Below are 143,710 nucleotides of genomic sequence, written 5' to 3'. Positions count from 1 at the left end.
TATACTATGACGTTTTTGAGTGATTTTGGACGACATACTATTCTATGTTTTTTCATGATTTTGGACCACATACTTTACTATGACATTTTTGACCGATTTTGGACGACATACTTTACTATGACATTTTTGACCAATTTTGGACGACATACTATACTATGACGTTTTGACTGCAGTCCCACAACAAAAAATGTCTTCAAAGGCCTTGTCTCCTTTTTCAAAATTGCCCGTTTGGAGTTTGCATTAGAGCACCAAACATGGGACATTGAAAGGTGGAAGAAAGTTTTGTTCTCTCATGAGAAAAAATTTACCGTTGGCGGTCCTGATGGCTTCCATCAGTTGAAGGCGTTTTTTGTTCTTAAAACCCTTCTCTCATTGATGGCGTATAATGGTTAAGGGACTGCAGTTGGCACCAGTGACAAGCCTAATTTGGGCCGAGAATTGTCCTGTGTCTTGATGGAACCTTCTTAAGATGCAACAGTGCAAAATGTAAATGTTTCAACTGGTCTTAAAATTTTGAGGACACAGAAAGAGAGCGGAAAAGAAGGAAAGATAAACTAGGGAGAAAAAGAACAAAGTTAATGACATACAACAAAGTTTGTATCATAGGGATTATTGTATGGCAGTAAAAAATGTTTTTTTTATGATATGGCATAAAAAACATTCTCCAGTAAGAAATGTTTTCAGATGTACAAAACAAAACATAAAACATGACTTGTTGCTTTATAAAGAAGTGTTTTATTTCATTTTTTAACAAAGCCCAATACAGATTTTGAAGCAAAACTGGGGAACACTGGTGAATCTTTATCCAATTATCACGTTAGGGACACAAAAGATGAGCCTTAAAAATAAAATAAAAATAAAAAAAAAAACACCTAAAATGATCATACAACCCAGAAATTGAGGCGAAGAAAAAAAATAATGGTGAAGAATATATTTGAACAACAAATAACAAAATTCATGCCAGCTGTTGTTGAGGAGGTTAATTTCAGTACGATGACTACTATTAGAAGAAATGTCAGTTATGACACAATCCAAAAACATCTGTTAATGGCTTCGACAGAACTAATAAAAACCTAAGATAAATGATGGTTAATATCAATGTGCTACTAATTAATCTTGGATGAATAATTGGTCAAATGTATCTACAACACTTTTTTACTTGTTGCTGTACAACAATCCTGCCGTTTTGGGGGATTTGTCATCATGTGGCAATGTCACTTACTTTATTTCAATCACAGGTATCGTTTGTTGTTCACATTTCATTTGACAGGAGGCATAAACCCCGTTTCACCTACAAATACTTATTTACTTGTGCCGAAGGCAGCGGCGGCGATAATCAAGATTACACTGACAACAAATTTGTTATGCAAAGATATATGAACAGATCAGCTCGACAGCTGCTGTGCTGACCAGGCCTACATTTTGCAGGACGAATAAACCATCTGAATCATTTCACGGTACTATGAACAAGACAGTCTAGTCTTTATCTCGAATTATTCAATTTGCAACTTTTCACATTAAATAGATTTCATTAACAAGGGATGACGAGAAAAAAAAAGTTGTGGTGGCCACCGTTTTATTGGGCCTACACACATGTACCAATCAGCTGAGAAGCAAAAAAACAAAGATAAATGTAAAATGAGGATTCCACGTGGCACGTGTTCTCTTTGAATAGTGATTTACAGAGTATCTGAAATGAGCTGATCCACCCATGTAAGCACAGTGATTTTCTGATACAGAAAAATACTAAGTGGACAAATGTATAGTGATCTTTAAGAACAATATCTATCAGTCGAAAACACCGGTCTATACTCTCATATATTCTCATGTGGGAACATATATATTTTATAACAAAATAAATCTATACTGTCTTTCATGGTTGTGGTTGAGAAGGGTCCTAACAATACCATCGCCCCATTCCGAGTGCTCCAACTTTGCCGTTTTGACAAGGAGCTGCAACAGACTGATGCAGCTCGATCACTCAAAAGGCTCTGCCTGAGAAGAACATTAGTTTGAAGCAAAACAAAAAAAGACTAATAAAATACTGATTTTTCCATCTGTATATCAGTTGTTAAAGTAAATCATAAGTGTTTCTATTATCTTTTAAAAATCATAAGCTTTTTTTTACTGTATCTTGGCATTTTGACACAAAATATCCTCTTGGATATTTACACAGGAACATTTTTTTTTACAAGCAATAAAACAAGCTTATATTGTGGGTTGCAACAGAATAGAACAATTCTGAAGGAAAAACAAAAATGGAGAAAGAATTGCATAGCAGATCAGAATTACAACTAAACAGGAACTGATCCTTTTTGGTATGGTGCACTGTGATTCATGACTGAATACATTTTCACAAATGTACATGAAATAGTAAGTCCATTCATAGTTTCACCTGCCAACAGTAAAGATCACGTTTACTTCTGCACTATAATGCTCAACGGTTCAAAGGGGAGGTGCTGACATCTCGTCCTTTCTGCTCTTTTTGTTATAAGTACGTAAGAGTCTTTTTAAAAAGAAAATTAAATTAAAACTTTTGTTTAAAAGTGCCATTTTGCTACATTTATTAGCTGATCCATGGTTTTGCTACTGAACAGTTTAACACAAGTGAATGTGTTACACAGCCCCTGACATCACACAGTTTCCTGATTCTATGAGTTTTGGTCACATGGACAATCACACACACACACGCACGCACGCTCACAACTACATACACACAAACACTTGTGCAGAAACAATGACACACGTAAATGAAGTAAAAGGGAAAAAAAACAAAGTGGAAAAAAACAAGAACGTCGTGGCCGGTGAGTACAGTTTTCGTCTGAAGAGTTTGTCTGCTGCGAATCGACATTCCGGCTGGTAAAGCTTTGAAAAAGAACAAGCACCGTTGGGAAAAGGCCTCATATGTCCTCCACTGGGGGAGTAACAGCAGTTTCTGCTCCATTCTGTGCTCCCACAAAAAAGCAAAAAAGAGAGATCTACATTCAGACTCGCCTCGGGCTTGTGGTCAGGCAAAGTCGTTGAAATGTTTCAGGCTTTATTGCGTCTTTTTTCCTCAGCTTGAGTCCGAGTTAGGCACCAGAGCCTTGTTCTCTACACGGAGTCACAGGACAAAATGCATCTCCAACTCCAACCATGAGGCCTTTTCTCTGTGTCCAAATGCATACATCCCTTACGGTCCCTCACCGTCTCTGCTGGGCATATACCGGGTACGCTAGCGTCACATTCAGAGAGTCATTGTGCTGGACCAAAGATGTGTGCTGGTAGTGAAGTACGAGTTCTTTCAGTGAGCTGTACAGGTTGTATGGCTCGGCAAAGCCATAACCTGAGGGTGTCTTGTTGATGACGCAGTGCTTCACCTCATTCTCCACGCTGTGAAGACAAAGAGGACAAAACACAATTAGCTCACTCAATCAAATGTGCATTTGTACATCTCAAGAGCATTAAGTGGATGTAACCACTCCTCCTACACAAACAGGACATTAAATTAAATAAAATTACGTCCTTTACAAATATGCACACCTTTGTTGTTGTGCTTATGCCCATGTGAGCATCTTTTACAGACGCAGGTGAAAATGGTGCGTCATACGCCGCTTGAACAACACACAGATTAATACGTACACAACACTGCATGCGTAGCATCCCGCTTTGCTACTGTCTCGAACCAGGAATGTTCCGTCTCTCTTCCCCTGGAGGAGAGCCTCCGCCTGCGGTCGGTTGATGTTGCCCAGCTTCCAGGACCGCTCGTCGTGATGCGGGAGGTCTTCGTCATCGTCCACCATAGAATATTGACTAGAAGAAGAAAGAAGAAAAGTATAAATGTTAAGTTATGTGGTTGAGGCGTTTGATTTCTGTGTCACGTTGTTCAAACTCGAATGATACTCACTCTTCTGTGTTCTCGTTCTTGATTCCAAGCCACTCGTTAAGTTTCTTCTGTCTGACTCCCTTCTGGGTCAACCACCTGCGGGAGGGAAAGACACGTGGAGATTGAAAACCAGGACAGACCGACTCCCCTGAAGGAAACTAAGCCATGTCTGAGTGTTAGACTTACATGAGATATTGGTCTCTGGTCTTGCGGAGCTGGATGAGATCGGGCTTGATGCTGTTCATCCTCTTGTCGATCTCTCTGTAGTCTGCTGCCTGTTTCTTCAGGTCTTCCTCCAGGCGACGCTTACTGTCCACAATTTCGCTTATCCTTGATTTCAACTTTTCATAGTTTCCCATGATCCTGAAAACAAAACAATGTTGTTCACGATCAAGATTTGACTCCTTACATGTTGCTCCTTTTCAGTCGACACAGAACTCGTGGTCTATCTTACCTCTGGATCTCCTTGTCGTTGCCTTCCCTCCTAAATTTCTCGATATACTCTTTGCTGTACCGCTCTTGTGTTTGGCATTGCTCCTCAAAGATCTTTATGGTTTCATTAAACGCCTCTATCGCCGTCCTTTTCATTTGGATTTCCTGGAAGGAGGAGGCAAAGTATGAGTGTGTGACTGTGAAATATCACATACGTGATAATGATTCCAGTGGGGTTAGGTGATACTCACTTGTGACGTTCTGGTGTACTCTTCATACAGACGGTCGTACTCTTTGTTCTTCTCCTGGTACTGTTGGTGGTACTCGCAGAGCTTCCTCCCAACAGCTTCGATGTTGTCTTCTTTCACCACCTGATCCTAGAAAAAGATTAATGAACAAGCTTCAGTGAGGAGGTTTTGAAATACGCATTTCAAATGTGGTCGCTTTGACTCTTCTCTAACTTACCTGCTGGTGTTTGGAGACGGGATACAGCAGCTTGACGTCCAGCTTAGGGTTGTACTGAGCCAGTGATTCATTGCGATAGTGGTTGATGAGCTCAACGACTGAGCTGAAGGTCAGTGGGTCTGAGAAGCCGTACTTCCCATCCCGATGGAATATTTTAATGAGCTTGTTGTTACCTCCTTTCCTGTAGATAAACAGAGCAAATAAATAGTTAAACCCCCTGCTAAAAATACACAGATGTTGATGAGGGGGAAATGAGTGAAGATGGGGACCTTACCTTAGAGTCAGAGTGTAGTCTCCGTGCATTTTTGTCGAGGCGTCTCGTACCAAGAACGTACCGTCTGCAGTGTCCCTCAATTTCTCATTGACCTCCTCCCTTGAGATGTCGCCCCAGTACCATTCAGCGTCTTGTAGAGCCATGTTGTTGTTCATACCGTTGTTAGTCACAGATGTGGGCTTGGGTGGCTTAGGAGGTAGAGCTGTTAGGACAAGAGGAGCAGGCAGAGAATGTAAATAGAGACAGTGTATACTGAACGATGTAACCGTCGTACACATGTTTACATTAGACTGATGCACCCTGCTTTTCAGTCTCCTCATGATGCATTTCATGAAACCTCTTCATGAAACAAAACATGGATAATGCATGTGGCAGCCACTATACCATTTGTCTATAAACGATTGCATAGGAATCATGCATTTACTCTGAATTACACACAACTCTCTTTCTCTCTCTGTGGCTCTATCCCTCTCTAACATTTTCCATTGATTCAACAGAGCTAAAAAAAAATACCGCCCCTCTCCAGCGGAAAGGGTGTGATGCTTGGGCAGTGGGAGGAGAGAATGAGTGAGTCAGGGAGACTGAATTTCATTCAAGAAAAGGGGGCTGTCTGTAAATATTCCTCTATCTGCTACTAACTGCTATAACTACAGAGCAGTTATTATAATGTATAGGTAACGGCAATAACAAACACTATCACATCCTTTTGTTCATCCACAAAAGCATAAAAACACATTCAAATACATAAACAGCCCTTTATTTTACAAAAGACTACACTGGCTGTGAATACAGGTTGACACTTAGCAGACTATTGATTTTTCCACAGGGTTTTTTTTTATCAGCCATTGAGCTGGACACTGAATCACATCTCCTGTCTGCAGTCTGAGTTAAGATTGGAATTGCGCCTGTGGTCTGGATGGGGATAGACTAGATCCATAAAGAATCTTAAATCTGCAGTGGCTGCTCGCAAGCTGACAGCTTCTCAGTGAGGGCAGCAGTAGCAGAACTAAGGTAGCGGGCTATTTTTAACCCACAAATCTGCACTGTCTTTGTTCACTCCCTCTGCATTAACACCAATACTGCAGTAACAGACATTGCAGGATATTTCTCTCATGGAGACTGCAAGCACCATCCCATTCATTTGCCTCACAGCTAAAACTGTGACACTGCAGAAAATGCAAGGGTTTATCATCTCTGCAAAATGCAGCCAGGCAGTTCAAACACACATGCACATTTCCACTTCTCTTCTCCTTACGTCAGCCTCCTGATCTCGTCGCACTTTATCAACAATTTCCAATTATTAAAACCAGTCGTGTGAACAATCACTACTTAAAACATTTGCTTACCAAAAGCACCAAACTCACATCCTAATAAGATAGCTTGCAATAATGTGACCGACGGCAAAAAAAATCGCATTTTACATAGGACCACCGAAATTTCAATTTCAAAATCCATTAAGGGCAGCCTGCTCAGTAACGTGTTACATCACTTACCACAGCCAATCACACTGGGGGTCTGTCACCAACCACTCCTGCATCTTTCATTTCCTGAGAGCGATGAGGTCATTCTGAAAGCCCATTACCTTTTACTTTCCTGCTTCAGATCTTAACAACACTGCGGTGGAACAGAAAACTGAAAACACAATCCCCTCTCAGCAGCATCCAGCATTATGCATCCATCTTAAGAGCAAATGTACAGCATCTCTTCACTAGCAGAGGGGGGAAGGACCTGCTCCATGCTTTTCCTCTGTGATCCTCCCTCTCCCTGAGCTTGGTCGCTCTCCTGCAGGCTGCTCAGCCCCTCCCTCTGCATGTCGTGCAGAGGTTTAGTCCGTCCCACTGCTGGCACTCAGACAAAGCCAGCTCTGCTGCAGCAGCACGTACGCAGCTAAATTATAATGCCTGGCCCGGTCAGCGGCACCCAGAGCTCCGAAATACGCGTGTAATCCCACAGTGTGACACTCAGTATGACAGGGATAGCTCCCTTAATTTCCTTAGTGAAATTAAAATAGACCCAGTTCTTTGTAAACCGAAAGGATTCAAGAAGAGCGCATTCCGAGTACTGCAAGATTTGATTGAGAAACTGTTCTTAAGACTCTACGTGCATAAGAAGAGAGGATAAACAAAACAGAGCACACAATCAAACCAGTGTACTGTAACAAAATGTTTTCTCCGTGACCTAAATTAGTGAATTAACTGTAACTGTTCTCTCAAGCATTTTGTTTGGCTGTAAAATCTGAATTTCTCTCCTGTAGCATCACACAGCCGTTAGCAAACATGTATACACTCTTTTTAAGTTATACATCTAAATCTTAATATTCATCAGCACAACTGATAATACATTCTATATCTCACAACCCTTTCATAACTTCCTGTGGCTTTGGTTTAAACTGTTCACTGGTTGCTATGAATGGAAGCTTAAAAATGTGTTCTTCCTATTCTGTTTTTTAAGCTCTGATATTTGTGTCTCATTTTCAGTATGAAATGTAGAAGCAGCAGAAATACATCACTCCACTTTTGTGTGACGGTTTAAAAAGTACATCAGACTTACGTTGCAAGTTGTGCATGTTTTGGGGCATCAAGAGCTTCTTCTTTGGAGCCTCTACTTTATTCCCAAAAGGCAAGTTAATTCCAACAGAATTTCTTTCAAGTCCTCCAGTTAAGTTCCATTTCATAGTTTAGGTCACAGAGAAAACTGTATTCGGCTTGTTTTGACCCTTAAAAAGTGCTACAGCTTTATGTGCTTCTTAATAAAATCCAGGTAATCTCCTCGGTGTGAAGCAGGTGCAACATGCGACTGCCTAGATTACTGACTGCTCAGTTCCTGCTGCGAGTGTGGTAATAGGCCAAGTCTCCTCCTCTCTGCCTCTCTCTTTCTGAGCTCTGAAAGGCTAAAGCTTGCTCACATGGAGCCAGATAGTTAATGATTAACAGTAGCTGCTCTGGTGTCAGTGCTGCCTCCTCTGAAAGCAGCCACTCGTGCCAGCTGTGTGCGTGTGTCCCTACATCTCTCTCCCTCTCTTTCTCTACGTCTCTTTGGTCACTCCCTCTGTCTGTTTGTAAAGGAGGAGGCAGGGGGTGTTCAGTCGTATGATTAACTTGCAAAGTTTCAAATATTTGCTGAGCTGGGCGCTTTGAGGCAGGGAGGACATGTGGAGATCTAGGCAGAGGGAGGACCGAGGGGGTAGGGGGGAGGGGGAGACTGGCCCTAGAAACTGGAGGCAGCCCTCAGTTAACAAGAAGTGCTCTGTGGAGCAGGCCGACTTTCCAGCCAACCAAATCTAAGTGGGCCTTTTGTTGCTTACTTAAAATAGGCACGCAGTAACTGGGAGGAGGCACGCACACACACATGCATGCGTGTGCACACACACAAGAAATTCACAGAAAAATACGAACAGAATGTACATACGTGTTTACAAAGTATGTTATCCGAGAGACACAGGTGACTCAAACCAGTTTGGCACACCTGAAGCTAATCGTACATTTTGACAGGGACACATTTATGTTTGTGTGTGTGCACGTAAAGAACTAAAAATGTTCTGGTCTTTGCGTGACTGTCTATTCACCCTTCTATCCTCTGTCCATCCATCTGTCCCTCTGCCAAAGTGTTCCCGCAGGTGCAAATTACTGACAGCTGAGAGTGGGCCCTGCACAGGAACATTATAAATAGCTGCAACAGGTAATAAAACGTTTAAACAGCCGCAGTCAGTCCTAGGCCACCACCTCAGCCAACGACCGGGCTTTTACTAGCACTGTAAAAACATAAACTGTTCCACGCAACGTGCTGCACTCACACCATCATACTAGCTTCATCTATTCAGACCAACCACCATAAAATTAAAACATAAAAACAGACTTTGTGCAGTTCTGCAACTGACATTACCAAACAGAACGTAAAACACGATTCTATCATTTGCTTTCATTTTAAATCTTCACATTCAGGGCTTATTTACAAACCCTATGGACATTGAACAAAGTTGCAGTCTGTTGCCAACTAATTAATATAAGACCCCTCTATGTGACGAGACCATAAAATTAACTTGTAATGGTTATTTCTCAGAGAGTAATTTTAACCTGCAGCTAAAACTTTGGAAATTAACTCATGGAAACTGTTCCACTGTAAAAAAAAGAAAATCAGGGTATGTGCATCCACAAAGCAGTGCGGGATTAAATAATCCAAATGTGTTTACAAATGTCACTAGTTCACCACAACTGTGTACCCAGTAGGCCTTCAAACTATTCTTCCAGCTAAAAATAGAGTTCTTCTCTCAGGGTGCTCAATTCATGTTGTGCTCATATCATATTTAATTCCCTGCAGAACATGCGTCCATGCACTGCATCCAATTGAAAATGCAGCAGAAGAGCAGCGAACAGGCTTTATGTTGTGTTAAACTCTTGTGTACCGTTTTCTTCAACAATGCCAAAACCAGCAGGATTTAAAAAAAAAAAATGACATGTTAACTACCTGGAGCAGCTTGCATTTCACTCCATTCACTGGTCACCAGAACCTCAATGATCCTGATGTGAGCATCCAGGCTGGGTTCACAACTGTGAAGAGGAAAGGGCATGTTAAATAAAGTCAGTGTTTTACAACGCAAGTGACAGTTTCTTCTGCTTTGTGCTAGTTTAAATCTCATGGTAATTCAGGCTTAGCTATGTTAATTGTGCAGCACAGCTGGTAAGTATAAAAGCTCCAACCTATATCCGTGTACAGCTAAAACCCATGACTGCCTGTGACAGACTGTGTACTGAAAATGTGCGCACGTGCGTGCATGTGCCTGCAGAAAGCATGTTTGATTCTGTCTCTCAGAAACGCAGCACTGAGCACGCACACTTGTCTGTCTGCTGTCTGAGTGTGACAGACCAATTATGTTGCAGTGGCACGTGGTCCTTCTGCTGTGACACCCACCTGGTGGCTTGCTGTCTGAAAAACACAGGGCTGAAGATCTCGCCCAGTGTTCTAGCTGAGAGCAGGTTCTTAGAGCCGTTTTCACACACTCTAGAGAAATGCCTGAGCAGACAGTGGAGAGTTAGCCAGTATTGCGGAGGCAGGCTCGGGGTGCTGGCAATGCGACGTAGCAGCTGGGCACATTCCTCAGTATTCACCACCTCTGTTGATGAGAACAGACGAAAGGTCAGCAAGACAGATGTGAAAAACTGATACTGCAATAAACCCTATCCAAATCTAAGAGGAACATTAAAAGGAAGAGGTTTCTTAAAACGATGATGTGATAGGAAAAAAGTGTCATGTGCAGTTAACTTTTAAAACCACAGAGACTGTGTGGTTGACAATGAGTGTAAGGTACACTGACAGGTGATTGGCTGCTCAGCGATGCTAGAGATACACTTTCAGGCTTGTTTTAGTTCCTATCAACCACATATATCCTGTTTCTGGCCATGTGACTGCAAGAGAATGCAGTATTGCAGAACAGTGTGTAGTGTGAGATTTTTTTTGTCTACTTGCAACAGCAGTAGCAAATAAAAGCAGCAACAAAATACATATATTACTAAGCTTGTTATACTGTGAAAACGTGCATTACAAACAATCGGATGAAACGTGCCATCTGTGGGAGCACTCATGATGTGTTGTGGTTTCGTGTTCAAAGTACTGAATGTTCTATGGCAGGGCAGGGGTGCATTACTTCAGTGCTTCCTTTCAAAGCCAACAGTACAGAGGAAACACAGAATCACAGAAACATTGCTGACGTTTGTTCTCACCTTTCGTGGTGAGGACCATTTGAGCACATATTGCAGAGTGGATGATGGGCTGTGGAAGATCCTGAAGATACCTGTGCAGACCATCACAAAGGACTGGAAGTTCCAACTGATCTAGTTCTGCTGAGGAAGGATCTGAAATGCAAGGCAACACACATGTTCTTAAACTTATTTCTGCACACTTTAATTACAAGCTTAGGTTTGATGTGCAAAACTCTATAATGCAAAGGTAGACAACTGGTGCAATAAAACCTCCACAGCCCTGTATGTTCTTTTTAACCTACTGTTTATATGCACACAAATCATTTTACATCACCCCACACGTTTAGCTTTTTTCATCATCGTTGGTCATGTCAATCATTTATGTCTGAGCAACTTCCTCTTTTTGCATACGTCTCCCTCGCTCGACTTTTGCAAAGTTGCCGTTGTTTCTCAGTCTCAAAGAAGGTGTGATCGAGAAACCACTTACCACATTCGAAAAGCTGCCTCACTTCATGGCCAGCACCAGCAGTAAATGTGCGATATAAAGTGGGATTGTCCAGACCTGCAATGCAACAGTGAAAGCACATTCATTAACATTTACTGGCATAACTAATACCCTTTAGTTTATTAAATCACAGATCATGCAAGTACAGTTAAATGTGGTTAAACAGAAATGTAAAAATGAAAAAGCTCACCTTTTTTCTCAATAGTTTGCAGCAGTCTGGCCAGCATTGGTGGAGCCGTGTCTGGAGGAGAAAACTGTTCTGTTAAGTCCAACAGATAACCTGGAAGAGACAACAAGAGATTGTCAGCAACAGCTATTTTTACTACAAATTGTTTTTCCACTTAGTTCCTTGTCTTGTGAAACTTTTTTTGACATCAGTTGCCTACTGAATATAAGTAACCAACACGTGTGTGTGTAATAATTAAACCATTAAAAAATGTGACTCCAATATAAATAAATTAACAATCTTTACAGTTATAATTAGAGTTATTTTCACTATGTATTTTAAGTAGTCTTAAGATAGATGACTGCATACGATTTATAAAACTCAGTGAGCGCCCCAGGAGAAATTTAATGAATTGAAATGAAGAGAAAATGCTTTTCTCCGCTGATTTTTTTAAACACGTGGAAATTATGGAATATAAATATCTTCCACAGCATCTAAAAACAGAGGACCTTTGTTTAAAAAGATTAAATTTAGATTGCAAATTAAAACAGATCCTGTCCCATTTGTCCGGCTGTTCTGAAAATGGATTTCTCTGAGATTTCATGTTCTTTTTGAGTAAAAGTGACAAAGAATGAGTTTGTTTTGTTACATAATTTAAGTGACTTCAAAGGTCATAAGAGCAAATACACATTACAAAACAAAGTAAAAAGGCAAGTCAAATCAATCCAGACCCGTTAGCCAGTCATCACAGGTTATGATAAATATTTGTATAAAATTAAATATCGCGAGCTACAATTAATCTGAACAGGCAACTTTTGATTTGGTGCATGACTTATGACCTACTCAGAACTTCAGAGGTACAAGACCAAAGCGCCGCCATCAAAAGTAAAAGGTGGGTATTTACAGCAGACTGATTAAAAAAATGAGGTGCTGAGCACTTAAGTTAGCCCAAGCTGGTCCAAGGAACTAAAGCAAATACCCTGTGATATGAGGTAAGCCAGGTCTGAGTTTTCTCCCCTTTAGAACTTTGTACCCAGGTGTGGACATGAAAGGATGCAGGGGTTGGCAAGGGTTTTATTTGGATTTGCAAAGGCTCATTTTAAAAGGGCTCTTTACTGAAAGGCTCGACTGTTCAACACCGAGCCTGCAGATTCAAAACGCTGAGAATCTATGAATGGAAGCCTTTCTAGGAACCATATTTGTCTTTCTTTCTACCTTAAAAATGATCACACTTTAAAACGTTATACTACTGCTGCTCCCAGTTATGCATGCATGCTAGTGATTACCAAGCACCTACACTCTCCTACCAAAGAATGTTAAACCATGCAAATAATGAACCACTTCATTCAATTCCACATCCTCTTTGACCAGCGTAGCACACCGGCTGGCATGTTGCATGTGAAGAAGCTGGATTACTAAAAATCCCCCTAACCATAGAACACACAAAAAACTCCATGTAAGACAACTGGTCATCTGGAAGACATTATTGGAACTGCAAAGCAGGAGGGGGGTTTTCTCAGAAGCAGTGAACTCTGAGATGGAACACCAAAGTTTCCCTAAATAGAGATCGAGACATGCAGCTCTGCCATTGCACACCTTGGAAGTGTAACCTTTCTCCCAGACAAGATATCTAACACGGCTGCCATTTTACAGCCAAACATTTTCTGAGAAACTCAAATCACAACCTGGGGCTAAATTTAAACTACCAGACTGCCCACTTCCCCATTGCTCGTATCAATAAAAATGACTTAAGACAAAATCCTAGGGTGGGCAAATTTTATCAGCAACAACAACTTCGACACACTGTCAAAGCTTTAATGCGTGGCTTTAAATACATCTAGATGCAGCGTCAAAATAACGCCTAAGAACACAAATACAGGTTTGTGTTTATTTACTCTGTCGATTGATGGCCCATGAGTGACACAGTACAGCCTGGAGATAGAGTTGCTTCTTGGTACTGTCAACGACGAGATCATTTCACTGCCAATGGAATTGTATCAAGTAGCAGACAAAATATGACAGAAATGTTTCAAGCTATCTGTGATGATTTTAGAGATGCCTTGGCTCAAAATCAAACAACCAACATGCTTCCACTGGCCATGTCTTGGTGCCATGGAAACGAATGTAGATACACACACATTTCCAAAAGCAAAAAGTAGTCCGCTCTTACTGTTGTCAAGCGAACAGGTAAAGCTGATTTTACTATTGCATTTGCAATAGCTTGGAAATAGCTCACAGGGTGAATGTATTTTCTTCAAACCTTATTACAGTTCTTAAGTGGAGCTGAAACCCAAGAGGGCTGTAAGCATTAAGAAACACCTACATTAGTAGCACAATTATAATCTCCCTCATCAGTATAATCAATACCAGAACATAAATAGTCTTCTTACATTCACTGCAGTGATAATACTCTCTATGACCGTTGTTTTGCTCTGTCTGGAGCAGATGAGGGGCTGCACACATCATGCGACTGTTCACATTTTCTATAGAAGCTGGTTTCTGTGGCGATTTGGGAAAGGAAAGTGCAGAGACAGGGGCCCCTTTGGACGTGTCTCTACACGCCTGTATGTTTGGCAGACGCTTCTCATGATATCCCAAAAAGCCTCAGCCACTCAGTCAACCACAGGTTGAGGAAGTCGATGCAGCTGCCACTGGTGCTGTGGTGTGGGGGACAATCTCCCCAGTTCGAACGGTATGTTTTAACTGAACAAACTGCAGACTGTGGGCAGGACAGGGCTGGGGCACCACGGACAAACTAAAGATAGCACACACTTGGGTTAAATTTAGAGGGCCCACTCAAGTAACCAGCATTTTCAAGTTATACTGTTTCTTCTTGTCTGAAAAAAGTCTAGCTGTGGCACGCCTGCAAGAGTTCATATCCCCCAGAAACACAATCACAGCACACGTGACATGGAGCAAAAAGCATAAAAATATATTAGACAGACACATATGATTGTTTATTAAAAAAAAGGGGGGGGGTGGCAACTGATGAAATAAAGCTAAATTATTAGTAAAATATTCAGACAAGCAGCAATACAAAAATAAAAACAATGATTATAGCTGATGTGTCTGCAAGGGAGCCCCGACATACTTTAACACATTTGTTCTATCAGTGCATGAATGATATGGCTCTCAGCTGAAGCAACTTGAAAAACGAGGGCAATGTCTCCTCCTACTGGTTGTAAGATGTAGTGCAAAAGCTGAGTGGCAGCCAATGAGGAGACTGTTGCTACATGTTGACAATTAACCCAATAAAATGCAGACCATCACTGACTCCACCAACATGGAACCACTTTCCTGCCTTGTAACCAACTCTGAATCAGAAATCAGACCACGTTCAAGTAATTACTGTTTCAAGGCCAAATATCTTTTTATATTCGTGTAGAAATTGCAGAGCACCTCACACATTATTGAAACTGCTGTAAAATGCAACAACAAAAAATACACTTTAGAGCGGCAAGTGGCATGTTAGCCGTCAAATTACTGATAATCATTTAACCCTATGAACTCCATGTCGATGCTCCTGTTACAATTTATCTCACTGTAGTCTCAATTTTCACTGTATCATATATTTTGGTGGTGTGGGGCAAACAATGTAGAATCAAGATATACATGTTTATAAGTTATTTTAAAATATCTTTTAATGAAAACATGCATGAGATTTTCTCTGTTGTCCAAATCAGTGTACTTTAAGAGATACAAGACATGAAGTAATTGGTTCTATTTTAATAGAAATGACTGGCAGAGTGAGAGAAAATAAATGTGTTTTTCTTAGAAAAGCCAGTGATGCATCCTGTGGTCTTACAATTATGTAATGCCACACCTCCACAGCACAAGGTACACTGTGTACACACGCACATAATACCTAGCTGCACTAGCTAGTCCACCTTTTCTCCCCTTCTCTCTTAATATATCACATATTTGAAATAGCTTTTCTGTTCCCCTTGACGTTATGTCCCTCTCTTATCTCCACCTCAAAACCTGTGCACAGACATGCTCTAACTCCAGTAAAAGAAGATTTGCCTTTACAGACTTCAGTCTTTGCACACATTCAAGTGATGGAACAGTTATGCATTCTTTCATGCACACAATTACATTAAAGTCTTATTGGATTTATACACTAAAGCAATTAGGTTCAATTAGGGCACAAAAACATATGTTCCACTGGTAACACTAGTTCTACCAAATGACTAATGACATGAAATCTTAAAACAAAACCAGCTCGTTCAAGTAGACAGTTTCCTTTTTGTTGTTGAATGACAACTCGGATCAAACCGTCAGGACAAAGTCCCTTCACTTTTTCGTGTGATGCACCTGCCTAGTTTTTGTGTCTTTTGTGTCACCATACAACTTCACAGTTTCAAGCCTAAACTGCATTGTCCCACAAACCAGGATGCCTTCAATGGATGGGTTACACTGCCAACAATACACACAGCATGGCAACCATGCGTACTGTGTTAGCCGCTGTGGTTCAAAGTAGTAGTTCTTCTTCTCCACTGTCTAAGCCAGTTGCATGCAGCCTGCATTCTCATAACTGTGTCTGTCTGAGTCAAGGACCTTTTGTTGGCTTCACCTCTCCCTCTTTTGAAATCCACTATAGACATCTTCATCTTTTAAACATGGTAAGAGCTAAATGGGTTTGTTTGGCATTCCGGTAGAACCGGGGGGAGAGTGTAGGTAAGGAGAGACCAACTGAGCCAGCAAAAAAGTACAACTTTCAACCACAATCACTAATGCAGTACATGCCAGAGGGGCACCATATCAGCATACTGATCATCGTGCATTTGCACGAATAAGACCACGTGAAATTTTAACTCACGCTCAGTCTGGAGCCCTGCAGGCCCCTTAAATCACATTCATATTTTCTAGTACATCAATGAACCAAAGCATAACAGGCAGAATAAATGCAGTTATACCTCAAGGGTGTGATGAAGAGAAAGCTCCAGAGCAAATAAAAGAACACATCTTGTGTTCTTCCTTGTATTTTTTATTTTTTTTTAACCATTTTATGAGTAATAGAAGTTGTAGTTCCACTTTCCATTATGTTGAACATAACCAAATATAACCAAGGAGAGCACATTATCTTTCACGGGCTTTGCTAGAGGAGGGAATGAACATGCTAATAATAAGCCTTTCATATAAGAAAAGGTTAAATGAATCTTAAATAAACAAGAGAATAGCAAAGAGTCCAGAGTTCACCTTGCAGTGGATTTGATAACCGCTTACAGATTTTCATATTTGCAGGAACTGAATCTCTTTTTTTTTCTCTCCTGGTGTGGGATTCTGTTGTTGAGGTTGCTTCACTTCTAATATTAGCCTGATGGTAAGCTAGCAGAAGACATGATAGTCACTTGCATTCAAGTAGGTTTAACCTCACTCTGGTTCTGATTTGTAATCATTCCGTTGTTTGGTTCGAGTCAATAGATTTGTTGTAAGCTTAAGCAGAAAATGGCAGAGTAGGTCTTTATGAAATACATGTGTGTGTGTTGTGCACACGTGTGTTTGTCAAATGCTGACTCAGACAAAGGATGAACTGGAGAGCACATGAATCAAAATATGACTCTTGGGATGTTTAATTACATGACTATCTGCAGGTGTTGTGCATAGTCTTCTGATATTTACCAGCTAAACAGTAAACTACTGACATTTAACAGCAAATGGATGCCACACTACAGACTAAAATTCTAAATTTGTATAAATTTGCCTCATTGGTAGAAGTATGCACACGAATAATAAAAACAGTGTAAAATAGTAATCACTAGGCACCTATTTAGTGCACAACCATTTATTGTCCAGCTGCATTGTGCACTATATTACTGCAATCAGCACTTAGCACAATACTGATTCATCACAAAGCTCCAAATCAGTCTACCATGCAGTATGTGTACACCCCTCCACCAAAGAAACACCAACACATTCCAGGCCCCAGTGGCTTTTAGTTCCACAGAGGAACATTATCGGTACAAACTATCACAGTATTAAACTTCTGCCATGTTCATTCTGCCACCAAACTACAGCATATCACTATTTGAAACCAAACCCAAAGTTGGCATACATTGAAACTTACAACTTTCATAATAAATTAATCTTTTGATTATTCTCTTGATTAATCAATTAGTTGTTTGGTCCAAGAAAAATATCAGACAATGTGGATTGGTGTTTCCCAAACTTAAAAATGATGATGTTCTGAAATGTCTTGCTTGGTCCACAAACAAAAACTACTTTATTTTACTGATGTCTTTGTTATATGGAACTAAGAAACCAGAAAATATTAACATTTAGGAAGCTGAAATAAAAAAAACAGTTTTAATTATTTAAAAACATTATACTGCACTAAAAGTTTCATAATTAATTTACTAATAGATTAATGTATCATTGCAGCCCAGGTACACATTCAATCCAAAAGATGGGTGAATTCTTAACAGAGAGAATTCAGCAGCACTGACATTATGTTCAAACAGCAGATGTCAGCCTGAGTACTAAAGAGGCCCAGAGAAGGAGAGCTACGTTATCTCAATCTCCAGCTATGCAGCATAGTCTCTGCAACTGCCTGCTTTATACAGCCTCATCTCTTCCTTCTGGTAGCACCTTTCAAATGGTCGCTTTCATACATGGAAAGTAAACTACGTCAACCCATAAGTTATAGCTATTTATATCTATAGCACAACTGTATGTAGATCTATGTTGTCACAAACAAATGTGCTTCTAAAATGTAATGTAATGCAGTGAAATCTACACAAAAACAAACTGATAAGCCTCAGTCAAGCCGGAGGAGATGGCTCGATGGCATCAAATATTTCCCCAAACAAGACTGAGCATGTAGGGTGAACCATGTGAGAGCATGTTGAGTAACAACTAGTTATTCACATTTTTATCTCTAACATTTGGAAGAATGTTCACGCAGACTGGTTGTTGGAAGATAAAGGGCAATTATATGTACAAAAACCGTCAACGCTGAAACCTCAAAACACCTCACATTTAACCATTTAGTGCCACCATCTAAGCTAAATGAACAACCAAGGCTGTTGAACTTCACTGGTGTAAAACGGCTAAAATGAAGGCATGAGTATTTCAAAGTGCACAAACTTGCTTGATTTTTGTAGCATAATGATTAAGGAAATTCTTATTTAAATTTTGGACCGGGGGCGTGTAAATGAGCATAACAAACAGTGTGAAAAGTATTCTTGTACATTTTGAATATTATCTTAATCTTATTTTCACGAAACTTAAGTATTATAACTTTGTTTTCCATCAGTATGAAATGCGTAAACTGTGCTTATTTACTTCTGCCACACTGTTTAACACCAAAGTAGCAAACAAGGCTATGCAAGTTATAATCTTTAAGTTGCCTTTTCTTGGCGGGCCCGAACACATGTACATTCTCTCAACTGAGAGGCCCCGAAAAGGAGCAGTACTTTAATGTTAAAAAAGGGCAGAGAGCGGGAATGAGGTGGAATAGTTTCCCAGCCTGGCCCTCTTCTGTCTCTTACCCTCTCCACATCTGCTGCACTCATGTAAACCCCTGTGGCTCAGAGAGGAGAGGCCCCTCTCCAAGCCTCCATTCTCCACCTCCTTTCCCCTTGCAAGAGCTGACTGTAGGAACTATCAAAACATTAAAAAAGAGGAGGAGGAGGAGGAAGAAGAAGAAAAAAGCTGAAGAGTAGGAGGAAGGGAGCGAGATCCCTCGGTGGTGTGCTATAAATCACAAACACTCAGGGAGCAGCAAGAGCCCTGCCTCCATCAGCGAGCTCCGAGCCCCTCTTCAAAGCCCCCTTGAGCATGCACAGCCCAACTCCCTCCACCCCACTCCTGCTTCAGCCCCTCTGCCAATCCCCCAGCTCTGCTCCAGTCCTGATCCTTTTGCACACTTTGCTGTGCACCAACACGCTAGCACAGGGGCTCTCTCTCCCTTCACCACAACCTCAGGGCCCCTTAACATCCCCCCTCTGTCTCTCATAGACCAGGACACAGAGACTTTTCTTCTCCCTGTGCTACATTCACCCTCGCTCTGGGCCGAGCGCTGCCACTCAACCACGACACAGCCATTCAACACATGCCCCCTTCATACTGCTCCTTGCTCACCCTGCAAACCACAGCAAAGAATTTCACAACCCTACCACAAAGGGCATAAACTGGAAACCTTGCCAACTCCAGCTGCTCTTGAGGTGAGCAGAAAGCATTAGGCACACATTTGTGCAAGCCACGCTGCTTTTAAAAAGATTCCAGTTTTAAATGCAGTACATAGTTGTGGCCTGAGAAGTAACACTACTGCAAATAAACATCTTAGGATAACGCCATAGCTGTTATACTTACTCAAGTTGTAACAAAGATATCAAAAGTAAGCAAGGCAAAATTCCTGTGCTCACCAGGGCAAAGACAAGTTCATCTAAACTCTGTCCTAAACTGGGGTGACCTGAAAATGTTCATTATAAACATTCTTGCTAGCAAATTGAAAGATGTTAAGATGTAGAAAAGCATTGCAATTGTGATGAAGCTGAAGCTTCAAAAAAAAAAAAAAAACACTTAAAATTGACTGACCGATTATTGTTATGTAGCTGGTGACGAATTTAGTAAACGATTCATAATTGTTGCAGCCCTAATAGTATTAGCATAGCTGTTCAGCCTTCCAGAATAAATTGCCTTAAATAATCCATATGTTGTGATCCAATCTTATGTCTGACAGTGATCTGGGAATTCACTTCCCTTAAAACGTGTAGAAACACAGCAAATATCCACTTGTAACATATGGCTGGCATGAGATACCCTGGTGTACTATAGCCTGGAAACTTGCCAGAGCCTTTGTCCTCTGGGACTGAGCTTGGTTCACATTCAGCACAGCTGTACAGCAATTGACAGAGATACTTGTTATGAAGGACTACAAGCGACTGTGCAAAATCAGCATTTTTCCTCACAATTTATTGACCTAAATCCAGATCTGCGAGTTGCTCGTTTATAAGTTCAGTCAGTACATGGTCATTTATCAACAGGGCAAAAGTGAACTGTTGAAGAATGTCCAAGCTGTTCACATCAATCTCCACAAAATAACCAGTTAGTTTCATTGTTTGGAATTTGGAAATTTAAATACATCACAGTAAGAACATCCAACTAAGAAAAAATTACCAGTGAAGACCAAAGATATGGGCATAGGAAATAAACATGATGTAGTAAAGATGCAAAGTTTGGCAAAGGTTCACTCACCAAATTGGTACAGAACAAAATGCCAAATTTTACCAACCACTGAGAACTTAATTTTGTCTAATGAAGCTGAACATGTTCACTATGGCTGCAATGATTATTTGTTTCATCAATATTTAATCCATTAATCGTCCACCATGTTGATAACTGCTTGAGTGTTTTTTTAGTAATTAAAAGCTTCCAGCTTCTTCAAATGTGAATATTTTCTGGTTTCTTTGCTCCCTTTAACAAAGAACTCATTGAAACGGAATACTTAAAAAATAAGACATTTGAGAACATCAGCATTTCCAGGTTTGGTAAACACTGATCAACATTTTTCAAAATGTTCTGACATTTTATGGACCAAACAAGTACTCGAGAAAACAACCAGATTAATTGAAATATTCATTAGTTGCAGCCCTAGAATTCACCAACACCAATAGTTAACAATGAAGTAACTGTCACACCATACAATCGCTAAAATGTATATGCAACACATTGCTCGACAAAGTTGTGTGGCTGTAGATCTAAATTACAACATTTGAGTACAAGGACAGTAACCACAATAATAATAAACAGTTGAGGATAGAATCAATGATTGCAGTAAAAAAATCTTTCCACTTCAGTGACAACCTAATCTGTGGTTCATCTATTATCACAAGACGGCTGCAGCATCCAACAATGCAGTGAACTTATTGAATTTAAGAGGTTTTGTGACTGTGTATTGAAGGCTCAACAGGCTGTAGGTTCCACGTAAGTGTTGACATTTGTCTTTCAATGCCCTTTTTTAACTGCTCCTCTTAGATCAGCATTGCTGTGAAGCCTGCATTTCTTTCACTAGTTCTCATGTGCCAGAGTTTAGAATATTTGAGGAATAACTGCGTTTTTGCTTGAAATACACATCTCTATAATCAATGAGGGCCCATCAACAAATTAATTTAGTCAGTGCAAACTATAATACTTCCTATACATCATTTATGGTGTGGTGTTTCACTGACCTTGCTCAGAGTCAGAGTCTGTCTCCTTGTAGTTACCTGGTGCAACAGGTAAAGGTCTGAGGGGCCTTGGCTTGGGTGTGGGGGGAGATATCCATTTCTTTCCGATGTACTCGACATATGTCCCAGGGAAGTCACCCTTTTCCTGAGTGGTTTCATTGAAGCCTGGCAGCCATCCAATCTCATCTGGCCTCTGTTCCAGTCCGTCAGTGTACCCAAGGGCCACTAGAGCACCTTTGCTTACCAGGAGAATATCTCCCACATGCAGGTCTATATCTTCCTCCCTCTCCTTCTTATAGTCATACAGCGCTCTATATTGATATCCTTCGGCACTCATACTGATAACTTGTGTGACCGTGTTCTTTTGCAGATTATCTTCAACCAGAAAAGCTACTTTTCAGGTTTTTCTGAATGTGCATTGAATCCAGGTTTGTGTCCAATAAAGCTAGTCTTTTAACAGTTTTATGGCGAATCTAGCTTGTCTTCATTCTTTCACAGTTCTCGTCTTTTCTGAATGAGGTGCAGTTCCCTTGGAGTGTTGCCTCACAGTATATACCCATCAGTAAATGGCCTGCAGCTGTGATCTTGAGAATGCAATCCAGACCTGTAAGATGAGAGTGGAAGCCATTTACAACACATTGCATAAGACAACTACAGTGTGAGACATGTGGACACCAACAAGAGGAACATATTAATACTGACTGATAGAAATTAAATCATTAAACAAATACATACTGATGAGCAGAGCAGCAGATGAGAAGAGAATAAACAATAACTGTTTTCATAAAGCCATTTCTTGTTGTTGTAATATTATGTAACTTAATTAAATGTTTGCATCATCTATTGGTTGGTCATCATTTCTGTTAAAATTTAAATTAAAATGTCTTACTAAACTATTCCAGTAATAGTTAATTGGATTCTGATGCAAACCATTCCATCAGAATATAATATATATATATATAGAAAATAGTGAACATTTTCGGACTAGCTTGTTTGACTAACAGGTTTCTCTGCAACATATGGTTGCTAGCACTAGCATTATCAGTGACAGCTTTCTTTCACATATTCACTTGGTTTTAACACAACAACGACGTCTTTAATGGGTTGATATTTGCAGAAAATGTTTCGGTAGCACGTGTGCTGTTTTGGAAAATATGTGCAGCGTCGCAAGTTTGTTTCATTGGAGCTTAAGTGAGTCCGGAGCAGCAACGTTGCAGCGTCTACTGTAAAGACGTCGAGGGAGGGAGTCCGATGGTTAGCCAAGTTAGCGGCTTTGCTAGCGTTACGACCGGGGTTAACTAGCTATCCGAGAGACGTAATACAGATAACAATAAAGTAATATAGATAAAAGTTGACCATAAAACAAACAAAACATACACAAACAACAAAAAGTATAGCGACAACGTAGGGGGAAAAATAATTAAAGGGAATGCAAGCTAACCCATGGGGCAAAAGTAACTCAAATTAAATCCAACAACTTTCAGCAAAATGTGTTTCTCCTAATAAGCATCTTTGTAAAATAAAACATCAATTCGCCCTTAAACAAGTGGCCCAAAGGAGAACATTTGCGACCCGGGACAGCAAGTTACATACCGAGTATGCGCGGATCCTCAAGCAAACACAGCGGCTTCTCTTCCTTCCACACTAAACGCTTCCACTTCGTCAAACTTCACAGTTGGGGCGTTGTATCGATTGAAATGCGACTGTATCGACATCCTATAACAGCACGGCAAAAAACAAAAATCCTCCAGCAGGGTTTAAGTCCAGTTTTATGAGTAGTACAAACTGTTACAGGCTCGACATAACGGCACGGTTTCCCCGTCCCGAACAAACGCTCCCTTCAGCGTTGCTTCTGCGGCCAACAAGGGGGCGAAACAAAGGGCTGCCGCTCAATGGTCCGTTTTCCTGTCAATCATTCACACCACGCAGACGAGCCAATCAGGTTCTTGATAATGGCGGCCACTCCCCCTTCCATGTACTCTGGCACGTAACATGAAACACCTATGGAAATTACATAACTTGTGCAATCTGCACACATAGTCCAAATGTAAATACAAGGTCTTTTTAGTTTCCACTATCTGAGATTATGTTCACTATCACTACAGACAAAACTGCTGTGGAATATTAATCGCTCATTTGTTGCAAGATGTCACACTGTTCTAAGGGCTATCACTGGTACAGTACAGAGTTCTGTTTTATTTTGGGATACAGAATCAGCAGCACATTTCCTATGAATCATTACATATCCTCAGTGTGGAAGGTCCAGAAATTTTCAGAGTAACCATCTGAGACACATGACTGTGAATGTGGGTGGCCTAATTATGGGAGGGAAAGAGGGCTGGCTTGCAGAAATCCCCTATCAAGTATAAACCGTACAGTTCAGGCTGTGCTAAAAGAGGCTGTAAGCAGCTTTGTACCAGGGTAGGCCCCTTCAAGTGCGCCACAGTCACAGCATAGTGGCCATCACCTCTGAGAAAAGAGGAAGAAGTGTAGACAAGAGAAACGGCTGCGTCCATTCCACATCAGCATTTATGAGGAACTTCAAACGGTTGCTATGGTGTGTTTATAAAAAAAATAAAACTTTGGGTGTCTTTCTCTGAGTCACGTCAGCGATTTTTTTCGATTAAAAAAACTCCCACAAATGTTGCAATTGTCGTTTTCCGCAGTAACCGATGGATGGACTTTTCACTCATTGTCCTCAACTCGTGTGTCATCTTTCACAGGAGAAACCCAAGCCACACAGTGTCCAGTACAGAGCTATTGAATATTTAAACGAAAAGGATTTATATTCCTGCTGCAGATGATGGACATGAATATTTGGATCACCAGACGCTGTAATCCCCCCTCCTCTGCCTGCACCACACCTCACCCCCTGATTAAGGCTCTGGTGACCCATCTGCTGCCCTGCACCACCCTAAACTACACTTCTAGGAGATTCACTAACTGTGCCAAGACAAAAACGTTTGTCACGTTGGGCTTCGTTAATATGTTTCTAACTGATTTTTCAGTATGAAACAAAAGCACAGCATTGTTTGGCTTGTTGGGGCGGTATAATATTGCATAAGAAAGCTGTTTTTTTTTTCTTTTTTTAACCATCGTGGTAGTTATTCTTCAAACAAAAAGCTATTCATTACGAGCTGAGTTCACATTTTCATAACAGGTAAATCCTCAACGTGAAGTTGGACCCCAGCCTTTGTTTTTCCACATAAACCTGTCAGCTATTTATAATACTTTATGAATTACCTCAACAAGTGAACATCAAAATATCTTGACCCAGTGCCTTTGTTATAGTCTTTCACAACGTATGCAAAGTTAAGACGCAACAAAGAAGAACCATCTTTCTCTGTCTTATTGTGAATACCGAGCAACTGGATGATACATTTGTTTATGCTAATATTATTTTGTGGTCATTTGTCTCGCTGTAACTCCGTCAGCACAGGTTACAGTCTCTAGACAAGCATTTGCCTTTTATACAGATACATCACACAAGATAGCACATGCTTATTTGTCAGTGGTGCTGACGTGTGAAGAAATTGCCTGATTCCATTAATCATAAAGTCAAATAGTCATATTCAGCAGACACATATGAGACAGACTGAAGGTGAATAAGCACAATACTTCCCAAAATGCTTGGCTGTTTCTACAAGCATCCATAGATTTTTCACAGATCAACTATGGCCTTATGTATTTTTCTTTGGATAAATCTAAAAAAATAAAACAAAAAAAAAACTTTTGAGCAACAATCCTTGAGCCGTTTTGCTGGTTACTTGAATAATTCACTGGATAAGCACTTTCTGTTGACACACATTTCACTGAAGAGTGCCTCAACTGTGCCAAACTGTCAGGCCTCCCCAGCTTTTATTATGGTAATTTTGGAAGTGCGAAGTGCTCTTAGACCACCTACCGAGCCACGGCATTGCTTAACAATGTGAAGTGGGTCAACAACATCAACACCAAAACTTCCACGGAAATATTGTACATATAATAAAATCCCACCTGAGGATATATGATCAAAGGTGTATACGTATGCAAACATAAACGCAGATTTATCACCACATCAATAGAGATGCTGAAACGGAATGTGAGAAATTAAACACAAATATGAACAGAAAGACTTCTAAGCATGACACTGCATGTTCATGACAATCTGTAACATGTTTAATTAAAGGTGAAATGCAGAAAACTAAACAAAAATGTGTGTGCTCTTGCAGAATCTGTCAAGATGGTATTTGCGTGTTGTGTTGCGTGTGACGTGTTGTTGTGACGCCTCTCAGACTCTGAATTATAACTCCAGGTACACGGGCAGAGGGTTCCTTTAATGTTATAACAGTGGGTCCTACTTTTAAAGAATCCCCCTCTGCATGGATTGGGCCCCTTAAACCATTAATCTAGGCAGTGTTTTCAGGGTTTTAATAAAGGCTAACTTTAGTGTATGGCGCTCTCAGGCTCCCAGCTTTTTATTCCCTGCCCCTCCCTCCCTCCCATTCATTGATTCTTTTACTTTTGTGAGCAAGCTGAGAATTCTCACATGGGTAACCCCTTAATGCTCGCTAACGTAAGATGAACTTGTGAAATGCATCACCCACCAGCGCCTATTTAAACACAGCCAAAGAAAGGAAAGAAAACTCAGTCACCTTTCTGTCATGGTGACACATTTTCTTTTTCAGTGCTTTTTTCGTTTTATATTATCCTCTGACTATCTTACAAATAACTAATTCTAACATCGACAAATTTAAAAATGTACTTTATTATTCAGCCTCTGTTTGTTATTCAGTAATAGAGACGATGTAACATTATTTATATGCTGTGTCCTTCATCTGTCAAGCAATACTATCAGGCCTGGCTGAGGGAGCATTTGTGTGTATACACCACCAGCAGTGCAGGGGCAGGTGGGGGGCGAGAAGTGTTTGTCCTGTCAAACCGCTCAAAAGTAGAATTTACTTTTGAAACTTTTATTCTTAGCACAGTGTTGCTGTTACTTCTGTCTGCCTTGACATCAAATTAAACACTTCCTGTGAGCAGTGCGAGGATGTGTGTGTGGAGGTGACAGACATCGTCAACATGATGTGAACACACGTTTACAAAGGTTTAAAAGTGACAGACACTTCATATTTAAAGGTTAATCACTACGCTTCAATAAAAAAGAACACAATGCTTCATTTGGACGTTTTTAAGAGCTACATTGTTACACATTCTATTCTAATATAATTAACTTAACCAACATTGTTGAAATTAAAGTTATTTTCAGTCTCATGGTTAAGCAACACTGGGACTTTTTTTATATTCTCTTCACATCAAAGTGGTAGTTTCCCTTGTAAAACAGGTCTCAAAACTTATTTCTGGAATTCTGGGGATTCCCGTCCCAACAGAAGAATTCACATTGTCTGAAATTAACTTTCATCAGTGCAACATTTTGTTCCACTAACTGATGATTTTCTGCTGCTAATTCCATATCCTGCGATTCAAAGAAACCTCCACAAATTCCTGTGCACAGAGCAAAGATGTGTGTCATGTCAGTAACAAGATTCCTCTGCTATGAGGGAAGATGTCTCTCTACTCAAACATTCACTCATCAGATGCTGCAGACAATGACCTCCTTCACTGGACCGGCCTATAAATCATTCATTTTCACGATTAGTTACAGCTCAAGTGTTTTCGAGCTAAAGAAGTCATACGTGCTTTGCAGACCATACGTGCAGTAAAGGGGGACATCAACGTTTTTGACTCGATGCTGCGTGTGTGAATCTGCAATTTGTGTACAAAATATGAAATCAGATGGTATTGGATTTCATGCCTTTTTTTTTACAAATGGTGCAAAATGTTATATTTCCACTGCAGTTTGATTTTTACACATGTAGGACGTAACAAATACAACCTGAAAGAAAAAAATTATTAACTTTTTAGCTGGCAATCACATTGCCTATTTACCCATCCACTGAGCACACACACACACACACACACACATATATATATACATACATACATATGGAGTTTATGGCTACATAATTAATGTAACTTCAGAGTCTGACTTATCAGCTGCCAAATGCTGCGCTATACTTGCCAAACACTGGTCCAATCCCATTTCTCATTTTTACCCCTACCCCTTAAAATCTACCTAATAAATTGGTGCATTAGTTTCTTTGGCTTTGTTTAATATGAGAAAAATCTCATGGCCTGATGTTTGGTGTGTGCTCGTTGTCTGTGTGAAGGCCCAGCTAGTCCTCACACATCACTCTACTACACTTCCTCAACAAGGACGAAATTATTAGCCCTCCCATTAAAATCTCTTTGTTTTAAAAGTGTTTCACGACAAAGCATTTTTAACACAGATTTTTTAAACATCCTAGTTTTGTTTTGGATGCTTCCATTATTTGACTTTTTACACACAAATTAAATAATTCTACAAAAAAAACAAAAACAACCAGGGTCAAAATGATTAGCCCCCTGATACTACTGTCAATTGTGTATCCTTTTTGCTGGATGACAGCCTGCAGTCGTTGTAGTTGTTAGTTTTCAGCAAGACTGTAACTCGTCTCCTGAGAAATCCGAGCCCATTATTCTTTTGGCAAATCACTTTGGTCTTCTATAGGTAGTTCTTCACCAGGAGTGACGTATGTTTTGGGTCGCTGTCGTGTTAGAAGACAAAGCGCGTTTCTCTGCTGACTGCTTCAGGCTTCACATATCCTTCTTTCCTTCCACCTTGACAAGATTCCCAGGTCCAGACGCACTGAAACATCCCAATAGCATAATACTCCCAACACCGTGTTTCACTGTGGGGACGGTGTCCTTTTGGTCTCCAAACATAAGCAATGTCTCTATGGCCAAAGAGCTGTAGTTTGGTCTCATCTGACCAAAGGACATGCTTCCAGTATGCATAATCTTAACATACTTAATCTGGCGGAATATCTACATGGGAACGTGCAAAATGGTGATGAAGGGCTGAGTTGTTGTTGTTGTGGGGCCTCCAGTTAAACACCTTCAATCAAAGTGGAATCTGCACTCACCTCCAGTTTTGATTACATGTGGGTGGTATGTGCTGACTACACATGCTCCCTGGTGCACAACACTTTCCAGTCCAGTTAATGGTGCGCTCTCGTTTTGGTTAAGAGAGGACAAAGAAGACAAGCAAGTTTCCATGGCGTAACCATGGAAACCTGCTTGAGGTTGTATGAGGGAAATCTGCCAGTACCCACACATGTAGCTACATGTACATGTCAGCGCATAAGAATACAAGGAAATACAAATGAGGACAACTTCCTGGTGAGACATTGTGACCACTGGAGTCTGAGTGCACGAGAACGCAGTAGTGGGACCCGTGGAGTGTAAGTACAAAGTAAAAGCATTTTCTTGACATGTTTTTTGCATTCTGGGCCCACTGAGAGTTCGCATGCGACAACACATTCTATATCACTCCAGTGTACTGTTCCTCCTGGATCATGCTCAGTCAACAGTAGCCACAGTCACTACATTAACGTCTGCATAGACTCAGTGTGTAGTTGTCATCACAGACACCATTTTCTATACATCATGTGGACTAAAGACGACCTCAGCAGACTCATGTACACAGAAACTAACAATTGACATTAAAGCAGCAGTATGTAACGTCTGGTGATATTTGTTGTTGTTTGGTCTTCGTGAACAGAAACAACGCAACATTATTTGTATGCTGCGTCCTTCGTCTGAAAAAGGGGCTCTGTCAAGCAAAACTATCAGACCTGACTGTTTGTATACACTGGTAGTGCAGGGACAGATGGGGGACGAGAAGTGTTAGCAGACTGCTGAACAACCGGGTGTTTTGAGCAGTACAGTTCACTTCTGAAACTTTGGGAGGGCGATTCCTTGCATTTTCAGTCATGGAATATGGAATTAGCAAATAAAATATTGATTTAATCCTTCAAAAATACTGTATTTTATTGTTTGAAAATACACTTGGTCTTTGCACTCCCTGATTTGTTCTTTTTGTTTGCGATTCTGACCGTGGGCGGGCCTTAGGAAGCTACCTGCTGATTGGCTACTGAGTTTTGGAGCGACAGCTCAATGGACCAGAAGTTGTCATGGGCTTAGAGTCGCTGTCCGTCTGGATTTTATAATTGTAAGTACCTAATGCTTGTCAGATTATAAACGTTAGATACTGACAATTATTTTGTCAGATGTCAATGGGGAAAAAGAAAATCAGGTTTGCTTCGTCAAAAGTATTGTTTGAAAATATCAGCACAAATCAAATTCCACACATTAATACTTTAACCTGAGAGTAAAGAAAATGCCAATGATTAAAGATTGACACACACAGCTGGAGGAAATAAATCTATTTTAGATGTATATATAGAAATCCTAAATCTTCTCATCACACTCATTGTAAACAAAGCCACCAAGCATGACTCCCGAGTAGATAAGACACTTTCAATATTCAGCATAACGTTAAATAATTCACCAAACAGGGTGACAAAGAAAATGGGAGGTTTGTGTTCTGCTCCTAAAATCCATTAAATTCTGCCTTGCATTAACAAGACATCTTGGAACAAAACACTGTGAGGTGATTAATGAATAATGTTGGCAAGCTGCACTGCAGACTTCTGGGAAATCACTAACAGATAGAAACTTGAACTGTCATCCAACACAAACGGACATTTTTCTCTTTCTTAGTGTGTCTCTCTGAGTATTGTGCAGATCACTTCATAGTATTTCATGGATAATCCTACTTTCTAAAGATGCCTCCAGGCTTCATTTCTGCAGCTCCAGCAAACGTTTTAACTTTCCCTTTATTTGTTACTTCAGCTGATGTTCCGCTCCGTGTTGTGACCCCACCTTCTACCTCTTTGCTGCACGCTGTGGGAGCAAGAGGTGGTGACATGTCACATAAACAAAAGAAGATAAAATGGGCCACATCATGTGGAGGTGCAACAGAGAGTCACACAGGGAGCCACTGCTGCACTGGAGGCCCCTGTTTGATGTGTGCACACTGAGAACAGTGACCTAGTTCGACAGTGACATGTTTATGGCTGATGAGCACAGGCCAGTGATTTTGCGAGAAGAGATTGCACCCTTGCTCCAGGGCCCTCTCATTTGGAGCACTAGGGCTTGAATCCATTCCAAGAAATGAGACATGATTCTTGTTGGGTGGAACCTGAATACTTCTCCTACATACCCGCCCCATGACTTCTTTTTGCTTTCTCTGCATTTATGTCTCTGTCCTTACCTCTCCTATGGTTTTATACTCAAATGACATGAAGGATGATGCTGGGTATGTGGATTGTCTATGACTCTATGTCAACAAATGCTGCTTTCTATGATATTTCATGAAATGCTGGACAGATTAGTACCCATAAGAACTTGAATGAACAATTTAATTTTACTTAAGCAGCAAATCAAAGTTTTCATTTGTCTGGTGATGAATCTCATTTTCAATTAAAATGCATATAAAAGAAAATCATGACATTTCCATAAAAATACGTACAAATGTTCTTTTCCTCCAGGGCATATGTGCTAGCTGTTAAAACACACTGTCATTTTTATTATATACCTTTAAGATCTATCTTGTATTAATTTTTCATCTGTACATGTTTTCATTTCTTTTACGTGATCCTTTTATTTTTTACTCCTTTTACCTAATTTAATACTTTTAATCCTATTTATCTTTTCATTTCTTTTACTCTTTTTATCTTTCTTTTAAAACTTTTTTTTACAGATACCTCTTGTATTTCTAAGTCAGCAGTGCACACACACACACACACACACACACACTGTCACTTGTCTGTCAAGTGACTGGTTATGCAAGGATCAGACATGTGCTGCACTGTCAGTGTGTGTGGGTGTGTGTGTGTGTGTGTGTGGGAGGGGGGGAGGGCAGTTGAGGCTGCACATAGTGTGAAATGGGGTGGAAGTGGCGCTCTGGGCGATTTCTTCCTGATATATCTTGCATTTCTTATCCAAACACCAGCTAAGTGGACGCTGCACACTCTGGTGCCTTCAGTAAGTCACTTGCCAAGTTTCAAGTTTGAAGCCTGTCAAATGAACCACTGGACAGTTTGGTGACGAATAGCCAGACAGACAGATGCTCATTTGCATTTATAGATGGACTGAAATTGTTTTACTTTGATTAGAGTTTTTACAATTTTGTCTCTGTGTTGTTGGGGGCCACACGGTTGGTGTAGTGGTTATCACGGTTGCCTTTGAATCAAGAAGACCAGAGTTCTTCTGGTTCACTCCCACAATCCAAAGACATGCAGATTTGGGGATTAAGCAGATTGAACAATGTGAGAGTGAATGCTTGTTTGTCTCTATGTGTCCCTGTGATGGACTGGCGACCTGTCCAGGGTGCACCCCGCCTTTCGCCCTGTGTCAGCTGGGATTGGCACCAGTGACCCTCATGTGGAGGATAAAGAGGTAGAAGATGAATGAATGAATGTTTCTAAATGTTCCTTTACAACACATTCAATTTGCCTTTGTGTATGAAAAGTGAGAGTGCAGATTTACATATATGCCCATGGGGTATGTTGTTGATCTTCATTTGCAGGTGAGTAAGCTCCCTCCCTCCCTGTAGTTGTCTGTGGAAACGTGGGGACGCAAGATGGCGGTCTTCGTAAAGCAAGGGCCTTGCCAAACATGTACAAGAGACAAGAAGAGAGAGCGCTTACTCGCATGCAAATGAAGATCAACAACAGACCTTTCTGGTGTACGGGGGTCAGCAGAGGGAGGGCTTTGAATTTTTTTTTCCCAAATTCACAAACTTTCAAGGATGTCAAGGATCCTTGAGGAACTACTTTTAAGGGCTTGGGCTTTTTTTTTTCAAATTGATAAATAAGCGTTCAACGATCTTGACGACCCATGGGAAGTCTCCTTGAAATCCTTGAAAGATTTAGAATTTGGAAGAAAAACATTCAAGGCCCTTGAAAGTTTTTGAAAATCATCTTACAAAGTTATTAAAAAGTGCTTGAATTTTGTCCAAGAAAGAAGTTAGGTTGATTTTTTTCAAATCCTTGAAAGTTTGGGAATTTGAAACGCCATCAACTTAACTTCTTCCTTCTTTAAAGCAAGGGCCTTGCCTTGAGTTCATGTTAAATGCTTATTCTAATGCTATGAAAAGCAAATGATTTTTATTTTAAAGTGATTATATCCTCATACAAACATATGTTTCGGTTGTATATTCAGGTCCTGCCAGTAAAACACTCTCTCCTAAACATGAGGCAAAAGCATTAGATTGCTTTTCTAAATCGGAAACACTCAGCAACCTCTAAGATCCTCATTTTCTCTTTCCTGTAAAATGTTTTGTTTCCTTTTTATATCACACCAGAGGAAGTAGTGACATCAATTGCCCTCTCTCGTTATTTTAAAATTATACTTAATGTTCATTTTACAAAGTTCACAGGTTCAAGAGCAATAATGAGTTTAATTTCGATGGCAGTTATTTTATAGTGTCCAAGGCCATGTGTGAGTTGCCACAGGGCCCGCGGTGGCAGCCCGACTGTATTCATTTTTCAGATTAAAGCCTCTGATGAAGAGGCCTGTTCTATAATTACAGGCAAAGCCGCAGTCACTCTTTGTGAGATTCATGTTACCAAGGAAACAAGCAAATTAAATATGTCCCAGAGGGGAGTAAATATACCCTTGCTGTATGAGTGTAATCTTGTTTGATGTGTTTGCCACAACGCGCTCCATGTGAGGGAGGAAATAATTCACAAAGATTGGAAAGGGTGGAGGGGCCAGAGCGAGGGCGAGCCCACTGTGTTACCCTGTCATACCATCAGTCAGAGAATGGGAAAGACATCCTATTGCCGTATGAGCTTTCTTCTTTGACATTAATAACACTGTTACAAAACCACAATGAATGATAACCTCATGTGGTTCACTTGGGCTTGAGATCAATTTCCACTGCTGGTTCCTCTGCTCACTGGGGATTTATATTAGCCAGTAACGGCAGGAATGAAATTTATTTACTGTTAAAAGAAAAACGGCCGACGCTCCGTGAATCCATGAGGTGCCGTTGCTCAAAGGCGCCAGTCGCCAGTCCAATAACTACTGGATGGGTCGTCGTGAAAGTTTGAAGCATCGTGTCATGAAGCCCAGAGGTTAAAGCCTGATGTGGTAGTGGTTTAAAGAGAAGTCTTGTTGTTTTAAAATTGGTCCACATTAAAATATCTCAACAATCTTTGGATGCAGTGCCATTCAGACACTATCTGTGCAATATTTTAACTGTTATTTTTTCATATTATTTGCTTACAGTATTCTCTTTCCTGTTTTTAAGTCTATATTTTATATTTGCACTACCTTTATATATATTTATGTACATATACACTTATTTATTTTTTCTTGAATCATAGTTTACAGTAACTACCTCACAATTCAATGCTGTGTTGTTGTTTTTTCCGGTTGCCAGGCAACAACATTTCGTTGCCAGTTTCACTGCTGTGTTTTCTGTGCAATGACAATAAAAGGAAGTCTAAGTGTAAGTCTTGGTTACGAGAGGATAAATCATATATGGTGATCCCCTCCACAACCTTGAGGTTGACAATGAATTGTTTCAACATCCATTCACAATTGACTGTCATAAGTCATATGTTTGTTTTTATTCTTCTCTGGATAAAGTTAAACCAATGAAACACGATGAGGCCAGACTCAATCTGAGGTCAAAGACAACATTATAATTTGGTTTCATGACCAATAAAAATCGGACATTTCCATTTACCTCAGCATTACTTTTTGTTAAGTATCCATCCATCCATCCATCCACCAACCATCGACTGCATATCCAAGATCGAGTCGCTCCAGCAGAGAGCCCCAGACTTCCATTTCCCTCACCACATTGTCCAGTCAATCCCCAGGCCAGCGAGGAGATATATGGCACAAAGTTGCATTACCACTAGCATAGTCACTGGTACCAGGTACTTTTATTTGTACCTGGTACCAGTTACTAGGCTAGTGGTGCCCAAATCATCTCAAGTGGCTACTTTCCACGCAAAGGAGCAGGAGAGATCTACTCCGAGTGCCTCCCGGGTGACTGTTTTTAGTATTTATTAACAAATCTCAGTATGCTAACAAGTATAATCAACAGGATAAACATCCATCTATCGCCCACCACTTTATCCTCCACATGAGGGTCAGAGGTCGCTGGAGCCAATCCCAGCTGCCACAGGGCAAAAGGCAGGATACACACTGGGCAGGTCAGCAGGCCATCATCCAGAGATGAAGCAACCCTTCACTCCCACCATCCACACCTACGAGAAAGTCAGAGTGTCCAGTGAACCGCTGCATGTTCTGGACTGTTTTGTACATGTGGATGAAATTCAAACTCCACGCAGAAAGGCCCTTGTTTTCCGTTTGTGAACCACCGGTCTTTTTGCTGCAAGGCAACAGCGCTGACCGCTCTGCCTCCATGTGGCCGAGGATAAACACATCTCATAAATATTAGCATTTCATCACACTGACAGATGGTTGTAGCTCAAAGCACTGCCGTTTTTAAACTCACAATAACAAACAAAGACAAAAAGACGTAGTTTGATGAATAGTTTCCCCGTGTGTTTGCACTTCCATTAGTGACTGTAACACACAATAAGATGGAAAAAACAAATGTCCACATATGTCCTATTTGACTACTACGAGTACACGATTGAACAACATCTATGGTATCTTCTTGTTTTTAGATATTTTAATGCAAGAATGTTATTATATCTACTCCTTGGGACAATTTCTATAGAGAATTTGACGACTGCAATGTGACACAACCGTGCCTTTGTCAGCAAAAACACCCGGTTGAAATATTTTAGACCGATGTGCTGCCGGTAATATTTCATAGGTATAACATCTGCTTTAATAAACTTTGCTATAGATAGTCCCACGTGTCCTCGGCACTCGGGACAGAGCGCTCACTGTTTCGTTTCCTCCCACTACCAGCGCCCAGGACTCCGTCCAGCTATTTCTCACCTGCGTTTCAAATTCGTCAGCAACCTACAGCGAGGGTTTCAAACTGTCGATTTGAATTACATGAGGGGGCTGTAAGATCTAGCTGCAAATTGAATTTCCTGGTAGACACTCATCCATTCCCCGTCACTGGCACTGCAGGTCTGCTGTTACATTTTCAGTCAGATTGTAAGATAGATTGCTGCAGAGGATCTCTGTTGCAGGCTGGTTGACGTATTCTGCAGGTTTCCTAAGTAAACGACGTCTTAATGTAGTGCGAATACATGCAATATATAGTAAGGTCTTGTCTAAAATTGAATTATTGAATGCAAACGAGTCCGTTTGGTGGATAAAATGAAATGGTGACATTTGCAATGTTATTATTATCTTTAATCTAAAACAATAGATTAGTCAAACAGCCTTCATCTTCTTTTTGCTCCATATTTCTTAAATGAAGAAAACAAAAAAGACTTAGAGACAAACTCTGGAAATAAGAATTGTCAAATCTGTCCACAGCATGGTAAATATTTTTACTGCAAAACTTTCATTTCCCCCTGAGATTAATTCTACATTTACAGTCAAAACACTGCACTCATTTGAATCTATATGTATAGAGAAATACCTAATAAAGGTGGGGTTTAATACAATCTTCATGTAGTTATAATCTCTTATTGCTGAGTGTTTCAGGAAATAAAAAAATAAAAACCAGAAAATTGTGTGGGTAGACTCACTGTTGCATGCGGTATGGACCGAGGCCAAAATCAGGAATTAAATCATCTGTCAACTCTAATACCCATAATATTCTCTCTCTTTTTTATTATACGGCGATACATTCTTCAACTTTATGACCTCGGAAAGAGTTAACAGCACTTTCACAATGCCGGCTGATACACTGTATGTTGGCCCGAGCAGATGGCAAGTGAATCAAAACACCTCGAGAAGATGGCAGAGGGAAGAGGGATGGAGACACGGGGAGAAGCGAGGCTTTGATTGCAGCTGTGAAAGAGAGAGAGAGAGAGAGAGGCTCTGGACCCCAGAGACCAGTTAAAGCAAGTCTGAGCAATGAGCTGCTACTTCCATCAGGACTACACGTCCAGTTCCCACCGACAGGCCTAGGTATCAGTGTGCATTACGTGTCGGGAGAGCGCTCTGCATTGTGTATCAGGCCAGCCATCTGCCGTCATACAAGCTGGGAACAGAGCGGCCCCACAAGACTCTCCATCATGTGCAACAAACACAAGTGACAGTGAATAGCAGTTGTCAAGGCTGAGTTGTGGCTTTGCTTTTAGAGCGACTTCTGTCAGTGCTTTTCCTTTCTGAATTTACCCAGGACGGGAGTTGAAAATGAGGTTTTCTTACTTTCTAACTGTCCATCATAGTTCAGTATGATTTAAAAAGACACTTAAGCCACTCAGTTCAGGTTCACTTAGCTTAGCTTAGCTTCGCTTAGCTCTGCGTTAAGACGGGAAACAGGTGGTAACGGCTAGACAGGCTCAGACCCAAAGGTAACACAATCCACCCGTCAGTGTCGGTAACTGTTAAAGTAAACTTAAGTGTTAGATGTCAAAGTTATGTGATGCTCTATTTCCTCCTGGCTGGGAGAGAGAGAGGGGGGGGAGAGAGAGAGAGAGAGACATTTCAACTTCAGGAAACTGATAAGTGAGTAACTTTGAATAATTTACCAAAATAATAGACTTTTCTCCTTTTTATTTTTACTTTATTTTAAAAATAAAAATATTTTAATTTTATTTTTTTTAATTTTGTCAAAATGTCTGGGGCTCCATTTTACTGATTTTATTTAACCTTTATTTAACCAGGTGAAAAACCCATTGAGTTTGAAATCTCTTTTCTGAGTCACAATAAATATCAGATTAGATAAAGTAGACAAACAATAATTTTGACCAAAAAAAACACAGTAATGTAACAGTGTACAAAGTGCAGGAGTTCAGGTGACAGTAATACATTAAAAACACAGGCACTGTATACTGGTTTCTCTTTGTTCATTTCTTTGGCATTTTCAGTTTCAGTCTGGAGTGTGTTCCGTGCACAGGGAGCGGCAAAGCTGAGCTATTTCCAAAATGACACATGGAACAGAAAGATGGAGAACCACATAAACGAAGAGACAGGTTTTTAAGCTTTTAGTTCTTTGAAGAAGAGTGTGCAGATATGAAGGAACTAAGCCAAGGAGAGCCTTATAGATTAATAATAGCCAGTGTGAATGGGACGTGTGCGTACACTCAGAGAAGAAGGACGTTCAGATTACATATAAAGTTCACAGTGATGAGTGAGTCGACCTCGACTAGTGACAAATCTCAGGGCACAGTGATAAACAGTGTTCAAAGCCTGTAAACAAACAGCACCAGTGGCAGCTGGTGATAAAAAATGTTAGGGGGAGGGGTATTTTAATGAAAAGGGAAAAAAAAGCACTACACAATCGATTAAAGAGACACACACATAGAGTGTTGCCTCTTGCTGTGACAGTATGATGTTTCAAACTAGTTTGATGTCCACAGAAGTTTATAAAGCCATGATGGACTCAGTCATCACGCGTCTCACCTGCTGTGGAGAAGACGTGTGTCCACACTGACGCTTATTTAAATTTTACATGTTTTTATAAATTATTTTCAATGATTCCTTTCTTCTTCTTCTTCTTCTTCTACATGTGAGACTGGAGGGGCAGCCTCCGCTGTACAGCTCATTGAAAGACTCAATGATTAATCAAACAATCGATGAACAAATAAAAGTTAGTCAAAACCAGTCCATGAAATATAATCGATAGTTATTTTTCTGTCAGCGCCACATCAACAAATCAAACAAACATTTCTAATATGCACTGACCAGGATAGCCACTCTATTAACGTCTCGTATTCTATACTATTCTTTTTTTTATTGACGATATAATGTAAAAGTAAAGTAGGGGCATATGGAAACAATAACATTGTGCTCTTGTGTTAGTTATCTGAAGTCAATATAAAACTGGAGACAGCTCACTTAATGACGCGTCTGTGGTCACCGTGCAAGCCAGGACAGGTCTGCATGACTGCAGGCTTACAACGCGCGTGCAACCGGAATAGACCTATAAAAATTGATTGTACATTGTTTGACGCATAATATTAATTCAGCAGTGCAGTCTTCTGCCAGGGCATGACTGACATTTATGAACATCGCTGCAGGCCATTTTATTACTCGAGGAAATGATATTTAAAAAGAAATAGAAAGAAAAACTACGCTCGCACCTTCCCAGGAGACCTTAGGCCTTTGTCTCAATCCCTGTGATGACAAATCAAATGTTTCTTTTCTTCATCAGAACTGTATGATGATCGAATATAAGCAAAACGTCACTTCTTACATTCAAACAACTGTCAAAAGAGTTCGCACGATTAAGTCCAGTAGTTTTGCTCGACAGAGCCCGTTCTCAGATGACGTTTTTTTTATAATCGCCACATAATCAACATAGAAAATATACATTTGAACATTCTCGACTGATACATAGGTTAATAAGAAACTTTTCCAAATTTGAAGTCTGCCATGTTTTTAGGACAGTCACAACACGGTCTGCAATTAATGCCCACAGAGGCTGAAAATTACAAAGCTTCCAAACCACAAAATGATATTGTGATTTCCTGAACTTCTTACTAAAGTGCTTAAGTACACATTTGGTTTGTGTGCTTTACGACAGTGGGAATGTCTCTGAGTTGGTCCTCTCTTGGGGCAGAACCATATCTGATTTAGGGTTTAGAGAGGGTATGTGAGACAGTTCCAGTCTCTGTTTAGAATCAGACATCCTGTCTGCTCCACTCTCGCTGCCACTGCCAAACTCCTTTCTAATATTAGGACCTCCTGAACTCAAAATGCTATGAACATCTCTTCTCGCTGGATCTGTGCCCAAATAGATTACGCTGTGGTTGAATAGTTGGCATCTCCCACATAGGAGTAACAATAATCATCAGTGTCTCTAATTTCTATTGGATGTTATTATTGGTCTCTGTAGTTATTGTATATTACAATAAAATGAACTTTGAACCTTGTAAAACTGTGTTTTACACCAATTTATCTGCCACAATATTATTGTATGTGTACTGTAATATATCGTCACATAGCACTTTTATCATCATAATTGTGTACAATGTGTTTTATACTCTCTATATATACATATATAAATGCCATTTTGCACGTTTGTCTGTCCTGAAAGAGGAATCTTTCCACGGAGACTTTCCATGAGGAGAGCTTTTCTTTCATAGAAAAGAAGAAGACAACGTTCTCTCTAACCAGTAGTTCCGACTGTTTCCTGCCTCACGTTTATATTTCTTTAGGGGTTTTCCCTGGAAGATGGTAAAGAGAGTACTGAAATATTCTACTCAAATAAAAGTACCACTGTTTTTATAACATTTTACTGAAGTACGAGTGAAAGAAAAAGTACCGCTCTAAGAAATGTACTCAGAGTCAAAGTTGCTTTGTTACCTTTTTTTTAACAAGGTTCTTTCTTGTGTCGTGCAAAAAGGACACAGAGACACATCTCACATGAATCCTTTTTAAAAAAATAAAACATGTTAACACATAATGTATCGGTAGAACTTTCCAACAGGTGAAACCATTGCTCTGTTATATGTGATAGATGTTATGATTAAGATGATCTCCAGTCTGTGTGTATGGAGCGCGCGCAGTTTGTCATCAAAGCACTGTTTATTCTTAAGGCGCAGTTTGTTTAACTTTTATTTCATTTCATATAACTGATCGTCAGACTGTGTGGGTGTTTATTATGTGTGTGCTCCCGCCGTACATGTTCTGATTACCCTTTCCTTTCCAGAGGGGAGTTTATTGAGCTATAGTAAGCAGTTTAGGAAAAGTCTGGACAGTATCAGCCAAAACGGGTCAAAGGTCACAAACGCTTTAACTTTGAGTAAAAGTAATTCATTGCTTTCCACGTCTGCAAATACGGTTGCACGTTTGCTCTGTGTTTTACAGTAAACACAGAGGTAACTGGACGTCGTACGGCACTGCGTAAAACACAGGAGACTCATGGGAGAATAGAGTCTGAGCGTGTGTGTCATACATGCTGTCGCCCTCTTCTGTTGCTCGTTAAATTTAGTCAAAGTTCTGTGAAACGTCCACAGTCATTCCACGACAGCGGATGACGCGTTAAGCACTATCTTTTAAAAAGAAATGCCAGGGAAATGGAGGCGTTCTCCTATTTCTGACAGGGATGCTCAGTATAAAGGGTCACTTGCGGTGATGAGGTCACAGAGAATTAATGCACGCTCTCTCTCTCTCTGCCGCTCTGCTTAACATCTTTCGGGGCATTTTTCGGCACATTATCCTGGTTTTACATCCCACAGATTTACTGTTTTGGTTTTCTTTCCCTGCTGTCATCAGTATTGTTTCCAGATGCAGCAGCAGCAGCATCAGCAGCAGCAGGCTGGTGTTTTCAGCAGAACGTCTCTGCCTGTCCGGCACTGCACCAGCAGTCGCTTAATGACTGCCAAGGTGGAGATAGTGGAGGATTTAGCAGTTAAAAGGCTAAAACGGTTCCCAGAGGATTGTGTGCGGAGCAGAATCAGGGTTAAAAGAAGAGTGGATACTGGATCGCAGCCAGAAACACAAGCTAAAGTGACTTCTCAGGTTACTCTGTGTTTGCTGGATGTGCAAAATAAACTTGTCTGTGTTGTGTTTGTGTGTCTCAGTTTTCTTCTTGCATAAGTGAGATATCTCAGTTTCAGAACATTTATTTATTATACTTGGCATTTATTCCCTCATGAAATACTGGGATAAATGATACCGATGTAATTTTGCTGATGTTTGTGAAATACTTTGTTTTGGGAGGTTTGTTTCCATAAGGTGTTGCCAAAAAAGGATGTTGACTTTGTGACTCATCACGTGATTCGGCTCAGCTGTGAACAGGAGGAAGTCACAAGTGAAACTCATTGTTCTCTGAATGAATAAAACCCAGTGTACGGTGGTTTTCACAGCCTGCACCTGTGCTTTTTCTTGGCTGTGCAGAAAGTTTTCACATTTGATCATTTATCACTTTGCAAAATAAGAAAAAAAAAAAACATCTGCAAAATACAGGTGACATCTTTGGGGCCTTCAGTCTCTAAAAGTTTGCGAAAGAGGAGGAAGATTTAGAACCAACGAAAATGTCACGGTATAAATAATCCAGGTCTATGCACTCTATGTTTGAAACATTTAAAAGGCCTTTAATTCATTAAAAATACACAGAGGTGTATCGTCTTGCGCCTTCTTCAGAGCGCAGCGAGAGGCTAAAACAAAAGGTAAACTGCAGGCAGCCCCGGTGCCGCTCAGGTGAGAGTGTGCAACGTTCTTTTTGGCCTCCAGGGGCATGAAAGCATCAATACACGAGTGTCTTTATAAACAAGACTGAATACAAACGGCAGATTCTCCCGTGGATTAAAATGAATCCAAACATTATAACTGTAACATACGGCATCTGCACTTTACTTTGTTATTCACTCCGCTACATTTCCTCTAACTATCTTTGTTATTTGTTACTACTGAATAAAATCAGAAGAGTTGGTAATGGTCTGTATTTATATAGCACTGTTCTAGTCTTGATGAGCTGCTTTACACTACAGTTTTGCCATTCACACGCTTCAACATGGGGTTAAGTGTCTTGCTCAAGGACACATATAGACTAGCATGAGCCAGGAATTGAACCCACAGCCACCATGGCTCGATCCTTATGCCTCAAAACTTTTACTTTAAAACCTAAGTAAAATTTTTTTTATCAGAAAATGACTTTTGATACCACATTAAATGTCATTTACTTGAAACTATGACTTGAAATGATGTCCCAGTTTTGCTCATGTTTAGGTCTGAGATCTGAGTCTGACAACCTTGTCGTCTAAAAGTGTGGAAATCTCGATCAGAGTCACATAAACATGTCACACACACACACACATATGAAGGTTAACATGAATAAAGGAAATTCTGACTTTACGGCAACTTTAGTTAGCACTAAATACTGAAAATTGCAGATCAGTATAATCAGCTGATTGCTGCTGACTTCCTGCATCCATCTGTGTAAAAAAACAATATTCTTTCTTCCGTGACTTTTCCTCCACATGAGCAGTTTGCATGCCACAGGAAATGTTATTAGTGACAAAATTAGTGCAATAAGGAGTGTAAAATTGGATTACCATAGTTCTGAATGACTCTGGTCTAAAGCCCAATTCAATCTTAATATTCTTTCACACTGCTGTGGCTCAGATAAGTGCAGATAAGGCTGCAGTGTTTGTCTCCATGCCTTTTCAAATATCTTCAGATTGAAAACAGATAAACAACGAGGACATGTAGAGAGTGGGGAACTCTTTGAGTGAGTTAGTTTAAGCCCACGTCCTTGGAAAACAGGAAGAAACTGTTCAAGATACATTTAAAGGAAAGAATAAAAGTTTAATTTCTCAATCCTTTAAAGTTGATCTAAGTTCAAACTCATTCAGCGCTTTTAATGCAAACTCCCTTAAACAATACCATACACAAAGTCAGTGTTATATATATAAATAACATTATATTTTTTAGCATTAAAAACTCAGTCTGCTGCTCATTAAGCTTTCTGTCTCAGACCACACGAGTGGCTCTCATGTGTCTGCACGCAGGCTGTTAATTTTTGATGTCACTCTCCGCTCAGTCAATGTTTCACCAGCACAACACAGAACAAAAGGTTTTTTTTTTTAAATGTGTTTTAAAGGTGGAGTAAGTCATTCAAGACATGTTTTTGTTAAATCCAGTGAATCTCCCCCTTCTGTGTTCTGTGAGCTGGCACTTATGGGACTGCTCAAATAGAGGCCTTGTGTTCCGTCCTACGCAGCCCCGGCTCTATAAATGGGAAATAAAGACCGAGTCACACGACACGGGGACATGTGCACAGGACAAGGGTAAGAGGAGAGGAGAGGAGAGGAGAAGAAGGGGAGGAGGAGGAGGCAGAGGAAACAAGAGACAGTAAAACTGGCACATGCAAATAGTTAGTGCTAAATAAAGGATTAGCACAATTTTAAGGATTACTGGGTGAAAGAGAGGGAGTCGTCTACTGAACCAGACTGTGAGAAGCTTTGGATGGGACTACTGATTGGTACAGAACGCACCAAGTACGTGGTGGCGTTAAATACATGAAAGCGGCAAGGTCGCCAGTAAAAATCTGCTCATGGATTATATTCTGATTATGGAGAAGGACGACGTGACGGCTCCTCAAAAGTGAAGCTAAAAAAAACGATGCAACGTGGTCCAAATATTAAATACTTAAAATATTTTCTAGGTTCTAACATAGAGGGAGTCTGGGGGGCCTGTCCCCTCAGGACTTAAGTCTGGTTTTAGGACCCTCCAGCAGCAGTTGGTCAGGGGACATTATGGCTTTAGTTGGGTTGTAGTGACGCAGGAGCTCATAAAGATAAATAAGAGTATAAATGAATAAACAGCATCATAGTTTGTAAATGGTGTAAAATGGTGGTGTCGGACATTTATTCTGCACAAATTCTGAGCCACAGAAACGTAATTTTGTTCCGTTGCGTTTGTCTGTTCACTGTTTGTTGCACAATCTGAATGACAACAATAAAGTCTGTTTCGATTTACTTTTGTACTTCACAAAATGATTCGAGTTCAAAGGCACTAAAGCAAGTTTTTGGCAGCCCTCTGTTGGTTTACCAAACACACTGATCCGGCGTCTTCTTCTTCTGAAGCTCGGAGATAGACTCGTTGCAGTCTGTTGATTAATCAACAAAGAATCATCACTATCGTGCAAAAGTAATGTGTGTTTTTTTCTGAGCCGCCTGCAGCCTTTCTCTCAAACAAAGCTTGACTTCTTCTTCTTACGATAAACAGTTACATGCCGGGAAGAAAGAATTGTCCATTGTTACCCTTTGTTTACCAAGTTATATTCTTCTACCTTGTGGGAAGTGTTGGCGAGCTACGCCGTGCTGCGCTGGAATGACATCACGCGACATACGCAGCTGATGCAGCTATAACCAACCGACCCACACGTGAAGCACAGACCAGATCAGGAACCATCCAGACGGCGCATGGTTGCAGATGTAGGCGGACGTACACATGGGCGGGACTTTTGAGTTCTCAATATGGCAAGAACATGTCCTCGCATGCCTCTCTGCATCTTAGCTTTCTATTCCAACAGCGGAGGCACTTAAGGTTTGTTGTCGAGTTCAAATATCAACCGTCCTTCACCGTTATGGACTGCAGGCTTCTGCTCCTGCAGCACCTTTTCCTGCGCCTCTTCACAGCACTCCAGTAAATATCCCAGGAAAGTGAGCGTGCATTAAATTTTTAGATGCACTTCCAGCAAATTTGGTTCGATGCAGTATTATATCACGCGACGTCCAAATTTATGGACGTGCGATATTGCAGGATTCCGGTTGGCGGTTTCATATTGCCTCGTCATCACTTTCACATCTCTTGGCAGTGATAATCCTCTTACGCGGCTGCAAATATTAACCCTTACTTCAGGAGACTGATGCAAAACAAGTGGAACATTCTTTTCACCATGACGCCATAAATACTGCATCAGAACTTCATGGCTCAGACTATTTCAACTGATTTATCAACATATGGATCTCAACCAATACTTCACAGCAGACGTGTGCGTATTATTAGCACAGATGTCTATTTTTTAATGAATCATGGGGCTTTCATGAATGACCATTTGTCTGCCTCTAACTTGTGACCAGCTCGCCTTTAGTGATTATACAAGCATGACATACTGTATGTTTACACGATCAACTGGAAATGAGTGTTTACAAAACTGTGCCAGTGCACACACGCTTTCAGCTCATACTTTTACACGGCGGGCGAAGAAATAAACTTGTGCCGTCTCCAGCGAGGATAAAGATTGTTGCATCTCATGTCTGTCGCACACACAAGCGCGTCACGTAATGAGAGAGTGAACACGTCTCCACCAAGCTGATTATTGCACAAGCCTATAATCTGTGAACATCTGCAGCTTGACTCGTCTGTCGCCACAGGTCTGCACAGTGTGAGAAATCAGCTCACGCAGCTTTCGCTCCGGAGAATCGCCTCCAAATCTTTGCTCAGTTTCAGCACACAGGCCGTATTCAGCGAAGAATAAGAGCAACAAAAAAAAAGACTGTTAAAGGATATTCACATCAACAGCAACGCAAATCCTACACGCCTAAAGAAGTGAGAAGGAAGGAGACAGACAGACATACAAATGATAAATTACATCCAGATGAGGGTAATAATGCAACATTACAGATGCCAACTGCAGTAAAACATCACCACCAACAACAACCATGGGCTACAATATCCTGGAAACACCATTCCATTCAACCGTAAAAGCCTGGATGACTGAGAATCACAGACTCCCTTTGTTTGTTTTTGTTCTGTTTGGGTCGAGTCATACTTTCTGGACGGCTAGGGTCTGTGGGACATGGATTTCTTCATCTGTCCGTTTTCAGGCCGCCTTTTGTTTTGGTCAAAAAAATACAAATGCTGTGTTTCCATCATGGTACAGAATGGTGAAGTGCTTGTGGGTCAGGTTGTGCGCTGCGCTCAATGGCCAAAGGAGATGAATTGGACACAACGGACAACAAAGGAGGACGTCCAGCAGCTCTTTTTTTGCCTGCTCTGTTCTTGGGTGTTTGCCTCAACAAGACGTAAAGCTTTGTATGAGAATACACTGACGCGTTTGCCTCGACTTCCATGAGATATTTACACAGATCGCAACAATTTGGAGGACCCTGAATGTACCATTTTGGGGAAAAATGGAACAGTTGGGGCTGAATATTTTGGTGCTAATCCTAATAGAAGCACACACAAAAAATACATACCTTACTGTACCAAACTGAAACATTCTACTTGGTGGAAACATAGCTGAAGAAGATAGTTGCTTAAGTTTATATGAAGAAGTCTACTGAACTCAACTCCTCTGGTGGTACTTGGAGGAAAATTAGAAATACTGTTCCACTGTATATACCTTTTTTGTATTTTGTGAAGAGGATGAAAAAAATGTATCTTATTGGGAATAAATCTGGGGCCACATGGTTTAGCAGTCTTGCCTTTGCAGCAAGAAGACCTGGGTTCCCAACCTGGTCGGAAACAAGCACCCTTCTGCATGTTCTCCGTGTGTGTGCATGGGTTTTCTCCGTGTTCTCCAGTTTCCTCCCACAGTCCAAAAACGTGCAATATGGGGATTAGGTAATGTGAGAGTGGATGGTTGTTAGTCTCTATGTGTGGCCCTGTGATGGACTGGTGAACTGTCCGGAGTATACCCCGCCTATCGCCCTATGTCAGCCTGGATTGGCACAGCGCGACCCTCGTGTGGAGGATAAATCGTGTCAAACATACGGCCCGGGGGCCAGATCCGGCCCGCCAGAGGGTCCAATCCGGCCCACAGGATGAATTTGTTAAAATTTCACACTACGATTACAATCTAAACGTAATGTCAAATACAATATTTTTCTCTTCCAGATACCTGTGACTAAATGTTTGTGCCATTTTAGATCCAGTGTGATGTGTAAATAGTACATTTAGGCACGATATTGTTGAAATTGCACTTATATTTCTCAAGAAATGTCATGTTTTGTAAAAATATCCTTCATTAAATGTAAAACAAAGGAGAAAAAAAGCAAGGAGTTCTTGTTGTTGTAGGTTATTATGCTATTATTTTACTATTTTTACTGGTCCGGCCCACTTGAGATAAAATTGTGCTGTATGTGGCCCCTGAACAAAAATGAGTTTGACACCCCTGCGCTAGAAGATGGACGGATGGATCTGCCACCTGTGAAAAGTCTGTAGCTGACTTTCCTAAAAGGACACGTGAGATGAAGTACGCGCGTGAGAAAACACTCGGCTGACACAGACTCTTGTCGAAGTATGAACAGGAGGAGCAGGGATGTGCACAGGAGCGGAAACACAGAGGATGTGGAAAGTGGCGAGTATGACACATCGCACTCGACTCTGCGTCCAACAAAATCAAATCTGCACCAGGTATAGAACAGAAACTGTCACAGTCTGTACAATTCCACCGCACATCTGCTCAACACAAACATGTTTTCAACACAAATGTGACCATGGACTATATTAAAGGGCTCCACTCGCTGTATTTTTCCTCCGGTTTCTATTTAACAGTAGCTCGTTGTTGTGTTGGATGTTAAGCCGATGAAGCCGCAGCTGTAATCTACGCGTTCCTTCTGTGACTGTTGAGATTGTGCCATGTTGGCAGACGCAGCCAGGCAAATACAGGCTATTCCAATTATACGGCAGGGCGTTTTACTGCAAGTAAGTGCATTACCTACTAATCAGTGCCTGGTTGTTCTTAGTACATGCACGGCCTTCCCCCACATTCATGCCAAAGAAAGTGCTTCTGGCAAATTAGCTCTAATTCCACCATCACAGCAAATTACCTTATTCATACGCAAAGTATTTAGGTATGAAATTAAGAGAATTCGTTTCCCGCTTTTCTCGCTTCAGTGGCATTAATGGACACATTATATGCTGTGGTAAACAAACATAATGGAGGCGAGGTGAGTACACGGTGGAGTTCTCAGTTACTCACCTATGCACTTTGTGCAGCTACCTTTTTTCTGGAAAAACAAGTTAACACAATACTTCTCACTTATGTAACGTCTATTTACTCTTACTAAGTTTTCCACTAACAGCTGAAGGAAATATCTGTCTCTGTCACAATCTGTAGTGTATTTGATATTTTACCCACGTGAGGATTCTCATAATCTGTGCACTTGGGCTGAAAAATTATGTCAAATGATAATCAATGAATTTTTTTTTTTTTTCATAACTAAAACAAGTTTTCTGACTTTCCAGCTTCTTAAATGTGAATATTTTCTGGTTTATTTGCTCCATATTACAAAGAAACCGCTAAAACTGAATCACTTTGGTTTGTGGACAAAACAAAAACATTGAAGAACATCATCATTTCCAGGTTTGAGAAAAACAATTTTCGGTCATTTTCTGGACCAAACAATGACTCAACGAATTGAGAAAATAACAGACAGATTAATCGATGATGAAAAGAATTGTTAGTTGCAGCTCTCGTATGTTCTTATTACACTTTATTGGCTTCTTCTGAGAGTGGTTTGTTTTTTAACATTATTCTCATAGCTCATTTCAACCCAAACAAACTGAACGAGCCTGAATGGGAGCTTGAAGTGAAAATGTAAGCAGGTTTAACTTTGATTATTGAAACCTTTGGCGAGCTACTTGGAAAGGGACAGGGAGCCACTGGAGACCCCTGGCTTAGACAACACAATAGTGAATTTTGTTCTGCCACTACTAACACACTAAACACATATCATCTGCCGCGCTGTTTGGCAGTGGATCCGAAAAACTGTGCTTTGATTGTTTATTAAGACTAAATCATCATGACATGAGGAGTGGGTTCACTTTCCCATGCAAAGTCAAAGACCGTTCAATTCAACTCATCATAACACACAATACAGTACATTGACCTTCAGATGACCCGAAGTTTCATGCAGGCTTTTGGAGACGAATGGTGGCTAAAGAGTCTCTTTTGATTAGTACTTATCTGGGACAACCTCTCTCCTGCACTTTAGTTAATCCAAGCGTTTCACTGCCATGCAGTAGGAGCCTGTGACACAGGACTGAACCAAAGCAGATTTCCACTGATCCACAAACCGTGGCATACTCAGAGTCTGAGCCAGGGCCTGTTACGCAAGTTCAGCCAGCTGTGGCTGTTTGGCCTGTGTGTGCAGGGACTGTGTTTATATAACACTCTTTTTGGCCTTTTTTTTCACTTCACACAGCAGCTTCTATAGAAAATTGAAAGCATACAGTTAGGACTGTTTTTGTTTAATAGCTTTGCCCTGCTAGTCTCCTTAAAGCTGTAGTAGAAATAAAAACAGAGGACTGTTGACTCATCTGCAGGTTGTTAAAATACTTACATTTAAGGGGTTGGAGCTCTTTGTGCTCTTCTGATCAGAGAGGACAAACAGACACACTTCATAATGTCTTTTTATGGCATTTATTGACCGATTCTCTTTGAGACTCTTTATATTTCAGGTTTCTTTGCAGTGTGGGCTGTTGTTGGTGCTGGAGTTCATGTAGAACTGCAGAGACCTGAATTTTTCTGTAATTTTATTAGCCAAATTTAAACACTAGGGTTTCCAAGGGGATACGTTAAAGTGGTTAAATAGTTATATGAGTGAAATGGTGCTTTTCCATTGTACAGCACTGAGCATTACTCTACTTGGGATAGTGTAAAATGTGATGGTCATGAGCGCGACATCGGACACAAGAATCAAACCGAACAACTGTAGATCAGTTTAAAAGACTTAAAAATCCTGAAAACATGTTAATTCCAACATTTTAGCAAAGTAAATGTCAACAATCTCAAAAATCTCAACATTTAACAGAGGAGTCTGGTGTATTTAGCGAAATTCAGTTCGCGCATGCGCTGTCCACGCATACCCAACACACTTTTTGTACACAGTTCCAAAATTGGGGGACGTGCAAACTCCGCACAGAAAGGCCCTCGGTCAAATCACGATTCAAACCAGTGACCTTCTTGCTGTGAGGCAACGGTGCTAGCCACTATGCAGCCGCGTCAATAATCAACATTTCACATTGGCTCTCGCAGCTGCTGCGCTCTTCACCAAAGCAAGAGGCAAATACTTCATCCTCGGAGTTGTTGTCACATTTGATTTTTCATTCTCTCACCAGAAACTCACACAATGTTCTGGTAAACAGACACACACTCTGTTTCATAGTCACGCACTTGAAAACACACACACACACACACACACGCGACAGACAGCAAGTTATTAAAAAAAATGCAAGGTGTAAAGATGAAATTTATACGGTGATAAACTGCTAACAGGTTAAGTGCGTGGAGGTGTGTGAGTGCAGAGTGGGCAGCACATGGAGAGTGTTTTAAAGCTCTGTTCATAGAGAAAGAGAAGCTGTTGCTCAGTCTGTTAGACCTTCACTCAGACTCACGGCAGCGTCCTCGCAGATGGCTGCCTGGTAATGAGGTGATGACGGAGGTGGGAAGAGTCAGTCATGATTTTTACAGCTCGCCTGATGTACCTGTTGGTGTAAATGTCACTTATTGTGGTAAAGAGAGGTGCCAATGATCTTTTCTGCCGCTCCCGCAAATCAAACAAAACACATTTGCCGTGTGCGATGTGTGCCACCATCTCTCTCTCGCCCTCTCTGTGTTTAATTGTTGAATTCTATGAGCATAACTTTTGCGAGGCTGTGGTTACCGCTGAACCTCCTGGTTTCCTCCTCAAAACAATAGTGTGCCACCAACTGGACCGGGAAATGTGTGTGTGTGGGGGTCACCAACTCGCCTCTGCAGACTTGTGGAGAATGTGTAACTGGCCTGTGGTTGGACTCTCACTCACCTTCTTCCACTTCATCCTCCACATGAGGGTCGCCGGTATCGATCCCAGCTGACATAGGGCGAAAGGCGGGGTCACACCCTGGACAGATGCGGTCAAGTTGCAGGTTTTTGGACCTTAGGGAGGAAACCAGAGAACCCTGGAGAAAACCCACGCACACAGGGGGAGAACATGCAAACTACATGCAGAGAGTAAAAACTCGAGTCTTCCTGCAAGGGCAAGAGTGCTAACCCACCACTACACTAACCTAATAAAAGGTTAAGCCTCCTATGTTGTCGTTTGTTCCTCAAGTATGTATATATATATATATACTATACTATACATACATATATAAAATCTAAATAAAAATAGCTTAAATCACCAAAATATAATATATTTAGATTGAACAGATTGAAGAAGAATGAGGCTGACACGGGCCAACGCCCAGTGGTCCTGTACTGACCAGCTGTAACTTTAAGGCACTGAGGTCAGAATTGAATTAGTTTGACTTCAGGGATTACAGGGAGCCCTCATGTATTTATCTTGGAATAATCGTATGACAAATAGTTCCATTAGACGCTAATGGAACTATTTGTCAAATTATATCCAAAGTCACATTACGACAGTGCTCGCTCACAGAGGCGCGCATCTCACGTCTGGACGTTAACGTTAAGAACATTGGCTTCTAAAGCCCGTCTTTGCATATTAAATGATGACGACAGATGGTGGTTCATTTACAGCTGGTTATGCAGATTATTGACTCTTGCACCGTTAAGTCAGTGGAAAAGGCTGAGGTTGAACTATATGGTCCCCGTGTTTAATTAAGTTATGATTAAAAAAGTGGCCTGTAACAATATAAAGTGTTAATGTCAGTTTAATAAAGCAGTAAACAGAACTGATTTTTTTGACAGCACTTTGTGTCACTGTGTACATGTTATCACTTTTTCTGTATTAAAGTTACAGTATGTAAGATTTAGCAACATCTATAAAATCCAATTATCAATACTTTTTATTATTTGGACAGGAAATGTAATTGTGATACGATATCAGAGGGAATGGTCATTCTTCCATCATTACTCTCATTTTTATTCAAAGAGATTTGAAAATTGCAGTAGGCTGAATTGTAATCTTGATAAAATGCTGATTAACTGTTCAGAACTACTTGTTACTACTGGATAAAATCAATACATGAAGAGTTGGTAAATGATTTACACGAGAGTTGTCACTCAATCACTCTCACATTCACAGAGTGCATCCATGGTGCATCCATGTGTCAGACTTGTGTCTTTGCCCAAGGACACATATAGACCAGCGGAGCCAGGAACTCAACCCACAACCTTCCAGTTGAAAGATGACTCACTTTACCACTGAGCTCAACCGTCACTAAACTCTAACTCCTGACTTTTTAAATACTTAAACATCAGACACTTTATACTTTAAAAGGGGACTCCCAGAGTCATTTTCTGGTAAGATACTTGTATTTTTACTCACTTACTCCTTGTAAGTTCTTTATACAAGACTGTCTATAGGTGAAGTTCATCTCTCTATTGAAACTTTGGTTGCCTTTGGTTAGCATTAAACGTCAGAAGTTGTTTGGCTTGACTCTATTGTTTTCCTTCAGATTATTATTATTATATCTGTGGTTTAATATTCATTTAGAGGGGGTTAACATGCATAAAAACTCTTGTTTAGATTCAATTTCTGCCCAAATGAAAATAAATGTCACACACTGGACTTGTAAGTGTATTAATCATAAATGCATTGGTATGAATTGGACTATTAAACATTGATAATCAATATATTTACTTTGGATTAATGGCTATAATTTGAGAGAGTATTACTGGGGAAGTCACACATAGTCTGGCTCATCTTTGTGGCCTCCACTATCATCAAACTATTTCAGATTACAAAATAAGAAAATTCTTATATCGTTCACTGCACCCTGAAGCCTTTTGTATAAGTAGAACATGTAAATATAGTCTTATATATATATATATATATATATATATATAGTGTTTATATCTCGAGATACTATGAAAACATTTGTAGAAGTGTTCCACAAACCTCCAGGCCAAATGTGAGAACAACTGACTATAGATTCTCCACTTTTTCTCAACAACTTTACACACTAACTAAATAGATTAAATGAACATGTTTCCTCTTCTGGAACACAGCCACATCCGTAGCCGTGCGTCTCCCCCAGCATGTGCCACTGCCTCTATAATTGGTGGCTCAGACTCACGTCCTATTTTTCCTGAGGCAGAGAATCAGCGCCTGATCTGCACTAAGCCCCCGGACCTTAAATCCCTCTTAGGCGCTCATTAATGTGCTCGGTGTGGGTGTGGGACCACACCGGGGTCGTGTCACTCTTCACTCTCCTGAGCCCAGCGCAGACCCCCTGTCCTCTGTCCGACAGGGGGGGGATCTTCATCTCCTCCCTTTTTTCCCTCCATCGCCACCCTCTCTCTCACACTCTCCACGCTGTATCCTGATGTGACTTGGCTTGTAAACTCTTCTAAATACAACTTTTAAAACACTTCATTAAAACAGAATGTGCTGCAAAGACACCGGCGCTCAGAACTGACCCTGCAGTGTCAGCGCCCTCATTGAAAAACAAAGACTCACTGTGTGTGCGTTATTTAAAGTTCTGTTCAGGTCACGCTTGTCCTGAGTGAAACCAAAAGGAGACAAAAAGAGTAGTGTGGTCAGCTGAGATCAGGCATCAGAACGGGAAATTTCACCTCATTTTCAGCTCACTGCAATAAACCTGCAAAGCTCACAATGATATTCTGACCCTGTGTTGCACAACAGGGCAAAGGTCACATCTCTCGTCCTAAGATGTGACCTTTGCCCTGTTGTGCCCCGTTGTGCAACACAGTGTCATAATCATGCCGATCATGTGACAGCCATATGTTGTCTGTGTGTGAAATCCCATTCTACATCAAGTGGAGATCGTTTCAGAAGAGCTTTCCTCTTTTTTATGATTATTTTTAAGACAATTTCAGGGCCTTTGCTTCACAAAGAAACAAGTCTTTTAGCAAAAATAAACCTAAAGCAGTGCTAATCAATATTTTCATGTTAATGACAGAGGAGCTGGAGGCGATACACCCACAGATAATCAGCACTTAACTCCTGCAGCTCGCCTTAACTTCACACAGCAACATCACCACATCACACTCTGCTTCACTCTCAGTTTTCACCTTAGTTTTCAGGACGAAAAGTAGACAATTCACTCATTTGAGCTTGTTAAGTGTATGTTTTTTGCTCCTCTTTGACAGTTAAACGGAGTAACAATAGTGAGCCAATTCCCAATACAAAACATGACGAGGGTCAAATTTGTGCAAATTGTCATAACTTTAACTGTAATCTTCTCTGCAGCTCGGGCTTTGTTTTGATAAGCCAAGGATCCATTTCCTGTGGCGAGCTGCTGAGTGGTGGACAACGAAGTGGCTCTTCAAGATGTTCTTCATCTTAAAAGGCCCAGTGTGTCACATTTAGGAGGGGTTGATTGACAGATATTATCTATAGTGCATAAGTACGAGCAAAATGATTTAGTGTTTGCAGCCTTGGATTAAGACTTCTCTATGTATTTGAGGCAAGTGCTCTGGCTTTACAGAGGCAGTCATGTTGCCATGTTGCCATGCAACAGCCTGAACACCCAAACCAGCCATTTTATTCTGCTTGGTGAGCGGGGCTTAATACTCCACCTACTGGTGGGACAGTTCAGTTTGCGCATGTGCTGTCCACGTGCACACAACAAGCTCTTTGCGCATGGTTCCAAAATCTGCGCTGCACGCTTGCAACCTCTACATGTATATGTATATATTATTATACATCGTACTTGAATAATGAGCAGTCTCACAGATATGTTTTCACATTCAGATATGAGACAGTAGTTGACCTGTATTAAATCAGATTTGAAGACTGTAGCTGGTAATCTGAACATAGCCTCACTTTCCAGGACTAATGTGACAAAAATGACACAAATTAGTGACATTTTATGGACCAAACATCTAATCACTTAATCCAGAAAATAATAAACAGATTAAGTGATGATGAATGTAACGTGATTTTAGCCACACAGACCTGTCCTAACGTCTTTGTGTTGAATCCCTTTTGTTCATTGTTAATTAGTTTCAGGGTGGATAAACTAGTGATGTAATTATTTGTAAACTTGTATAACAGTAAAAACCGTGTAATCTGCCCGTCACACATACGCGATCAGTGAACCCAATGCAGCCGCCCTTATAGAGACTCCATAAGCATAACAAAGCAATCAAAGTGTAAACAAACACCGATAGTCAAGATAAATGATCAGAATGGCGCCGACAATGAAAATAATCATAGAACAGAACAACAAACAGCCTCATGGTCAAACAGAGAGTTTCATCACAGCCGCAGTAAAACTGTTATAGCTGAAGGTTTATTTCTGTGTTGCAACACAAGCCCTTCCATGAATTCTGAAAATAATATTCTGTTATTGACATTTGAGAGTGGCCACAACCTCTGGATGATGCATCTAAACATTCACTCACACACCCACACACACATACATACAAAAACCTGACCAAAAGTCACACATTAGCCTTAAATGTAACCAGTTCCTCAGAAATTATGTTCTGCCTCTTTAGGACCAGGTTTTAGTCTTCATGAGGACTACAAGTCCTGACAAGGTCAGTGTCCTAAAGAGGTAACAATCACAAGTAAACACACTCACGCACACTTTTTGTAGAAGCTACATCAGATCATTGGACTAATGATCAAAAGTAATCAGATTACTTGAATCACAAATGTGGAGTAAAGCCACGATACTAGAGACACACGGTTAAAGCTACAATAGGCAAGTTACTGATGGATCGCTCCATCACATTCTTTCACAGTAAAGTTGTGTTTATCAAGGGGAAATGAGGGAGAGAAAATAAATAAATAAATATTGCATTTAAAGCACGAGATCAGTGTGGACGGATGAGGGAAAAACAACATTCTTCCACCAACGCTGAAGCAGCAAGGACTATATACAAGTGTAAAGATTTGCACTCTTTATTCAAGTCATCCAAGTCATCAGGATGCACCTTGTTATCCTTCTCTGGTGCATACGCATACTTTAGCGCCACCTACTGTTTCTCTGTGTGAAATAACTCCTGATATTTACTTCACAGCAGTCGAAGGGAAACGTATATAATGTTGACGTAAAACTTGACTCGTGAGACTTCTGTAATCTCCTCTAGGGTTCGGACAATAAAGCACAAGTGTTCCACAGATGAAGAGACTGCGTCAAATCATCATGTTGTGTTTGAAGCTGCCGCCTCAACTGGCGACAGGAGCTCAGGACAGAGAGCAGCTAACCTCAAAACATTAGTTTGTTAAAACCCTGAGGATATAACGCAACCATAAACGACCTTTTTCTACACTACTGCAGCTTTAAAAATCACCCTGGAGAAAAACAAAAAAACAAACAGCAAAGACAGTGGAAAGCACAAACCATGAGGACTGCTGCTCAACTCCCTCTAATGCAGAGGCGGTGGCTTTTTAATATTTCTTTTATGAGAGTGAACCCTGTCCTACATAATAGACTCACCCCTCCCTGTGTGCGTGATGGGCCAGTGGCTGAACTTTAGAGCTCAACAAGAAGCCATTAGTTGCAACATGAGATATGAGAACTGGCCCAGAGTTTTGGCTTCTCCCCAAATCACAGAATGTACTGGAACAAATTCCAGCAGCAAAAGTTAATGTGGGCCAGAGTGGCTTTGTGTATCTGTGTGTCAGATTGCATGTGTCTACACACACTGAGCCAAGCAATGTTCCCACCACTGTTGTCAACACATCGACGTCTCCAGCTATAACACTCATACTTCTCTCATGCCGTCTGATGGCGTGTTAAATCTTTCAAGGAAATGGAAATGAAGATTTTTTTTTTAGCACGTACATGTCATAACTTTTTTTTTTTTTTGGGGGGGGGAGAATATAAAAAAAGTGCTTTTATAGCAGCACACAAGTCAAAACCAGGTGCTTCAGTAGCTCATCTGCTCCAGACTGGAAAGAACATTTAAAATGGATGGACACATTTTTTTTGACATTTATGGCACCCTGAGATCATAGAAACATCTCTTCTGACTTTCTAACCCCCCCACACAGAAAACGCGACGCTGCAGAACCTGTCACATTTGAATGATTACATAAGTTGCCAAATGTTTAAAAATTAACTTTCAAATCATGTGAAATTCAGCAACAGTCGCTGGGGAGGCGTGTCCACCACAGGAGCCAAACACACACATATAGTGACCTATATGCCTATACTCACATACTGACGTATATGCCCCCCCCCTTCACTCCTCACACTGTTGATAACATGGCGGGTCACCTCATTACTATTGATCAGTCTCTCTGAAATGGATTACAGAGGCCTCATTCTGTGGGAGCAGCTCCATGGACCTGAGACAGGCCGTGTTTTAATATCCTCACAATCTATTGATTTAAATACCATTTGTTGTCTTTTTAAGGGGAATTAAGGCAGTGGGAGGGTTTGGAGTCATGGAACTGAGTGGCAAAAAAGTTTTCGGGACAATGACGCAACGAGAAGACAGCAGTGGAGTGTACGACTTGTACAGAGGGGATTTGATTGATGTGCAAAAATGTGAATGCGGTGTCAGTTTTCCTGCCACGTTACATACATAATCTGAGAAGGTGAGGCGTTAATAGCGCCGGGGGCAAACATAATTTCAATATACAGAGATTAAGGAAGAGTTAATGTGGTATAGACCGCGGCTATGAAGATAAAGTGTAGGTCGGCACATGCAATGACACACACAGGACAGAAATATACCTAGTGGGGCAGAAATTGCTCCCAGCAGAGAAACAAGTGAAGGATGGAGCACATGGCCGGTTAATGATCATAAATTACTACACTGATCTTTCACGGTGAACCCACTCTCTGTCCCATTCCCAAGGTTTAAGAGTCTTTCTTCTTCTGTTTCAGATATTTTTGCTTAGTAATCAGTCTGGTGGGACGCGGCTACATCTTCTGTAATCACATTTAAAGACAATAGCCGAGGATCAACCAGGACTTTAGGTGGCTAACTGTGGCTCTAATCTACTCATAAATAGGTTATAACGAGCAGGTTATGAATAATTTAGTTTGGCACTAAAAGCATAAGAAGAATAAAGATGAATGACCTTTTGGTTTTACTCTTTGGACTTAGCGTTGAGTAATCTGTTTGAAAGAGGCAGTTAAAATATGCAGCTGTATCACATTCAGCCTTATCTTGATTGGATTTCTGTTATTCTGTTCGCCATGTTGCTCCACATTCGTCTTCTCTATCTGTCCTGGATATATGTTGCATAACAGAAGGCCTGTTCTGAGCAGCAGACGCCCTAGTGCACTCATGGCAACACACTGCCCCCTGTTGGCGTCCCACTTTACAACATATATCATATATATATATATATATGTGTACATGTAGGATATTGAAAGAGAAATAAAGTGAAACATTTCTTTGCATCTCCATTATGTTTTCATTCTAGGAAAGTCTTGAAATAAAATGCATAATTCTTCTTCGAAGTGCTGCTCAAAGAAATCCCAAACACAATTATTCTAATTCATTTATGGTGGGAAGGCTGACTGGTAATTTGCCCAATTATGGCCGTATTTGTCTTTATTTTTAGATGAATAACTGAGACTTATCATACAAGAGTTATTTTGTCAACATGTGAAAAAAGTGGAATTATTTTACTGTATTGCGCTTTAATATTTACCAAGAAAACAGAAAATAAGAATAACTTACCATTTCATTTTATTTTTAGTATTATGCAACATTAGAAGTATAAATATCTGTTTTAATATACAACATCTATGACATCCATAGAGCTTTCCTTGAGCAAAATACAAAACTCAAAACACTTTTATTGCACATTTTTCTAAAAGACAAACCAATGTAAGCAAGTTCATCTAATACTAGTTTTGCACAGGGGGAGGAAAAACAGAAAGGGGACAATTGAAAAGACGAGCAGACGAAGAAGAACAACCCGACGCATGAACAGACAGTGATTACTGCACGAACAAATGTTCTTATTAAACACCCTGGTGGCGAAGGCGCGACGTCTCACACTACTATTAAACAACATCATCATCTGTGACACAGAACATAGATTTGGCAAATCAACAATATACAAACTATACATCCATGATGCTCTGTAAACAAACATTGAATGTGCTTTGAGGATTCAAATGTCAGTCGTCACAAAACTGCGTGTCTTAAATGTCCTTCGTCAACGAGCAGTCGGGGACGGACATGTGGCGAATTTATAAACAGTCCTCGCTTCCAATTCTCCTCCATTTTTACTCCTATATTCTGAACAGACTGTGGCAAAAAATAATTAAGGTGCATTTTTTTCTCACACGTTAAAATATTGAACGCAAAAGCACACGTCAGAACAATAGAATCTCTGCCTGTGTGTTTCACTGTCTCTGTGTCCTGTTAAATATAAAGTGTTTGAGTATATGTAGTAGACAAGATTATTGTTTGATAGCCAACACAACAGAGCCAATACTGCATTAAACACTTAGTGTCCTAAACTAGTTTTCTTGTTGTCTTCTTGTTGATGTATGTGTGTATTTAAACTGCAGAGCGTGAACGCTGATATACGTAAAGTACCAAGTATTTGCACGTTAACATCCGTATGTTGTCGACATGACGATGTAAATAATCACGTCTCCTTATATAAAACCATTAGCTGAAGAGTTGGAAACACTAACACGTGACTTTAACAACACTGACCAAAGCCTGACATCTAAATTCTTTAGAAACACTAACAGTGACACACTGCGTGTACGTGAACTTACTCATGATTGAGCTGCACAGATGGAGGACGTGACCACGGATGAAGTCCAGACTCCTTCAAAAAAAGAGAGGAACTCTACTGCAGGAAAAACTGTTGGCAAACGTGTGCAGAACTGCTGGTTCATGTCATTTTCAACACAATATTTCATATTTTACACATTCCTCATTATTCAAGCTGTCGCCAGCCAACAAACACATCATCGCTGATAAAAAGACATTCCTGGGAAACGCTGACAGTCCTCACAGTTTTGTTATAGAATGCTACATTTTCTTTCTTTTTTCTTTTTCTTTTTCATTTTTTTTTTAGAAATAGCCCAGTTACCCTTTAATGCCTTGTCATATTTTTCTTCAAGTTAATTTTGGAACACGTTTAAATCACGGAGACGAAGCCTTTGATGACGTACATCACAGTAGCTTAGTTTAGAAGAGAGTTTTCAAGCAGAGCGCCATACTCCCGATACAAATATGACACTGCAAAAACCTATACATATACTACAAACAACAATCATGTAAGCCCATGTATCGCAGGTTTATCATATTTACACCATATTGCGTTAAAAAAAGAAAAATCCAAACTATATGTACACACACGTCAGAGGAATGTGAATTTAAACACCACAATCTTGCTAAGAACAGCAAGTTTTATTTCCCATAAATCTAAGGCCCCTAAACTAATTCAGCTGTAATATTATTCTGTGGTTTCAAGTGAAAAGCAGAGGACAGTGCATTCCACCGCAGAAAAACCCAATTTAAAAGTAATCCGATTAGACTAAACATGTGATACATTAGCTAATTTCATAGAATCACGTGGACTACTGCATTGAAAGACGTCAGGTCCTTCGAGTAGAAGTAAGAGTGCAATTCAGAATCATTTATGGCACCGACTCTACAGTACATCCCACCCCAGCCTTTGTAAGGTTCCACCCCCCACCCGCCCCAAACAATATATACTGATTGCACAAAGCATACTGCGATTCACAGGACATTCACTTCAAAGTAAATCCAGAACAAACCAGAGATGATCAATCAGTCATGACCTACATTTACATGTGATGTCACGTCATATGATAAAAATGCACACGGACTCACACGTGCCCCTCCTCTCCCCATCAGCATGTAACAGCTTTCCCGGTCCTTGAGCAACAACAACAACAACAACAACAAAACACCAACAAAAAGAAGGCGGCATGATAATGTTTGCACAAAACTCTTCCAACATGGTCTGGATTCTGTAAAGTGAGAATGTGAGCTGCTATTTCCTCTTCCCTCCCTTTACTTTTTGTTAGTGGAGCTACGTGGCGACTCTCTCTGCTGCTTGCACTTGCCACCATCTTTGTCTGAGGCGTCTCTCTGTGCAGCAGGAGCAGCTCGAGTCGAGTCTCGTTTAGTGTTTTTCTGTACTGACGTGGCGTCTTGAGCGGCGTCCTTCTTCTTCCTCTCCGCCTGCTCCTTGTGGCTGGAGGACACCTGTTTGTCAGTGGCGGTGTTCCTGGCGTCAGGGCCCTTCTGACTCTCCGGTGTGAGCTTTTCAGTTTTGGTAACTTCCTTGGTTGCCTTGGTTACGGTCTCCTGGGGAGCAGTGCAGGTAGAGACCTTGGCTCCACTACTGAGCGGTGTAGGTGTTTCTTTCTTCGCCGCGGGTTTCAGTGGATCAGGCTGAGAGGAAACATGTGGTATTGGCTCCTTCCTGAGCTGATGTGGAGGAGCAGTTTGAGGCGAGTTCACGTCTTTTGGTTTTGAGTCATGATGGTCTCTCGGGATCGGGACTTGGTTTTTGGGCGAGTGATCTTTATGTTTGGCATCAAAACTTTGTTTACAAACCAGAGTTGGAGCTGCAGGAGTCTTAACAGTCGTGGGGGAAAGGACATTTCTCGGGGGGAGAGATTTTAGCTTTGAGTCTGTGTTTTCTTTTCCTATGTGACCTGTGCTTGGTACCGAGCTTTTGGGCTGCGTTTCTTTCTGCTTCACGTCAGCAAGAGTGGAAGAATGTGTCGGCTGCACCGGCTCCTCCCGCTTTGCGTCAGCTCCAGTGGACGAGGCTTCTTTCCGCTTGGCTTCATGGGTTTCTTGAATGTTTGAAGTAGAGAGCGCAGATTCTTTTGACAGATCTCTCTGTTTTAAATTTAGACTGCCTTTATCTTCTGCACTGCGAGATTTCACTTCCAGTGCTTTTGTCTCGCTCTCTGGCTTCACAGGTTTTGAATTAATACTGGAACTCGAAACGTTTTCATTTGCAGTTGCTGAAGCAGAACTTCTCTGTTTTGTTGAAAGCACCCCGGTGTTCTCTTTCACACTAATAACACCGTCTTGTTTTTTAGGGGTGTCAGATAATTTGTGGGGTGTTTTTTCAGCTGGACAGGTTTTTGAGAGCGGCTCTGAATCTTTCACATTGTTCTTTGGTGAGGTGAACGGTATGTTGCTGCACTCTTTCTCACCTGCAGACACAGCGCTATCCGTTCTGTCCGCGCTCAGTGCAACATTCTGAGACAAGGTGCTTGTGTTAACTGTGGACGTGTCTCTATTCAGCTGCTCTTTTGAGGTCGTCTCCACTTTTCCAACTGTGGCGCATGTGATGATTTCTTTCTTGGAGTCAGAGCCTCTTCCATCATCGACCACTTTCACAATGAACCTATTAGATTGTACACTGTCTTTACTAACAGGCCTTTCACAGCAGTCCTGTCCTTCTGGTTTTGAACCGCAGGATTTATAGTCATGCACAGACACAGATGCTGATGTCGTGATAGAAACCTGAGGTTGTGTATTCGAAGAGCAGATGTTCAGCAGTTGCTGTTTTGAAAGCACATTCTCTGGAACGGATATAGATGCGCAGTTGTCTAGTACATTCAGCACTGGAGCAGAGGTCACATTTGAGTACTGTGTAGTTTTCTCTGTTTTTTCTGGAGTTTTCTCAGAGCTTTGACACTGACCTGTATCCAAACCAGAGTTTATTTTCTGCTTCAGTGAGACAGGTAACGCGTCATTGGCAGCCACAGCCGGAGGCTCCGCTTGTGTTGGTGCAGGGAAACTTTTTCGGTTTCCTTCAAGCCTTGGTGAAGAGAAACAAACGACTGCCTTTGAGCTGGCAGAACTTTGTGACGTGGTGTAAGATGCGACTTCCTGCTCCACCTCGTCCTCCTGATCTTCATTGCTGACTTCGCGTATGGATGGTGTTTTTCCACAGGAGAAGTGGGAGCTGTGCCGAGGGCCTCTATGCTCGTGAACCAGTGATGAACTGGCCTTCATACCAGTCCTGCTCTCTTGTTTAATGCCAAAAGCTGAGGTCTCCACTTTTGTGGATGGAGTCTTTACTAATTCACTGTGTCTCTCATGTGTTTTCTCATCACTTCTACCGGTTTTGCCTTCTGTGGGTGAATTATTTGACTGCTCTTTGGAGACAACTGCACTATTTAGAGAAGAAACAGCTTCAGGGCTCAGGGAACAAGTCAGGGGGCTCTTCAGTTTGTCTGCACTTTTTAACTGGGGGATGGTTAACTGTCTCTCAGTGGGGCTCTGAAGCCAAATTGAAGGACTCGCAGAAAAAGAGTCACTTGTGTTCTCTGTCATTTTGGATAAACATGTCTCCGTTTTGGAGACTCTGGGCCCTGAGAGCAGGCCAATATCCAGGGTGCCCTCCAGAGGTTTGAGAGAGGAGACGTGGCGTCCTTCAAGTTTATATTCAGATGAGGTCTTTCGTAGAGAGGGCTCTGCTGCAGAGATGAGCTGCAGTTTTTCCACAGCGCTCTCTCCTCTACCAGTAAAATGTTTAGGGGCCAGGCCGTCGGGGCTGGAGAGAACACTTCCCATTCCTGCTTTCATGTGGTCATGACACATGGCTGTGTCCAGCTGCAGGCTCTTAGACCTGGTGGAGCCAAAGTGGAGGTTCTCATGGATGCCAGAAGATAGTCGACAAATGCAATCATCCCTCTCTTCAAATGACAACCTCTTCTTTGTGAACTCGATGTTGGGAGCTTTGAAGTCCAATCTGTCTGGCTTCATATTGTCTTTACTCTGTCTGGAGTGCTGCCACTCTGTTCGGAGTCCTCCTTCACTTTCACTGCTGCCACCTGGTGGTTCGGCGATGCCCTCGGAGGCTCGCGTGGTGAGCTTCTTATACAGAACATCTTTGAGGGTGGTGCTGGCCGCTTTGGCCTCCAAAGGTCCAGACTCTGGGCTGCGCTGGGATTTGTTTTGGATTCTCTCATCCCTGTCGTCACCACACATGGGAGATGAGTCAGATTCTCGCAGGGCATCTTGCTTCTGTAGAGACTCCCTCCTTTCTGACCAGTCCTGTCTCTTCACGACCATCTTGGACTTCAGTTTTTCCTTGTCCAGCTCCTCAGCTGACTCCTGCCTGCTCATCTTGCGACTGGTGGGCCTCTTTAAGCAGCCCTGCTCAGCAGGCCGCACACGAGTGATTGCCATTGGCTCACTGGCAGTTTCTTCCACGCTCTGCAGGATGGTGTAATCCCGCTCACCGGGCCTCAGCTCCTCATCCTGTACTTCTTCTTGGGTCACTTCCAAACTGTGTTTTCTAGGACACAGGTGCTTCTTATCTCCTGTGTAAGAGGGAGACAGCTTCTCCTCGGACTGGACTCGTTTTAGCAGGGGTGAGCGAGGTGGCTCTGCACTTTTGGGGCGTACAATGTGGCGTACAATTGTGGGTGGAGAATGCATCTTTGCTGGGAAGGCTTGTGCTGTCTTGGAAATGGCAACAGAATGTCCACTAAGAAGGGGAGAGGGTGAGCGCTGAGGAGATGTTGGCTGGGGGGTGGGTGAAGGTGTGCGAGCCAAAGGAGAAAGAGGAATGCTACCAGCAGATTTGCGGCGCCCCTGGCGAAGCCTTTGACCTGGCAGTTTGGGTCCAAGGCCGTGGAGAGTGCTGGGACGAATGTGGCCAGAGCCTGCAGGGGAGTTTGGAGCACTGGAGCTGGGAGAGCTGCTCTGGGAAGAGTTGCCACCTGGACGTTAAAAGGGTAAAAACAGAGATTAAACATGATACATGAAACAAAAGCAAACAGTGAAAAGTCTGGGTAATATTTTCCTCTCATCAAAACAAGTTAAGATCACCACCTGACTGTGCGAAATCTGGTGCAGGGCGGAAGGCAGCAGTTGGGGAACGAGGGGAGAGACTGTGGGTGGGGGAGCCAGGGAGACTTTCACCAGATGACAGCGAGTGGTTGAGAGAGGAGAAACTGCGGCTGGTATGCAGGAGAGGAGAGGGCTGCATTGCAAAACGCCTGAAAAGGGAGCGACGCCTGGAAAGAAAACAAATCTATTTAGTTCTCTGGCAAATACTGCAACAAAATATACCAGTGACATGCAAAAGTCAACTAACAGATAATATGTAATATTGTAATTTAATATGCACGTCTATGAAAAAACTGTAATATACACTTTATTTTCTCCCAAGTTCTCTAACTCATTTAGAAATGAAACAACCAGTTGATCCTACCCTTCACTCACACATTCAAACAGTTCTGCAGTGATGACTATGTGCCCCCTAGAGGCTAAAAGGAAACAGAAACATCCCAACACTTAAGATGGCATCACTGTCCTCACTGATTGATTGTTTCTATCGGCAAGACAAAACTGACTTAACTGCTTCCAATATTTGTCACTTGACTGAAGGCTTTGAATGAAGTACATAAAGAAACACACACCTACAACATAAATAATAACAATCTGTCAAATTCCTGACCTTTCTGGTGTCTTGTCCTTCTTGGGCTTCTTGGCACATCTGACCATCTTGCTTCTGTAGCTGTTCCTCCGGGCTGGACCTGTTTTTATAGACGTATTCTCAAAGGGAGTTGTGGAGATGGCCACCTTGCTACCACTCTGAAAAGAAAGTACATGAAGACATTTTATATACAAAGTAATATTTGAGGGCAGACTACAAACAAAAACACTGTTTTGGGATTGCAGAAGGGATTAGTATTAAAACAAATTATGCACAGCATTTGGAGTTAATGACAGGCTTTTGTGTTGCGTAACTGCAAATAAGCACTGCCAGGGGAAAATGGTTGTACTTTCAGCAGTACTTTCATTTACCTTGAGCAGGAGCTCCACCACTTCAGTGTGGACGAGACCATGGACTGGCTCCCCGTTGACATGAGTGATAAGGTCTCCAGCTCTGAGTCCTGCTTTATGTGCAGGTCCACCATCTTCTACATTCTGATAAATAGACACAAGAGACATGTATTATCATCCATTTGTCTTCACAGACATTTCAGTTCAAAACAGAACTGAAATGTCACTTTTCAGTTCAGCAATTAAGCAATTAAGTCACTTATGAAGTGACTTAATTTTTCATTCGGAAAAAATATTTCATTCGAAAATAACCCTAACCCGAGTGATTTATTGTTCCTCTATTCTATTTGAACTCATTTTCAGTTTCTCACGCACGTGGAAAATCCCTGCATTTCTGAATGCTGTGCATACACCACCCTTGCTGACACAGGGCGATACATCAATTTCTTGGCAGCTCACATTCAGCAACTTTTGTGATCTGCTGTCAATACATAAGTGTGGTTGGGTCTTTGCTGCTTTGAAAAACTTCACACCAGCCCACAAGCACCAAACTACAGTGGAGAAACTCACCAGACTGTGTTTAACTGCCCCAAACACTGAAACCATCCTTGTCATAACTGATATAGACAATGTTTGTCTCCTACAGGTTACAATGGTATCTTACCCAGACCATGTGGTAGACGGTGTAGATGTCACCGTCACAAGCGTACACCCTTATTGCCCTCAGCGTGAAGCCAAATTTCTTCCCACAGCTGTGGATGATGACGGGCTGCCGTGGGTTGGTGGTACAGAGTGAGGAGTCTCGGCTCGGAGAGGAGTCTCGAGACGAAGGGTCTGAGGAGAGTGAGTAAGGAGATAGAGGGCTGGCCAGAGGAGACACCCCCAAGATATCTGAAAATAAAAAAAATTAAAAAAGTGTTGACCACCAGGTTCTTTTATTTAAAAAAAAATTAATTGCTGCTCTAGTCAGTAGTAAAGTGTTGCTATAAAGCTCATGAGCCTGGTTCACTGTACTTGATTTGGGGTTGATATTTAAAGGATTTTCTCTCTCCCTGCATTGATGACCTCTTGCTCCTGCCTGCTTACATACTTTATTAGACGCTTACACCCCGCAAATTGCTCACAGCCACTCAGTAAATGGACCTTACAAACAATTTTCAGTCTAGTGTATGCATATGCATGTTGTTGACTCACCCCCAGGGATCATAAGCGAAAGGGTACCAGTTGACACAGATTTGGGGATTTTAAGCACAGCTGCAGTCTTCTCTGCAGCACTCTCAGGATGCAGAGACGTGGACAGAGGGGCCTGGTCTACAGAGGCTTGGCTGGTACTGTCAGGGCTCTCCAGACCTTCACCTTTGGGCGTCAGCTGGTCCAGATGTTCTGAGAAACTACCTAATTTTTACAAAGAAAAACACCATATTTAATTACATTACAGTAGTGACTGTTTGTAATTCTTGAAACAATAGCTGACCTTTTGGAAATAGGCTTATTTGCTCTTGCATTGGATAAATCAAGACATAAATCACAACTGTGTCATAATAGCCAGTTAGCTTAGCACAAAGACTTGGACAAAGATAAATAGTGTATAAGTATAAATAGTGTATATGAAAAGATCATCTTATAAACACATATTGACCCTAGCTTCAGTATGATCCTGCAAACATGGATGGTAAAGAGTTCTTTATCCAAATCTGAGAAATAAAGAGATTAAATGTATTGTTTAAAATGTCAAACACACATTTATCTCTATACTACTTATCTGTAACAGAAAAAAAACAAGTACATTCAGTCGTCCTCAATAAGTAATTATCATCATACTTGGGAAGATTATGATGACTTTGTAAAACAGTCGCAAAACAAAATGCTCCTCGGCGGACACTGCAGTTTTTTGTTCTGTGTAGTCAGCACTGCACAACAGCAACTTAGAGATTATCAATTTACCCCATCAAACATCCACATATACAAATATCCCCCACAAAAGAACAGTGAGTATTTTGTACCTGAGAGTGTGGCTCCACTGTGAGTGCTGCCTGGAGTCGTAGCATCAGGTTCATCCTGCGGGAGTTCTCCAATGGAGAAGGAGGCCTTGCTGGGGTCACCAAGGCCTGAGGTCTCGTCTCCTTCACTCTCAGCCGAAATGGCAAACTTTGGCAGCAAGCTGGGGCAGCCAGGGCCCTGACTCACACTGTCTGTGTCTGTCGAGTGGGACAACGAGGGCCTGAATGAAAAGGAGAGAAGGGTCTCCCGTGAGATTAACAGACTCTCACCATCTGTAAGAGCCAATTGTTGATAATATTACACATCTTAATTCTATATATTCTTCTTTGCAGCAGTGTACAGAACCAACTAACAATAAAATATCAACTTCAACTTTGACTTACAACTCAGCGAAGTCTGGTGTCCAGCTGAGAGAGTCCACGGTCAGAGGGCTCTCACTCTTCTTCTCTTCAGTCTCTCCTTTCTCCTCCAGGTGCCCACGAGACAAATCCAGGCTGCTGTAAACCTGAAAACCACAAAGGATTTTAGTTCATCATTTTGTTCTAAAAACAGATAAAATAAAGAAAGAAAGAAAAAAACAGACTGAGCGCACATAAAGATATCATACCTCCAGTTATCTTGTAGTTATTCTTTTATTTACCAAGGAATTTACGAGCAGACCAGAAATGCAGCGCTGCGTGTGTTAATGTAGACTTAAAAGTGTCATCTGAGTGCATCTGAGGAGAAGGTTCAGCAGAGCTCAACACTTCCTCAAAGACGCCCCGCTGCTTTTCAGAGACACGCTGTAATGCTTTGTTTTGATGTGAGATGGGAGCATACTGCAATGCAGCACAAGGACTCTCACCTTGTATGACTGTATTGTGTATTGTGTTCCACGTTATGGTGGAAAAAGAAAAAAAAATCATTTGCAAGTGTAAAATATATGCAAAGCCGAAAGCTATGTGTAAAACTGAAGGGGTAAAGGGGGAGCTGGGGGATACAAATTTACATATGAAATAGCAAGTGCTTGTGCTTTCTTTCCCACGAGAAAAGCATGAGGACAGATGAGGCATCCGTTCATTTACATCACTAACATCTCTGGCAGTAATGACGATGTAAACATGTTGGTTTACGACTGGAAGTGTTTGAGAGGGGAGTTTAAGGACAAACCTTTGAGAATCTGTGAGAGCAAGAGGAGAACTGCCGCAGCTCCACATTGAAGTCTTCATCATTTGTATCCTCTTCCTCTGTCTCCAGGTGATGGTATCTCTCAGAGCGAGCTGGGAATGATAAGAAGTGTGTATTTCAGATTTTTATTGCATTCAGTTGTTATGGGTTATTCTAAGTGCCAAAGGATGATTTAAGTAGAGGAAGATGGAATATAATAAGGACCCTAAACTGCAGGCTTTTATAACTCCCTTTACTTTTATCAGTTTACAGTCACTGCATTTCTGAGACAGCCATGACAAATATTGTATTTGTTCAAGAATATGTCGGGCACTGATTAAATCTGTACCCTCTCTCATGCCTCTCATATGTGATATAACTCACTGTCAAAATAGCTGGTGTCATCTTCAGACTCTAGCTGAGGGATAAACTCAGCTTTCTGCCTCAGCAGCCCATTCCAGTCCAGGTTGTGGAAAAACTGATGCTCCTTGACTTCAGCAGCTCCACCTGCAGATGGTGTAAACAGATCGATTACTAGTTTGGTTACAATTTAAGGACAAATTATCACCCAAGACAACAGACAAAACATAGTGGGCACTGACATTGAACTCAGGAGGTGAAGAAATGCTTATGCTATGTTTTCCTCTTCCCTTGTGGCTGCAGGCCAAAACTGATGTCATGACTATAAATTATGCAGTACAATTTCCTGCCTGTGACCTTTAGTGGAGGAGCAGGAGCCTTTGTGAATGGCAGCCAAGAGAGGGCAGAGCTAGATGAACAAGGGGGCCCCGGCTGTCCCTGTGGTGCAATGTCTACACACATCACTCCTATTAAAAGATTTTGTCTAAGGTCATGGCCACTTTTACAGTCTGCAGATCTGCACATTCGTACTGCCTGATCATGCATGGAACGAGATTCACGGACTGGCAAAGTAATAATTGCAATTGATCAAAGGGAAGAGGTGAAAAGACCACGGAATAAACTGCTCTGCTGTTGGATGACCTCAATTTCTTCCCCCAGTGACTTAGAATAATGAGTGGTGCTGAGGTGGCACCAATGGTCACATGAGAATTTATGGCAGCCTGTCGAGTCCTGGCCGAGATACTGGTTCTGCCACATGTCCTCTGCTCCTTGTGTTATACCTGCGCCCATTCTCTCCAGAGGATTCTGTCTGAGCAGCAACGTGATGAGCTCCTGAGCGTCTTGAGGTGGAGCATCCTCCCCTTCAGGCCAGTTGATCTCATCTACAAACACACAGCACATGCAAACAGTCGGAATAAGAAACACATATACAAACATGTTTGATCCTGACCGACAGGTGTACACCAAGTAAGACATTGATAATAATAAAAGTAGAGATCTACTGATGAAAAAAAAAGATGAACTGAACCAACTCTGTCATCTTTAAGTGTGTGATTTTCTGACTTACTAGTCAGTTGCTGAGAGTGATAAAATCACTGATCTCAGCTGCTCAAATGATATTACTGCACTCTATGGGGATTGCACATGTATTTAATAAAGACAAAACCAAAGCTTTACCTCCTTACTGGTTAGACAAACATGACTGAGAGAGGATTCATAGAATATACAGATTTGCACTTAAATAATATATGAAAAGAACGAATAAATGAATATATAATTTAAACTAGAAGGACATTGTTGCAATCTGTTTTCTACCGTCCACAACCTGCTACAAGGATCATTGATTTCTTGTTGGCATGTTGGCATCATTTTCTTTTTTTTTTTATCAACACACAAGTATGATTAAAAAAAGAAATTAAATTATATTTTACGTTTTGTCTGACTAACTTAAGTCCAAATCTGTAACATGCTTCACCGACAGAGTCATAAACATTAAACCTAGTGTAAGAATAATAGGGAATGAGGCCATTTACATGTGTTTTAGTTTAAGTGAAAAGCATCATGGATAAGCAGTGAAAAGAGGAAAAATGCCTTTCTGTGCCATGCGGATTTGTCTGCTCTGTGCATCATGTGTCCCACATTTTAATCAAATTTGGGAGGGGAGCTATGAATATGTATGTTCTGCCCGAGGACATGGTGGCATGCATTCAGTGTGAGTGGGCCCCTTTAATTAACAGTCACTCTCAGAGGCTCGGTACAGTTTGATTGAGAGAAAACCAAATCAGTCATGGCATGCCATTCATTTCCACGGCACAGAGAGGGGCTGTTATCCAACTGTCCAACTGTCCACACAAACTATTCATCTATTCATGGACTATTCACACCACTGGCAAGACAAAAAGATCCTGTTTTCAGGGTTAAGACTTGCTCTGCACTGTTGTCAGACGAGACAATAAGGAAAACTAACATCATTATAATATTAAAACTTCACTTGTGGTCTAAAGTCAAGCTAAACCACTTACTGCCATCTGTTTTTTTCCTGGCCCACAGGGAAATGCTTCAACAAATTGAGATAAATGCACATCAAGTAATTCCATGCGGTCACTGCAATTATTTAATTCATATCTCAGTGAGGTTTGAGAATTTCCCCTCTTGGGCTCAACAGAATATACATGCCAGATGATGGGGTACTTCAACCAAATCACCTCTAGCAACAGAAGATAGGTCTCATAAAAAGACTTTAACCAAAGTAATGACCAAAAAAAAGAAAAGATTTTTCATCTTTACACGATACACATCAGACAAGATGAAGTAATTCAGAGTTTATGTCAAAAGGTAGCTTTTGGTACAGGTTTGAGCACAGAACATTTATATCAAGGCTGTAACTGGACATTTATGAGAGAAGGCAACACTGACCACTGATGACCTGGCCAAACAGCTCCTCCGGTGTGTCTCCAAAAAAAGGCACACACCCCACAAGGAACTCGTAGAGGATGATTCCCATCGCCCACCAGTCTACGGGCTTCCCATAACCCTGTCTCAGGATCACCTCTGGAGCTATATACTCAGGGGTTCCACACACCTACAGAGATGAGCACAATTCCCAAGACATACTGTTAACATGATGACCTTTGTATATTGTCAGACTGAGCATAATATCTGCAGTGACACAAGTTTTACCTGCTTGTCAGAAAATTCTCTGGCATCTTTCTCTATATGTCCCTCATACAGGTTAGTTGTCATGTTCATCAGCCCAACTTTGGACAACCCAAAGTCTGTGAGCTTAATGTGACCCATTGAAGTAACCAGCAAACTGTGGGCGAAGAAGACCATGAGGAAAATAAGAAAAGGGGGGGAAAGAAATATATTAAATATCACAGAGGACACATCATAAACTGAACCATGTATTGCACTTAAAGATGGACAGCAAAACTGCATCGGCACAAATGACCTTATATCCTGGGTAATTTAGCTTAATTGTTGTACAGTGGAAGGAAGTACAAAAATGTCATTTATCTTTATATACCATCATTGCTACAGACACACTTGCAGCTCTGTGATGGTTCAAGCTAAATGTCAACATCCTCCAACTAACATGCTCATTGAGACAAGGTTCACTTGCTGGTTTAATATCAGTCATGGTCATCATTTTTATCCAGTTAGCATGCCGCTAACTTGGTAATTAGATCTGAACACAAGCACAGCTGAGGCTGGCAGGAACGTCATGGAACCACAGTACAAAGGATATTTTTAGCTAATAATGAGTTACCTGTTAATTTGAAAATATCCTTTTATGGCAATTTGAATGTATAGCTATTAAAATAATTAAAAGCTCAGGGCCCCAAGGAAAAAACATTTCACAGACTGAATGTAGTCTGTGAAGTCCTGCATAATTTGCAGGACTGTCTTTGTACTCTTGCTACTGCTAGAGTAGTACTGTAAATATGCATATTCATGTTATGCATATGCATATTGTGTTTTACCATGATATTTGTTTTACATATAAATATGCAGCATTGTTGTTAAAAAAGAAGAAGATTGTTGTATCTCACTTGTCTGGTTTTAGGTCCCTGTGGACAATGCCATAGTTGTGCAGATACTCGAGAGCCAGCACTGTCTCTGCAAAGTACATCCTGGCCATATCCACTGGCAAAGGACCCATGTTCTTCAACAGGGTGGCACAGTCTCCGCCTGTGAAGATCAGTGGAGTGAAGTTACAGATGAGCTTGTGATTTGAGTACACTGCTTTCAGCAGCAGCACTCTGACATGAAACACCCGCACACTGACCTTCCACATATTCCATAACCATGCACAGGTGCCGCCGAGTCTCAAAGGAGCAGTACATGGACACCACAAAGGGGTTCTCAGCAAAGGTGAGGATGTCTCTCTCCACAAAGGCCTGTTGTATTTGGTTTCTCAAAATCAGGTTCTGCTTGTTGATCTTTTTCATGGCAAACCTCTGCTTAGTTTCCTTGTGGCGAACCAGATAAACAGCCCTGCAGAAAAAAGGTTTACCAGTCAACTGAGAACTAAGGATTAATTAAAAAAAGAGATAGAGATTAGATAATCTGGTTTAAACATATAAAAATCCTTACCCGTAGGCACCATTGCTAATGAGTTTTGTCATCTCAAAGTCCAATTCACATGGTTTTCGTCGGGACCTTAAGGCTGCACTCAGGCTCTGAGACTGAGGACGAGAAGAAAGATAGACACTAAAGTAAATCAAAAAGATAAAATCACTGGCACAACTGCAGTAAAGATAGAGGAGATCAATAATCTAATCAATTTCTTATTGCTTACCGAGTCATCTGTTTCTGGGGTCTCTGCAATCCCACTGTCACAGCTGGTTAGCTGAGCAATTTCTGTGGAGAACACATAAAACAAATGAATGAATGTAATGCATAAATCGATCACGTTTTATTTCTTTAGCTCTTTATGTACAGGTTAATGCAATTTAAAATGTTTTAGAGATCATTGAAAAAGCTGATAACACAACAAAAATATATAAACTGGAAAACAAATCACACAGAGGCGCATAAAACAATAACATTGATTAAAAACAGACATCAGGTGGTGCAAAAACTATAATCGCTTACCATAAAACATTAAAATCTAATAATTTATAGAGATAATTCTATGTGAAGCGTGTGAGCATGTTGTAACAGTCTTTAAGACAAAAGAAACTAAATGCTGAGGAAACAGAAGCAGGATTAAAAAAAGAAAAAACCAACAGACTTTAGCCTTTATTAACCTATTAAGCCCGAGGTGCTGACTCCTATGTAATCTGAATTGAGAGTAAATGAGGTGGAAATCACATGTGGCAACACTAACACATGTCTAACACTCATTTTTAAAACCACCACTCCAGAACAAGTGCTCATTATAAACCACCTTGCATCTTTGATGTGTTTGTATTTCTTTTTTTTTTTGCCAAAGTCCATGTGTGTAATTTCACAGGGGGGGGTCTGTGTGTCTTGTCCCTCGAGAACATGTAAACACATTTGCACTGCTATTCAACATCTGTCCTTCCTTGAAGGTTTGCTTCAGGCACACAAGGCACTGGGCAAACGGAACGCAGAAACACACGGGGGAAATGAATGGAGACACTGGCTGATGAGCCAGTCTGTGTGGATCTGTATAAGGTCTGTGGGGAGGCCATTCCTTTCTAATTAGTCGTAATGAATGTTGTTGGTTGCTGAATCTGGAGAGACACGGGGCCATTAGAAAGACAGTCTGTTCAGTCCAGGACATTAGTCAAGAACATCAGCTGTCTTTTAGTTCCCTTCACAGCTCAATTCTTTCATTCCATTACATCTTCAACTCAAGTCAATGATAAGTTTTCCTCTAATGTTTGGTCATATTCACTGACATGTTGGTGTGGATGTAGGAATTGCATCAGTGTCATCAGCAGAACATAGTAAAAAAGTAATTAGAACTAAACCTAATTACTTTTTTCTTGCATTTCTTTAATGCCATTCATGTGCCTTGGTAAGGAACGATGGCAGGACTTTAACATCACTGATGATAATGGTGATAAAGAGTTCCTCCTGTACCTTCCAGTGGATCTCGGGTCAGTCCCAGCTGACTGATGATGTAACGAGGGATGTCCGTTTTGATGCCCTGGCCCTCTTTAGCATGTCCTTCAGCAGCCTCCAAAAGGTGGTAAAATTCCTCGGGGTCAAATTCCTGGAGACACAGCAGCAGCAGCACACTTATATTTCTTTCTTTTTTAAATTTTATTCAGCCTTCCTTTAACCAGGTTAGTCCCACTGAGATCTAGGATCTCTTTTTTGCAAGGGAGATCGGAATAGCAGCAGCACAGTTACAGTCAGAACACATAGATGAACAACATTAAAACTTGTTCATGTAAAATGTGAACTTCACAATCTTCACCATTTAAATTTCTTCAATGCTACTCGGTTTTGAAGTTGAAGATCAGACTGTAAATTATTCCAACTATCAGGTTCTAAAAACCTTTGTGTATCAGCTACATAGACGTAAACACCAACAGGACCTGGTGTTTCTGTGGATTTTGTCTGTAAGAGACTGCAAGCATTTTGTGTCTCAGTGTCTTTACATAAGCAGCAGTCAAGTATTGAACACGGCACTGACATTAATATTATGGCCTTATAAGTTGATATGGTGAATGTGTTTATAAGCAGCTGATTAGCTCAGATTTTTTGAGTTATTTTTCAGTATTCACTCTCTTTCAGCTCGGTTTTTTTTAGTCTTATCTCCTGAGGGAAATATCTTGAGCTGCTAAATGCTCCACTAGTTGTCTCTCTGCCATTTAGTGCTGAAGCACAGTGAGTTTTTAAGAGTTGCTTGCTACATACAAAAAACACGCTTTAAAAGGCACTGAGGGTAGTAAGCGGATGTCACTATTTCACTCTGCAAAGATACAGGGAGCTGCAGAAATAAGGTTTTGAGAAACCTCTTATACATATAGTCATTATATTGCATATTATTTATAAAAGAACATGCCATTACATTTTAATTAAATGAGGCATCTACAACAATTCTGCCAAACTCAAGAAAATATAATATGTTGCTGCTAATGACTTAAAACATGAATGCATGTTTTAGGAGCAGGTTAGTGATAGGAAACATACCAGACACTCCAGCAGCCGCGCAGGTCGAGCGATGATGATGAGGATCTTCTTTGCGAGTTCTCTGATGAAGTTGACCTCCTCGCTTTCTGATCTCTCCGTGGACTACATCAAACCAACCAGAGAAGAAACAAGGTCTCAGCATTTCACATAATATTATAGTCTGGTAATGGTTAAGGTTGAGTACAATCAAAAGGCAACATGGTTTTCCATAACCACCACTGTACATGATTGTCATGTATTATGATTTAATAACAATTTAAATAGATACACCTTGAAAAACACAGATGGTACTTTGAACACAAGCTCGCAGCTAAGCTGAAGGTATCACCTCATTAATACAGTCTCTGTAGAAAATAAAAACAGGGCCACATTTGTGTTTCCAAAATCCTCTCTGAAGACATGCTCACCTCCTGAACAAGTCTCTCCAGCTTGTCAGTGAGTTCGCAGAAGTAGCTGGAGGTGATGAGTCCTAGTCGACTCTTCTCCAAACAGTCACGGGCCAGTTCAATTATCTGGTGGTGGGCAAAGCCGAGCACGCCATCTGCTAAAGGGAGGACGTTCTCTGGAGAGTTACTGCGGACGATCTCCTGAATTCTTTCCTCCATCTGAGCTGTGGCCTGCAGTAAGAAGGGGAGCGTAGAAGTTTGATAAAGCATAAGATAAATGTTACCCAGATGTGATGCGATCACACGACTGTGACAACATTTTTGTGAAGCTTCACCTTAGGAAACCGCTCCTTGTAGACGTGATTCATCATAATAATCTCATGGTCGTAACATGATGGAGATCGTCCAGGACTGAAAAATGAATGACAACAGAGTCAGTATTAAAGTGGCAGCGACAATATGCATCATCACATGAAGCGAATGTTAGATTTGCAGAATACTGTTTAAAAACCTGAGACTGCGTGAGCGGGGTCGCATGGCCGTCGCTCTGCGGCATTCGTCCCCAGAGATGCTCTCGGTGCAGAAGTGCTTGGAGAGGAAGTGCAGTTCATCCGGCGTAGGCTGGAAGGGCAGCTGGTGCAGCTTCTCCTGTGATGAACAGGATGACTGGAAATGAAACAAATATATATTCAACATGAAAAGAAAAAAAAAGATGGCAATATTTTATGTGGATAAAAAAGGAAAAAAAAAAACACACAAAAAAAACTAAAAACAGATAGTCCTGTGTTTTGATGGCACTGCCATATCTGTGCGCTAAGTCTGAAGCTACAGCCATGAGGTGGGGATCATAGCTTAGCTCTAAGTCTGGAGGTGAGTGGAAACAACAGATCAAAAGGTAAAAGCATAATTTCATTCATTTCATGTTAGTGCATTTCAGGCATTGTTCAAATTAAACAGGAACACGGCTCCACATGCAGAGATTACAACCACTTTCACAAGTGAGATTAAGCCAAGACTGTTAACAGCTTCATACATGCCATTTGGCAACAACAAAAAACGCACAACATCAAACAACACAGAGCACATGGCGGCATGCAGTGACTTTTTCCACATATTTTCTCTGACTGGCAGACAAAAATATTTGAAACAGTGGTTGACAGTGACAATCACCTGCAATATCTTGCCATCAGAATGTGTGTATGATACTTACAGAGACAGTGGAGCTGGGCGTGTTGGTTCCATATCCAGAGGAGGGAAGGGATGCCAAAGACCACCGGCGACCATCAGTCCTATCACACAACAGCACATACAAACAACTATCACACTTCAAAGTCCAACACTCAACTGAAGAACAAATAATGGATTAAAACCAACATCTCCAGATGTTTACATGTTGGTTCGTGACAAGAGTTTGTCTTTGTTCAAAGACAACTTGTCAAAATTGTTTCGAGAGACTTGAGATGTTTAATTTCCATGTCTGACTTCAAAACGTGAAATGACATAATACTAATGATTTCATGTTATGGATGAACATGACCTTTCTCTGCTGTTGTTCAATGTGCAGTCTTTAAGTTAAAAAACACACACACAATATAAACAACAAAGCAACTGAAAAAGCAAAGCAACTGAAAGTTAAACTCAAACTAGATGCAATTATGATGCAAAAGAAATGCCAGGTCAGAGTGTAATAAAACTAATGAAAGGATGAGGTATGACGTTTGACATGTACTCCACAAATGTGGGCAAACGGAAATACAAAAGCAAATGGAAGTCTAACATAAAGTTACCTGTCTGCTCTGTGGCAATGACTGTGGATTATAATAAAAATACACAATTACATGATATTGTGATGAAGAATTCTATAAAAAATAAATATGTTATTGACAGTGTTTTTGAAAGCATGAACAGACTTTAGAAGTCTAGTGAAGGTCGTGGAAATATTCCAAGTTATTATCTTTATAGGCGGACACCTTGTTCACGTCTTTCCTGGCTTGTTTGTGTAGCTGCTAAGCAAGTAAACATCCATGTTTGCATTACCTTCGTGCAAAAGAAAAATGAGCAGAGGCACTGGGGGAGAAATTTCTAGGACTGTCTTGTGGGCTTGTTCCTGCAAGAAAAAAAACAAACAAAAAAAACAGAATAGATAACACATATTTAAAAGAGGGAAAAAGAATGTCAGCAATAATGGATTGCAATTTCTATTTTAAGCCAAAACAACAGACAAACAAACTGCAAATCACTGATGGTGGCACCATCACAGTCCACATTTTATGCATTTAAAACAGTTATTATTTTATTTTGTTTAAAGTTTAACCTGTTTAAATGTCTTTTTAATTATTCCTTGTGACATTCCTGGAAAGATAAAAACCTGCTAAAGTAATTTCTTCTTGATTATTGCAGTTCAGGTGATAAGGTGAAAGACACAGCCATTTTTTTTTTTATTAAAAAGCAGAAATAGCTACATAAATCTGCATCTAAAGCAGGCATGTCCAAAGTCTGGCCCGCACATCCCCCAACTTTAGTTTCATAATGTATTATTTATGGCCTGTGACGGTGTCAAATAGAAAACTGGCTTCAATCACGTGTCATCCCCATTTTCTCATTTGTGAAGGAGTTGCAGAATCCCGGGTTTGCAACCCAGCTTTGACAGACGGATACATCCATTTTATTATATTACACCTTTATTATGATATCTGACTCCAGATGAGATAGAATGGCAGGTTTTTGGTTTTTTTCCACTCATGTGTGGCTTAGATTTTGGTTACTTTGCCATTTAAAAACTATAATTGTGACAATGAAAGTAAAATTATTATAAAACAGTACATTTGTATATAACTTCTGGTGCTAAAAAAGATCTGAAGGGTCTGGACACCCCTGATCTAAAGGGAGCATATGGAGAAATGAGTCAGACTATTTAGAAGCTCAACCATTTGCGTGTAAACATTTCAGGCCATGTGTTAACATAATCAAACTTCTTATACGAGGACTCTAGCAGCTGTGCTTCATGTCAAATGATTCTGGCATCTTAGCTCAATAAACTGAAATATATCCTAACAATGTATTAGAGACAGCAAATCTTTTCTCTGAAATGTTCAATTAAACATGATAGCAGAGAGCCAATCTTGGCCCTCTATCAGTTTTCAAATAAAACATACTTAGCCATTGGACAAACTAGTAGGGTCCAACATGCATTAGCATTGAATGAGAGGATGTTAAGTTAAAGCTTTACTCCTAAATCCCATTAGCTCACATCCTGTGTGTGTTTTCTAGATTTTCATTTATTTATCAATGCAACTGACATGAATGAAAATTTAAGATATACTGTATATGATGCTGGTCTAGCGATTACTTTTACTCTGGTTGCAAATAATCCAACATAAGCAACTAATTATGAACTCTGCATGTTATGGATATATTAACAGGTTATTTTACCGACATACAGGCGTATAATTGTTATTCTGTGCATGCCTGAAAGGGGTTATATTAAGTATGTTAAGTATGTTATTAATAAAACACACACATTGTAATCGCAAACATGAAATTAAAGACTGGAAGTTATTATTCAAGATACTTTCAAGTACTTCATAAATGAGAATCCACTAACACCACCTACACAATTACCTCTGAAAACCACTGAGGACTCGTCCTTTCTACCTACTTTACAGATGTGTGTATGTACTGTAGTGCACCTTTCTAAAAACAGAGGCATGGGCCACTGAATGTATTACTGTGGGGACGTTCTGAAAGGCACTAATTAGCCTTTGCGTTTCACATTGAAAGTGTTAAAAAACAGACCTATGATCCAGTATTAATCAGGTAAAATTAAATTCCCCACTGAGGGGGAACCAAACAGTTAATTAACAAGACGCTACAATGCATCGACCTCCTGTGGCGATAGAGATGGGCTGTTTACATACTTGGGATGGATTATAGAACCATTGAATCTAGTAAGTGAGGAATGTCACCAGTTCAATTGCATTGTAATCTTGATTATAGCCATTTACACATGACAACCATCTCCTAAGTGATTTGGACCTCACCTGAACAGAGGAATACATATTATTTACTCTGACTGCTCCAGGAGCAACAGCATGACTTGTGATTTAACCGTGTTGTTTATGAAATCATTCACAATTATGAACAAAAAAACTGATCTTATACAGAACTACTAATATCAGAAGCACATTGCAATTCACAAGAGGCTGAAAGGATGTTTTCTTACCTTTGGCACCGATATTACGTCTGAGCCACAATGTCAAATCATCCCAGAGTTGAAAAAATTCATTAGCAGCAACATTGTGCCTCCCTGAGTCTGAGTCCATATTGAAAACTGAGCCCCAATGTTGATACCCAGACTACAGCCTATAAAGTGTGCAGCAGCTCTGCTTTTGCTGACCGATTCCAGGAAATAAAACGCCCTGTGGTAAATGAGGCCTCCCCTCCCTCTGCTCCTGTGCATTTCCTCTCTGCAGGCCACCACTTCCTCACCCAGGACAATCACTGGCGATTGGCTTACAGCTGTGGAGTTCAGGTCTCACCCAAACCCCACAGAACTGACCTCACAAAGGGAGACCGATAAAAGTTTAATGGATCGTCAGTGCTTTTCTGTCTGTCACTGCTTTCTACAGCATCTCGCTGCATCCTATGTTGTTTGAGTCAGTCAGTGAGAAAGGTGATAATATCAGTATTGTTGCCATACCATGCAGCTATACAGTATGGCATAGCAAATACTGTACAATTCCCTGTTGTTTCCTTCTTTGTGTTACACACCTAGACTGCTTTATTGTCAAATACAATGAATGGATGGGTTAAATAATACAATATACATACCTGTCAGAGATGAAAGAGGAGAGTGAGGTCGTGGTAAACCTGACGACTGACCACTTCCTATCAGGCTTTTTCTGTTGCTCGTTCTGCAGCTGTAGAACCACAGGGGCAAATGTTAGGTGGACAATAGACAAAGAAACTATTTACCACAAAAATGTATTTACTGGATAGAGATTTAGAAAAAAAAAAATACAGTGAGCAAAGCAAAACCATAAGGTTTTGAATTTCTGAAGATCTTAATACTACAACTATCTCAGTAATGTGGGAATTTAGAATCAAGTGAAATCATAGCACTGATTGATTTTTAAACATGCTTGACCCTCTTTTTAAATAAATGTGGTTGAAATCCCTGTTTTCAAATGTCCAGACTTTTTAAGTATGCCGTCTTTGTTGTTGCAATGTCACTCAGCAAACTTCATCGGTCTAGAGTAAAAGGTAAAATTCAGACATTCATTGTCCTCGGAGAATGTTCCTTTATGTTTGTTGGTCTTGTCAACACAGCACTGTGACAAGCCGCTGTGATTAGCAACATGTAAGTATTTCAACAGCAGCTGTGAAAATGTGTCCTATACTTTCACATTTTTGTGTCAGTGGAGACGTGCACAGTCTGAGGAATATGGATTCACTTCAAGGTCAAAGACTCAGCCACGTCACATCCCCTTACATAACCTCCTCAGAGAACTGAACCACTTCCAACTGAATTTTTAATGCTATTCAATAATTCCAGTGCTGTGCATGATACAAATAATATAAAACACTTTTTTTAAACTTCATTAAACTACAAAACATGATGTAAAAGACCACAGTGCAGCACGACTCCAGGATCATGTCCTCTACTGACATTCTTGTAGGAGAGGGAGAGACAAATTAAGCAGAGGGAGAGAACACAGATTTGTGCTCTCTTGTCTGACTGCTGTACTTCTGATTGCACAGAATTATGAGCTGCACATGGGCTTCTGTAATGATGTAGAGACAATTGAGCAGGTGGCCTTCATCTTTGTTAACACTGCTGCAGTGCAGCTCGTACAGGTGCCGCTGCAGTCCTCAGTCACATCATGGCAGTAAAAATCTATTTTTACTTATTTTATTTATTATCATCTTAGCTAATGATGTGCATAATGATGTAGGGTTGTGTCCATTTGATCCATATTACCTTGAATGGTGGTCTTAGTTCACATAAAGGCTCAACCATGCACTTAGATATTATCATGTGCCAATCCACAAGTGTTGGTGCTCTCAAGAAGAATAGTTATCCAGTTGTATTTATAAATTCAAAAGTTATAATTGTCAACAAGAATTACAACAGACAACCTTTGTTGTTTGGCAGTTCCTGTTTGGTCACCGTCACAAGCAGTAGAAACATGTCAGTCAGGACGGAGGGACTTTTCCCCAGAGCTGGTATTATGTTTCATCATATCAAGTATTGTGTTCAATAATACTAAGCGTCCCTCTGTGTCATGAGGGAATGCTCCACTCTACAGTGTCTTAAATATGGAGCAATGCCGTCTCGGTGCATCATAAATTTGATTGAGTTTTTAAGCACAAAACTTGATCCTGGTGGGCAAGACAGGAACAGTGAAATCAAGGTTTAAAGGGGATCAAGACACAGTAAATGCAGATGGTGTCATTTTTCTATCCCATTATGCTGTGCCATTAGTTTTACTATCATAATAAGAAATTTAAGCCAAAAAGTTGTCAATTTAAGCTTTAAAATAGCTACTATCAGTATCACCATAAAGTCAATTGCCTCCAGCAAATACTTCACTCTCTTCACTTTCTCTTATATTTCTACACCAATGGTCAAAACAAAGATACTTAAGATATTAATTCTTTTTAGCTGCATTATCCATCCATCTTCTACTGCTTTATCCTCCACATGAGGATTGCGAGCACTGTGCCAATCTACACCTGATCAGATCGCTAATCCATCACAGGGATACATATATTTAATTCTTTTTAGCGTCATTATTTACAGTGCTTGTATACTGAGGGAACATATTTAACAGAAGAATGATATATGAATGATTTGTACTCATGATAATTATCCATGTACAATTTCCCTCAAAGCTGATGCATCGATTTTGTAATGATACCGGAAATATCAGTGGACACAGGGAGCCTTGCTAAATGACTGAGCAAATAACCACTAACTGACGTCTGAGGTGATGAAGAGACGACAAACAAATGTGCAGAGACGGAATATTACTCAAGTCAGTGGTTAATCTGGCTCAGTGCTTCTCTAATTGAACTTGAAAGGATGCTAATGTTGATGATGCATAAAGTTGCAGAGGAAATATATGTTTCCAAATTCGAGATTAAATGGGATGGAAACCTACACGCAACAGGACAGGGCATCAAGAACCTTTATATTTTAAGGTTTAGCAACAGCAAAAAAAAAAAACACATCATCTGGGAACGACTGAACTGTTGCAAGCAGCTTGTCCTTCCATGCTGTTCTGTTAATGGCCAACTGAAATAATTCTGTGTTCATTATGCACTTTTCTAGTCTCAACAACCCTCGACCTTTCGATTAGTAGGACTCCTACTCTTCCTCCACAGATGAAGGTGCCACACCGTCACACTGAATTCCAATAAAGCAGAAAGGAATCCCTATTTTGACTGAGGTCTTAGTCATTTTTTTCACTCAAGTGTTTTTCTCGAGGGCTCACCCCCTACAATGAATCATGAATCATTTACCATGGCAAGCAGGGAGTGAATAATATCTGATACACAGGTGCTCAGTCAAAGAGGATCACATTTAACAAGATCTATTTATACTCAATCACTGTGGATTAGGCCAAGAGAATACCACACTGCTACCCAATCAACCCTCCTGTTGCCTCAACCTCTCACCACCCTTGCAGTGTTTAAACCATCATGACCTCTATCGAAGAGCTGAGTGCCACTCACGCAGACAACACAACAAGTGCCTTTGAATTGCTCAACAGAAAACTGCCACAGGTTGTGATGGAACGCAGGTCGTCTTCACGCCAAGTTTCACCTGTGAGACCAAAGAGGCTGAATGATTCTTGTGTTGGTATAAGCAAGGCTTTAAACGGGGGATAAAGAAGCCCTGAGTGTAGATGATAGAGAGAAAGTAGGCCAGTGTTGTGTGCTGTAGTGCAGATGTAAAGGATTCCTGGAACAGATCCATATGAGGTTTAACAGTCTTGCTTGCAAAATCCTCAACTTCATCAAACCATTGAATATTACACGTGAACGATACCCAAGCCTAGTTACAAAGCTATTTCTCCAACGACTAAAAATAAAATTAGACATCTTTATTAATGTGACAACCGATAACTTGAGTATTTTTTCAATAATTAAAGCAAGTTCTTAGATTGTTCAGTTTCTCAAATGTGAATATTTTCTGGTTTCTTTGCTCCATATAACAAAGAAATCCTTAAAAACAGAATCATTTTGGTTTCAGGACAAAAGGAGACATTTGAGAACATCATTTCCAGGTTTGGTAAACAACGATCAACATTTTACGGACCAAATGTAGTACTCGATTAATCGAGAAAATAATCAACAGATTAAGTGTTAATTGTTAGTTTATTATTAATTGTTAGTTCCGGCCTTACTTCTTCTAAAATCTACTTTCTTTATTTTCCCTCAGACTTTACAATGACCTACATTACGTCAACTCTTTATTATGACAAAGGAATCTGAATCTGTCAAAGTCAGTGTGTTAGATTTCAGCGTTCCTTTTTTTGGGTATGAGAAGAAGCAAAAATAGATGAAACCATTTGATTTGCAATACTGAAAATGTCTGATCCTGACCCACATCAACAAAAAGCCACATGTAATCCTTTTTACTTCTGCAAATGTTGCTCTTTTGTCAAAACTGTCAAGTATAAATTGAATTTAGACTTGTCAAATATGACACACACTGCTCTATTAATAGCATTAAAAACTTTGCCATTCAGGTATAAAGAACTGTCATTTTTGGAGCAGTTTTCTTTAGGCCACCACTACTTTCTATTTCTGAAAATGTAAATGTAAATTTGACCTTCTCTTTTTTTTTAAAATTCAGTGCTTTGCTGATAACTGGCATTAATTATGATTTACTTACATTATCAAAATGCTAAAATAATAATATAATGATACTAATCACAATGAGTGATCAATGTGCAAAAACATTTAAAGGCCTTCAATGTAATGTCAATGTCAATATACATTTTAAATGAAATTATTATGATTATTTTATCATCTTTATATTCTATTATAATCCTACTAATGAGAGAGCTGTGGGCTGGAGTTTTGACTGCATAAAGTTAAAGTTATCAGTATCTGCAATATTAAAATTGACAGAGGTTTTCAAATGAAAAAAATAAAATAAATAAATCACTAATACAAAATACCCAAAGGCAGCTAGTATTTAATGTTAAGCTGTTCTACACTATGAAATGGGTCAGGCCAGGGATTAAAAATAAATATTTGTTATATTGGCGTCACCAATAATGCAGTCCCATCATATACAAATAAAACTGGGATACATTGCTATAAACCACTATGTATACATTGACCCTGAATCACAGGAAGTAATGAAAGGTTTTCAATTTGATTTGAAAGAAATTTAAATGTCAAATAAAAAAACATTTTTGTGATTTTCTTTTGTGTTCTAAAGGATATAAAACAATAATCAGTCACAGAAACTCACAAGCTCATCTACCTTTCCTCTTTTTGTATGTTAAGCATTGGGGGTGACACATAATAGAGTACATCCTCTATAAAGAACAGGAGATAGCCTTGACAAAAAAGAAAAAAATTCAATTACCCCTTAACACGCAAAGCAAATACTGCACAATAGGTGACCAGGGAACACCCAGCTTCTTATTCATGTTGGCTTTACAAAACAGCTCAGCTTACCTACTGTAAAATGAAAGGAAAACCTCCCTCCTGTTACACACTACTTAAAACAAATACTGTGCAGAAACCTGTCTATAAGACTACATATTATTTAATTGTTTTAAAATGTTACCTCTTTGAGCGACGCAGACGGGCTCCACTGAAAAAATGTGGCATGTTAAAGTTGGACAGTACTGTCCATAGACTAGAATCTGACATTGTGTCAAAGTCATTCCAAAGAGGGAGATGCAAAGGGGGCTTCTGAAGGCAAGGTGAGGAGACGCGATGGCTTTCGGGGTTCAGCAGTATGCAACCCCCAGTGTAGTCCTGACAAGTACTCGTACCACAGCTCTCATTAGGTCCAAACTTCCTCTGCACAGGCACATCTGCAGCCAGCTGCGGCATAAACACTCTGGCAGAGAGGACACGTTGTCCTCCTCTGCCCTCCAATAAAAAATAATCCAAGGAGGATCCTGAAAGGCACACCGTTTGTGATCCAGGTCAGGTGTTGACAGCCTCCACTGTTGCAGAGATATGACACCAAACACCAGCTGACTTTTTGTTTTCCCCTCTCACTGCGACTCTGTTCTGTATCCCAAACATTCGTCCTGCTCCCTTCACTCAACATGCTTCATATCATGTAACAGGCATCTACCACTTCACATCCTGTGAGGGGGGTTATGAGACACAGGGGTACTGCATCATCAGCAGATGCTGCCGTGCATTTGCCGCTTTCACATACTGGCACCCCTCCAAAAGTATGGTGGGTCATTGTATTAAGGAGGACCTATTTGAAATGAAAATGCTGCACTTCTGAATGAATATACTTGGCTACTGCATAAATGTGTCCCTCAGCTGTCCGTTGAATATACTGTTCATTAGAAACCATTCATTTGATGGGAGCTCCACCTTAACTTTGATCACCTTTGATCCTTGACTTGTTTGTTTTGTATCGACTATCAGCAGATAAGCACCTACTTGAAAACATGCAGGTCAGAGGTTTTATCCATGTTTTCTATACGAAAGTTGACAATGAAATTGATTAAAAATGAGAATAGCTTTGGTTAGGACATATTCGATTTTGCAGAAAAGGAAATGCACTCATAAAAGGCACATGTACAGACAACACAGGACGTGGTTTTTTGTCATCTCAGTGATGAATTTGATTTTTAGACCCTGCATGCGAGTGTGAGTTCAGCGGTAGGATCTTGACAGTAGCTTGTGGGGAGCAAAGCATACAGACACATTCTACACAGTAACTGTCAGAGTTGCAGCTAAAACATATTCCAAACCAGAGCAATCATCATAAACCCCACACAGAAAATACCACCTTAGTAGTGAGGCATTAATTATGTATACTCAATGACTATTATCCACAGGAGAGCAAAGTTCAGCCCTGCAAACAGACTCAGCTCCACAGCTGCGATAACAGACCGACTGCACGTGTGTTTGCAGAGTCTGAGGTTACTGTAGTGATGTCATTGATGGAGCAAGTTACTTTCAAAACCCCGCCTATGCACATTTATCTCATCTTATCTGGACAATAATGTGGTTTAACGTCACATAATTTATTGACAGCATCACCTCCTCAACATCTGCAAGAGTCTAAGAAGCTTTATTAATCATGGAAATTAAAAATTTTACTTTCAGGGGTGCAGACCAACAGGTTAAAACCCTGTCGAATCACATGCAGCTCATTAGAGTGGTGGTGTTGTCAGATTATGTCAGACTGTCAGATTATTATACAAGACTTGGCATTAGATTTATTTTAAAATTACAAATAAGCATTTCTACATGCCACTGATTAGTGATGATGTTTCCATTTTTCCTTTCACCCCAACCGGCCGAGGCAGATGGCCACACATCTTTGAGTCTGGTTCTGTTGGAGATTTTACTCGCCACTGACGCTTAGTGCTTGCTCATTGTATGAATTGTTGGGTTTCTCAGCTCTCTATAGTGTTGACTATGTACAGTGCCTTGAGATGATGTATGTTGTTATTTGGCACTGTACAAATAATAAAAATTGAAATTGAACTGATGAGGAGAGGGATGCTTTTTTATTCCCTCTGTCCTTGCACTAAGAACTCTTAGTGAGCAAGTAAGTTTATGAGCAGGTGTAACACTGTGAGAAGTGTGCAACTTGATACTGACTGAAAGTGACAGAATCAGGCACAGCAAGTCTTCAAAAAATAATCTGCTTTCATAATGGTACGTTTGCCATCACGACAACATATCTCACAATTTTACATAGTGTGTCTTTATAATGAGTGTTTGAAATAATTCAGGAGTAATAACAGGTTACAGGTTTGACTGGTCTGTTGCTTACTGGGAAATACCAAAGGATGCTGCAGATGTGTCCGAGTTGAAAATTCAAAGGCCAAGGAAGAGAATCAGATGAAAATCTACAACACCACCATGATCCGCACACAGACTGAAATGTACCTCTTCTGTAATAAACTGTTATAGGAAGCCATTTCTGTGTCTGTTCGTGTCGCCCCTCACAGTGGCTCAGTCCCTCTCCCTACAGGCCAATGTGACAGACTTCACTCTAATTATGGCTCTGCTCTGTTTCTGTGATCCACATAACAAACCATGGTCGCGTTGGTTCAAAGTCAACCATGTAAAGAGAAGCATGGACAGTGAGGTCACTGGAAACACAGGCAGACAACTGTCCTTTAGTGACTAATATTTTAACAACGACAAATTAAAATGCTGTAGGCAGTCTAAAATGTAAACATTTTTATGTGCAAAGACAATTGGAAAAACACAATTGTTATTACATATTACCAGATGAACTTTTATAATTTAAATTGGATAAAACCAATTTGTATTTTCTACTTATCCTGTGAAATATTTTGTCATATCACTGATGTGAAATTAAGTGACTGATAGAAGACAGTCTACACTATAAAGACAGTATAAGGACATGTCTGGACAGTGTTCTGTATTCATGTGCTGTTTTCAGAGCAGATGTTACACTGTACTGAGGTCAGTGGTTTGAAAACATGATAAACAAGATTTTACAGCATTTGTAACACACCCTCAAGGTTACAGTCAATAATGCTTCTTCTTGTAGCTTTGTTTTGGTTTACAAAATGTTGTCTGATGCTGATGGGAGTGAACAAAAATACTAAAGTTGCAAACTGCAAACAAAAGAAACCTCAAATTAAAATGAGGGCTGCAATGATTATTAATTAATTACTAAATTAATAAATCAATTATTGTGAGAATTAATTAAAACAAGCTCTCTGATTTTTCAGCATCTTAAAAGTCAATATCTTCTGGTTTCAATGCTCCATAAACGTGAAATATTTTTCAACATTTTATGGACCCAACAAATACTCAATTAGTCAAGAGAATAATCGACAGATTAATCTATTATGACAGTAATTGTTAGCTGCAGCTCTAGTAAAAATACACTGAGGGGCTTAACTGCACTGTACATTCAGCAGGTGGTCCAAATCTGAAATTTCATAATAGTGTAGGTGATGTCATTCATGAAATGGACTTAACCCTGTGTGTTGTACATAATGGAATAATCAATACATTCAAAACACTATCCAGTTAAAAGGTCTCTACATTCTAGCATAAAGATGACTCACTGAAATGCTTACTCTACTTGAGTCTGTATGAAAGCTGAGCACAACAAGAGGAGAGCAGAGGTGGCATAGGTGGGCGTTTCATGCTATTCATTGATACAGAAAATGTTTTGAGTGTTTTGAATGAGAATGAGAGTAAAAATATTAACTTTTATTCCAATTTCTCTTGAGAATATCTGCAAAACAGCCTGATAAAATCAATCAAATCTAACAGAAAGCTGAAATTGTGGCTCTCGTTTTCATTGGGATGAACTGCCTCTCCTGAAGGTTACTTAAAATGGATGCGAAGTTGTACGAATAGCATAAGATGACAATTTAACATGATTAGAGTCAGAACAAGGACAAATGGACACTTTCAGGAGAAAGTGTTTATGGTGATGATTACCATAAAGCCAAGAACACTAACTTCATGTTAAGAAAAGAGAGGGGACAACAGGTCATCACCCGAACAAGTCCATCCATCCATCTTTCTACCACTTTATCCTCCACAATCTCAGCTGACATAGGGCGATAGGCGGGGTACATCCTGGACAGATCGCCAGGCCACATAGAGACCACTCAGGTCCACTCACACATCTACAGTCAATTTTTTTGCATGTTTTTGGACTGTGGGAGGAAGCCAGAGAACACCCACACACACATGGGGGAGAACATGCAAACTGTGATGCAGAAAGGCCAGGGTCCGACCGGGTCTTGAACCCCGGTCTTCTTGCTGCAAAGGCATGAGTGCTAACCACTACACCAACCCCAAAGAAAGCTAGTCCATAAACAGTCATTTTATGGCACTTTTTCATGATATATTTCTCACTGTACTTGGCTCTACGCTACTCAGTTTACTTTCCATTACTTCAGTACCTCCCCAAGAGGGGCATGGCTGCACAACGTGCTTTCGGCAGTACTGTCGCTAAATAAGCCAGACTCCTCTGTTAAATATGTCCTTGCTAAATGTTGGCGATAGACACGTTTTCAGCACTTTTAATTATTTTCAACGGATCTACAGTTCGACGTTGTCCAGATAGATTCCTGTGTCGGACATCATTTCCATGACTCTTCCAGTGACGACACTCTCTGCCAATCAGTGGCCAGCAGTCTGTGACGCCATATATTAGTATTGTATCAGCTCACTTGGAACCTTGCCAGAGCAGCAAAATCTAACACATGAAAACTAGTTTTCTTTATTATATCGACTTTTCATCCACATGGAACCAGTATTTTGGGAGCACTGAAAGACTATCTTCTTTTTAAAATCAGGTCCCAGATTGGGAAAATCTCAAAATACCACCCTTGCATTTTCTTGTATACAACCAGAAACGATTTAATCAACCCACCTCTTTCTTGCTCTGGCATTCTCTGTCGCTATTTGCGTCATTGTTGTTGTCACACTCACCTAGTCTTAGTTTGAGTTTGTTTGGTCTATTTGCTTTATGATTACCTTTTTTCCATTTCCTCCAACGCCCCTGAATGCTTTATGCACAGACTCAATGTCTTCTTCTCCGGTTTTGGTGTAGCAGTGTTACAGCGCCACATACAGGCCTGGCCTACAAGCACTACAAGTTTGTGGCATTTTTAGTGGATGAGGACATTTCTTGAAATGACGCCATGTTTACGGAAAATGTTTTGAAAACAACAAAGAAAAAGATTGTTTAGAGAAAGTGTTATTTCAGTGTGGATAAGGCCTAAAACTGGCTTTTACTGTTTTTGAAAAGTGCTCATTTCCAAAATGAATCAATCCAGCCAGGATTCAGACAGATTGAGACCAGTCTTCACTTTGATGTATTTCAAACGCCACAAATCCTACTTAGCACATGAAAGAGGAGCATAAACCTCAGAACAGAGAGGGCAATGTGGGGGAGGGGGTGAAACTATCAAAATTATATAAGTGCCATGTCCCCCTTTTTCAATGGCATTTCTACGGCAGATGATTTTCAGAGGTTAAACTGAATAATAATGTTCCAGGCTTGACAGATGAGCACAAGACATGCACTAATAGGCCTTTCAACAAAATAGCTATGGTTGAAGAGCTCTTGCTTACCTCCAAAAATGAAAAGCGTGCAGCGGGCTGCACGGGCTGCAAGGACTAGTGGGAGTGGGGCTCAAGCTTCGGGGAGTGAGGCTGTAAGTTAAATGGATTGTAGTGAATAGTAGTCTATTATCTCTTTGACACACACACACACACACACACAGAAACAAACCTAACCCCCCTCCTCTCTGACATGTGTCTGGATGGAGAGAGCAGCATCACAAAGACTAAATATTTTCTGTCAGATAAACCTAAAATATTGTTTAAAGAGCAGGTCCCCAAGGCATTTGTCTGGTTTTCAGTCCAAAAGAGCATGTATGTGCATGTATAGAAGCCATGTGTTTTTCACAAAATATGTATGGTTTTATTTTCTTTGGGTTAAGAGCCAAAGTGCCTATGAGGGACTTACAGAGTACATCTTTAGCTCAATCTCATGTTAAAGTCTAATTGTTAAAATGGCAATGATCATTAAGTAAATTACAGATTAAACACTAGGTCTCCCGTTATTTAAACAGTATAGAAAGACACCACTGATGCACACGGCACTATTTTAACTGAATGTCCAGCAGTATTACTGCAGAGCATTAGGTTGAACAAAGGTGAATGACTTTTACTGCAGTGATAGTCGATTAACCCATTATTCACAAATGGTAAAATCACAGAACCTTTCTCAAAAAAGTAGTGCATAGTGCGTCCATATGTTGATACATATGAATATACATGTTGTTTCTGTTTTGTTATCCTCAGGCTCAAACTAGAAAAAAAAAAACGGGCCAACTTGCCATGTTCATAAATTATTGTAAGTTTAGTTTATTTCAATTCAACCCTGCAAATAACTTGCTGGTGCTACAGTAAATACTTACTAAAGCACCAAATTGGGATTAATGATAAATACAATCCCCAAAGAATGCACTACTTACATCAGGTTGGGAAACAATTGCTAAAGCTACAGTGCCTGGCTGTTCCAGGAAATTCTTAAGCTATTTAAGAATTAAAAATACAACTGTGACCCATATGTGAAGACGTCTATAATGGGAGAGATGGGATGGAATGAAAAATACTGTGCATCTTTTAAAGAAAACGGTCTATGATCAGTGGCTTCAGTGCAATTTAAAAACATGCAGATAGAGCTCAATTCAGAGACTGAGATCAGTCAAAAGCCATAACAAATGCCTTGTTGACCCACATAAAAAAAGTATGAAGTCAAACAAATGACTGTGGCTGTGATGAAAGGGGAAACCTGCCATGTAAACAGAGCCTCCAGTGAGTTTTTTTTTTTTCTAACCATATTCATCACATCCAACCAACAGTGCCACTCATCACAGGTGTGCCGTGTGCGCGTCTGTTGTTGTTTTTTTCTTAAAAAAGCAGCGCATGCATGTGTCACGACAGCAAATTATGTGTGACTGCAGCAATCCTGTGTGTGACACATGCACTGACTATAACACACATGTGCATGAGGATAAATATGTGAGCACATACACATACACCCACAGACACTGTTGCCTAGCTGTGAGGGATCTGACATGAGACTTCCTGCTGCAGATGCTGCTGCTAATGCTAACACTGCAGAGAGCCAAAAGCAACAGTGAGAGACGGCAACATATATGACAACGAGACAGATAAGGCTGCACACTGCAGTGGAGCTGCCTCCCCAGAAGGATAAAGGAGGAAAATACTCACTCTAGCGTCAGCCCTGGAATCCGCAGCCTCTCCCGCTGGGCTTTCATGGCTGAACTGTGCTCCTTTGCTCTGTTGTGGTCATGATATGCACACTGCCTGCCTGCCTGCCTGCCTGCTTGCCTGCCTGCCTGTCTGCCTGCCGCCCCTCTTGCACTGACAAAGAGCCAAACGGAGCCACCACAGTGCGATGAGACGGACTGGTTTTTCTCCCCCCACAGAAAGGGAGGGGGCAAAAAAGGGTGCTACAGTTCGTGTTTTGGTCTTTCCACGTTCCACCTTGAAGCTGTCAAATGAGATCTTCAGCTGTCTGCAGAGGGCATGGAGGCAGGACAATACCCCCCTTCTCCCCTCCTATTATACACACACACCCCTGTTCCTTCACTAATGCATTTACATTTAACCCCCCACCAGCCCCAACCACTACAACTCCTCCCCCAGCTAGTGGCTTGCTACATAGCAGACATAAATGCAATACATTTACATGAAATGTACATTTTGACTGCTTCCTCGCACACAGTCACCTTGACATGGGCTAACACAAGGCATACACTGCACAGTGCAATGTCACCACAGCCAGCAATGACGTCATCTTTAGGGGAAAAACATAATGCACCACTACCTGCTAGTGCAGTGAGTGTGCAGGAAAGAGACAGAGCACAATCTTTCTGGAAAGCTTTCAACTGTGAGGTCATGGGTTCCATTCCCAGCTTCTCTAATCTACATGCTGAGCTGTCCCCTAAGCAAGACACTTAACCCCAAGTTGCTCCCGATGGCTGTGCCAGCAGCACGAGAATGGTTATGACATATTTGTGAAAGAAAAAGGGCTGCACATTTTCTGCTGCATGAACGTGTGACTCAATGGTTGAACGTGTGAGTGAATGGCAAAACTGTAATGCGGAGCAGCTTTGAGTCGTCATTGAGATGTGCTGCATAAATACAGACCATTTACAATCCTGACACTGCTTTAACTTGCAGTGAAATTTTGTTTGACATGTCTCATTATAGACAAATAAAAAGACAATTCCAGTGTATGTTGGGTGTGACCATGGAATCAAATAGTCTAAAACCTTAAAATACTGAGACATTATGACATTCAGTGCAACAGAGCATCTTTGCTCCTTGAATATTTTAAATATCTGAGAGCCTCCTGTTCATCTTAAAATCACCCAAGATGCATTTCACACACTTCTCTTTGCAGATGGTGATACAGACAAACCAAAAAAAAACCTAAGGAGGCAAAGGGAATCAGTGATTTGCTGGCAGGTAATTGCCCTGTAGTGAACTACGCCATTGAAAAAAAACGATGGGAGTTCTTCAATTCACTCCGACAGCACACTCATCCCGGACCAAAGATTTATGGGTTCTGCCTTCACCCCCTCCACACGATGGAAAATTGATATCATGCAAATAGGATCATTAGATCTTTAGTAATCATGCTAACAAGACAAATGACACAAAACATAGCTTCCTTGGTGACAGTAATTACAGCACCAAATAAATGTGTCCGGCTATGACATGTCAGAGACAAGCAAAGACATCTTCAATATAGACTCATTCTTTTTGTTGGAATATCAACTAAGAAGAAGTTATAACCCTGCAAACACTTATTCCACCTCCTATGTGTTGAGATTTTATAATCGCCCCCCCAAAAAAAACTACAGTCTATGTGCACATATGTGGTTTTAATAGACTTCAAAATGATTTTTCCACTGCTAAATTAATGTGTCCTCTGACGAGTTAGGTTGCTTTCAGAAAAGAAATCTCTCAATCCCTTTTGTTAGGACAAATAAACTGTGTGCTGTGTAGGGATGTATATTCAATAAGTTGAATGTCTTTACTGGATCACTCATCACAATTAAAACTAAACTAAACTAAACTAAATACATATTCAGCCAAGCTGAATTTCACTAGGCTGAACACAGTTTTGATGGCTTTTTCAAGATTTTTTTCAGATTTTCATGGCTTTTGAGTAAGGTAGGTGACTCATCAAGGTTTTTTATAATAATGCATGACAGCTTCTGTGCTTCAGGTAAGAACAACTTTCAGTGACTCACAGCACAGTGAGCAAGGCTGCTTTTATTATTCAGCTTGATTTCACTTCAAATCTGCTCTACCTTGATGGAAGACAAGTGGACTTACATCACTCTCTGCAACAATATGACGACATTTGTCACTTTAAAACGAAACATTTTACTTTTATACAACACTAAACACTCTCCTCTTAGTTGTACCTTGATCTGTAATTAGTAATGTGTAGCTACACCTAAACACACCCAGTTTATGCTACACAACAGTATTTTTTTCAGTTCATATGCATATAAGAAAACCACAACATTTTAGCTGGAGAATATTTCTGATAAAAGATGGCAATGGACATTTCCTGGACATGCTTGATCTTTCATCTTCGTCCTCATGACTGTCGGTTGTTGAGACCCATTTTGTTGCGTTTGTCTTTGTTAAGGTAATTTATCCATTCTAAATTGTATTTGACTTCCACAAATGACACTGCCAGTCTCTTAGACTAGGACAAATGTGTGGCCAACAATGGCAGAAATTAATTGCTAAACAATAATGTCTTCAATGCTTCATAGATTCAATCAGTTTTAGCCACTTGGGGGCAGTGCAACAAGCTGTATACACAACACTAAGTGTACTTTCATACAGTATGGTCATGTTATGCATGAAGATGAGACTGAAAAAGCTCACCAAATAGTTGCCTATTAATTCATCCATGAGATGGAGCGAAGTTAAACAGAATCAGTGAGACAGAAGCACAAACAGCTATTGATGACACTGACTGGAACTGCACAGCACATCACTTTACATTGTATAATGACAACTGATGAATAATTAAATATTACTTGGTGTGACAGTTGTTGAAAGTTGAAATGTATATCTTGAGGTGCGTTAATAAAAATAATCCTAGCTGACAAAGGTGTTGGTGGGGGGGACAGCATAAAACCTGCTGCATCAGCCATTGTCAATGGTGAAAATGTGACACCTCACAAACACTGTGCTTGATTTAACATTTACATTATTCATTTAACATGTTGTACATAATATGTATGTGATAATATCTGAGTCTCATCAAGGAGAAGAGTGCAAGTAAGACAAATCGCAAATGTGTCCATGTTTAGTGTAAAAGTGAAGCTGATGAATCAGTCAGATCCATCGTTTCAGAACAGATAAACCTCACAAGAGACGAACTTGAGATTTCCTATCTTGTCAACAAATATGTAGATATGTAAATAAGTAGAGGTAGATTTTATCTCATGCTCATGAAAACAACCACTCAAAAATCGGCGGTATTTGTTTGCCACCAACAACAACCTCATCTGCAGTGATCAGTCATGAAGTTAATGAAGTATGGCCGACAGCATCTGTTGTTTAAGTATCACCATTAAAAAAAAAAAACGCGTAATAGTATCTACAGTCAGCAGTCTCTCTTTAATATCCTGTTGCATGGCAAAGCAGCTGAGGGAGTTGGGCAGCACAACATCTTTGGTACCTCAGAGCTGAAAGTGCAACAGGCTGCGTTTGTGCTGATGTTTTGAAATAGAAACGGTGTCTCACACATTGGTCAACAAATGCAGTAAGTGCACGTAGAGCTGCCAACACATACAAATGATTTCAGGTATTTAATTAGAACCCAGCAAAAGACATTTAGTTATTAAGGTCAGCATATAAATAGGTTCCAGTCATCGCTCAACTAGAATGACTTGCGACGAGAGCAACTTCACACATGACACGGTCTAAAAGCTACAATCCATCACTCGTGAAGTTGTGGAAAAGGAATTTCAATGATAAATGCTGCAGCCCCCACCAGTCTGTCACAATGAAATCAAGCAGGAGTGACACGACAGCCAGAGATTACAGCTACAAAACCAGCTAAGAGAAATCAATACAACTGTCTTACAAGATACGGGCTATTTTATGACTGCTCTCATTTGCAAGGTGACAAATATTCAAATAAACATCAGTTATGATGCACCTGAAGCAATCACTCCAAATTTGTCATATCAAAACACCATTACTATGGTTACCAAGGTCACTAAAGGATCCAGTGCTCTAAATAAAAATGGTGCAGTAGACCGTCTTAAGTAATAGCTCACCTCTGTTCTACTAGGTGCCCTCTTCTAATGAGGTGGCAGTGAGAGCAGCAAAGTGTGATGGGTAAATCTTCCTCCTTTGCCATAAAACATGTCAAACTAAACCAGAATCGATGTCCTGGAAGTCCAATGTGCCTCTAACATTCCAAGCATCACCTTTGAAAATGAATAGATATCCAACCTCGCAGCTGAGAGAACAGTCCATCAGATCGAAAGCAAGTTTATACACTGTTTGATTCAGAGAGCAACCTCATTTCAAGCCAGTACGCCATATTTATCTGGCAGTATTTGAGACATGGATATTATTCTGTCCTTCAGCACTGAAACACTGCACCACTAAGTCTCCAAATGTGACTCCTATGAAAAGGGTGAGAATGAACTCCATGTAAAAAGTTGAGTGCTACAGGGACACTTGACATTTTATGTCTTTGGTGATTTTTGGAGTGTAATATTTTAATGAGCAGGTGACAGCTATATAGAGATCAAGGCTTACATTTTGGATATTTCCACATAAAATGAAAGCCAGCAATGTATCACACAGACCTGCTGTCAAAATAGCAACAGCACTAAAGTAGCTCAAGAAGGCACACCCAATCCACAACAGGTGGCAATTAGTAATTTAAGAAATAAAAAAATAAATGTTGTCTTTGATTTCGTAATTAGACACTTGAACAGTTAATAAGGGAATGAGAGCACCGTCAAAAGATAGAAGGCATTTAAAGAAGCTGGCTCTAACATGAGACCACTGTACATTAGAATCAATGTTGTGGCAATAACATAAATCAGTCTTTTTTTTTCCAGTTTCATATTCCATGGTATTTATCATTAGCCTTAATTTCTTAACATTCTACCAAAACTAAAGGAAACAATATAGAACATATAGCCGTTTGAGAACTGTATAGTGACTCAAATTACACTTTGATAGTTAGTGAGCTGTTTTACACCAATTTGCAGCTCGTCTGTCGACAACTGAACACAGAGTACAGTAATTAATAAAATGTGACAGGGCAACTGCACAATAAATGAAACACAAAGTCACATGAGTGCATTTATGTTATTATCTTTAGGAATTACCCTTTAATGTGTGTATGACACTGGTTTTGACTGAGTAGATTAAATATAATTAATGTATGAAATGTCACACTTTTGGTGGCTTATTGAAGCTCAAGAACATTAACATGGGTGAATCAGATCGACACCTTTTAACTAAAAAGTCTGGTCACGCACTGAAAATGAATTATAAGTTTGTAAGGCTATTAGTTTATATGACATTTAAAAACCACAGTTTGCTTCAGCAAACACACTGCACCATAAAAACCATCAAACCACAATACTCAGGTACTGAACAGTATTTTATGGGATTTTGATGTTAATTTATACAATATTGTATTTAGGAAGCAAAATTAAGTTACTACGAAGTTAAGCGCATCATTTAATTTACATATCTAAACTTTGTTACAATACTGTATTGCTGACATCTAAAGGTGAAGGTTTATTGTCCAATAACCATGTTCACCAACATGTGAAGCAGGAAAAGCAGATGGTGAAATGCAACACATTTTAGGGGTACTTACAAGCTGCCTCTTCTTGGAAGACTCAGCTCTTTCTGTAAAAGAAAAGACAAACACTGAGTACAGAAATACTTTCTTTTTTTAAATTACATAAATAATACAATTGTGAGAACATTGGATTTAAAATAACTGCAATATATCCTCCAGTGTCATTAACAGAAGTCATCCTTAAAATGTAAAATTATATGAAAACATATTAACATAAATAAATAAACATACACTAAAAGGGATATTCAGTTTTTCCACACAATGGGGTTTTTTCTGCCACAGCAATCTACGCTCTTAAGTCAATGAAGGCCATCAAAACAACATTAAAATTTAATGACCTAACTAAAGAAAGTGAGAACTAAGGACAATGCTGAGGGTTATTTTTTTCTCTTAAAGAAATGGTCCACTATGCTGCTGCTGCAGATTTAGAGTCTCACAAACAGCCGGCCATATGGAGGACGAGCAAGGAGCAGGTGGGAAACAGTTATGTCCCATCACAGACAACTGGGCAAGAACTTCAGAGACTGCATCTGGATTTTTAAACTGTTCACTTCAATCACTTCACTGAGCCAACAACATAAATGACCATGGAAGGATGCCACTCCCCCAAACCAATTTACCTCTTAAGTTAGACTTTTCAATTAAAAAGGTATAAAGTTAAATAAAAAAAACAAAAAAACAAGTTTGGGAACTCACATCTGTAATAAAAACTGTCAAGTTCACTTTATCTCAAACCAAAAACCTGTGTTCTGCTGATTTTCTGTGAATCAAACAATCTTTCTTCAAAGACAGCGCTGTGTATGTGCACCTGAAGCCCACTCACTGTAGGAAGCAGCATTACAAATGGGTCAAGGTTTACTATGTACTCAAACAGTCCAGCAAAAGCACCAACAATGCCCTCATTGATTTTTCTGCAATCTCCCAGGCCGACTACTTAAAGAATAATACTGCTGGCAGAGATCTGCAGTGCTGCATTAATTTACCATATTTGACTCTGTATGTTAACATAATGTGTAAAAGGATAACAATCAGTATGTAAATGATCAATATTGGCAACTACGAACATAACAAAAAAAGATAGATAGGCGTTTTTGTCCTTTTTCCACATTTGTTTCCAAAGTCAAGACTTTATAGGTGCTGCTGAAATATGGTCACTTAAGACAGTAACATAATATATATTAAGGGGACCAGTGTGGAACATTTAAGAGGGTTTATTGGCAGATAATTGAATGTGATACCAATTAGTATGTTTGTATAAGAATATTTAAAATAAAAATCCTTTGGTTTCCACAGCCTTAGAATACGTGTATTATACACACTTAAGGCAAGGGACTTTATATCGAATTTTGATTTCGTTTTCGGGTCCAAACTTTTACAAAAACAAAATAATCGAAGCAAATCAATTATTACAAAACGGGGGCTTTTATTCTGAAAATAATGCTTTTAATGGTGTAATGGTGTCTGACTTCCTTCTTGGCTTGTCATCCGGCAAACAGTGTTATCAACTTTTCAGACCGACTAATGTCAAATCTGGTGACATTTTCTGATGTTATTAGAGACTTTTGGAGACTCTGATGTGAAAGTACATGTAGTTATAAAGGTCTTTGCACACCGGGCAGGATGAAATTGCAAATAACTTGGGTGCAAATTATAACGCACCCTCCCACACATCAAGCGCAATGCAGGACGAGAGGGAAATTGGCATCACGGTTTGACTGCGACCAGAGCAGGCTTCCGTACATTATGTAATTTATTTATTTTTTAGTTTTTTCCTTGTTTGTGTGCGTCCATTTTGTGTTATAAAGAGAAGACTTATGATGGCATCAAAAAAGGCCGACATCCTCTCTGAAACGCTGACGCCACTGTAGTTCCCTAATTTGCTTGGGAAAAGGAGGAGTAGTCAGCCGAGTCCTCCATTTGTTACAGTCTGCAGTATCACCATAAGATTTCACTAATTCTTGCACACTTGACCTCTAAATAGTGTTTAAACACTTTTCTGAATGCAATACAATCAGCTTATTAGAAGAAAAACCTACCTAAAGTGTAACTGAATAGAGAATGCGTCTAATTTCAGAATACCTTGGTAGTAATCATGAAAATAAAATAAAAAAGCAGGTTTTATGTAAAACTTGAATATCAGATCACCTGTTTGAGGTTATTTAGACAATAAAAATACCATAACTGAGTGTATGCATGGTGAAAAAATTGTCAAATATGACTAACTTGTAATATATTCAATCTCTCTTTTTATAGTTTTGCCTCCTGTTTAACAAGTTTTCTTGTTGACTTGTATTTTTTATTGTGTATTTGCTGCATAAAACAAATATCTATAAATCAGTAGAGAACCTGACAAGTATGTATTGGTTTCCCTCAAATATACCTTTAGTGACACCTCAATGAAAATTTCCTTGGTACATACATATTTGACAGCTGCCATGAATTAAAATGTGCAATACATCAAACAACAAATGATGCTGAGGCAGCTTCTACTGATGTGCCAGTGCCACTGTGACAAGCAAGTACACTGTGTACAGATCACTATCTCCTCAGATTGTTTGTTTAATAACAGTAGCTCTTTCAGGAAGGAGGTTGTTTATCACCCTCACATTTCTCTGTGTTCTATCATACCATTACTGTGAGACAAATATAAAACCCTCCAACTGTGATTATTTCAAATCCCTCCCTGTTGATCTGTCCTTTTGCTGGAAAGGAAGACTAATAAATCACCAGACTTTGGATCTGTTTTGCTTTGGGACCACAAATCCCACTGATTTGATCAGTAGATGTTTTATTGTCTAATAATAACCCGATAAGGGGTAAGGTCCTTTGTGTGAGATGGTGTAGGACAGTGAGTTGATGTGAATTGGCTGCTCCAGTCAGCAGAAAAAGTGCTAAGCTCCCACTCTCCCTTTGCTATCAATTAAGGCTTAATGTCTGGCTTTCCCTGCTGCCTTCAGAAGACCAAGGGCAGAGAGCTTCTTTGGGAGACATGACCGCAGCTAACACAACACTAATTACCAGCAGGGAATGACTTACACAGATGGGATATCCACAAGTCACAGCACACCAAGTCACAGTGTGAAGCAGTGAAGAACTGTATGAAAACAATTTCATGAAAAACACAGTATATAAACATCTTGATTAGGAGTATATTGTGTTCTATCTTTTATGAATCAAAGCACGGAGACGTGTCCAAACTAAATCCTTTCACTAATCTTTTGCCCCGTCTTTCCCTCAAAATCAGGATACATCCCATATGCAGTACAAATTACAAACAATTGTCCATAACAATGGCATAACATTACAACTGCAACTGCACACAGCATCATACCAAATTAAATTTCTTAGTAATGAAGAAATTTGATAATTGCATGTGTTATTTGTGCTGTTCCACTTTGTACATTAGTTTTCCCATTTGCTCTGTGAACCTAACATGAACCTTTCCCAGAACAAATTGCAATTTTCTTTTCTTTGCGTTTCATAATCCTTATAAATCACAATGTGAACTGAACCAAGCTTCTCATTTCCAACTAAACATCCCTGACAACTCTGTATAAACCCAAGGTTTTCATGACATTCTCTTCTTTATATTAATGCCCTTTTCAGCAACTGCAACTTAATTTGAAATGTTTTGTCCAACTTTAAAACTGATGGGTGGATCTTAGATAATATATTGATTATATGAATTTTGGAAAATTGAGCATTTTAAAGTAATGCATGTTTCACATCGCCAACACCAAATTAACTTATATTACTGTGTGAGGAAACTCGTAAAAACAGGTGGTAGCTTCTCAGTGCATGACGGAAAATGGTGAATTATCACCTTGCTACTTAAAAACATATGGCTTGGATTTAAACTGTATGTGTTCACAGACCAGCTACTCAACCAATAGCTCATAGTATTTACCAGCACTTGCCGTTACAGCCAGGACTGAAATCATAAGAATCATAATTTTCATCGACAGCCTTTCAAACATGTTTCTTCTCTCACTTTATCAGCAACAGAGTGGAGCTCCAAGTTAATGATTCCTTACAGAAAGAAATTCTCTTCATGTATTCAATTCTGAGCAGTGCATCAATATCAAACTGTGTTTCCAACAAGCTCAATATCAACAGCAACAGATTCAGAGAGAATAAATAGATTCATGTAATACATGGTCCACATGTTTCCTATAAAACTACAAAGATACTTTTGCTTACAATTTTACAATGGGACCTGTCTTGTTAACTTTTCAGATAGATTCCTGTTCTGTGATATCTACTTACAATTTGGTAACTTCAATGTTGTTTATAGATAGTTTATATCATAGTTTAGGTATTTTATAGTTTGTTTTTTTTATTAGACAATGATTATTTTGTTAAGAATAAATACTACACACACAATATTAATACTAACAGAAAAATAGGGAAGACAGCTACTCACTGCACTTTATATGTTGGCTATACCATGACTTACTATTCAGCTTGGTTGAATCCTCGATTCTGATTGGACAATAGCAACATATAGTGGCCTGTTACATACACACCATTGTTAAGTGTAATGGACTGCTGCTCAGGAGTAATCACACAGAGAGCCTGCATCAATGCACACAAGTCCAGTCATTTTGCCACTGTGTGACTTGTCATATATTTTTCTAACATTAACTTATATGTATGTGCAGAGAAGATGACAATATAAACTTTTATGCTTTTAGCTCCATAGTCGAGGTGCACAGAGGAGACATGGAACACACCAGGGTCAAAATGGAGGACAAGCCTCCAGTATAAATACATAAAAAGTATTTTACTTTGAGGACACACGGTGTGCCTGTAGAGGCTGTGCACGTGCACAGTTTAAACCCCACATTTTACGATGAGAAAGCAATATGACGTTTTTTTCATGATTTAAATCAATACTTGCTCCCAAATTGTTTTCTGATTAAGTAGCCATTTAACAAGAAGGATAACGGTGAGGCAGTCACTGTTGTCAAATAAACCCCTTCACAATTTTTCATTCCTTCATTCATTGTTTCAGAATGTAGGGGGTGTCATACATATGGCCAGCAGGCCAGAACCGGCCCACCAGAGTGTCCAATCCAGCCCGCAGGATGAATTGGTTAAAATTTCACAGTATGATAAGAATCTAACCATAATGTGAATCACCTGTGACTAAATGTGTTGTGCCTTTGCAAATCCACTGTGATCTGCAAGTTGTAATGCATGTGTAAATGGTAAAATTAGGCATAATATTGTTGAAATTACACTTATTTTTCTCAAGACATTTCAGGTTGTTTATGACATGTTTTAGAAAAAGATGTGTTATTAAATGTAAAACAAGGGGTTTTACATATATAGGTTATTATGCTATTATTTTACTCGTTCGACCCACTTGAGATTAAATTGCATTGTATGTGACCCCTGAACTAAAACGTGTCTGACACTCCTAGTTGTTTAAAGAAACATGGCTTTGCATTCACTGGTGCAGTATTTATTTATTCGCTTACTTACAGCATTTTGTTCTAATTGAGATTTGTTCAGCATCTCACAGAATCCTTACTCAACTACTCAATAACAATTTAAACAAAAAAAACTTTGCATCGATCTTTTTTTTTATTAAATCCGTAGTTTAAGGGTTATTGATTGCAGATGATATCTACTAAGTTTCAAGACATGCATCTTTGTAAACAAATGATTCAAGATTGAATTTACTGAAGCAAAACTCCTGACATGAGGAGTTTTCCAAATGCTAAAATTTCCATTACAGTTGATTATGTCAGACACTGTAGATCACAGAGCTGTCAAGTGGGCAATGAAAACTGGAGTGTAACAGCATGAAATCCTTTCATCTTTCAAAATGTCAGTCTGGAAGACAAACTGGTGATGAAAGTAAATGTTGTATTCTAATCATTTGTTTGTCCAATTAAGTTTTCACTGCTTAAGAAATAACAAATGTCACATGATGAAGCCGGAATTGTTCCCCAGGGTAAATGTCAAAAGATGACTTCGAGCAACAAAACATCATCTCCAAGACACCACATCAAAGCTGTGGAACTGCTCTTGTAAAAAGGTCTTTGTGTAATACTTCATCAATAATTCTCCTTCATGTAGTGAGGATTTTCCCACATCTCAAGATCAAAGGTGTACTTGGTTTTAACGTGGTTTGCTGCTGACTGGTGGTAAAATCCCTGTTCACAAGTCATGAAGTTGTCAACACAACACCTGGAATTAAATCAGAGTAAATATTTGTACAGTTACAGCGGACAGTTATGGCTGTGAGCTTTAGCACAGTTGCTTTAAAATAAAAATAAAAGACGGTATCTTCAAGTGCAGAGACTCGAGGTTTAACATGAGTAGATTTACATCAATATTTAAACAACTCTGTGGGAGATTTTGCCTGAAGAACAAAAAATATGTTCAAATACTAAAGGAATAAAGTGTATATTTCCAAATCTTTCTGATTCAATCTGGGTTTGCCTTTGGGCTACATGTAATTTTAACTGTGAGACACTGACAGTACATCTAAAAACAAAGGATTTTGTCTCTGCACTGCTAGAAAACTACTGATAACTGCTCACAAAAAGCCGAATTTTGCATTTTGTAATTCAAATATTATGTTGCGTAAACTATGACAAAAGAACAAACAAAAAGGCGTGTGTTTTCATTAGGTTTCATTCCCTTCTTGATTGCATGTTAAATAACTTGAAGACAAATGTCTTCCTTGAGCAGAAGTTACATCTTACAAGTTGGTCTTATACCTTCCACCACTCGATAAACATGAATCATAAAGGGCAGGAAGCTATAAAGCTGTAGTGTGAATAATAAATCCAATTTCCGCACTGAGCAGCATGTAAAAGTATAAAACAAGCAGTTTACCTTGTGTACACTTTATGATTTATGTCCCTTATATAACACAAGCAGCAGATATGTTTTCTCAAACAGGTTTTTGGAGCACTCATAGAAATGCAACTAAGTAATTAATGACGTTTTTACAGCCATTACTTCTGCCAAAATTTGGATAAGTGCTACCCCAATAAATACCTCTTGTCATTAAAACAAAGTATAACTAATCGTATATACATTTTGAGCACAATCTTTTTTTTCCATCAATACTCAAGTCCCTAGTTCTGCATAACAATTAAAGGGGCAACAAAGGTAGCTCGATTAATTGGTTTCATCTTCTTTTTTTCAATCTAATCTAAATGCTGCTTCAAAGTCAGAGGCCTCAAGTTCATCTGGAGATTAGTAGAGGTTGAACTGATCAATAAAACCCTGGACCACTTATAAACCACCAATGGGTTGAATTTTGATCACACAGAAGCTACATGCATAAACACTAGTCTTGTGTTAACCTGGTAAACCCAAGACCTACTGTCTAAAGTGATATTTATGCCTAGTCCAACAGGTTGATCATCTACACCAGCAGGGAAAGATTCCAGAGCCAAGCACGGACACGTTCTCACTCAAAAGCAGGATATTAGGTGTCACAAGTGCTTAATCCACTGCCTCGTCCAATGTTGCACAAGGGAAACCATTCATTTTAAGCCTGGCTCTGAGCATGATGATTGTTTAATTTGATGATCCCTCTCTTCTAATGATGATCTCCTTTAAGCAAACCCTAAAGCCAATCATTACATACATATCCATACCTTCAAATAACAGCATCTAACCTTCAGTCACAGGTCATTTTATTTCGGTTAACCTGAGCAGTTGTTTTTATAAAAGGGATTCTTGAAACACTTTCAAATCCATGTGGCAAGGTTACTGATCCTAACTCTCCGATGGTCATATTCAGAGAAATCCCCAAGGGCCAAACTTCAGCCTTCTCCACATTCTCCACCACCACCACATCAACAACTACACTGACCGCAGGCTTTTTACACGTAGGGCATGTAGAGGCAAACAGGAGCGGCTTTCTAATTTTAAACCAGCACTGACGGCCCCCTTTCCACCGCCGACTAAATGACAAACGTCACTGGCAGTAGATTCTATCAGCTGCAGCTAATTATCGTTAATTTCACGACCGCTAACATTAAACTTCTGCCTGTGTTTTGGTTAATGTGCTCTCTGCAGGCCCAGTGTTTGTACTCAGCCAAAGATCATTTGTGAGTGAGAAACACATTACTCTGCAACACCACTGTAGAAGCAAGAGTGATTTTTGGCCACTCTTAAAACTATACCTCATTTCACATTCAGGCTCCAACAACAGGTTGTGAATAACAAATATGCTGGTGGTAATAACAGTGGAGGGTGTTAAAATACTTGTAAATACCACAAGAAAATGAAGTACCACATCCTCTTCTGCCAAAATGTGTTATTTGAATACAGTTTTGTGATGTTACTGTTCCTGTGTGTTTACAGTACACATTTCACTGCTGTTGCACTCTGTACACGATTGGTTAGTGACTTAATTTAGCCTGTAACTGCACTAAACTGTCACTATTACATGCCTTGTACATGTTTGACAGAAGCAATTGCAAATGACAGTGATGTGCAAACTAAGACGGAGAATTCACTAATTCATTGAACTAATCATGTCAGTACAGTTCATTGTACCTGAGTCTCTTAATTATTATTTTTTTACCGTTTAGACTTTAAATAACAAAGTGAATTCCATGTATGTTAATAACCATGTGGCAGAAATGGTATAAAGGGTAACAACAAAAGTAACAATACTGGTAAATTTATTTCTCTGTTAGTGCACCTTTGTATTTGTTTGACAAATTTGGGAGAAAAAAAACAAAAAACACAACAATGTTTATGAGATCGCTATTGATCCAGAAAAATAATATACCAGAGAGAATGTTCTCCCCAGGAAATCACATTACATTTTTCCTCACATGTATTCTGAGAAGAGCCAACATTAAACATCAGCAGGAGAATAAACTTAATTTAGAGGACAAAACAAGTTATCTTCATAGACAACAAAGTATTGATATTTTAATTCTCTCTTTTTCAAATAAATCGCATAATATATTATTTAATAAGTGTTTATGGCAGTAATAGCTGTCTGCTGGAGCATTTAGAGTAGCTCCTTGGACCCACACTAGAGGCTGCTATTGCACACAATTCTACACTTTATGGTCCCCTCTAAAATTTGAGTCGTGACTTCTGAGATCTCCTCTGTAGCTTATATATATTTTAATTACTTAAAAATTATCAAAAGCAAAATAGGCAGAGATGTTTATAATGTATAATCTTATACAGACGTGTTTGAACTTTCAAGTTGTGCAAACATTTTCTGAAATATAACTTACCTTCTGCATTTAAGTCGACCTGGCATTATAATCTATTCAGTCTGATTTGAAAGCGATGAGGAACATTTCATTTTATGATCATTCTTAGTCAAAGAGAACTTAATCTATGAGTCTGACCCTTTCCACAGCATCACTGATGTGGTGCTGTAGCTCAAAGAAACTCCATCTCGCACAAGGACACTCAGAGGCCGCTCACCTCCTCCAACTACAGAGAGATCATCTTGTTTACTTGTCCCTCCCTGATGACGGCGTTTTCTTTGATGCTTGAACTGAGTGCACGTTCATTAAAATACAGTTACGTTAAAACGAACATGGTTTATGGGCGAGCCATAAAAGTGCAATCAAAATTGTGCAAGTTGATGTCCTTTTTTTTTTTTTTTTTTTTGGTGCTGCAGAACTGTGGATCGTGGGCCAGGCTGTTTCTCCCACCAGCTGGCTCACACCACTTCACACAAACAGCTCTTTAGAGACACACAATGTCACTGCGCTTGTCTGGTTAACTACATTTTATTATGAAGCAGTGTCAGATGGACGTCAGAAGCACAGTAAAGCTCACAATGTGATGAGGTAGCTTCTGCCAGGCTGCTCTTAATTAAGATAGAGGACATGTCTACCATAGGCATCATTAAACCTATGTACATCACAAATTTTATATAATGAGGGAACATGGCAGCGATGCAGGGACAAAACTCTACTACAAACTAAGTGAGACAACAGACACAAACAGAAACCAGAGGTTATCACCTTATAAAGAGACACAGCATTGAAGAGAAGAGCTGCTTGTTATTTATGAAAGTGAAACAGCTTCAGACATGGCAGGATGGCAACTGATGCCTTGTTATAGATGCACTGACATTACCAACATTTGAAGAAGAACAGTAACAGCAAGTGACAAAGTGCAGATTCTGTCGTCCTGTTTGGCATTCTTTCTTTGTAAACTATGAATAGTTTTTTTATATGGAAAGTTATTGCATGTAGGGCTGAAACAATTACGCGAATCGATTATTAATCAATTACTAATTGTCAACTATTTTGTGTTTTTCATCTTCTTAAATTTGAATATTTACTGGTTTCTGGATCATTAAAAATCCAAGCATCTTGGTTTGTGGACAAACAAGACATTTAAGAATATCGCCATCATTTCCAGGTTTGAAAAAAAAAAAAATCAACATTTTCTTTAATTATATTATTATAATAGTCACCTTGTTTTAAACCATTCCGTCTAACTTGACCTAACTTCCTCCAGACAACACACCGACAACAGACATTCAAACTGAATTGAACAACACACTTTAGCTGGCAATTTATTTAGAGAACTCATTAATGGGTCTGGTGGTTGGAAACAATAATACTCTTGTGTATTGTTAGTCAGTCTGGTTGATTTCAACACATCTAAAAATAAATACAGTACCCCGTCACATTCATTAGACATCAACAAGCACACTAAAGCTTTCTCTTCTCGTTCTTCATGACTGATCGAGTCAAAAAAAAAAAAGACATGGCAAACCCATCGCATTCTTAAGTTCCAATTTACCCAAATTCCACAAGAGTGAACACCATGGTAGCACAGATGTGCAAACATACATCTGTATCATTTATTGTCTTTTAGATGTTCAGTCAACATTTCTTTTCTTACGTATACCAGAGACAACAACAAGATGATAAATATATTGTTGCTAAAGGAAAGGTTTGACATTTTGGTAAATACAAGTTTGTTTGTTTTTAGTTTGATGTGAAAAATCGATACCGCCCTAATTTCTGTGTATTAAATAACAGCCAGCAGCTAATTAGTTTAGCTTAGAACACAGGTTACAAGTACCGTTACTGGCCAGGACACACTGACAGTTTATCATTTTAAACCACTGCTTTTTTAAAACGGGTAAAAATAAAATAGATAAAACATTGATTTGTAAGGTTTAGTGCTGTGGGTAGATTTCGTAATCTATCACAGAGCCAGGCCATTTCCAATTTTTGTACTTAACTAAGCTGTAGCTTCACATTTATCATTCAGACAACACAAGTGTTATTTATCATCTCACACTCGCCAAGAAAGCAAATGAGGAGATTTTCTGAAATGTTAAACTATTGGTTCAATAGATAAATGAATACATACCAAGGTCTTGAAATACAAATAACAGGGAGAAACAGCACTAAATTCTCAACCATCTAGTTTGACCAGAGAAGAACAGACTCAGGCTCATTCTTAACTGTAAAGAGAGTCTTGTTATTACTCTCCACTCACATCAACAAGGTCCAAACTCCAATGATGTCATGTCTTCCTGGTCTGCTGACAATGAATGGGAAGTTGTGCAGCTGGACCAGTTAAACTCATTTGCTAGACAAACCAACTTCCGTGTTTTCTATTGAATGCGAACGTTACGTTTGAGCAGCCTGAAACCACAGGAGCCTCCTCACTGTGTTCAGTTCTGCTGCATAAAGGAGTCTTGTGAAGAAGAAGAAAGCGTGTAAGAGGGGGAGATGGTGGATGGTGGTGTCCAGTTCAACAAAGGAATAAAGAGATTAAGGCAACTGTGCACAAAATTACTGTTGGGAAGCCTTTGATAAACACACATACAACTAATATTAGAAATATTACTGGTTTCTTGAAAAAGAAAGCCCATAAAATGTTCAAAGAGCATAAATTCAATGTCAAATCAATTTTCATACAGACCCATAATCACAGAGAAACACAATGACACCACATTCATGAACATAAAAGTCAAATTTTAACAGCTAATTAAAACATTAATGAGGGAAAATGAGTTATCAAATATTCAGAACTTACTGTTGTTTATTGTGAAATAAATGATGAATCAAAGGCATCACTCAGCCTGATTAAATGGACCACAGGGTGTTTGTGATTAAAAACACATGCAGTCATTTGAGCTGAATATAAAAAGAGACTTCCTTATCATTTACTCGGTAGGCGGTGAAAGTCAAGAGTAAGCAAAATAATAAATCATGTCCAATTTATGCTCGACTGTAACACCTACTGCAGGCTTTGTCGGCTCAGCCGGAGGAAATCATTAACGTCTGAGAGATCTTGGATTAAAGATCATGCATTGAGAGAAATACAAGTAATTTCATATTTCAGAACACACTGTGCTCCCTTTCCACTTCTATTTAAATCTCATGTAATGGCAGAGAGATGGCAGGAATAATCTGATTAAGACTGTTGTCCTGATCCAAGCTCAGAGTTCTGTCAAGATTTCTGACAGAGAGGCAAAAGCCTCAACTTGCATCCCATTATAAAAAAGTCAATAAAGCTCCAGAAAGCCCTTGACACAACATACAGTAATCAATCTTGCTCTACGGACGCACAGCTCTTATTCCCTCTGTTGTCAGCCAACACAAATAAAATCTGACAAATGATTCAAGGTTGTTTTTAAAAAGTAACATGTCGACTATTTTCTCCACATGTGTGCAGAGAAACTAAGTGGAGACAGACATATCAGCATCCTAATAAAAGTCAACTGTTAGTGAGTTGCATGTACTGAAAACTGTCTGCATACAGTTCTGCCAGGAGATTCCTCACATGTAGGACACAAGCATATCAATGCTCACTCTGTATTAAACACAAAAAGTCCCAACTGTGTTCCGTTAAAGAGGAAACGTTACTGCAGCCTCGGAAAGCACAAACATGTCCTGCACACACAGCTCCATGCACAAGCTCATTTGCTTGCCTACCTGTAGCCCTCGTCTCCTCAGAATGCTGGACTCGTCCATGGTACAAAGCGCCGACTGATCATGCCTCTCTACCGGTGCAGAGCCATGCTGCACTGCCTCGCTCCAGCCGCCTGCTCCATCCCTCCCTCTCTCTCTCCATCCCTCCCACCCTCCATTCCTCCCTCCCTCAGGCTAAATCTGATCTAAGCAGCTGCTAAACACTTCCATCAGAAACTTATCTGATTGGAGGGGGGCAGTCAGGTGACACCTCCTCTTGTTCCTCTCCTCTGTAACTTCAGGAGTGAGGGAGAGATGGAGCAAGAGAGAGAGGAAAGGCAGCGAGAGAATCAGGCAGAGAAGGATGGGCAATTTTAATTTAGTGTAGCAATGGGGGCACCGGGGACAAGGGGAGCCCCAAGACTCATTTCTCTGTGCAGCCACGCATTTTGGGCACCATAGGTGACCATGAAAATGAGGATATCCTTCCCAGTATTGTTCTGCCTCAACCCCAACAATAAGCCTGGCATCCTGTCTGCTGCACGCAGCCGAACAGCCCTGCTGCTCTCATTCCAGTCGATGAGTTATATGGAGACTGCAAAACACACACCTGGAGGTAAGGCTGGTGACAGAAACATGACGGCAGAGACTACATCTCACACTCACAGAAGAAGAGAAGGCAGAGGAAGAAAATAATGGCCAAGTAGATCAGTGAGAATGTCACACAAACTGTTGCAAACTCTTCCTCCATGGCAAACAAACCAGGTACTCAATCATAATTATGCTGATATCAACACGTCGCTGCATAAACCATTATGCATCCTGTGTCAATTTTTTACAATTTCATACGTTGCTCGAGTCTCTGACAGCTCCTCAGTGACCACCAGATTTTCACGCTCTCATTCAATGTCCCCACACTCTGCTGAATTATTAGCATTTTTGAAAATAAGTTGGTTCCAATTCCTGGCTGCCATTTTCTAACTGGTAATTCTGTATTCTGTCTCAGTCTGTGTTTTTCTTTGACCCCCGCCCCCCCCACCCCTTCTCTTTTTTCCCACCCTCTCTCACTCATTTGCTTTCACTGTGGTTCTGCCCTGTGAATATTAAGTAGGGCCCTTCCATTCTCCTCATCTCCAGCCAAGCTCAAATGATTTCTCTTAGAGAGCACAGCCTTGGATGTCCATGACTACGGCTGATGGTGGAGGTGTTTGGGTTTGTCAGACAGGTGACCGCCACATCAACCTGCGCAATGGAAAGCTCTTGTGTGGCAGTGGCCACTGTCATTTGTGCTGCTGCTGTGGTGGTGATAAGCCAGCAGAGAGGAGCTAATCAGTCCATTTCTGAACGAACCTCCTTAAAAACTCAGGACAAGAATTCCAGTCATTAACTTTTTTTCAGCTCGAACAATGTCGTCCGGATTACCTGAGGGAATTAAAGAACCCTGTTATATTCAACTGACAAGTCTCAAGTCAGTGCTCAGGCTGTTTCAGCTCAAAGGAACAATTAGGGAAAATTCTACATTGGACTAATAATGAAGATGAGAAGCTACAGGAACATAAGGGAGGGGTCATTTGTCTCATTCAATAGAGAGTCTCTATAGTAACAAGCACTACAGCTTACTGAACTGAAATCATATATTAGTCAATCTTTTATTCAACTTTAAGTTTGCTCTGCTTTTCCTCTGTGCACTTTTGACTGGTGCATACAGAAAACATCTTGAAATATCACATTTTGGAGGTGAAAATGTTGGCTAATCGATATAATGTAAATGTGAATGTGTACAATGGAAACGGACTTAGGGAATAAATGACTGAACTATTGCTCCAGCTTCCACATTTTGCTGTAGTGGAATAAAAATAGTAGAAACTGCAGGAAAGGCAGATGAAGATTTAGTACAAATGGGCGGATGAGGAAACCACAACATTTATCAACTTATTGCAAGAAGTAAATATTAGTGTGATAATATATGGGGAAGCAGTAGGGCTGAGCAATATGGACAAAGAAAATCCCATAATGGTATATTTTTGCTTTGCAGGGGCTATAAGTGATATTGTGTAATTCTACACCACGTTCAGTGTATTGTGTATCGTGTGCCTCTTCCTATATTTGCTCAACAGCAGTGGATGGAAAAACAGTTTTTGCAGTGCATTTTAATGAAAACCTAGTGATTGTAAACTGAATGTTTAAGTTTTGTACAGTTGATCGAAAATAAAAAGATTTTATAATGATATTTGCATGTGTTTTCTGGTATGCCGAGGACCAAAATATACATGAAGTCTTGATACTCAAATATCAATTAAAATCTAAACTTTATCTTTAACTTTAGTTTAAATGTAAAGCGTGAATAGAGGAATAAAAAGACGATAGTGTTTAGAAGAAAAAAAGCATCACACAAAGTAAAGCTGCTTTGAGGTGGGTTTTAGGGGCAGCCATAAAAGCATGCAGACACTTTGTGCCGGCAGAGCCATAGAATAGCCTTTGGAAAAAGTCCAGGGGTCGTCTGTGACTCATTTCCTCCTAGCAGGTAAGCAGCTATGGTTTTTTTCCACTGCCTTTGGAGAAAAAAGTGAGATCTGACTCGGAGCATGTGGAGAGCACTGATTGAGTGACCCACAGCCTCTGCTCTGCCTGAGCTTATCAGACCAAGATGCAACCTGCAGGTATGAGGCAGGCAGAGGAGGGACATGGTCTATGAGGAGAGGAGAGAATGAGTCAATTCCCTCCACACAAAGCAGAGCAAAGAATCCATCTGTCCAAAGCCAAAGGCCTGAGAATATCCAAGCATGATAAAACTCTGTACAGCCAAACACCCAATGGATGAGGCAAGTTTTTAACCTTGACAGTGAATAAAGAAACAGTAACAGGAAGAACCAATGTCTGAGATGCATCACTCTATTGCTCTGGGTTTTTTTAAACTTTGAAAAGCATACATTCACATATCAGCTCAAGTCCACTTATAAAATCTCATACGCTTTTTTCCCCCTCACTTAATTTTTCACTTTCAAAAAGGAGAACAAAGTTATTTTGTGCCTAACAAAATCATCTTGGTCCCGAGATTCAGATGTGACAGGATGTAAATTAAAAAGCACGTCGCCTGCATGACTGAATCAAGAGTGACAGTTCCATTTATGTGACACCCAGATGTTTACAGTATGGTCTTGTGATTTGGGGGATCTGAAAAAGTGATAAACCCGCAAGAGCTATGCCGTCAAAAATAACAGTCTGTTGTGGACACAGCATTAGATGTCAATCCTTTTACACAGTAGACAGTGTTGTCACAAAAATAACTCAATACTGCCGAAATACCAACACACAATTAGAGTTATACTCCCTGTAGGGAAACTGTCAAGGTAAATAAGTTTAATGGATTTTGAGGTCCAGCTCTGCTCTTTTTTTGTGTTTTTGTAAACAATTATAACCCACACAGAGATACTCATACACTCGTTAGGTAGAAGGTAAGTAGACCAACTTATTTTTCAAAGCAGTATGTTAGTCAGCTACATAATTTAGTATTTAGGTAGGCTAATCTTAAAAAAACAAAAAAAACATGAATGCACTTTATGTCTGTTCACATAAACTCCAGCTCCTTTCTTTGCAAGAAGAAACTCCAACAACAATGTTATCAGTAAAGGACATCGCTGACTTCAATTATGAGGGAGAATGAGAGTCCAACAAAGGCACAACATCAGGATTATGACAGTCTTATCTCCATATCACACCAGAGGTGAAGTATTGATTTTCTGCCAAAGAGCATCACAGTCAAGAGAGATGTGCCACACTGTAGTCAAAGAGCCATGCAACACACCCAGGGGCATGATAACGGAGCAGAAAGGAGGGGAAAAAAAGGCAGAAAGCAATAACAGGGGTGGCGGACAGAGCCAGAGGGGTCTTAAACCTGCCGTGAAGAGACTGAGGGAAAAATAAACTCACATTCCTTTCTATTATGTGTATTTTACATTATTCTCAGTCTCTCTGTATTATTTTCACTTATTTTTTATTCTTTTGACCTTGAATCTTTACTGTGCCTAGCACAGATAAAAACACAGAAAGGTTTAGTAACATTTCACCAACATGTTTTCAAATGTTACATCAGTGGGTTAGTTCAAGAGCATCATCATCACACAATGCAGCAGTGAGTCACCATGCAAATACGCTCACGGTCAAGGAAGCCAATTCTGCTCATGTCCCTTGTTGACTGACATCTGCATTGAGAATCAGCACCATCTGTGCAAAGATTTAAACTATACAATCCCTGGGACTGTTTTAGCATCTCTCCAGAGCCAAACAGCAATGTAAAGTGAATTCTGTTGTATTACCAAATTAAAACAATCTTAGGATGAGCTGAGGCTATAAATTGGTTAATTTATAGCCTCAGCTCTTGCAATTCACTTTTTTAGAATATCAAGCAAGAAAAAAATAACGAAGACGCAGCAAGTCGGTGAATGAATGGAGAGCTGATAAATGCGGTCACTTAGGTCAAGGACTGTTGCTTCACATTAATACTACTATACGTAAGTACCAACGCTCCATCTGCATCACAACAGCATCTTTGTTGTTTTAAAGCAAACTGAAGAGGCTGTTGAAATCCTGTTTCATAGCACAGAACAGAGATAAAAGGGACATTTTTTTTATTTGAGAATTGAATATCAATTAAGAGGTAAAAAGAATGAGCCGCAGTTTCCACTGAAAAGACAGAGAGGTGTTTGTCTCTTTCAGTCTTCGCCCAAGGTTAAACCATTTAATGAAGACAGGATAATACAATAACGACAGGATAATACAATAACTGCGGATGAATAACTGCAACTTTAAATCAAGGTTCAGTACAAACATTGTGAAAAGTATTACAGTAATATGCACATATTATTCAGAAACTGAGCCATTAAATTTACCTTGTGTCTTTATGATGTTACAATACAAGCTTATCCACCAGAGGTACTTTTACATAGTTGTATAGATCTGGAAATTACACCCTATTTATTTGTCTTTCCACGAACAAATAGGGAATGGTTGTAATTCTGGGAACGTCATCATAAGGACCTTTTCAGCTCCTACTTCAGGGTAGGTACTTTAACAGCTTACTAGGGCTAAAGCTTATGTTGACTGAACTCATAATCTATTGTACCACCATTTGTGTATGTGTCCCGTAGACCACAGCTTACATCAAATGGCCATTCCTATTTAGTGTAGCGGTCCGTTACACTATAATTTGCCTTTACGCTAAATTGAGGACGTTATGCTAAAAAAAATGTCAGTGTCAATACCGTGTCGATTTCCTTGCTGTAACGTGTCAGGTTTGTGGCTACTGTGATCTAACCATGGCAGCATCTAAGCGTAGAAATGACAACAAACGTACATGTAGTATTGCATCGGATTTCACGCCACACATGACATCATGCTCACGCTGAGAAGTGATAAAACTTACCACGCATAAATTAGTAAACTATGAATCGACGATGCAAAAGGCAGATGCTCTGTGTAGTCCATTCATACAGCTGTCTTGAATTAGCTACCTATACGCTAATCGGAAAAGAGCATTTTCAGAGCCCTGCAGAGCCAGAACTCTGGTGTGATTACAAATGGGGAAAAAATGGATAGTTTCTGATGGAGCTTCTTGGTGTCTAGTTTCTAAAAATCATACTTCTTTTAACTGTCTGGTATGAAATAAGCATCAGCAGAACATTTTTTTTTTTTCATGTTGGTGCACGCTGCAACAGACTGCACATTGTGACCACATTGCTCTTGTTCATGTGTGCTTCTGACACACGTTTCCATTAAAAAGAATGCACCTGTGCATGCAAAACAAGTGAACAGCCACTGAGAACGTCAGTGTGTGCTGTAAACATGCTCATCTATAGTACAGGTATGATAACCTGGTGGACCCAGGTGTGAAACATTCAGAACAGGATTTATTGAGTATTTGGCTGCAGTCAATTACCTATGGATGGCTCAGCTGTAAGAAAATGATCAGCCAATCAAAAGTGAGATTGTACCATTCATGCTCGAGATCCAGAGAGCTGCAAAATTAAGACTTCAAATAAAACACTAGAAAAGTGAAAAATTAAGGACTGGGGTTGCCGTGGTGATCTGTGTTGTCCAATGTTCAGGCACAAACAATTATATAACTTGTCCATTGGCAGTAACACCCACATTCAACATGCAAAAAAACTGGTTTTGGTGTCAAGGAAAAAGCAAAACAATGTATTTGGCAGCATTCTGATTTAACTCTGTTCACAAAATACCAGAGAGCAAAGCACTTTCTCGTAAGATGTCCAGTGTAAAGGGTGTTAAATGTTAATGTCCTGGTGGGAGAACTTTGATAATTGTTACACCTCAGTGACCTTTAAGATTTAGCAAGAGCTACTCCCTTACTGCACTTTGTCCAGGTTTTTTAACATCATAAAAACTAATTTTGGAGAGGGAGAGTTGCAGTGTGCCACATAGAAACATGTGAAGCGGTGCGCTACTAAGGCCAATTTAAACCATAGATCTGAGTTCCCATCTACTGAATGAAGTCTGATGAAAAATAAAATGTTTTAGACTGCTGGGTCTCCATGACCTTGCAGCCTCACCTCCGGCTGAGTTGCAAGTCCTCCACTTGTGACTGAATCCACAGAGCACTTCTATTTCAAACACAACATATTCTATTACCTGTAATTATAAATCTTAACACATGCGTTCAAATTCCTCTAGGTAGGTTTTATTTAATTGAAGGTTTCTGCCTTGAGATAATGTATAAGTACAGACGGTACAAGAACAGACTGTAATTGTGTGGCAAGAGAAACTGTCTCTTCTAGCACGATACTTAATTCCCACCAGCTTTGACACCAGCAAAGAAAATATTTCAAAGTAATCACCTGTATTTAGAGGTATCAGTAAATCATATTATCTTTAAAAAAATGGCAAAGATGTTACATACTTAGGTCAATAAGTGGTTAAATTTAAACATTAACTGGATTACTTGTCCACTGGAGGACAATTATGTTAGAGGAAATCATGCATCATTCATTCATTCACTCTGCCAGGCACTTAAACCTACAAGGGATTCATTTGTGGCTTTTACAAACACAAGGATACTAGTGCCCCCCAGTGTGAAGACTGAGTTGAAACTGATTCAAAATTGAAATGATTAAAATCACCCAGAATGCCTCTAGCCATTTTTCCCATCATTAATGTTGTGTGGTTCAAGCTAAGTAAATACACAGTGTTGTCATTTTTTGACTGCTCAAAACCAGTCGCCAGGATCACATTCAATAGTGGTTGCATTATGTTATGAGTGTAAACAAGCCACTAACCATGATGTCATAAACAAACATACCGCTGGTTTATGTTTATAACGCCTTTTTGTGGGTCGACCCACTCCAATCATTAAAAGGTGAACATGTCAGCTTGCCAAATATTCTCACAGTTACACTAAAAGCACAGGCACATAAACAAACACCAGCCTCAAATGCATTTCATTGCATTAACCTTTTGTCTATCTGATAACACACGCGCACGCACACTGGGAATGACTCATAGATTTACAGCATTGGATTAGCCTCTGTTTTTGATTGCATCTCACTCCTGAGACAACAAGATCATGATGGACCCCCAGGGTTCTCTATCCGTGTCATCTGAGAGAACAGTGCACACCGTGGTGAAGGTCACGTCTTCATGACTTCATTCACTTCAAACTACAAATGCAACTAAGGTTCATAATATTTCCTTTTAATTTGCCTGTTTTCATTCTTTTTTTCTGCCGTGGCTGATTACATTTGCATGCTTCCTAAAAAGAGGCACGCATTGATCTTCAGTGCTGGCCTTTGTGTGTGTATTTAGTTATCCTTGACAAACTGATGAAGCTCATGTTGTGAGACGAATAAAAAATAAAGATATGCAACATAACAACAAGTATGTGTCGTGTGCCTACTGACATATCTTCACATTCAGAAAAATCAGAATGGCAGCAGTGGGATACACCAAATTTACTGACCTGAGCAAAATTGTTCTTCCATAATACAATTTAACTGCACAGTGTATGAGTCACCCTAGTGTGTGATTTTCCATGGTGGCGAGCAGAACAGTTCTTTGTTGCTTTTTGTTTGTCTATTTATTACTGCACTACTGGTTTTATCCGTTCTTCTGCAAGCACACTTTTGTCCATTTTCAGGAGGATTTAACCAGGGATTGGTTTACAGGATAGACTATTGTTATATTATTATTGCAATATGTGCCTTATTTATTTTACACTGACCATTGAATTCAGATATTCTCATTTCAGGACTGAACTGTGACAGCAATATACTCTCAGAAAATACACTTTGCTTACCATGTTGTATTGAACACTCATATAATCTGGTTACATACAGTTACCCAGTGTAACCAGATCAACAAGAATAACATGGAGGAGCACAAAGGGATGATGTCATTGGAGTATCCTCATTGGATCTCAACACAGTATGTAGTGTTGTAGAATATCAATAAGTGGGAAGTACTGACCAGGCTGGAGGTGAGGGAGGGGTCCGACTTCCCGAGATTCAGGGAGTGCATGCGGACCAGGTTAGAGGTCTCTGGTGACGGCTGCCATGCTGGCTGTGTCTGATGGGGGTTGTTCGGGAGCAGAAGGTATTTTCCTGCAGGGAAAAAAACAAAACAGGATGAGACAGTTTCTAACACTGACTCAAGCACAGTTAAAAAACCAGTTATAAGAGAAACTAACTAAGCACATTTATTTAGCACACTGGGGATGCAATTAAACATTACATGTATGATTGTGACTAATCTGTTGATTCATTTCTTGATTAATCAATGAATAATTTAGTCCATAAACCTCAAAATGAACAACACCCACAAACGTTTTGTCCACAGAGTTGTTCATCTTCTGTTCATATCAGCAGGGAGACACCATAACATATTCACATTTAAGAATCTTTAAACAGATATTTATAAAAACAAAATCTCACTAATACCAGTTAGTCAGTAACAGTTCATTTAGATTAGATTGTGTTGCAGCGCTTCTATTGCTTTCATTTCTTCTTCTTCTTCTTTTAACCACCTTAATTATTTATTTATCTTGTGATCCTCTAAGGTCAAACCCCAAAGTTGGAAACTGACTGTAAAAGATAGTCAAATATTTGACCTATATTTTTTTACACATGTGCCTCTCAATTGTGTGATACTCAGTCAAAACAAAGGAAACCTCTTCTACATGATATAATGCTATTTATTTACTAATATTTGTGTTGTTTTTAGTTAAGCAGGATTATAAAAGCAGATCATGTGAGGTGGTGCATTCTTATATTAGTGTATTGATATTTCCTCTTTGTACTATACATTTAATCCATCTAACCCAATTATTGTAAATTCAAACTACTATGCGTTTTAGAGAACATATAGTGGCACACTTGGCAACACCTTACTCAAAGGAAGAGGGAGTAAATGTAGAGAGAGAGAGAAAACAGGTCATAAGACGCACCAGAAACATATTCTGAGCCTTTGCTCTAGTCTAGAAGTGTAAAGCTGAAGCTGCTGACCCCGACTACAAGCAGGCAGGAAGCCAAAGGGTTAAATTTGTCCAGAAGCCTATTAAGAGATCACAGACAGCCCTAACTTTACATAATCACTGTGCCAGCACACTTCAAAGCCCTGTAAAATGGACAGACTAACAAGTTTGAGAAATAAAAAAATAAAGAAATGTCTCATTTTAGCTCCCAGGACTGGCAGGTAGATGGCACCAAAACCGCCTTGTATCATTTATCCTCTAGCATCCATTCTCTTATCCTCAAACCACAGCACAGCAAAGGAAGACAAAAAAAAACATGCAGCAGAAGAAACAGCCTCGGCAGCTCTGTACTAATAGATCACAGTGGCACTCTGCGAGCTGGCAAACACTCAGAAGTGCTGTCATCTTTTATCCGCATGTGTATATTTCCATTTCCTGTTTAAACTCCAGGAGACAGAAAGGAGAGGTTCAACAATCTTGACACGGGGGGGGGTTTGACAGTGCTCTACAGACAAAATAATATTTCATGTCTGTATGACTTAAGGTCTGGTGCACATTGGAATGTTGGTGTGTGCATCTCTGCTGCGTTCCATCATGTTTTTTGTCACCTGTCAACAGATTATATGGCACTCACTTTTCCATTATACAGTTGTAGCACTGCTCTGTTTGTCTTGTTTATTTACTTTTCCATTAGGGAAATTTTAAAACGACAAGTTGTTTTTTTTGGGGGGGGGGTTGTTTGTTTTTTTCCCCAGTTACTGTGTCAGGGGCATGCAGTTTAGTAGAAAAATACCACATAGAGACAAAGTCAGTCTGGGACTTAAATAAGGGCAGTGCAACATTTTGCTGACTCGCGACCATTTGTAGAAATGTACATTACTGCTCATCATGATCATTGTGGCCATTTAACCTGCACTAAGTTTTATAACAGAAGTTGGTAAACTATGCAGGACCAGGTCCTTTCAGACTCATCTCCAACGCTCGATGGTTGATGATGTGAATAAACCGCTGAGTAAACAGAGACAAAGCTGGTAAAGACCTGGTAAAAGTTAAGCCGAACATCACACTGGTATTTGTCTTTTAAAAGTCATCTGCAGTACGTTACACCAGTATAAATGCAGCGTCTTTAATAGACAAACATATTTTAGAGACCTAAGGTTTTTGAGTCCAGTTTGGAACCATTATGCTGCTCCCTGCCTCTCTCTTCCCCGTCATCTTCATCTTGTCAACAAATAAAAGGGAACGAAGAAAAATGTGAAATGGTTTGAGCTACAGAAACGGATATTCTTAATATTTTCAAATCACTTTTTATCAAGATTGATGTGAAAATTGCTTTGAAATTAAGTAACTGATCACATATACGGTAACTTGTGTGTAATTTAGTGCAAAATATGTACACTGTTTCAAAACATCGTGTGCATATATGTCAGGAAAAGGCACTAAAACACTCACCACCCTTTTTTTGTAATTCCCCTCATGAGACTCAATACGCACACTGACACTTACCTGAACCTTTTTTAAAAAGATTTAAAATCTATAACACTAATAGAGGACAAAGTATAAACTATGCTATAATAACAGCAGCAGGAGTGACGGGAAACCAAACAGGATAAGGAGGGAAAAATGCAGTTCTTCCTTCCTTACTGGTAAAGGTTTTCCTCACAGGAGCCCATCACATCCCGACACAAAGGAAATCTCTCATCAGACACTAGTCATCACTTTCACAAAGAAGGCTATCAAGAGATTTGTTTTAACGAGTCAAGTGTTTTTTCACATTCGCCACAGGTATTTGCAAGGTCAGACTCTGTTCCCAAACATGTGCAGATGCCAGTGTTGTTATAACTCTTTTGCATTAATGTGATTTATTAAAAAACAAATTATAAAAAACTCTATAAACAGAGCCACTGGTCTACAGGTTTCATTTTTACATGAATGTATCTTGGCCAGAGTCATTATGACAACAAATATCTTGTTTATTTAAGTGAGTTACACCAACCAATTTTTCAAAGATAAACTATTCCTCATCTCTTCGCAGATACAAAAACACTCTTCTGCCTATGTAATTGAGAAAAATTATGAAATGAAAATTGACATGAGGCTCAACAGTGAAAACACAGCACAATGAAGTTACTTTGGTTTAAGTTTTAAAACTCTTATTTATTTTTATTTTGTTTTATTAAATAAATGAATCTTAGTGGACAGCAGTTTGTCACTTTCAATCCTCATGTTTGTTTTCCTGCGACCTTTGAAGCCTTCAGAATTGTGATTTGGCCGAGGCCATGTTGACGTTTTGCAACCAGAAGTTCAGGGGCATCACATGCAACCAGCTACAATTGGACAATATCAGCTGTCAATCACTCCGTTTTCCACTCCCATGTGCTGGACTTCATCTATTTTCCTCTAAATGGACAGCAAGTATTTTGAAGTGGAGCTGAAAATAGTGAAACAGTGATTAAGACCATTACTGTAACTCTTCAAATGTTCACTGATATTATAAATAAAGTGAGAAATAGGCACATTTTTCCCATAATGCTTTTGACTTCCATTTGGGACTTATTTTGAGGCTGTGCAGTATATTTTTACTTCCACAGTGGCATCTTTGGCAGAATCGGAAAACTATGTCCAATTCCTCTACATGGTCTATGATGGACAATTTAGATTTTTGAAAAATAGACTTCTCTGAACTCCACGTCCAAGGAAAAGCACTTTATTTTTAAAGCCTCGTCATGCTTATCTAGAGGCATACTTTGGTATTATTTGATTATTAAAAGTTTCAGTATTTACCTCCTAGTAAATATTACATCATGCTGTTTGCGACCAATTCAAAAGAACTTTAAAAACAAGTATGCTCCCCCAAGCATTCTGGTACAAACTCACAGGACTGGCAAAGCAAATTAAGTTATGCTCAAATCATGCATTACAACTGATTACATACAATCTCAAACTACAAAGTTATTACAGTCACCTTGCTTTAATAAAAAAAGCAAGGCAATGAACTTTTGTCATATTTTGTTTAATATCATAGTTGTTTTTACTCTCCTTTCACAGCTTGTGATAAAAAATGTTGAGAGCTTAAAGAAAAAAAAAAATCACCCTGTGATGTTTCAGTTTTCCAAATTAGAAGCAAACAGCCCACAGTCTTGTTTACTTTATAACAAAAGAACCATTTATTAGTTATTATCCTGAGGCAGGAACATATGCTGATGTGATATGGACTTGCACACATCCAGAGGCAGATTACACACTACACAAGACCAGTGTGACTGCAAAATCTACTGGCAGAGAAATAACATAATATTCATCAATATTATCTCACAGTATAAATATAAATTGCATTAGAAGATTGTTTGTTTGGGCTTCATCTCAACAAAGCAGTGTTGTTCTCTTTCAAACAGACCACCTGTTGTGCTCCCATATATCTACAATAACCCATAAGGTCTCATTCTATTGTGACCACATTTCTGATCAAAAAATAAATATAATTTTTTATTTATAAATGAATAAAGCCGCACAGTGCCTGGACCCTTTGATTACAGCACTGGCTTCACAGGGTAGAAAACTCACGGGTCGAATAGATGCACTGTAGTGTCACACATGATGCTTCTCAGCTGCTCACTGCATTTAGAGCCGGTGGTCACACACGAGAACAATAACATAAGACACAAAGGTCACAGATGTAGGTGAAAGAGGGGTGGAGACAGAAACTCAGTTTATATCACTTAATTTTTCAATTAAGATCTCCATTATGCATTTTATCTTTGACAATACATTGTCCCCGTCCCCAACCAATACTTACAGCTCTTTTTTTTCTACAATTATACAACACTCCTACATGCGCGACAAAGCAGGTGTGAGATGAGACATTTAGATGCAATCTGCAGCTACAACTCCAGATGTCACAAAATGCTTCACTCAGGTCCATCAAATACTTATTGCTTGTCTTTTACTCACTTATTAAAGACAGTTGCTACCTACTACCCACCTAAATCACAAATCCTTAGATTGTTCTCTGCTGACTTCACACATTCACCCTCATCCTATCCTGTAATACTTGATGGCTAATTTAACCCTTCTGTGACCATCCTGTCATCGCCAAAAGGATTTGGCATGCATACTTCTCATAACCGTAACTCCTAGACCGTTTGTTATATCTAGAAAATTCAATTGGATTGGCGATCTGTTCAGGGTGTGACGTTGCCTTTCACTCTATGTCAGTTGAGATTGGCACTGCACCCGGACCGACCCTAATTTGGAGGATAAAGTGGTAGAAGACGGATGATGGATACCGTAAAGTTTGCAGTTTGTGACGTCAGCTTCTCAGTACCGTATTCTAAACAGTTGAATAACTGCCAGATATCGAAATTCAAAGGAAATTGAAAGGAAAAAGGAGCAGAAAGGGACAGAAACACTCATTTCACAATACTACAGCCATAAAATCAATATAAATCCAGGCACGCCTCATTATCTTGATGGTCATAAGAGGGTTAAAAACATTTAACTCTAAAAACTAAATCTGCTGCTTCCGGACTTATAGAGCACTGGAGCCAGAGGGAAACAACCCCCACAGCTATCGTCAGTTTTTTATTTGAATGTTGCTGAATCTTCACTCTTGCACAGAGATATACTACGTCAATGATTCCAAATGTGTCCCCTGATCTCTAAGCAGTAAAAACAAGCAACAATGAGATGGCTCTCATATGAAACAACCCAAAATAAACCAACTCTGGCAGGAAATGTTGTGAATGTCAGGCTGCAATGATTATTAAATTAATGGTCAACTATTTTGATAATCGATCGGAGCGTTTTTTGCAATTATTAAAACAAGCTTTCTGATTTTTCAGCTTCTTAAAAGTGAATATTTTCTGGTTTATTTGCTGCATAGAACAACATTTTCTGACATTTTATGTAAAGTAAAAAAGTCACTAGAGTCACTAGATTTGTCACTAGTCACTTTTTTGAAAAAGAAAATAAAGTAAATAAAATAAATATTCACACGGAAACACGCAGAAGAGCTCTGGCACTTATAAACAATAAGAGCAGACTCCTACTGTAAAGCTGCAGAGAGGGCAGAGCAGCTACTAAAGCAGCTCAATGTTTGTGTACACTATGTCATTCAACTTATCAAAATGGTGAAAATGGAGCTTCTCTCCTGCGTTGGTGCCCACTAAATCATATATGTGTGAGTGTGTGTGTGTTCGGCAGAGAATGTTGATGACTTTTACATGATTTGATATCTAATTTTCAACCACTTAGCTTTTTTTAAAATAATTGTTATTTTGCAAGGCGGGTTGTAACACATTCTCCTGTGGTTTACAAGTTTACATGCACTTAAAATCCACAGCAAATGTTGGCAGGCATGTCCTGAAATTATATATTGATACTCTGTAGGTCAATGAGGCATTTAGCTTGTTGATATCTGGGTCATGTCGCTGCTGTCCGCAGATAATGATATAATCCCATTGGCTTTAAACGTCATGCTGCACCTTGGAATGGCGTTCAGCCAAAGGTGACAATTGATTCTTCTTCTTCAATGCAGTCACAGATGGCCAGTGTCCTTGACATTTGTTGCTTTCTAATATTGTTATTTTTATTTGAACTTATGTGCTTCAGAACTTCTTGCCACATAAAATGGTACCACCTGGAAATGAGTCTGTGGATTATCCTGATTATCTTGGGTAACCAAGACAAATTCTAAGAAACACGTATTTCAAGTTTCTTCCGCCCCCATCCCCAAGTCCTTTAGGAGGTGGTTAAAGGTAGTTAAATTCTCCGACTTCAAAATCACAGTATATAAAATCGACTTTGTCTGCGGTTAGCATCTCATGCGGGTGAAGCCACTGTTACACAATCACACTGAAGAAAAAGACATTAGAGAGGGGGACAGAGGGATTAAAGAAAAGGAGTCTTGCAACACTCTCGCTAACTTGTGAGGCTTGTAATAATATCACATACTGCAGTGTTAAGCTGATTTAATTTTCCAAGATAAAAAATTACTTTAACACGAAAGCCCTAAGATTAACATGAGTTATTGTTTCTCCCTTTGTCGTCAAGCTAACACAAGCTGCAGGAGAAATAGGAGACAAGTGACAGTAGGCAAGTCTCAGCAGGGAGGAGAGAGTGATTCAATGATTTCATGTTTGGTTACTTGTGAACTCTTACATATAAATGCACTGGTGTGGCTCTATGAGACTTATATAGGAAGAGCATCCACAAGAGTGTTACCTGTGAGACCACCTCCAAGGCTCCTTCTTCGCATGTGTTTTCCATCTTCACTGAGATGTCGTTTTAATTTGAAAGCGGGACCCAATCCGTGAGACACCTCTGGGTTACTGGACTTCCTGAAGGACATGGATGGAGGGTAGAGGATGTTGTCCAACTAAAAACAAAAACAGCAAGAAAAACAAAAGTTGGTTTAAGTTAAATAAGTTAAGTTAAATAAACCTTTCATCACATTACAAATATAAACAGTCTTTCCTTTGAAATGTGTTTATATAGCCAAATCAAATATACTAAGCAATGTGAGCCATTTTTCAGATCTTTATGTTGCTTTAAATAAAAATAGAGTGCTGTAGTTGTATGCTGTATTTTCTCTATATTTCGTCATTTAGGGACATTACGAAACTATTTAGTTCTTGTTTTTCCAGGTGTGAGACAACAGTCACATGACCAAAGTAGCTACATTTACTTTTGTTTAGTAAAGTACCACAAGATCAAGAGGGTGCTGTCAATCAAGGTGCTATGGTCCTGTATGCCGACACAAGATAGTTAAGTCTTAGGTTCTTGCCGTTTTAGACACATTCACACCCTCCTTTGAGGAAATCTAAACTACGTAGTTATAAGTCATAAAGATGTATGCAATCTGCCATGGCAAAGGAAAATGTGTATAACATAACATAAAATAGATTAGATATCAGGTGAAAGCTACATGTTATTAGAAGGTAAAAATGTAGGGCAGAAGATTCTCAGGAGTCTTTCATGAAGACAGCATTGTGTTACCAGAATCTGAGATAAAGCTGAAAATCCAAAAAACCTTAGGTAGCCCTAAGGGCAGGGCTCAACTTCTCAAGTGATCTTGGAGGGAGATTCCCACTTACACCTTAAAAACAAAAGGAGACGTTTGATTTTGTTTCTCTTGTTGGGTTTCCAAACCAACAGGGGCAGGTTTTGAATAAAACCCATTTTGGTTACATGAGCATCAGTACCCAACATGACAAAACCTAGCATCTACTTTAAATGTCATCAGAGAGCATAAAGCAAAACGTTTTCATATTAGCCTGGGTGTTTGAAAGCTTTTACAAAAACACACTTTGACACACTGGACAAGTTTAGTATTCTAGGATGATAATGACCTTACGTGAAGCTTGGACCAAATAACAATGACCAGTGGTGTGAGGAAGAGGCCCTCCCTGAAAACACAAAGACATAAATGGCTCCCGGAATGAGGAGGAAGGAAATATCCTCTGCCTTTCTATGGGATGATTTATGATTGCAGTACTATTAAAGGCAACCAAACACTTTTTTTAAGGGTGGTTTGACTTCTAGTGAATGCAAAGTGTGATATCATGGTTCTAAAATGGGGACATCAATTTATGATGCATTAGTGTTCCACATCAGTCTTCAGCTCCTCCATAAGTTGAAGCAGAATCTGTAACATCAGGATCTCATGACCCTTGCATCTTCCAACAGAGGTGTTCATTGTTTGCCTTAAACATATTATTCTCATCAGTGGCAGAGGAGACATCACGGTCAGTTCAACTGACCTGTGACTAAGTTTAGAGAAGAAATATCTGAAGACCATTGGCAGGAATGGTGAACATGTGCATTTCATCTTTAAGCCATATCTAAAACACGCATGTATTCCACTAATACTGCTGGTAGCACACACAGTGTGTGCTACCTCCAGCCCTGATATCATAGAAACTGCTGTATCTAGCAAATTATATTAATATCCAAGGCTTTACTGATGTGACATCCAGTGGGAGGCTTTTATGAATATAATCAAAATCGTTCACCTATGTAAACAGGAAGTATGCAGCATCACAAGGTTTCACAACTTGCAAAGATGAAGCAAATGTTATTAAACTCACTTGTGACTAGTGACTATGAAACCAGTCACTTTTTTAGTCACAGGTTTACAAATCAAAGAAAGAAAACTCCTACGAGTACATTTAAAATAGTGCCAGTGCTCAAATGGCAAATGGAGATTGATAAAACATTTATTTTCTATTATTATTTATTTGTTTATAAATTATGTTCTTAACTGTCTTGTCTTGTGCAATGATTTATTTGTTATATAGAGCAAAGAACCCAGAAAATATGCACATTTTTCTGAAAATCAGAAAACACTCAAACTGACTGATCAAATATCAAATAGTTGAAAGGAATAACCACGTTAAAATAAACGGTGCTATTTTTTTCAGTAATCAAACTAATTACTGTTTCAATCATTACAAAAGAGTTACAGACAATAACATGTGGTGTGTTACTATGATTAAGCTAAAATCATCCGACGAAGCTCTGTCTCAATAGTCAAGGCAACATTTGTCACCCGGATGTTGTCAAAATGCGTCACAGCACCACGATGTTGGCTGTCCCAATCGACACGCATCAGCCAATGTTTTTGAAGGATGCATTTGTGAATATCCTTCGCGGGTGTGTAAACCTTTATTTGTGGATAATTGTAAATGAAACACAAAAAAAGAATACATAATTATGACATACATAGATATCATTTTGAAGCTTTTTGTCATTTAATATTGACAGAGACTTACTAAGTAAACAGTGGTAGCAGATCAGCATGTGTTCAGTGTGAAGCTGTTGAAACCACTTTGTGTGTAAATAAATGCCAGCCAAGTTAATGTGTTGTGTGTCAGGATAACCCTAAAGTTTTCCACCACTTCAGCCATGGAGGGGTTTTTACGTCTCCTTTATTCCTCGACTACAGGCTTTGATTTAATTTTGACAGATAGTCCAGTGTGGTCGAGAAGTTTCTGATGAATTACACACTGGTGACACGTGACATTACCAGACTTCTGCGCATTGATACACATAAGGCTGCTTAGCAACGGTCCATTACACTACAATATCATTTATTATATAATAAATCATTGTTAAACAGAAAACAACAGACAAGCAATTATTCCACCAAGCTGTGTAATACTGTAAGTCACATTTGCCAACATGTCAAGTGCAGTGAATTACAGGAGTAGTGTAGCCATCTTCACTATGTTTTGTTTAGTGTTTATTCTGAACAAAGAGAAATAATCTAACTGACAAATTAACAAAGAATCAGCTGATTAGTCAACTACCAAAATAATCATTAGCTGCAGTCCTAATACCAGGGACTACCTTGGAATAACTTGGCATGTAGCATAGAGTACAATCTGAAGGTAAAATGAACCAAACACAGATTCTTAAATTTTGTTATCAATGCAACCTCTGGCCTATGTCCTGCTGACATAGGCCAGAGGCAGAAATGTGAGCCTTCCTGGAAACAGTGGAGGGCTGCTACAGCCCTTGATCTGATTTTTAATCAGCCAACCATAGCATTATCACCCAATTTTAATTGATCATCTGGTTCATGAGTTAACCCATATGCTACAAGACATCCACACAGAAAGCTTTGATATTAGTTTAATTTCTGGCAGACCAAAAGATCTCTGTTGATTTTAAGAGTGTGTGTGTAAGTCATCAAGTCATAACTTGATTACAACACGGCATTGAGCCAATTGCAGTCAGCTTTCTGTTCAATCACTCATTTCACTTTTGGCAGCAGCCATATTGCCCTTTCACCTACAACCATTCCTCTCTCTGTGCAGCAGAGCTCCAGTAAGCAAGATAAAACCTGACCTGCTCCTCCTTCCTCCATCCTCTTTTCCACCCTCGGCTTCAAACGCAGTCGACAGTATCAACAATCCTTTGTTGTCAAAGCAAAGAACAGACAGCAAGCAGGATGGCCTGCACAACACACACAGTCTGTTGTGTTTACCAACTGAAAGATGAGGTAACCATTACCTATATGCAATGCGAGACAAAAGAGGCCGTATTTCTATATTGATAGGATTATTTTTTACTGTTAGACCATGTGAAACTCCCCAGTCGGATATCATGACGATGACTCTGCAGTCTACAGTACCTAAATCATAATACCCATTCAGCATAAAAATAATATAAAAGATGATTTAACCATATCTGATGCGGATCACTAAAGCATTAAACCTTTAGTAGCTGTTTTGAGTCATTTAGGGCCACTGACAGGAGACAAGTTGTTGACACAATATTGACAAATCCCCTTAAAAAGGTTGTTACTGTGATTAATTTCTTTTTACACATACAGCAATCCAGCAATTATGTAGCAATTGTATCATTAATTTGGTGTCTGACTGCTATTAACAGCAGAGTAAATTGTGTTCAATGTGGGTTTACACTTATTTGCTTGGGAAACAGTTTTCTAATAAACAATGCTGTGCATGCAGAGTAGACAAGTTAAATAATGACCTGAAAAGCTCTATTAGGCTTTATGGTATAATAATTCTCTCTCTATTCATTAATATAATGTTTTTTGATACATTTTTATTATAAGGAAAGAAGCACAAGAAATGGAACTAGGGGCTAAGTGCAAGATTTAGCAGAAGAAAAACAAAGAACTAGAGAAAACTAAATATTAATCTAGTATGAAGGATATATGCCATGAGTCACACAAGCCATTAATGGGGAAAGGAAAGGGAACTGTTTCAATAGTGTGGATAGGATGGATGTGTAGAAAGTAGAAACGCCCAGCAGACGTTTCACTCCTGCTGTTTACCTTTGTCCAGTTAACCAGCGAGAACATCTAAGACTTAATGCACTGGAGGTGGGAAAAGACACACAGCTACAAAGATGAGACTTTTTCTATACACAAGCTTACACAGCTACACAAATAAACCAACAAATGGACAGAACAGCATGAAGTGGACAAGAGCTGTACATAGAGGCATATATAAGAGTGAGAGAGCAAGGCTGTACTCAAGGATCCCCAAGGTCAAGTAGTAAACAACCCGATAGTTCAAGCCAAGGAAAAATGCAGTGTTTACATTCTAGTGTGTGGTTTATGTTACTAGACTGTTGGTCCTGCCTATGACAACAAGTGCAAGTAACAATGTCAATGGTTTTTTTCTTGGAACAGCTGTCAACAGCCCTTGAGACATTGTGTTTTTTACTCAATCAACATGGTTTTTTTTTGCTTTACAAAGAAAATCTATGATGTTCAACATTGACCAAAAATAAGAGTTAAGAGTCTACAAAGAGCTAATCTGAAAAGCTATTATTGCCCCAGGATATTCATTTCGACTTGTTTTATCATCAAGTGTTTATCATTTCACTGAGATGGATGAAAGGAACCTTTTACAAGTGGATACATCCTGTTTTAATGTCTAGCATTGGTTGCTAAGATACCCCGACTACACATTTACCATAAAACAGGAAGGGACCCCACACATCAAGAGGCACTACTCTTTACTGTTTTCCAGTAATCATTTTCCTTTGCTCCACTCATCACTTTACCTGCCATTGTTTCTCCATTGTATCTTTAACAAAACAACTGCGAACAACAAGTACTCATAATAATTAAATCAGTCACACATGTGAATATTACTCACTACTCGACTGTGTATTGTTCCAGAAAATTAAGCCATCAACAACACCTCCCCACCCCCGTCAGATCTCAGTGCTGCAACTTAAATCTGCAATAAATAATCTGAAATCTGCCACATCTGTTTGGATTTTACTTAATCTCTGACAGAGTTCCCAGATTTAAATTCAAGTTACCCCCTGCATTAATTGGAAGCTGCCTTTTCATATAGTTCATTTTTAAAACAGTGGTAGAGAAAATAGTTGTTGTTACACAATTGATGTCTACACATGACATAAATCTAAAACACATAACAGAATGTTCCTGCCCCAGGCAAAAAGTCAGCATCTTCACAAGAGAATGAAGACATGAAAATACGAAAAAAGAAAAGCTTACACTCTTACACTGCAGTTTTTTATAAAATTTCAAGAGAAAATAATTTAAAATAAAGACTTTGTTCAGGCGCATTTCAAAAATAGAATATAAAGGCAGAATAAGCTTTATAACAGTAAACCTCCAGAGTACAGAGTAGCACAGTATCTGTGCTGTCATGATCAGGGCACTGATTGATACCTGTAACTTTGCAAACTTTATTTCACTAACATATACTGCTTCAAGCAACTAAGCTTGAACTTGGGCCATTGGGCTAATATAGCTATGTAGCTGTTAAGGGGTGGCAACAAATATTAAATTTATAGCTCTGTGGTAGTCACCTACAATGCTGGCATGTGGTCCATAATAAGGGTGTGACCAGAAACAGTAGATGGTTTATGGTTTAGTTGGTAGCTATTTGTTGTTTTTTTTTCAATTTAGTAAAATTTCAGTCAGACTAACATTTGTACATGCATTTAACAGTCTGATTTTAGTCTGACAAACACATTGTTCACTTTTTGTGCAATGTGTGTACACAGTGTGAAAAACTGTGTGTTACTTCCTTCTAAAATTGAAAAACCCTATGGAATGATTATAAAATTGTGGTTTGCATCTATATCATCTGTGTGTGAACTCCTCCTCACTTGCTGAGAGAACATGCTCATTGCTACCATTTCTCAGGGTCAGCTGCAGTAGAGCAAACTATGTTCTGGCTGACCTTATCACCCAACATCTGTCTTCTTCAACTCCACCCGGACTTCAGTCAGGCCCCAGATCTCTCTTCCCTTGCTCTCTCTGCACTCAAGACCTCAGTATTAACACGAGGAAAACAGCACACTTAAAAGTCTCACGGCCCAAAATCCAAATAACTATGTCATCATAAGTCTCCAAGGGCTACTCTCCATTTCAGTCAACCACAGTAGACTATATTTTTCTCCTTAATACTGTCCCTATTTAAACTTTGTGTGCCCTCCCTGATGGGTAAGGTTTCCTGTGAGCTGAATTTGAGTTATTTTCTACTTCTCAGCGATAATAAGTATGGTTATATTAATAATAACAATAATAATTAATGCATTGCAATCAATTTAAACCAGGCATTATTTGCACCTATTAAGACATATTTCACTTCAAGCTCCAGTGTATAACTTCTGTTGCCAAGTGTCAATTATGCCCAGACTAACCCCACAACTCAGGTGAACTCTTGGTTTCAGTGAACCGGGGGGGAATTTCTTGACCTTAAGTTTGCTTCAATCTCATTTGAACAGTGTGGGTGTTGCACCTTCTGCAAAACATATCACTCTGTCACCTCAGACACGAAAACACAGCGGGTCTGGAGGTCCCAAAAAAAAAAAAGTACATGCTATTCTGGTGTATTTTAACAGGTGGTTAGACAAGGGTTAGAGGTAATAATTCAGAGACAGATTCAATAATAAGTCCTCATTCAACTAGTCCATATGTATCAGGTTGTTTTTTTAAACCTGTCACTTACACCATGGCCAATTATTTTACTTGGTAAAAGTTGGGGGGGGTTCCACTTTGAAATGTACAAATAATGCATGAACATTTAACATTTATAACACATAAGATAACAAATTTCAAGCATTTATGAATGTACAGTATTTGTCAACATAACTTCTCCTTGGAAGACATGTACAACAATGTTTTTCTATATTGTCATTAATGTACTGCCAATACCCTAGCATCTAAAAGAAAATACTCAAAATAATCACCTTAAAAATGCCTTCTTATTTATCAAATCAGCAGTGTCACCAGCAGGTGCCTCTTACCTTGCTTCCCTCAGATGATGTACACTGAATTACAGTTAAATTCCAACCCAGAGACATTTTTGTTCGGGCATCAACACACTAAAGCCACTGTATCACCTTGAATGCTCAGTCATGACAGACTGTTTGATCGAACCCAGACCTGCATGCATACAAAAGACAGACGAGTCAAAAACCAAAGATGGTCCCTTGAATCCACAGAGGGAGTTTAAAAGAGTCTTAACCAGATTGTGGTAATCCTCTTAGCTGTGAAGTGTACACTGACACTGGACAATGTCCCTGTGATCACCCTGGTTGGCTGCCTGCTTAAATAAATGGCAGCTTTTTTTTCTTTTTTTGGGGGGGGGGGCAGACCACAAGGTTAGAACCACTGCAGCTAGTTAAACATTGTCAAACTGAAGAAAAAGCACCAATGCAATACCCCACAGTTGACTTTAACATTAGGGAAGTATAGTACAAACACATTTAACAACCAAAGATTATGTCCAACTAAGAAAGAAGGCAGAGAGGAGAAAGGTACTTGGTTGCGAAATTAGAAATCTTAAAATAAATTTGATTGCTTTATTCAATCTCTAAAATGGTATTTACCCACTGTCCCAACATTACCGTCCACAGAACAATGCAATATACAGACTAACAATAACAACACTTAGTGAGCTCAGGCATCACACTGTGTGCCAGTTGAGTCACTGTTTTCTTAGGAGGAAGCCCAACCCAGGAGACACCACATCTAAGTAGTTGACTTCTGACAATAAACTTTTACTTGTCTACTCTTGCTCTAGATTTGTATGATCTGTATAAGCATCACCAACACATCACTGTCATAGAGAATTTTCCCCAAAGCTCTTTGGGATCTTAATGTGATGAAAGGTATATTAAAATCAATACACATATAACACAGTTAGACTGAATTTCCATCACTGTGTAATAAATCAATCTACAGTATAAGACAACCAAGAATAGTGGCAACAGTAAACTTGACAACTGTTTACAATGTTGAGGCACTTCAGGACCAAACAAAACTGGCCTGGTCTGGTCTGAGAGGAGCAGCAGTGTTTACAACCAATATGTGGTTATATAAAAGAGTTAACCATGAATCTAAAATGAAACTCCCTCCCCTCCCTTTACACTTGTAAGCATCAATCAAAACAATTTGTCTTCATCGTATAACACAGGCACTGCTATCTGGACCAAATGAACGTGTCACTGATGAGATGAATGTGTCCTGCTAATCTAAACAGAGTGGCTCTGACCCAACAAACAAAACCTTCCAGCTGTTTTAATCCTGAAATTAATTCAGTCTGCCGAGTGTCACACATGGTTAATTCTTATTTGAATGAACCCATTACTCACTGCAGGGCAGTGTGACAGTTTGCTCAAACTAAACTGCTCCACAGGGCAGTGCTGATAAAGACATGCTTATTTTGTCTTTATGAAGTCATTGTCCTTTCCTAAGTCAATGCATGTGGGCTGGGGCTGTTTTATAGAGCCATCTAAATATTGACTGTTCTCATAGTGAAGACCGTTCAAAATGATTTGACTACTGCGTACAGTACACACACGGACACAGACACATAGTGCGAAAGCCAACAGCTGACAGCAGCAGATGAATGGGTGTTCTATTAGAAGGAAATTAACATTCAGTTAGTAACGAAACAATACACAGAAAATTTGATGGAAAAACCGGGGTTACTTGAGCTAATAGGTTTGTTTCATCACGCCAAGAGGAGGCTTTTGTATTTAAACATTGAATGAAACATATTTTTTTATGGCAAACTTGTTGGCAAAAGGGTTTATTTACACACCCAGCAGTTAATTATGAGAAAACGTAATCATTCATTTGGAGCTTTGTTACAAGCCACTTAGTGTGTGCAGCTTCCATAGACTGCTTTTAGTTTGGTATTTGACACTCACAGATGCATGAGTGATAGATCGGACTCTTTAGCTGCCAAATGCTCAAATATGTCCGTCTGTCTGTACAGATAGAGCACAGCTCTACAGTTTTTAGAGTTTTATCACTATGAACAGCTGCTGGAACATTTGAGGGGAGTAAGAATGAAGCAGCCCCAGAAAAAGCCATCTGTACAAGGACCAGGAAGACTTACAACCAGGTAATATGTATGTCGTTGATTATGGACCTGTTATCTTTTTTTCACTCAGTCATTGGATGTTTTGTTTTATAAAAATACAACACGTAAAAATAATTTAACTTAACTATTCGGCATGCTTGAGCAAAGCACATTCTGCAACTAACCCCACCACTGGGGAAGTGGCTCTGTTTGTTTTGGTGCTTACACTGTGTGCCGAGGATAATCCACCTCACTGTCAAGTAACTACTACACCAACATCTGCAGTCACTGCCAAGCCTGGAAGAATAAGCCAAGCGTGTGGGAAGACAAAGAACATTTTTTCTCTTGGGAATAATATCTCATTGCTGTAGCAAAAGGCCCTCTGATGTATGCTAAAATTACCTGCTGACTTTAAGCTTTTATGACTTACACATTGGTGGAAATACAGGTTTTAGGGATTACACATTGTTGAAATTGCAACATAAACGGCTATAATCCACAGGGTCATTTTTTTTATTATTGTTAGCGTAGCCGGTGGAAATATGAAAATATGGGACACATGATCAATGACTATGAAAGAATATAAAAGCAGAAGGACATGCAAAGATATGGAATACAATGATTAACACACCAACACATTATGTAGCTGCTGCGTTCAGCACACTTATCTTAAAACTACAACTGTGTGTAAAACTCCTACATGCAGTGAAAAGCACAGAGGAATCCCTGAGGTCATTTACAAAAGAATCAGCTTCTTTGATATGTTAACATTAGATAGACAAAACAAAATCCATAAATCATTAGATTAAATGAATTTATGTTGATCCAGGCTTCACATGTCAGATTATCAAGCTGCAACAATAAGACTAAGAAATTCATAGTCAACTGAAAAAAGCTGCTCAAAAAACAACATGTTTTAAAAAATCCCAGTTGTATCACTAAATAGGTTTAGCTTTTGGAATGCTGCTCATAAAAAAGATCAATTTAATGGTGTGGATTTAAAATGCTTTAATCACACTTTTGGAAAAATAACCAATTACATTGTACTGTGTATCTGGCCTATTTTACAAGCTGACTTCTGAGTAGCCTGCAGAACATAACATAGTTATGGTATGTTTTCAGACAGTGAAAAGCAGGTGCAATTGCTGCTACTGTCAAACTTAAGATTGAGCCAAAATCTGTTTATAAAACTGGACCCTATCACTTGTTTAAATATCTTACTGTCATTTTATCTTGTGCATGAAAGCAAGGTTTATGTGTAGGATATTCTCATCTCAGCTGTAGATAATGTTCTCCGTTACTGCCCACAACACTGGACTGATTTAGATGTTTGGAATGGATGAAGACACGCGACGACACGGAGATGCTGTCAAGATTGGCATTAAACCAAAAAGTTAGACAAAAACCATGGAGCCCCATAGAAAGCAATGCACCCAATGAAATACTGCACTCACACTGGGATTGGATACAGAGTGGTAAGCTGCTAAGCATGAAGAGTTGATGTCATGTAGCTACTCTAAAGAGTTCCCATGTTTAAATGCACAGCAGAAAATCAAAAGTCAAAAGGTTAGAGTTCCCTGATTAACTCTTATGTAATATCACCAGAAGGCTGCTCTGCACTGCCAAGTCATCTGACCTCCTGCGATGTTGGTGTCTATTAAATTAAGTCTGACAGTTCAGGTTACATCTCTTCCACTGGCAGCTTAAGAGAGGTCACTGGTTTTAAATTCACTTCTGACGTACAGTTTAAATGCATATGGAATAACAGCCATAGTGTTCATCCAATTCATGGAGTCCTGGTTCAAAATAAGAACAGCTGGGCCTTTAAAGTCTACTTTAATTTGTTTAAAATACAGTTAGGACAAAATGTCATGATCTGATTTTCAATGATGCAGAGCATTAACAAAGACAACAAGCAACACTAGAGCACAACAGATGGAAATGCAATCATGCAAAACAACAAAAACTGTGTTACAACAAAATAAAAGGCTAATATTTAAAACAGTTGCAGGCCGATTGCCAAGTAAATCCTTAAAATAACAATGCCTGACAAGACATTGATAATAATACTAAAAGAAATCTGTTCTAGTATGAGGAACTTAACGCACCAGCCAGATTGAGTGCGGAAGCCAGAGTTCATATGCAGCAGCAATGTCAGAAAAGTGCATTTAGGCCACAGAGATGAGTGTTAGGACGGTAAATGGATTCTAAGGGCCCAAGTGAAGTGACAGCTGCATGTCTTACACCAAAATTACAAGACATTGTTCCAAAAATGTGGGGGGAAATGTTATTTTAGCCAAATAAATACATTTAAATGACATAGAAAAACTAAGAAAGAAGATGAAAAAGGAGACCAGACTTGGTCCTTGGCCCAGCGTCGTCTGTGATCCCTCTGCTCTGTCGCCAAGCCACATAAACAGAGCACCACTGTTGGCAAACAGGACACCGCCCTAGGAGTTAGTTCCAGGGGATGTTGGCACCTGACAAGACAGTCTAATAAGTTTACAAATACTGACAACATGGGAGGGGAATAAAGTTTGGGCCCAACTACAGATCTGGGTATTTGCATTTTCCAAGAAAGAAAGCAACTATTAAGTTTTCTGTTTCAAATATGATGACTGCACCTTTCTTGGCCTTCCCAATTAGATTCAGTCAGCGATGTTCTGCTGAACCACCTCGAGGCATTGCATCTGAGTGACTGTGACTCAAAAATGAATCATTTTTTGTATTTTCCCCAGCTACTTCTATTAGACAGCAAACCACACCTACAAGATCAAGTCATGTGGCAAGATGTAAAGGACTGTGGGTTTTAAAAACTCAAACACGCCCTTGCATGTATCAAATTTAATTGTTCTTATCCCATCTAGTCAAACCAGTATATGCAGGAGCATCAATGTAGAGTCATTTAAAAAGCAGAACCATCATGCAGAGACATGGATTCTTGTTTACTTCATAAATACCACAAGACATTAGGCTAGTTATGTGCCGGTATAAACCAATTATGCAAATGATTATGCAAATTTGTGTGATGACCCACTGCCACAACAAGTTGGTGAATGAAAATACACCACTAGTCACTTTATTTTAAACCACAAACTAAAGAATTATTATGAATATTCTCAAATATTCTCTAAATGTGATTAATATATGCCTTGATATAAAACCTCTATAACTGTCTGGGTGGTTAGTGTGTCAAGAGTTTAAGCTCCGTCTGTTAGTGTAGGTTAAAACACTTTATGGCTGTTTTCCCACAGTCGACAAAATGGTGAGAGATTAAAAACAGTAGAGCTGCAACTAACAACCAAAATTATTGACTTTTAATTATTTATTTGTTATCAGAGCAAAGAAATGAAGAAAATACTCACATTTAAGAAGCTTAAACGGAAAAACAAAAGTTAAGTTAAGTTAAATCAAGTTAAAAATTAAATTAAGCGGAAATCTTGTTTTAATCATGAGAAAAGCTTTGAACATATTAATCGATTATCAAAATAGTTGTTGATTAATTTAGTAATCGATTAATAATTGATTCATCGATTAATTGTTTCAGCTCTAAAAAAACAGACAAAAGTGAGAGAGAGAGAGAAGAACAGAGTATCGAAAATAAGGCTGAAACAATTACTCGGGTAATTGATTATTGATCAATCATCATTTCCAGGTATGAGAAACACAGATCAATATTATTCAACATTGTATGGACCAAATGATTCCCCAGTTAATGAAAATAATTGACAGATTAATCGATTGTGAAAATAACCGTTAGTTGAAGCCTCTAATCGGAACTATTAAGTATCGAAAATGATTGTAACTTTATTAAACAGTGTCAGGATAAATTAAATGTCTGCCCTTCACAGTTGAGGTCATTATCAACACACAACAACAGGAAACACAAAGGAGATTCACTTTGTTCTGCTGTTGGGAATTGATCTCCAACAAAGTCAAAAATGGTGAACGGTTCCATTTTTAATTTGAAGAGATTTACAATCTGTTGTAGAGACTAATGAAGTGAAACAAAACAAACAGCTCGATATGACCATGATGGGTCCTGTACTTTCTTGGTACCATAGTATCATGGTACGGTACCAAATGGTAAAGCTTTTCTGTCATCCAATCTGAGTGTCAGAGGTCTAGCTCCTTACCGCACCAATTTACTCTGGTAAATTCTTTTTCCCTTCTTTTTGGCAGCCTCTGGAATTTGGCTGTACAATGGTTTTTTCATGGTTTTCCAATCAAACTTTGGAACAACATAATTAGCCAATTGCAAAGGTCGTAATTTAAATTATTTTTAAATTTAAACTTTTTACTGTTTTTTTTAAATGGAACTCAAAGATATTGGAAACAATTCCTATCTTTTCATTTCCATCCTTGGGTTAGAATATAGAGGAGTTACTGTTTTGACTTCACTAAAGCTTTACTTGGAGCAAATTAGTTGTTTAGCCCTGCTGTTGACATAATTAGAATTAGAAAGTTGTACATCTGCATAAAAACTAAATCAGACAAACAAATGAAATATATTTACATTTATTTATTTATTAAGGTTTTCTTTGCTTTTCAATTTAAAAAGTTCACATGCATCTAACCATATCGTTTCCTGCAAGGTTATTTGACCATCAGGTGGAATGTCAAACCCACTTATACCTGTCATTTTCTTAAAGGGCGACCCAATATATATATATATATATATATATATATATATATATATATATATATATATATATATATATATGTATATATAATAAATAAATAAATAAATTAATCTTATATATTAAACAAAAAGTATTTTCAGAGGGAAACAGAGACTCATTGCCTAACTCAAGTCATCTACAAAATGTGTGTGGTGTTTACCTTTTCGTCTTCGTCTTCTTCATCCTCTGTTGTTGCTTCCTCCTCCTCCACTTCCTCGCGGTGTTGTGTCTTTCCATCGCCCCCCACTTTGCCCACGCTCTCGGTGTCCGAGCTGTGACTCTCTCCACTAACTTCAGTCGTTGTTTCTTCAGCCTCGGACAAAGTCTGTGAACCGGACGACGTCGACAGGCTCTCACTGCGGGTCCCAGCAGCAGCAGCAGCAGCCGCCGCCGCCGCCGCAGTGAGAAGGTTATGCTCCATAGTGTTGTGTCACTTTCACAACAGCGCCATAAAGACGCAGTAATTAGCCGTTTAAACGCACCTGTGACTTCATGTTCCTGATGAGCTCGTGTGTGTGACAGAGAAAGAAGACACCGCCTTCTGACACGAACAGCAAAACAAAGTCCCACTCTCTGCTCAGATATTCATCAAAAGTTTACCGTCACGCCTGAAGGCTCCACTCCACAGTTAAAGCCGTTGCTGCCCCTCATGTGGTCGCGCTTAACATCCACAGCAGCATGTGGAGCCCACGGTAGTGGCTGTCACTCACTCACTCACTCACGAAGTGCGCGCACACAAGTGAAGCCGTTGGTGTGGTGCTCCCAAATAAACCACGCCCACAACGTGCGAGAGTGGGCCAATCACATGAAGAGCTGCTGTCAAACACAAGGGAGGCACTTTTAACCATCTTTAGATGTGAAGGTTGTGCTGGACACGCGCACTACTAACGAGCAGGGGTGTCACACACAAAAAACAGGGCCCAGTCCGTTCAGCCCCAGTGGGCCCCCTTTTGATTCTGACACTGTTGCACCTGTGAGTAACACATTCATCTCAGCATATTTAAAGCTGGGGTGGTCAACACAGTTTTGGGATTAAGGTGTAAGTGGTCTGTATTTCTATAGCACTTTTCTAGTCTTGATGACCACTCACACTTACATACATCTGTGAATTCCGACTTCCGACATCAGCTGGAATGCACCATTATTACCTCCTACGAGGTTTTAGCATAGACTGTGTGTAAAATGGAAGTAGCTTTCCATCAAACTCCTTTTGTGAAGCTGTGAAAACCCAGTCACCTGCAACCAGGCACATATTGAACAATACTACCTGCCAGGAACAGCTGCTCAGGATAATGTTTACTCACAGTATAAATCAAGTAAGAAGTAGACTCATGTTCCCACAGGCTTCCATTCAAATGCAGTTATTTTTGCAACTAGCAGTCTCGCCCCCTGGTGGTTATTTATTACAGAAGACAGATACTGTTGCACCTGAGGGGAACAAATTAAATTAAGCATATTTATTGGCAACATATTTTTGATGTTATGACCTCCAGAACGGAGGTTGTGTGTGTGTGTTGTTAGCCATGTCTGTTGACTGTGAGCAGCATGACTCACAATTTTCTGTGGCTGTAGTTTATTAACCAAAGAGGAAATGCTTAGACTTGGGAATCAAGATTGTTTTATCTGACTTCTTAACATTTGTTGACCTCGTAAGATAAGGTAGTGTAATGACACGATGAGCAGCCTTGGCAGAGACTTTCCCTCTCTTAATGATTTTTCCTTTTTTTTTAATCAATAAACCAGGTGACCTAAGAGAGAGAGCTAGACCCCCCAAGGTTCTGTTTCACAGCTCACAAACACAGTGTAGTTCAGAAAGGGAGAAGGCACCTCCTATTGGCTGCTCCGCAAACAGCTGATCATACTCACTGTTGGCGTTGATGTCGACTGATGACACCACAAAGCAACCTAAAACAAGGAAAAGAGAAAACAAAAATGACACAATAATCAGTTTATGATATTTCTCCCAAACATCTTGCATCTAAGACGAGTGCATCACTC

The 143,710-nt window shown here is 39.7% G+C and overlaps 2 protein-coding genes across 8 annotated transcripts; both read right to left on the bottom strand.

Moving 5' to 3' along the window:
• Positions 1-715: 715 nt before the first annotated feature.
• Positions 716-23,434, bottom strand: pik3r1 (phosphoinositide-3-kinase, regulatory subunit 1 (alpha)). Of its 3 annotated transcripts, XM_044012112.1 has the most exons (15): positions 23,166-23,434; positions 21,576-22,176; positions 11,428-11,517; positions 11,220-11,294; positions 10,754-10,885; positions 9,945-10,146; positions 9,501-9,583; positions 5,037-5,238; positions 4,763-4,943; positions 4,549-4,674; positions 4,320-4,462; positions 4,052-4,228; positions 3,887-3,961; positions 3,622-3,792; positions 716-3,372 (listed from the first exon to the last, which is right to left on the bottom strand). In XM_044012112.1, exons 2-15 carry the CDS (start codon positions 21,907-21,909, stop codon positions 3,183-3,185), a joined length of 2,181 nt encoding a protein of 726 aa, XP_043868047.1. In that variant the 5' UTR covers positions 21,910-22,176; positions 23,166-23,434; the 3' UTR covers positions 716-3,182. The 3 variants fall into 3 exon arrangements, with proteins under 3 accessions (XP_043868047.1, XP_043868048.1, XP_043868050.1); XM_044012113.1 differs by lacking the exons at positions 9,501-9,583; positions 9,945-10,146; positions 10,754-10,885; ... (2 more) ...; positions 21,576-22,176; positions 23,166-23,434 and adding an exon at positions 7,587-8,211; XM_044012115.1 differs by lacking the exons at positions 9,501-9,583; positions 9,945-10,146; positions 10,754-10,885; ... (2 more) ...; positions 21,576-22,176; positions 23,166-23,434 and adding an exon at positions 6,530-7,570.
• Positions 23,435-58,573: 35,139 nt separating this feature from the next.
• mast4 (microtubule associated serine/threonine kinase family member 4) lies at positions 58,574-142,438 on the bottom strand. 5 transcript variants are annotated; one of them, XM_044011748.1, is made up of 32 exons: positions 141,873-142,438; positions 128,547-128,603; positions 127,420-127,573; positions 120,195-120,328; positions 98,836-98,867; positions 91,482-91,562; positions 81,003-81,091; positions 78,210-78,279; positions 77,960-77,980; positions 77,383-77,461; positions 76,684-76,838; positions 76,508-76,583; positions 76,194-76,403; positions 75,787-75,888; positions 74,728-74,860; positions 73,475-73,536; positions 73,270-73,361; positions 72,962-73,170; positions 72,726-72,864; positions 71,854-71,986; positions 71,590-71,755; positions 69,954-70,055; positions 69,196-69,318; positions 68,815-68,924; positions 68,049-68,170; positions 67,668-67,885; positions 66,859-67,059; positions 66,329-66,555; positions 65,686-65,808; positions 65,336-65,472; positions 64,708-64,892; positions 58,574-64,595 (listed from the first exon to the last, which is right to left on the bottom strand). In XM_044011748.1, exons 1-32 carry the CDS (start codon positions 142,131-142,133, stop codon positions 60,910-60,912), a joined length of 7,689 nt encoding a protein of 2,562 aa, XP_043867683.1. In that variant the 5' UTR covers positions 142,134-142,438; the 3' UTR covers positions 58,574-60,909. The 5 variants fall into 5 exon arrangements, with proteins under 5 accessions (XP_043867683.1, XP_043867687.1, XP_043867686.1 ...); XM_044011752.1 differs by lacking the exons at positions 91,482-91,562; positions 120,195-120,328; positions 127,420-127,573; positions 128,547-128,603; positions 141,873-142,438 and adding an exon at positions 111,741-111,818; XM_044011751.1 differs by lacking the exons at positions 98,836-98,867; positions 120,195-120,328; positions 127,420-127,573; positions 128,547-128,603; positions 141,873-142,438 and adding an exon at positions 93,153-93,486.
• Positions 142,439-143,710: the final 1,272 nt, after the last annotated feature.

The sequence above is a fragment of the Solea senegalensis genome, linkage group LG21, assembly GCF_019176455.1.
Source record: "Solea senegalensis isolate Sse05_10M linkage group LG21, IFAPA_SoseM_1, whole genome shotgun sequence".
NCBI classification, from domain to species: domain Eukaryota; kingdom Metazoa; phylum Chordata; class Actinopteri; order Pleuronectiformes; family Soleidae; genus Solea; species Solea senegalensis.
The sequence above is the reverse complement of the archived record's forward strand: the minus strand, read 5'-3'. Positions and strand labels throughout refer to the sequence as shown.

What these genes read in the sequence shown, in the direction of transcription:
- pik3r1 (XM_044012112.1), bottom strand. Translation starts at nt 21,909, where the DNA reads ATGAGTGCCGAAGGATATCAATATAGAGCGCTGTATGACTATAAGAAG. An exon ending in GCAAACTATTGAGAAAAAAG is followed by an intron (nt 11,295 to 11,427) that starts GTGAGCTTTTTC and finishes GTTGCATTGCAG; the next exon opens with GTCTGGACAATCCCACTTTA. An exon ending in AAGAACGAGAACACAGAAGA is followed by an intron (nt 3,793 to 3,886) that starts GTGAGTATCATT and finishes TTCTTCTTCTAG; the next exon opens with TCAATATTCTATGGTGGACG.
- mast4 (XM_044011748.1), bottom strand. Translation starts at nt 142,133, where the DNA reads ATGGAGCATAACCTTCTCACTGCGGCGGCGGCGGCGGCTGCTGCTGCT. An exon ending in AAGAAGACGAAGACGAAAAG is followed by an intron (nt 128,604 to 141,872) that starts GTAAACACCACA and finishes TTGTGTTTTCAG; the next exon opens with GGAGGGCCTCTTCCTCACAC. An exon ending in CCTCCCTCACCTCCAGCCTG is followed by an intron (nt 98,868 to 120,194) that starts GTCAGTACTTCC and finishes TTTCTTTTACAG; the next exon opens with AAAGAGCTGAGTCTTCCAAG.